This window comes from Argiope bruennichi, chromosome X2, assembly GCF_947563725.1.
Source record: "Argiope bruennichi chromosome X2, qqArgBrue1.1, whole genome shotgun sequence".
Lineage (NCBI taxonomy): Eukaryota > Metazoa > Arthropoda > Arachnida > Araneae > Araneidae > Argiope > Argiope bruennichi.
Window position 1 is genome coordinate 107968356 of NC_079163.1, and position 144179 is coordinate 108112534.

Here is a 144179-nt window from a genome sequence, read left to right on the forward strand (position 1 = left end):
AAAGTGCAAATCAACACACGACTCTATCCATCAAGCAACGCATCCCTCGAACATTGCAGCAATCTTAGACTCTTAACACCATAAATAAAGTTTCAAATGTGAAGGAAATCTGGATCGAAATGCACAATGCTAAGCATACGGATGATATCTGCGCATGTGCGAGACATCGACCCTAAAAACTTCTATAAAATTTATAGATATTTTCACATTAAATTAATTTAGGATGTATGAAAATGGATGGAATTCGTAGTAAATCTAGAATAAGCACGGAGAACATTTATTAATAAACATATATATAAATAATGAATAAAACAAATTATTCGTTTGGATTCCAGACTCGGACTCAAGACCACGAAAAAAAAAGGGCAAATCAACACACGACTCTATCCATCAAGCCACGCATCCCTCGAACATTGCAGCAATCTTAGACTCTTAACACCATAAATAAAGTTTCAAATGTGAAGGAAATCTGGATCGAAATGCACAATGCTAAGAATACGGATGATATCTGCGCATGTGCGAGACATCGACCCTAAAAATTTCTATAAAATTTATAGATATTTTCACATTAAATTAATTTAGGATGTATGAAAATGGATGGAATTCGTAGTAAATCTAGAATAAGCACGGAGAAAATTTATTAATAAACATATATATAAATAATGAATAAAACAAATTATTCGTTCGGATTCCAGACCACCAAAAAAAAAAGGGCAAATCAACAAACGACTCTATCCATCAAGCCACGCATCCCTCGAACATTGCAGCAATCTTAGACTCTTAACACCATAAATAAAGTTTCAAATGTGAAGGAAATCTGGATCGAAATGCACAATGCTAAGAATACGGATGATATCTGCGCATGTGCAAGACATCGACCCTAAAAATTTCTATAAAATTTATAGATATTTTCACATTAAATTAATTTAGGATGTATGAAAATGGATGGAATTCGTAGTAAATCTAGAATAAGCACGGAGAACATTTATTAATAAAAATATGTAAAAATAATGAATAAAACAAATTATTCGTTCAGATTCCAGACTCGAACTCAAGAACACCAAATAAAAAGTGCAAATCAACACACGACTCTATCCATCAAGCCACGCATCCCTCGAACATCGCAGCAATCTTAGACTCTTAACACCATAAATAAAGTTTCAAATGTGAATGAAATCTGGATCGAAATGCACACTGCTAAGCATACGGATGATATCTGCGCATGTGCAAGACATCGACCCTTAAAATTTCTATTAAATTTATAGATATTTTCACATTAAATTTTATTTTAGGATGTATGAAAAAGGATGGAATTCGTAGTAAATATAGAATAAGCACGGAGAAAATTTATTAATAAAAATATGTAAAAATAATGAATAAAACAAATTATTCGTTCCGATTCCAGACTCGAACTCAAGACCACCAAAAAAAAAGGGCAAATCAACACACGACTCTATCCATCAAGTGACGCATCTCTCGAACATTGCAGCAATCTTAGACTCTTAACACCATAAATAAATTTTCAAATGTGAAGGAAATCTGCATCGAAATGCACAATGCTAAGCATACGGATGATATCTGCGCATGTGCGAGACATCGACCCTTAAAATTTCTATTAAATTTATAGATATTTTCACATGAAATTAATTTAGGATGTATGAAAATGGATGGAATTCGTAGTAAATCTAGAATAAGCACGGAGAAAATTTATTAATAGACATATATATAAATAATGAATAAAACAAATTATTCGTTCTGATTCCAGACTCGGACTCAAGACCACCAAAAAAAAAGGGCAAATCGACACACGACTCTATCCATCAAGCCACGCAACCCTCGAATTCCGCAGCAATCTTAGACTCTTAACACCATAAATAAAGTTTCAAATGTGAAGGAAATCTGGATCGAAATGCACAATGCTAAGAATACGGATGATATCTGCGCATGTGCGAGACATCGACACGAAAAATTTCTATAAAATTTATAGATATTTTCACATTAAATTAAGTTAGGATGTATGAAAATGGATGGAATTCGTAGTAAATCTAGAATAAGCACGGAAAAATTTATTAATAAAAATCTGTAAAAATAATGAATAAAACAAATTATTCGTTCGGATTCGAGACTCGAACTCAAGACCACCAAAAAAAAAGTGCAAATCAACACACGACTCTATCCATCAAGCCACGCATCCCTCGAACATCGCAGCAATCTTAGACTCTTAACACCATAAATAAAGTTTCAAATGTGAATGAAATCTGGATCGAAAAGCAGAATGCTAAGCATACGGATGATATCTGCGCATGTGCAAGACATCGACCCTTAAAATTTCTATTAAATTTATAGATATTTTCACATTAAATTTTATTTTAGGATGTATGAAAATGGATGGAATTCGTAGTAAATATAGAATAAGCACGGAGAAAATTTATTAATAAAAATATGTAAAAATAATGAATAAAACAAATTATTCGTTCGGATTCCAGACTCGAACTGAAGACCACCAAAAAAAAAGGGCAAATCAACACACGACTCTATCCATCAAGCCACGCATCCCTCGAATTCCGCAGCAATCTTAGACTCTTAACACCATAAATAAAGTTTCAAATGTGAAGGAAATCTGGATTGAAATGCACAATGCTAAGCATACGGATGATATCTGCGCATGTGCGAGACATCGACCCTTAAAATTTCTATTAAATTTATAGATATTTTCACATTAAATTAATTTAGGATGTATGAAAATGGATGGAATTCGTAGTAAATCTAGAATAAGCACGGAGAAAATTTATTAATAAACATATATATAAATAATGAATAAAACAAATTATTCGTTCGGATTCCAGACCACCAAAAAAAAAGGGCAAATCAACAAACGACTCTATCCATCAAGCCACGCATCCCTCGAACATTGCAGCAATCTTAGACTCTTAACACCATAAATAAAGTTTCAAATGTGAAGGAAATCTGGATCGAAATGCACAATGCTAAGAATACGGATGATATCTGCGCATGTGCAAGACATCGACCCTAAAAATTTCTATAAAATTTATAGATATTTTCACATTAAATTAATTTAGGATGTATGAAAATGGATGGAATTCGTAGTAAATCTAGAATAAGCACGGAGAACATTTATTAATAAAAATATGTAAAAATAATGAATAAAACAAATTATTCGTTCAGATTCCAGACTCGAACTCAAGAACACCAAATAAAAAGTGCAAATCAACACACGACTCTATCCATCAAGCCACGCTTCCCTCGAACATCGCAGCAATCTTAGACTCTTAACACCATAAATAAAGTTTCAAATGTGAATGAAATCTGGATCGAAATGCACACTGCTAAGCATACGGATGATATCTGCGCATGTGCAAGACATCGACCCTTAAAATTTCTATTAAATTTATAGATATTTTCACATTAAATTTTATTTTAGGATGTATGAAAAAGGATGGAATTCGTAGTAAATATAGAATAAGCACGGAGAAAATTTATTAATAAAAATATGTAAAAATAATGAATAAAACAAATTATTCGTTCCGATTCCAGACTCGAACTCAAGACCACCAAAAAAAAAGGGCAAATCAACACACGACTCTATCCATCAAGTGACGCATCTCTCGAACATTGCAGCAATCTTAGACTCTTAACACCATAAATAAAGTTTCAAATGTGAAGGAAATCTGCATCGAAATGCACAATGCTAAGCATACGGATGATATCTGCGCATGTGCGAGACATCGACCCTTAAAATTTCTATTAAATTTATAGATATTTTCACATGAAATTAATTTAGGATGTATGAAAATGGATGGAATTCGTAGTAAATCTAGAATAAGCACGGAGAAAATTTATTAATAAACATATATATAAATAATGAATAAAACAAATTATTCGTTCGGATTCCAGACTCGGACTCAAGACCACCAAAAAAAAAGGGCAAATCGACACACGACTCTATCCATCAAGCCACGCATCCCTCGAATTCCGCAGCAATCTTAGACTCTTAACACCATAAATAAAGTTTCAAATGTGAAGGAAATCTGGTCGAAATGCACAATGCTAAGAATACGGATGATATCTGCGCATGTGCGAGACATCGACACGAAAAATTTCTATAAAATTTATAGATATTTTAACATTAAATTAATTTAGGATGTATGAAAATGAATGGAATTCGTAGTAAATATAGAATAAGCACGGAAAAAATTTATTAATAAAAATATGTAAAAATAATGAATAAAAATATTATTTGTTCTGATTCCAGACTCGAACTCAAGAACACCAAATAAAAACGGCAAATCAACACACGACTCTATCCATCAAGAAAAGAATCCCTCGAACATCGCAGCAATCTTAGACTCTTAACACCATAAATAAAGTTTCAAATGTGAATGAAATCTGGATCGAAATGCACACTGCTAAGCATACGGATGATATCTGCGCATGTGCAAGACATCGGCCCTTAAAATTTCTATTAAATTTATAGATATTTTCACATTAAATTTTATTTAAGGATGTATGAAAATGGATGGAATTCGTAGTAAATATACAATAAGCACGGAGAAAATTTATTAATAAAAATATGTAAAAATAATGAATAAAACAAATTATTCGTTCGGATTCCAGACTCGAACTGAAGACCACCAAAAAAAAAAGGGCAAATCAACACACGACTCTATCCATCAAGCAACGCATCCCTCGACCATCGCAGCAATCTTAGACTCTTAACACCATAAATAAAGTTTCAAATGTGAAGGAAATCTGGATCGAAATGCACAATGCTAAGAATACGGATGATATCTGCGCATGTGCGAGACATCGACACGAAAAATTTCTATAAAATTTATAGATATTTTCACATTAAATTAATTTAGGATGTATGAAAATGGATGGAATTCGTGGTAAATCTAGAATAAGCACGGAGAAAATTTATTAATAAACATATATATAAATAATGAATAAAACAAATTATTCGTTCGGATTCCAGACTCGGACTCAAGACCACCAAAAAAAAAGGGCAAATCAACACACGACTCTATCCATCAAGCAACGCATCCCTCGAACATCGCAGCAATCTTAGACTCTTAACACCATAAATAAAGTTTCAAATGTGAAGGAAATCTGGATCGAAATGCACAATGCTAAGCATACGGATGATATCTGCGCATGTGCGAGACATCGACCCTTAAAATTTCTATTAAATTTATAGATATTTTCACATTAAATTAATTTAGGATGTATGAAAATGAATGGAATTCGTAGCAAATATAGAATAAGCACGGAAAAAATTTATTAATAAAAATATGTAAAAATAATGAATAAAAATATTATTCGTTCTGATTCCAGACTCGAACTCAAGACCACCAAAAAAAAAGGGCAAATCAACACACGACTCTATCCATCAAGCAACACATCCCTCGGACATCGCAGCAATCTTAGACTCTTAACACCATGAATAAAGTTTCAAATGTGAAGGAAATCTGGATTGAAATGCACAATGCTAAGCATACGGATTATATCTGCGCATGTGCAAGACATCGACACATAAAATTTCTATTAAATTTATAGATATTTTCACATTAAATTTTATTTTAGGATGTATGAAAATGGATGGAATTCGTAGTAAATATAGAATAAACACGGAAAAAATTTATTAATAAAAGTATGTAAAAATAATGAATAAAAATATTATTCGTTCTGATTCCAGACTCAAACTCAAGACTACCAAAAAAAAAAGGGCAAATCAACACACGACTCTATCCATCAAGACACGCATCCCTCGAATTAAGCAGCAATCTTAGACTCTTAACACCATAAATAAAGTTTCAAATGTGAATGAAATCTGGATCGAAATGCACAATGCTAAGCATACGGATGATATCTGCGCATGTGCGAGACATCGACTATTAAAATTTCTATTAAATTTATAGATATTTTCACATTAAATTTTATTTTAGGATGTATGAAAATGGATGGAATTCGTAGTAAATATAGAATAAGCACGGAGAAAATTTATTAATAAAAATATGTTAAAATAATGAATAAAACAAATTATTCGTTCAGATTCCAGACTCGAACTCAAGAACACCAAATAAAAAGGGCAAATCAACACACGACTCTATCCATCAAGCAACGGATCCCTCGAACATCGCAGCAATCTTAGACTCTTAACAACATAAATAAAGTTTCAAATGTGAAGGCAATCTGGATCGAAATGCACAATGCTAACCATACGGATGATATCTGCGCATGTTCAAGACATCGACCCTTAAAATTTCTATTAAATTTATAGATATTTTCACATTAAATTTTATTTAAGGATGTATGAAAATGGATGGAATTCGTAGTAAATATAGAATAAGCACGGAGAAAATTTATTAATAAAAATATGTAAAAATAATGAATAAAACAAATTATTCGTTCGGATTCCAGACTCGAACTGAAGACCACCAAAAAAAAAGGGCAAATCAACACACGACTCTATCCATCAAGCAACGCATCCCTCGAACATCGCAGCAATCTTAGACTCTTAACACCATAAATAAAGTTTCAAATGTGAAGGAAATCTGGATCGAAATGCACAATGCTAAGAATACGGATGATATCTGCGCATGTGCGAGACATCGACCCTAAAAATTTCTATAAAATTTATAGATATTTTCACATTAAATTAATTTAGGATATATGAAAATGGATGGAATTCGTAGTAAATCTAGAATAAGCACGGAGAAAATTTATTAATAAAAATATATATAAATAATGAATAAAACAAATTATTCGTTCGGATTCCAGACTCGGACTCAAGACCACCAAAAAAAAAGCGCATATCAACACACGACTCTATCCATCAAGCCACGCATCCCTCGAATTCCGCAGCAATCTTAGACTCTTAACACCATAAATAAAGTTTCAAATGTGAAGGAAATCTGGATCGAAATGCACAATGCTAAGCATACGGATGATATCTGCGCATGTGCGAGACATCGACTATTAAAATTTCTATTAAATTTATAGATATTTTCACATTACATTAATTTAGGATGTATGAAAATGGATGGAATTCGTAGTAAATATAGAATAAACACGGAAAAAATTTATTAATAAAAATATGTAAAAATAATGAATAAAAATATTATTCGTTCTGATTCCAGACTCGAACTCAAGACTACCAAAAAAAAAAAGGGCAAATCAACACACGACTCTATCCATCAAGACACGAATCCCTCGAATTCCGCAGCAATCTTAGACTTTTAACACCATAAATAAAGTTTCAAATGTGAAGGAAATCTGGATCGAAATGCACAATGCTAAGCATACGGATGATATCTGCGCATGTGCAAGACATCGACCCTTAAAATGTCTATTAAATTTATAGATATTTTCACATTAAATTTTATTTTAGGATGTATGAAAACGGATGGAATTCGTAGTAAATATAGAATAAGCACGGAGAAAATTTATTAATAAAAATCTGTAAAAATAATGAATAAAACAAATTATTCGTTCGGATTCCAGACTCGAACTCAAGAACACCAAATAAAAAGGGCAAATCAACACACGACTGTATCCATCAAGCCACGCATCCCTCGAACATCGCAGCAATCTTAGACTCTTAACACCATAAATAAAGTTTCAAATGTGAATGAAATCTGAATCGAAATGCACACTGCTAAGCATTTGGATGATATCTGCGCATGTGCAAGACATCGACCCTTAAAATTTCTATTAAATTTATAGATATTTTCACATTAAATTTTATTTAAGGATGTATGAAAATGGATGGAATTCGTAGTAAATATAGAATAAGCACGGAGAAAATTTATTAATAAAAATATGTAAAAATAATGAATAAAACAAATTATTCGTTCGGATTCCAGACTCGAACTGAAGACCACCAAAAAAAATGGCAAATCAACACACGACTCTATCCATCAAGCAACGCATCCCTCGAACATCGCAGCAATCTTAGACTCTTAACAACATAAATAAAGTTTCAAATGTGAAGGCAATCTGGATCGAAATGCACAATGCTAACCATACGGATGATATCTGCGCATGTTCAAGACATCGACCCTTAAAATTTCTATTAAATTTATAGATATTTTCACATTAAATTTTATTTAAGGATGTATGAAAATGGATGGAATTCGTAGTAAATATAGAATAAGCACGGAGAAAATTTATTAATAAAAATATGTAAAAATAATGAATAAAACAAATTATTCGTTCGGATTCCAGACTCGAACTGAAGACCACCAAAAAAAAAGGGCAAATCAACACACGACTCTATCCATCAAGCAACGCATCCCTCGAACATCGCAGCAATCTTAGACTCTTAACACCATAAATAAAGTTTCAAATGTGAAGGAAATCTGGATCGAAATGCACAATGCTAAGAATACGGATGATATCTGCGCATGTGCGAGACATCGACCCTAAAAATTTCTATAAAATTTATAGATATTTTCACATTAAATTAATTTAGGATATATGAAAATGGATGGAATTCGTAGTAAATCTAGAATAAGCACGGAGAAAATTTATTAATAAACATATATATAAATAATGAATAAAACAAATTATTCGTTCGGATTCCAGACTCGGACTCAAGACCACCAAAAAAAAAGCGCATATCAACACACGACTCTATCCATCAAGCCACGCATCCCTCGAATTCCGCAGCAATCTTAGACTCTTAACACCATAAATAAAGTTTCAAATGTGAAGGAAATCTGGATCGAAATGCACAATGCTAAGCATACGGATGATATCTGCGCATGTGCGAGACATCGACTATTAAAATTTCTATTAAATTTATAGATATTTTCACATTACATTAATTTAGGATGTATGAAAATGGATGGAATTCGTAGTAAATATAGAATAAACACGGAAAAAATTTATTAATAAAAATATGTAAAAATAATGAATAAAAATATTATTCGTTCTGATTCCAGACTCGAACTCAAGACTACCAAAAAAAAAAAGGGCAAATCAACACACGACTCTATCCATCAAGACACGAATCCCTCGAATTCCGCAGCAATCTTAGACTTTTAACACCATAAATAAAGTTTCAAATGTGAAGGAAATCTGGATCGAAATGCACAATGCTAAGCATACGGATGATATCTGCGCATGTGCAAGACATCGACCCTTAAAATGTCTATTAAATTTATAGATATTTTCACATTAAATTTTATTTTAGGATGTATGAAAACGGATGGAATTCGTAGTAAATATAGAATAAGCACGGAGAAAATTTATTAATAAAAATCTGTAAAAATAATGAATAAAACAAATTATTCGTTCGGATTCCAGACTCGAACTCAAGAACACCAAATAAAAAGGGCAAATCAACACACGACTGTATCCATCAAGCCACGCATCCCTCGAACATCGCAGCAATCTTAGACTCTTAACACCATAAATAAAGTTTCAAATGTGAATGAAATCTGAATCGAAATGCACACTGCTAAGCATTTGGATGATATCTGCGCATGTGCAAGACATCGACCCTTAAAATTTCTATTAAATTTATAGATATTTTCACATTAAATTTTATTTAAGGATGTATGAAAATGGATGGAATTCGTAGTAAATATAGAATAAGCACGGAGAAAATTTATTAATAAAAATATGTAAAAATAATGAATAAAACAAATTATTCGTTCGGATTCCAGACTCGAACTGAAGACCACCAAAAAAAATGGCAAATCAACACACGACTCTATCCATCAAGCAACGCATCCCTCGAACATCGCAGCAATCTTAGACTCTTAACACCATAAATAAAGTTTCAAATGTGAAGGAAATCTGGATCGAAATGCACAATGCTAAGAATACGGATGATATCTGCGCATGTGCGAGACATCGACCCTAAAAATTTCTATAAAATTTATAGATATTTTCACATTAAATTAATTTAGGATGTATGAAAATGGATGGAATTCGTAGTAAATCTAGAATAAGCACGGAGAAAATTTATTAATAAACATATATATAAATAATGAATAAAACAAATTATTCGTTCGGATTCCAGACTCGGACTCAAGACCACCAAAAAAAAAAGCGCATATCAACACACGACTCTATCCATCAAGCCACGCATCCCTCGAATTCCGCAGCAATCTTAGACTCTTAACACCATAAATAAAGTTTCAAATGTGAAGGAAATCTGGATCGAAATGCACAATGCTAAGCATACGGATGATATCTGCGCATGTGCGAGACATCGACCCTTAAAATTTCTATTAAATTTATAGATATTTTCACATTAAATTAATTTAGGATGTATGAAAATGGATGGAATTCGTAGTAAATATAGAATAAGCACGGAAAAAATTTATTAATAAACATATATATAAATAATGAATAAAAAAAATTATTTGTTCGGATTCCAGACTCGAACTCAAGACCACCAAAAAAAAAGGGCAAATCAACACCCGACTCTATCCATCAAGCCACTCATCCCTCGAACATCGCAGCAATCTTAGACTCTTAACACTATAAATAAAGTTTCAAATGTGAATGAAATCTGGATCGAAATGCACAATGCTAAGCATACGGATGATATCTGCGCATGTGCAAGACATCGACCCTTAAAATTTCTATTAAATTTATAGATATTTTCACATTAAATTTTATTTTAGGATGTATGAAAATGGATGGAATTCGTAGTAAATATAGAATAAGCACGGAGAAAATTTATTAATAAAAATATGTTAAAATAATGAATAAAACAAATTATTCGTTCAGATTCCAGACTCGAACTCAAGAACACCAAATAAAAAGGGCAAATCAACACACGACTCTATCCATCAAGCCACTCATCCCTCGAACATCGCAGCAATCTTAGACTCTTAACACTATAAATAAAGTTTCAAATGTGAATGAAATCTGGATCGAAATGCACAATGCTAAGCATACGGATGATATCTGCGCATGTGCAAGACATCGACCCTTAAAATTTCTATTAAATTTATAGATATTTTCACATTAAATTTTATTTTAGGATGTATGAAAATGGATGGAATTCGTAGTAAATATAGAATAAGCACGGAGAAAATTTATTAATAAAAATATGTTAAAATAATGAATAAAACAAATTATTCGTTCAGATTCCAGACTCGAACTCAAGAACACCAAATAAAAAGGGCAAATCAACACACGACTCTATCCATCAAGCCACTCATCCCTCGAACATCGCAGCAATCTTAGACTCTTAACACTATAAATAAAGTTTCAAATGTGAATGAAATCTGGATCGAAATGCACAATGCTAAGCATACGGATGATATCTGCGCATGTGCAAGACATCGACCCTTAAAATTTCTATTAAATTTATAGATATTTTCACATTAAATTTTATTTTATTATGTATGAAAATGGATGGAATTCGTAGTAAATATAGAATAAGCACGGAGAAAATTTATTAATAAAAATATGTAAAAATAATGAATAAAACAAATTATTCGTTCAGATTCCAGACTCGAACTCAAGAACACCAAATAAAAAGGGCAAATCAACACACGACTCTATCCATCAAGCCACGCATCCCTCGAACGTCGCAGCAATCTTAGACTCTTAACACCATAAATAAAGTTTCAAATGTGAATGAAATCTGGATCGAAATGCACACTGCTAAGCATACGGATGATATCTGCGCATGTGCAAGACATCGACCCTTAAAATTTCTATTAAATTTATAGATATTTTCACATTAAATTTTATTTAAGGATGTATGAAAATGGATGGAATTCGTAGTAAATATAGAATAAGCACGGAGAAAATTTATTAATAAAAATATGTAAAAATAATGAATAAAACAAATTATTCGTTCGGATTCCAGACTCGAACTCAAGACCACCAAAAAAAAAAAGAGCATATCAACACACGACTCTATCCATCAAGCCAGGCATCCCTCGAATTCCGCAGCAATCTTAGACTCTTAACACCATAAATAAAGTTTCAAATGTGAAGGAAATCTGGATCGAAATGCACAATGCTAAGCATACGGATGATATCTGCGCATGTGCGAGACATCGACTATTAAAATTTCTATTAAATTTATAGATATTTTCACATTAAATTAATTTAGGATGTATGAAAATGGATGGAATTCTTAGTAAATATAGAATAAACACGGAAAAAATTTATTAATAAAAATATGTAAAAATAATGAATAAAAATATTATTCGTTCTGATTCCAGACTCGAACTCAAGACTACCAAAAAAAAGGGCAAATCAAAACACGACTCTATCCATCAAGACACGCATCCCTCGAATTCCGCAGCAATCTTAGACTTTTAACACCATAAATAAAGTTTCAAATGTGAAGGAAATCTGGATCGAAATGCACAATGCTAAGCATACGGATGATATCTGCGCATGTGCGAGACATCGACCCTTAAAATTTCTATTAAATTTATAGATATTTTCACATTAAATTAATTTAGGATGTATGAAAATGGATGGAATTCGTAGTAAATATAGAATAAGCACGGAAAAAAGTTATTAATAAACATATATATAAATAATGAATAAAACAAATTATTCGTTCTGATTCCGGACTCGAACTCAAGACCACCAAAAAAAAAAGGGCAAATCAACACACGACTCTATCCATCAAGCCACGCATCCCTCGAACATCGCAGCAATCTTAGACTCTTAACACCATAAATAAAGTTTCAAATGGGAATGAAATCTGGATCGAAATGCACAATGCTAAGCATACGGATGATATCTGCGCATGTGCGAGACATCGACCCTTAAAATTTCTATTAAATTTATAGATATTTTCACATTAAATTAATTTAGGATGTATGAAAATGGATGGAATTCGTAGTAAATATAGAATAAGCACGGAAAAAATTTATTTATAAAAATATGTAAAAATAATGAATAAAAATATTATTCTTTCTGATTCCAGACTCGAACTCAAGACCAACAAAAAAAAAAGGGCAAATCAACACACGACTCTATCCATCAAGCCACGACATCCCTCGAATTACGCAGCAATCTTAGACTCTTAACACCATAAATAAAGTTTCAAATGTGAAGGAAATCTGGATCGAAATGCACAATGCTAAGCATACGGATGATATCTGCGCATGTGCGAGACATCGACTATTAAAATTTCTATTAAATTTATAGATATTTTCACATTAAATTAATTTAGGATGTATGAAAATGGATGGAATTCGTAGTAAATATAGAATAAACACGGAAAAAATTTATTAATAAAAATATGTAAAAATAATGAATAAAAATATTATTCTTTCTGATTCCAGACTCGAACTCAAGACCACAAAAAAAAAGGGCAAATCAACACACGACTCTATCCATCAAGCCACCCATCCCTCGAATTCCGCATCAATCTTAGACTCTTAACACCATAAATAAAGTTTCAAATGTGAAGGAAATCTGGATCGAAATGCACAATGCTAAGCATACGGATGATATCTGCGCATGTGCGAGACATCGACCCTTAAAATTTCTATTAAATTTATAGATATTTTCACATTAAATTAATTTAGGATGTATGAAAATGGATGGAATTCGTAGTAAATATAGAATAAGCACGAAACAAATTTATTAATAAACATATATATAAATAATGAATAAAACAAATTATTCGTTCTTATTCCAGACTCGAACTCAAGACCACCAAAAAAAAAAAGGGCAAATCAACACACGACTCTATCCATCAAGCCACGCATCCCTCGAATTCCGCAGCAATCTTAGACTCTTAACACCATAAATAAAGTTTCAAATGTGAAAGAAATCTGGATCGAAAAGCAGAATGCTAAGCATACGGATGATATCTGCGCATGTGCGAGACATCGACCCTTAAAATTTCTATTAAATTTATAGATATATTCACATTAAATTTTATTTTAGGATGTATGAAAATGGATGGAATTCATAGTAAATATAGAATAAGCACGGAGAAAATTTATTAATAAAAATATGTAAAAATAATGAATAAAACAAATTATTCGTTCGGATTCCAGACTCGAACTCAAGACCACCAAAAAAAAATGCAAATGAACTTTCGAATCTAACGAAAAAGCCACGCATCCCTCGTACAGCGCAACAATCTTAGATTCTTAACGCCATAAATAAAGTTTCAAATGTGAAGGAAATCTGGATCGAAATGCACAATGCTAAGCATACGGATGATATCTGCGCATGTGCAAGACATCGACCCTTAAAATTTCTATTATATTTATAGATATATTCACATTAAATTTTATTTTAGGATGTATGAAAATGGATGGAATTCGTAGTAAATATAGAATTATCACGGAAAAAATTTATTAATAAACATATATATAAATAATGAATAAAACAAATTATTCGTTCTTATTCCAGACTCGAACTCAAGACCACCAAAAAAAAAAGGGCAAATCAACACACGACTCTATCCATCAAGCCACGCATCCCTCGAATTCCGTAGCAATCTTAGACTCTTAACACCATAAATAAAGTTTCAAATGTGAAAGAAATCTGGATCGAAAAGCAGAATGCTAAGCATACGGATGGTATCTGCGCATGTGCGAGACATCGACCCTTAAAATTTCTATTAAATTTATAGATATATTCACATTAAATTTTATTTTAGGATGTATGAAAATGGATGGAATTCATAGTAAATATAGAATAAGCACGGAGAAAATTTATTAATAAAAATATGTAAAAATAATGAATAAAACAAATTATTCGTTCGGATTCCAGACTCGAACTCAAGACCACCAAAAAAAAATGCAAATGAACTTTCGAATCTAACGAAAAAGCCACGCATCCCTCGTACAGCGCAACAATCTTAGATTCTTAACGCCATAAATAAAGTTTCAAATGTGAAGGAAATCTGGATCGAAATGCACAATGCTAAGCATACGGATGATATCTGCGCATGTGCGAGACATCGACTATTAAAATTTCTATTAAATTTATAGATATTTTCACATTAAATTAATTTAGGATGTATGAAAATGGATGGAATTCGTAGTAAATATAGAATAAACACGGAAAAAAGTTATTAATAAAAAAATGTAAAAATAATGAATAAAAATATTATTCGTTCTGATTCCAGACTCAAACTCAAGACTACCAAAGAAAAAAAGGGCAAATCAACACACGACTCTATCCATCAAGACACGCATCCCTCGAATTCCGCAGCAATCTTAGACTTTTAACACCATAAATAAAGTTTCAAATGTGAAGGAAATCTGGATCGAAATGCACAATGCTAAGCATACGGATGATATCTGCGCATGTGCGAGAAATCGACCCTTAAAATTTCTATTAAATTTATAGATATTTTCACATTAAATTAATTTAGGATGAATGAAAATGGATGGAATTCGTAGTAAATATAGAATAAGCACGGAAAAAATTTATTAATAAACATATATATAAATAATGAATAAAACAAATTATTCGTTCGGATTCCAGACTCGAACTCAAGACCACCAAAAAGAAAAAGGGCAAATCAACACACGACTCTATCCATCAAGCCACGCATCCCTCTAACAACGCAGCAATCTTAGACTCTTAACACCATAAATAAAGTTTCAAATGTGAATGAAATCTGGATCGAAATGCACAATGCTAAGCGTACGGATGATATCTGCGCGTGTGCGAGACATCGACCCTTAAAATTTCTATTAAATTTATAGATATTTTCACATTAAATTAATTTAGGATGTATGAAAATGGATGGAATTCGTAGTAAATATAGAATAAGCACGGAAAAAATTTATTAATAAAAATATGTAAAAATAATGAATAAAAATATTATTCTTTCTGATTCCAGACTCGAACTCAAGACCACCAAAAAAAAAAGGGCAAATCAACACACGACTCTATCCATCAAGCCACGCATCTTTCGAATTCCGCAGCAATCTTAGACTCTTAACACCATAAATAAAGTTTCAAATGTGAAGGAAATCTGGATTGAAATGCACAATGCTAAGCATACGGATGATATCTGCGCATGTGCGAGACATCGACCCTTAAAATTTCTATTAAATTTATAGATATTTTCACATTAAATTTTATTTTAGGATGTATGAAAATGGATGGAATTCGTAGTAAATATAGAATAAGCACGAAAAAAATTTATTAATAAACATATATATAAATAATGAATAAAACAAATTATTCGTTCGGATTCCAGACTCGAACTCAAGACCACCAAAAAAAAAAGGGCAAATAAACACACGACTATATCCATCAAGTCACGCATCCCTCGAACTCCGCAGCAATCTTAGACTCTTAACACCATAACTAAAGTTTCAAATGTGAATAAAATCTGGATTGAAATGCACAATGCTAAGCATACGGATGATATCTGCGCATGTGCGAGACATCGACCCTTAAAATTTCTATTAAATTTATAGATATTTTCACATTAAATTTTATTTTAGGATGTATGAAAATGGATGGAATTCGTAGTAAATATAGAATAAGCACGAAAAAAATTTATTAATAAACATATATATAAATAATGAATAAAACCAATTTTTCGTTCGGATTCCAGACTCGAACTCAAGACCACCAAAAAAAAAAAGGGCAAATAAACACACGACTCTATCCATCAAGTCACGCATCCCTCGAACTCCGCAGCAATCTTAGACTCTTAACACCATAAATAAAGTTTCAAATGTGAAGGAAATCTGGATTGAAATGCACAATGCTAAGCATACGGATGATATCTGCGCATGTGCGAGACATCGACCCATAAAATTTCTATTAAATTTATAGATATTTTCACATTAAATTTTATTTTAGGATGTATGAAAATGGATGGAATTCGTAGTAAATATAGAATAAGGACGGAGAAAATTTATTAATAAAAATATGTAAAAATAATAAATAAAACAAATTATTCGTTCTGATTCCAGACTCAAACTCAAGACTACCAAAGAAAAAAAGGGCAAATAAACACACGACTCTATCCATCAAGACACGCATCCCTCGAATTCCGCAGCAATCTTAGACTTTTAACACCATAAATAAAGTTTCAAATGTGAAGGAAATCTGGATCGAAATGCACAATGCTAAGCATACGGATGATATCTGCGCATGTGCGAGAAATCGACCCTTAAAATTTCTATTAAATTTATAGATATTTTCACATTAAATTAATTTAGGATGTATGAAAATGGATGGAATTCGTAGTAAATATAGAATAAGCACGGAAAAAATTTATTAATAAACATATATATAAATAATGAATAAAACAAATTATTCGTTCGGATTCCAGACTCGAACTCAAGACCACCAAAAAGAAAAAGGGCAAATCAACACACGACTCTATCCATCAAGCCACGCATCCCTCTAACAACGCAGCAATCTTAGACTCTTAACACCATAAATAAAGTTTCAAATGTGAAGGAAATCTGGATCGAAATGCACAATGCTAAGCGTACGGATGATATCTGCGCATGTGCGAGACATCGACCCTTAAAATTTCTATTAAATTTATAGATATTTTCACATTAAATTAATTTAGGATGTATGAAAATGGATGGAATTCGTAGTAAATATAGAATAAGCACGGAAAAAATTTATTAATAAAAATATGTAAAAATAATGAATAAAAATATTATTCTTTCTGATTCCAGACTCGAACTCAAGACCACCAAAAAAAAAAAAGGGCAAATCAACACACGACTCTATCCATCAAGCCACGCATCTTTCGAATTCCGCATCAATCTTAGACTCTTAACACCATAAATAAAGTTTCAAATGTGAAGGAAATCTGGATTGAAATGCACAATGCTAAGCATACGGATGATATCTGCGCATGTGCGAGACATCGACCCTTAAAATTTCTATTAAATTTATAGATATTTTCACATTAAATTTTATTTTAGGATGTATGAAAATGGATGGAATTCGTAGTAAATATAGAATAAGCACGAAAAAAATTTATTAATAAACATATATATAAATAATGAATAAAACAAATTATTCGTTCGGATTCCAGACTCGAACTCAAGACCACCAAAAAAAAAAGGGCAAATAAACACACGACTCTATCCATCAAGTCACGCATCCCTCGAACTCCGCAGCAATCTTAGACTCTTAACACCATAACTAAAGTTTCAAATGTGAATAAAATCTGGATTGAAATGCACAATGCTAAGCATACGGATGATATCTGCGCATGTGCGAGACATCGACCCTTAAAATTTCTATTAAATTTATAGATATTTTCACATTAAATTTTATTTTAGGATGTATGAAAATGGATGGAATTCGTAGTAAATATAGAATAAGCACGAAAAAAATTTATTAATAAACATATATATAAATAATGAATAAAACAAATTTTTCGTTCGGATTCCAGACTCGAACTCAAGACCACCAAAAAAAAAAGGGCAAATAAACACACGACTCTATCCATCAAGTCACGCATCCCTCGAACTCCGCAGCAATCTTAGACTCTTAACACCATAAATAAAGTTTCAAATGTGAAGGAAATCTGGATTGAAATGCACAATGCTAAGCATACGGATGATATCTGCGCATGTGCGAGACATCGACCCATAAAATTTCTATTAAATTTATAGATATTTTCACATTAAATTTTATTTTAGGATGTATGAAAATGGATGGAATTCGTAGTAAATATAGAATAAGGACGGAGAAAATTTATTAATAAAAATATGTAAAAATAATAAATAAAACAAATTATTCTTTCTGATTCCAGACTCGAACTCAAGACCAACAAAAAAAAAGGGCAAATCAACACACGACTCTATCCATCAAGCCACGACATCCCTCGAATTACGCAGCAATCTTAGACTCTTAACACCATAAATAAAGTTTCAAATGTGAAGGAAATCTGGATCGAAATGCACAATGCTAAGCATACGGATGATATCTGCGCATGTGCGAGACATCGACCCTTAAAATTTCTATTAAATTTATAGATATTTTCACATTAAATTTATTTAGGATGTATGAAAATGGATGGAATTCGTAGTAAATATAGAATAAGCACGGAAAAAATTTATTTATAAAAATATGTAAAAATAATGAATAAAAATATTATTCGTTCTGATTCCAGACTCGAACTCAAGAACACCAAATAAAAAGTGCAAATCAACGCACGACTCTATCCATCAAGCCACGCATCCCTCGAATTCCGCAGCAATCTTAGACTCTTAACACCATAAATAAAGTTTCAAATGTGAAGGAAATCTGGATCGAAATGCACAATGCTAAGCATACGGATGATATCTGCGCATGTGCGAGACATCGACTATTAAAATTTCTATTAAATTTATAGATATTTTCACATTAAATTAATTTAGGATGTATGAAAATGGATGGAATTCGTAGTAAATATAGAATAAACACGGAAAAAATTTATTAATAAAAGTATGTAAAAATAATGAATAAAAATATTATTCGTTCTGATTCCAGACTCAAACTCAAGACTACCAAAAAAAAAAGGGCAAATCAACACACGACTTTATCCATCAAGACACGCATCCCTCGAATTAAGCAGCAATCTTAGACTCTTAACACCATAAATAAAGTTTCAAATGTGAATGAAATCTGGATCGAAATGCACAATGCTAAGCGTACGGATGATATCTGCGCATGTGCGAGACATCGACCCTTAAAATTTCTATTAAATTTATAGATATTTTCACATTAAATTAATTTAGGATGTATGAAAATGGATGGAATTCATAGTAAATATAGAATAAGGACGGAGAAAATTTATTAATAAAAATATGTAAAAATAATAAATAAAACAAATTATTCGTTCCGATTCCAGACTCGAACTCAAGACCACCAAAAAAAAAAAAGGGCAAATCAACACACGACTCTATCCATCAAGCCACGCATCCCTCGAACATCGCAGCAATCTTAGACTCTTAACACCATAAATAAAGTTTCAAATGGGAATGAAATCTGGATCGAAATGCACAATGCTAAGCATACGGATGATATCTGCGCATGTGCGAGACATCGACCCTTAAAATTTCTATTAAATTTATAGATATTTTCACGTTAAATTAATTTAGGATGTATGAAAATGGATGGAATTCGTAGTAAATATAGAATAAGCACGGAAAAAATTTATTTATAAAAATATGTAAAAATAATGAATAAAAATATTATTCTTTCTGATTCCAGACTCGAACTCAAGACCAACAAAAAAAAAAGGGCAAATCAACACACGACTCTATCCATCAAGCCACGACATCCCTCGAATTACGCAGCAATCTTAGACTCTTAACACCATCAATAAAGTTTCAAATGTGAAGGAAATCTGGATTGAAATGCACAATGCTAAGCATACGGATGATATCTGCGCATGTGCGAGACATCGACCCATAAAATTTCTATTAAATTTATAGATATTTTCACATTAAATTTTATTTTAGGATGTATGAAAATGGATGGAATTCGTAGTAAATATAGAATAAGGACGGAGAAAATTTATTAATAAAAATATGTAAAAATAATAAATAAAACAAATTATTCTTTCTGATTCCAGACTCGAACTCAAGACCAACAAAAAAAAAGGGCAAATCAACACACGACTCTATCCATCAAGCCACGACATCCCTCGAATTACGCAGCAATCTTAGACTCTTAACACCATAAATAAAGTTTCAAATGTGAAGGAAATCTGGATCGAAATGCACAATGCTAAGCATACGGATGATATCTGCGCATGTGCGAGACATCGACCCTTAAAATTTCTATTAAATTTATAGATATTTTCACATTAAATTTATTTAGGATGTATGAAAATGGATGGAATTCGTAGTAAATATAGAATAAGCACGGAAAAAATTTATTTATAAAAATATGTAAAAATAATGAATAAAAATATTATTCGTTCTGATTCCAGACTCGAACTCAAGAACACCAAATAAAAAGTGCAAATCAACGCACGACTCTATCCATCAAGCCACGCATCCCTCGAATTCCGCAGCAATCTTAGACTCTTAACACCATAAATAAAGTTTCAAATGTGAAGGAAATCTGGATCGAAATGCACAATGCTAAGCATACGGATGATATCTGCGCATGTGCGAGACATCGACTATTAAAATTTCTATTAAATTTATAGATATTTTCACATTAAATTAATTTAGGATGTATGAAAATGGATGGAATTCGTAGTAAATATAGAATAAACACGGAAAAAATTTATTAATAAAAGTATGTAAAAATAATGAATAAAAATATTATTCGTTCTGATTCCAGACTCAAACTCAAGACTACCAAAAAAAAAAGGGCAAATCAACACACGACTCTATCCATCAAGACACGCATCCCTCGAATTAAGCAGCAATCTTAGACTCTTAACACCATAAATAAAGTTTCAAATGTGAATGAAATCTGGATCGAAATGCACAATGCTAAGCGTACGGATGATATCTGCGCATGTGCGAGACATCGACCCTTAAAATTTCTATTAAATTTATAGATATTTTCACATTAAATTAATTTAGGATGTATGAAAATGGATGGAATTCATAGTAAATATAGAATAAGGACGGAGAAAATTTATTAATAAAAATATGTAAAAATAATAAATAAAACAAATTATTCGTTCCGATTCCAGACTCGAACTCAAGACCACCAAAAAAAAAAAAGGGCAAATAAACACACGACTATATCCATCAAGTCACGCATCCCTCGAACTCCGCAGCAATCTTAGACTCTTAACACCATAACTAAAGTTTCAAATGTGAATAAAATCTGGATTGAAATGCACAATGCTAAGCATACGGATGATATCTGCGCATGTGCGAGACATCGACCCTTAAAATTTCTATTAAATTTATAGATATTTTCACATTAAATTTTATTTTAGGATGTATGAAAATGGATGGAATTCGTAGTAAATATAGAATAAGCACGAAAAAAATTTATTAATAAACATATATATAAATAATGAATAAAACCAATTTTTCGTTCGGATTCCAGACTCGAACTCAAGACCACCAAAAAAAAAAGGGCAAATAAACACACGACTCTATCCATCAAGTCACGCATCCCTCGAACTCCGCAGCAATCTTAGACTCTTAACACCATAAATAAAGTTTCAAATGTGAAGGAAATCTGGATTGAAATGCACAATGCTAAGCATACGGATGATATCTGCGCATGTGCGAGACATCGACCCTTAAAATTTCTATTAAATTTATAGATATTTTCACATTAAATTAATTTAGGATGTATGAAAATGGATGGAATTCGTAGTAAATATAGAATAAGCACGGAAAAAATTTATTAATAAACATATATATAAATAATGAATAAAACAAATTATTCGTTCGGATTCCAGACTCGAACTCAAGACCACCAAAAAGAAAAAGGGCAAATCAACACACGACTCTATCCATCAAGCCACGCATCCCTCTAACAACGCATCAATCTTAGACTCTTAACACCATAAATAAAGTTTCAAATGTGAAGGAAATCTGGATCGAAATGCACAATGCTAAGCGTACGGATGATATCTGCGCATGTGCGAGACATCGACCCTTAAAATTTCTATTAAATTTATAGATATTTTCACATTAAATTAATTTAGGATGTATGAAAATGGATGGAATTCGTAGTAAATATAGAATAAGCACGGAAAAAATTTATTAATAAAAATATGTAAAAATAATGAATAAAAATATTATTCTTTCTGATTCCAGACTCGAACTCAAGACCACCAAAAAAAAAAAAGGGCAAATCAACACACGACTCTATCCATCAAGCCACGCATCTTTCGAATTCCGCATCAATCTTAGACTCTTAACACCATAAATAAAGTTTCAAATGTGAAGGAAATCTGGATTGAAATGCACAATGCTAAGCATACGGATGATATCTGCGCATGTGCGAGACATCGACCCTTAAAATTTCTATTAAATTTATAGATATTTTCACATTAAATTTTATTTTAGGATGTATGAAAATGGATGGAATTCGTAGTAAATATAGAATAAGCACGAAAAAAATTTATTAATAAACATATATATAAATAATGAATAAAACAAATTATTCGTTCGGATTCCAGACTCGAACTCAAGACCACCAAAAAAAAAAGGGCAAATAAACACACGACTCTATCCATCAAGTCACGCATCCCTCGAACTCCGCAGCAATCTTAGACTCTTAACACCATAACTAAAGTTTCAAATGTGAATAAAATCTGGATTGAAATGCACAATGCTAAGCATACGGATGATATCTGCGCATGTGCGAGACATCGACCCTTAAAATTTCTATTAAATTTATAGATATTTTCACATTAAATTTTATTTTAGGATGTATGAAAATGGATGGAATTCGTAGTAAATATAGAATAAGCACGAAAAAAATTTATTAATAAACATATATATAAATAATGAATAAAACAAATTTTTCGTTCGGATTCCAGACTCGAACTCAAGACCACCAAAAAAAAAAGGGCAAATAAACACACGACTCTATCCATCAAGTCACGCATCCCTCGAACTCCGCAGCAATCTTAGACTCTTAACACCATAAATAAAGTTTCAAATGTGAAGGAAATCTGGATTGAAATGCACAATGCTAAGCATACGGATGATATCTGCGCATGTGCGAGACATCGACCCATAAAATTTCTATTAAATTTATAGATATTTTCACATTAAATTTTATTTTAGGATGTATGAAAATGGATGGAATTCGTAGTAAATATAGAATAAGGACGGAGAAAATTTATTAATAAAAATATGTAAAAATAATAAATAAAACAAATTATTCTTTCTGATTCCAGACTCGAACTCAAGACCAACAAAAAAAAAGGGCAAATCAACACACGACTCTATCCATCAAGCCACGACATCCCTCGAATTACGCAGCAATCTTAGACTCTTAACACCATAAATAAAGTTTCAAATGTGAAGGAAATCTGGATCGAAATGCACAATGCTAAGCATACGGATGATATCTGCGCATGTGCGAGACATCGACCCTTAAAATTTCTATTAAATTTATAGATATTTTCACATTAAATTTATTTAGGATGTATGAAAATGGATGGAATTCGTAGTAAATATAGAATAAGCACGGAAAAAATTTATTTATAAAAATATGTAAAAATAATGAATAAAAATATTATTCGTTCTGATTCCAGACTCGAACTCAAGAACACCAAATAAAAAGTGCAAATCAACGCACGACTCTATCCATCAAGCCACGCATCCCTCGAATTCCGCAGCAATCTTAGACTCTTAACACCATAAATAAAGTTTCAAATGTGAAGGAAATCTGGATCGAAATGCACAATGCTAAGCATACGGATGATATCTGCGCATGTGCGAGACATCGACTATTAAAATTTCTATTAAATTTATAGATATTTTCACATTAAATTAATTTAGGATGTATGAAAATGGATGGAATTCGTAGTAAATATAGAATAAACACGGAAAAAATTTATTAATAAAAGTATGTAAAAATAATGAATAAAAATATTATTCGTTCTGATTCCAGACTCAAACTCAAGACTACCAAAAAAAAAAGGGCAAATCAACACACGACTTTATCCATCAAGACACGCATCCCTCGAATTAAGCAGCAATCTTAGACTCTTAACACCATAAATAAAGTTTCAAATGTGAATGAAATCTGGATCGAAATGCACAATGCTAAGCGTACGGATGATATCTGCGCATGTGCGAGACATCGACCCTTAAAATTTCTATTAAATTTATAGATATTTTCACATTAAATTAATTTAGGATGTATGAAAATGGATGGAATTCATAGTAAATATAGAATAAGGACGGAGAAAATTTATTAATAAAAATATGTAAAAATAATAAATAAAACAAATTATTCGTTCCGATTCCAGACTCGAACTCAAGACCACCAAAAAAAAAAAAGGGCAAATCAACACACGACTCTATCCATCAAGCCACGCATCCCTCGAACATCGCAGCAATCTTAGACTCTTAACACCATAAATAAAGTTTCAAATGGGAATGAAATCTGGATCGAAATGCACAATGCTAAGCATACGGATGATATCTGCGCATGTGCGAGACATCGACCCTTAAAATTTCTATTAAATTTATAGATATTTTCACATTAAATTAATTTAGGATGTATGAAAATGGATGGAATTCGTAGTAAATATAGAATAAGCACGGAAAAAATTTATTTATAAAAATATGTAAAAATAATGAATAAAAATATTATTCTTTCTGATTCCAGACTCGAACTCAAGACCAACAAAAAAAAAAGGGCAAATCAACACACGACTCTATCCATCAAGCCACGACATCCCTAGAATTACGCAGCAATCTTAGACTCTTAACACCATCAATAAAGTTTCAAATGTGAAGGAAATCTGGATTGAAATGCACAATGCTAAGCATACGGATGATATCTGCGCATGTGCGAGACATCGACCCATAAAATTTCTATTAAATTTATAGATATTTTCACATTAAATTTTATTTTAGGATGTATGAAAATGGATGGAATTCGTAGTAAATATAGAATAAGGACGGAGAAAATTTATTAATAAAAATATGTAAAAATAATAAATAAAACAAATTATTCTTTCTGATTCCAGACTCGAACTCAAGACCAACAAAAAAAAAGGGCAAATCAACACACGACTCTATCCATCAAGCCACGACATCCCTCGAATTACGCAGCAATCTTAGACTCTTAACACCATAAATAAAGTTTCAAATGTGAAGGAAATCTGGATCGAAATGCACAATGCTAAGCATACGGATGATATCTGCGCATGTGCGAGACATCGACCCTTAAAATTTCTATTAAATTTATAGATATTTTCACATTAAATTTATTTAGGATGTATGAAAAAGGATGGAATTCGTAGTAAATATAGAATAAGCACGGAAAAAATTTATTTATAAAAATATGTAAAAATAATGAATAAAAATATTATTCGTTCTGATTCCAGACTCGAACTCAAGAACACCAAATAAAAAGTGCAAATCAACGCACGACTCTATCCATCAAGCCACGCATCCCTCGAATTCCGCAGCAATCTTAGACTCTTAACACCATAAATAAAGTTTCAAATGTGAAGGAAATCTGGATCGAAATGCACAATGCTAAGCATACGGATGATATCTGCGCATGTGCGAGACATCGACTATTAAAATTTCTATTAAATTTATAGATATTTTCACATTAAATTAATTTAGGATGTATGAAAATGGATGGAATTCGTAGTAAATATAGAATAAACACGGAAAAAATTTATTAATAAAAGTATGTAAAAATAATGAATAAAAATATTATTCGTTCTGATTCCAGACTCAAACTCAAGACTACCAAAAAAAAAAGGGCAAATCAACACACGACTCTATCCATCAAGACACGCATCCCTCGAATTAAGCAGCAATCTTAGACTCTTAACACCATAAATAAAGTTTCAAATGTGAATGAAATCTGGATCGAAATGCACAATGCTAAGCGTACGGATGATATCTGCGCATGTGCGAGACATCGACCCTTAAAATTTCTATTAAATTTATAGATATTTTCACATTAAATTAATTTAGGATGTATGAAAATGGATGGAATTCATAGTAAATATAGAATAAGGACGGAGAAAATTTATTAATAAAAATATGTAAAAATAATAAATAAAACAAATTATTCGTTCCGATTCCAGACTCGAACTCAAGACCACCAAAAAAAAAAAAGGGCAAATCAACACACGACTCTATCCATCAAGCCACGCATCCCTCGAACATCGCAGCAATCTTAGACTCTTAACACCATAAATAAAGTTTCAAATGGGAATGAAATCTGGATCGAAATGCACAATGCTAAGCATACGGATGATATCTGCGCATGTGCGAGACATCGACCCTTAAAATTTCTATTAAATTTATAGATATTTTCACATTAAATTAATTTAGGATGTATGAAAATGGATGGAATTCGTAGTAAATATAGAATAAGCACGGAAAAAATTTATTTATAAAAATATGTAAAAATAATGAATAAAAATATTATTCTTTCTGATTCCAGACTCGAACTCAAGACCAACAAAAAAAAAAGGGCAAATCAACACACGACTCTATCCATCAAGCCACGACATCCCTCGAATTACGCAGCAATCTTAGACTCTTAACACCATCAATAAAGTTTCAAATGTGAAGGAAATCTGGATCGAAATGCACAATGCTAAGCATACGGATGATATCTGCGCATGTGCGAGACATCGACCCTTAAAATTTCTATTAAATTTATAGATATTTTCACATTAAATTAATTTTGGATGTATGAAAATGGATGGAATTCGTAGTAAATATAGAATAAGCACGAAAAAAATTTATTAATAAACATATATATAAATAATGAATAAAACAAATTATTCGTTCGGATTCCAGACTCGAACTCAAGACCACCGAAAAAAAAATGGCAAATAAACACACGAATCTATCCATCAAGCCACGCATCCCACGAATTCCGCAGCAATCTTAGACTCTTAACACCATAAATAAAGTTTCAAATGTGAATGAAATCTGGATCGAAATGCACAATGCTAAGCATACGGATGAAATCTGCGCATGTGCGAGACATCGACCCTTAAAATTTCTATTAAATTTATAGATATTTTCACATTAAATTAATTTAGGATGTATGAAAATGGATGGAATTCGTAGTAAATATAGAATAAGCACGGAAAAAATTTATTTATAAAAATATGTAAAAATAATGAATAAAAATATTATTCGTTCTGATTCCAGACTCGAACTCAAGACCACCAAAAAAAATTGCAAATCAACACACGACTCTATCCATCAAGCAACGCATCCCTCGGAAAATCGCAGCAATCTTAGACTCTTAACACCATAAATAAAGTTTCAAATGTGAATGAAATCTGGATCGAAAAGCAGAATGCTAAGCATACGGATGATATCTGCGCATGTGCGAGACATGGACCCTTAAAATTTCTATTAAATTTATAGATATTTTCACATTAAATTTTATTTTAGGATGTATGAAAATGGATGGAATTCGTAGTAAATATAGAATAAGGACGGATAAAATTTAGTAATTAAAATATGTAAAAATAATGAATAAAACAAATTATTCGTTCCGATTCCAGACTCAAACTCATGACCACCAAAAAAAAAAAATGGCAAATCAACACACGACTCTATCAATCAAGCCACGCATCCCTCGAATTTCGCAGCAATCTTAGACTCTTAACACCATAAATAAAGTTTCAAATGTGAAGGAAATCTGGATCAAAATGCACAATGCTAAGAATACGGATGATTTCTGCGCATGTGCGAGACATCGACCCTTAAAATTTCTATTAAATTTATAGATATTTTCACATTAAATTAATTTAGGATGTATGAAAATGGATGGAATTCGTAGTAAATATAGAATAAGCACTTAAAAAATTTATTAATAAAAATATGTAAAAATAATGAATAAAAATATTATTCGTTAGGGTTCCAGACTCGAACTCAAGACCACCAAAAAAAAGTGCAAATCAACACACGACTCTATCCATCAAGCCACACATCCCTCGAACACCGCAGCAATCTTAGACTCTTAACACCATAAATAAAGTTTCAAATGTGAATGAAATCTGGATCGAAAAGCAGAATGCTAAGCATACGGATGATATCTGCGCATGTGCAAGACATCGACCATTAAAATTTCTATTAAATTTATAGATATTTTCACATTAAATTAATTTAGGATGTATGAAAATGGATGGAATTCGTAGTAAATATAGAATAAGCACTTAAAAAATTTATTAATAAACATATATATAAATAATGAATAAAACAAATTATTCGTTCGGATTCCAGACTCGAACTCAAGACCACCAAAAAAAAAAGGGCAAATCAACACACGACTCTATCCATCAAGCCACGCATCCCTCGAATTCCGCAGCAATCTTAGACTCTTAACACCATAAATAAAGTTTCAAATCTGAAGGAAATCTTTATTGAAATGCACACTGCTAAGCATACGGATGATATCTGCGCATGTGCGAGACATCGACCCTTAAAATTTCTATTAAATTTATAGATATTTTCACATTAAATTAATTTAGGATGTATGAAAATGGATGGAATTCGTAGTAAATATAGAATAAGCACGGAAAAAATTTATTAATAAAAATATGTAAAAATAATGAATAAAAATATTATTCTTTCTGATTCCAGACTCGAACTCAAGACCACCAAAAAAAAAATGGCAAATCAACACACGACTCTATCCATCAAGCCACGCTTCCGTCGAATTCCGCAGCAATCTTAGACTCTTAACACCATAAATAAAGTTTCAAATGTGAAGGAAATTTGGATCGAAATGCACAATGCTAAGCATACGGATGATATCTGCGCATGTGCGAGACATCGACCCTTAAAATTTCTATTAAATTTATAGATATTTTCACATTAAATTAATTTAGGATGTATGAAAATGGATGGAATTCGTAGTAAATATAGAATAAGCACGGAAAAAATTTATTAATAAAAATATGTAAAAATAATGAATAAAAATATTATTCGTTCTGATTCCAGACTCGAACTCAAGACCACCAAAAAAAAAGTGCAAATCAACACACGACTCTATCCATCAAGCCACGCATCCCTCGAACATCGCAGCAATCTTAGACTCTTAACACCATAAATAAAGTTTCAAATGTGAAGGAAATCTGGATCGAAATGCACAATGCTAAGCATACGGATGATATCTGCGCATGTGCGAGACATCGACCCTTAAAATTTCTATTAAATTTATACATATTTTCACATTAAATTTTATTTTAGGATGTATGAAAATGGATGGAATTCGTAGTAAATATAGAATAAGCACGGAGAAAATTTATTAATAAAAATATGTAAAAATAATGAAGAAAACAAATTATTCGTTTGGATTCCAGACTCGAACTCAAGACCACCAAAAAAAAAGTGCAAATCAACACACGACTCTATCCATCAAGCCACGCATCCCTCGAACATCGCAGCAATCTTAGACTCTTAACACCATAAATAAAGTTTCAAATGTGAATGAAATCTGGATCGAAATGCACAATGCTAAGCATACGGATGATATCTGCGCATGTGCGAGACATCGACCCTTAAAATTTCTATTAAATTTATAGATATTTTCACATTAAATTAATTTAGGATGTATGAAAATGGATGGAATTCGTAGTAAATATAGAATAAGCACGGAAAAAATTTATTAATAAAAATATGTAAAAATAATGAATAAAAATATTATTCTTTCTGATTCCAGACTCGAACTCAAGACCACCAAAAAAAAAGGGCAAATCAACACACGACTCTATCCATCAAGCCACGCTTCCCTCGAATTCCGCAGCAATCTAAGACTCTTAACACCATAAATAAAGTTTCAAATGGGAAGGAAATTTGGATCGAAATGCACAATGCTAAGCATACGGATGATATCTGCGCATGTGCGAGACATCGACCCTTAAAATTTCTATTAAATTTATAGATATTTTCACATTAAATTAATTTAGGATGTATGAAAAAGGATGGAATTCGTAGTAAATATAGAATAAGCACGGAAAAAATTTATTAATAAAAATATGTAAAAATAATGAATAAAAATATTATTCGTTCTGATTCCAGACTCGAACTCAAGACCACCAAAAAAAAAGTGCAAATCAACACACGACGCTATCCATCAAGCAACGCATCCCTCGAACATCGCAGCAATCTTAGACTGTTAACACCATAAATAAAGTTTCAAATTGGAAGGAAATCTGGATTGAAATGCACAATGCTAAGCATATGGATGATATCTGCGCATGTGCGAGACATCGACCCTTAAAATTTCTATTAAATTTATACATATTTTCACATTAAATTTTATTTTAGGATGTATGAAAATGGATGGAATTCGTAGTAAATATAGAATAAGCACGGAAAAAATTTATTAATAAACATACATATAAATAATGAATAAAACAAATTATTCGTTCGGATTCCAGACTCGAACTCAAGACCACCAAAAAAAAAGTGCAAATCAACACACGACTCTATCCATCAAGCCACGCATCCCTCGAACATCGCAGCAATCTTAGACTCTTAACACCATAAATAAAGTTTCAAATGTGAATGAAATCTGGATCGAAATGCACAATGCTAAGCATACGGATGATATCTGCGCATGTGCGAGACATCGACCCTTAAAATTTCTATTAAATTTATAGATATTTTCACATTAAATTAATTTAGGATGTATGAAAATGGATGGAATTCGTAGAAAATATAGAATAAGCACGGAAAAAATTTATTAATAAAAATATGTAAAAATAATGAATAAAAATAATATTCGTTCTGATTCCAGACTCGAACTCAAGACCACCAAAAAAAAAGGGCAAATCAACACACGACTCTGTCCATCAAGCCACGCATCCCTCGAATTCCGCAGCAATCTTAGACTCTTAACACCATAAATAAAGTTTCAAATGTGAAGGAAATCTGGATCGAAATGCACAATGCTAAGCATACGGATGATATCTGCGCATGTGCGAGACATCGACCCTTAAAATTTCTATTAAATTTATACATATTTTCACATTAAATTTTATTTTAGGATGTATGAAAATGGATGGAATTCGTAGTAAATATAGAATAAGCACGGAAAAAATTTATTAATAAACATATATATAAATAATGAATAGAACAAATTATTCGTTCGGATTCCAGACTCGAACTCAAGACCACAAAAAAAAAGGGCAAATCAACACACGACTGTATCCATCAAGCCACGCATTCCTCGAAATCCGCAGCAATCTTAGACTCTTAACACCATAAATAAAGTTTCAAAAGTGAAGGAAATCTGGATCGAAATGCACAATGCTAAGCATACGGATGATATCTGCGCATGTGCGGGACATCGACCCATAAAATTTCTATTAAATTTATAGATATTTTCACATTAAAATTTATTTTAGGATGTATGAAAATGGATGGAATTCGTAGTAAATATAGAGTAAGCACGGAGAAAATTTATTAATAAAAATATATATAAATAATGAATAAAACAAATTATTCGTTCGGATTCCAGACTCGAACTCATGACCACCAAAAAAAAATGGCAAATCAACACACGACTCTATCAATCAAGCCTTGCATCCCTCGAATTCCGCAGCAATCTTGGACTCTTAACACCATAAATAAAGTTTCAAATGTGAAGGAAATCTGGATCGAAATGCACAATGCTAAGCATATGGATGATATCTGCGCATGTGCGAGACATCGACCCTTAAAATTTCTATTACATTTATAGATATTTTCACATTAAATTAATTTAGGATGTATGAAAATGGATGGAATTCGTAGTAAATATAGAATAAGCACGGAAAAAATTTATTAATAAACATACATATAAATAATGAATAAAACAAATTATTCGTTCGGATTCCAGACTCGAACTCAAGACCACCAAAAAAAAAGTGCAAATCAACACACGACTCTATCCATCAAGCCACGCATCCCTCGAACATCGCAGCAATCTTAGACTCTTAACACCATAAATAAAGTTTCAAATGTGAATGAAATCTGGATCGAAATGCACAATGCTAAGCATACGGATGATATCTGCGCATGTGCGAGACATTGACCCTTAAAATTTCTATTAAATTTATAGATATTTTCACATTAAATTAATTTAGGATGTATGAAAATGGATGGAATTCGTAGAAAATATAGAATAAGCACGGAAAAAATTTATTAATAAAAATATGTAAAAATAATGAATAAAAATATTATTCGTTCTGATTCCAGACTCGAACTCAAGACCACCAAAAAAAAAGGGCAAATCAACACACGACTCTGTCCATCAAGCCACGCATCCCTCGAATTCCGCAGCAATCTTAGACTCTTAACACCATAAATAAAGTTTCAAATGTGAAGGAAATCTGGATCGAAATGCACAATGCTAAGCATACGGATGATATCTGCGCATGTGCGAGACATCGACCCTTAAAATTTCTATTAAATTTATACATATTTTCACATTAAATTTTATTTTAGGATGTATGAAAATGGATGGAATTCGTAGTAAATATAGAATAAGCACGGAGAAAATTTATTAATAAAAATATGTAAAAATAATGAAGAAAACAAATTATTCGTTCCGATTCCAGACTCAAACTCATGACCACCAAAAAAAAATGGCAAATCAACACACGACTCTATCAATCAAGCCACGCATCCCTCGAATTTCGCAGCAATCTTAGACTCTTAACACCATAAATAAAGTTTCAAATGTGAAGGAAATCTGGATCAAAATGCACAATGCTAAGAATACGGATGATTTCTGCGCATGTGCGGGACATCGACCCTAAAAATTTCTATAAAATTTATAGATATTTTCACATTAAATTAATTTAGGATGTATGAAAATGGATGGAATTCGTAGTAAATATAGAATAAGCACTTAAAAAATTTATTAATAAACATATATATAAATAATGAATAAAACAAATTATTCGTTCGGATTCCAGACTCGAACCCAAGACCACCAAAAAAAAAGGGCAAATCAACACACGACTCTATCCATCAAACAACGCATCCCTCGAACATCGCAGCAATCTTAGACTGTTAACACCATAAATAAAGTTTCAAATTAGAAGGAAATCTGGATTGAAATGCACAATGCTAAGCATATGAATGATATCTGCGCATGTGCGAGACATCGACCCTTAAAATTTCTATTACATTTATAGATATTTTCACATTAAATTAAATTAGGATGTATGAAAATGGATGGAATTCGTAGTAAATATAGAATAAGCACGGAAAAAATTTATTAATAAACATACATATAAATAATGAATAAAACAAATTATTCGTTCGGATTCCAGACTCGAACTCAAGACCACCAAAAAAAAAGTGCAAATCAACACACGACTCTATCCATCTAGCCACGCATCCCTCGAACATCGCAGCAATCTTAGACTCTTAACACCATAAATAAAGTTTCAAATGTGAAGGAAATCTGGATCGAAATGCACAATGCTAAGCATACGGATGATATCTGCGCATGTGCGAGACATCGACCCTTAAAATTTCTATTAAATTTATAGATATTTTCACATTAAATTAATTTAGGATGTATGAAAATGGATGGAATTCGTAGTAAATATAGAATAAGCACGGAAAAAATTTATTAATAAAAATATGTAAAAATAATGAATAAAAATATTATTCGTTCTGATTCCAGACTCGAACTCAAGACCACCAAAAAAAAAGGGCAAATCAACACACGACTCTAGCCATCAAGCCACGCATCCCTCGAATTCCGCAGCAATCTTAGACTCTTAACACCATAAATAAAGTTTCAAATGTGAAGGAAATCTGGATCGAAATGCACAATGCTAAGCATATGGATGATATCTGCGCATGTGCGAGACATCGACCCTAAAAATTTCTATAAAATTTATAGATATTTTCACATTAAATTAATTTAGAATGTATAAAAATGGATGGAATTCGTAGTAAATATAGAATAAGCACGGAAAAAATTTATTAATAAAAATATGTAAAAATAATGAATAAAAATATTATTCGTTCTGATTCCAGACTCGAACTCAAGACCACCAAAAAAAAGGGCAAATCAACACACGACTCTAGCCATCAAGCCACGCATCCCTCGAATTCCGCAGCAATCTTAGACTCTTAACACCATAAATAAAGTTTCAAATGTGAAGGAAATCTGGATCGAAATGCACAATGCTAAGCATATGGATGATATCTGCGCATGTGCGAGACATCGACCCTAAAAATTTCTATAAAATTTATAGATATTTTCACATTAAATTAATTTAGAATGTATAAAAATGGATGGAATTCGTAGTAAATATAGAATAAGCACGGAAAAAATTTATTAATAAAAATATGTAAAAATAATGAATAAAAATATTATTCTTTCTGATTCCAGACACGAACTCAAGACCACCAAAAAAAAAGGGCAAATCAACACACGACTCTAGCCATCAAGCCACGCATCCCTCGAATTCCGCAGCAATCTTAGACTCTTAACCCCATAAATAAAGTTTCAAATGTGAAGGAAATCTGGATCGAAATGCACAATGCTAAGCATATGGATGATATCTGCGCATGTGCGAGACATCGACCCTAAAAATTTCTATAAAATTTATAGATATTTTCACATTAAATTAATTTAGAATGTATAAAAATGGATGGAATTCGTAGTAAATATAGAATAAGCACGGAAAAAATTTATTAATAAAAATATGTAAAAATAATGAATAAAAATATTATTCTTTCTGATTCCAGACACGAACTCAAGACCACCAAAAAAAAAGGGCAAATCAACACACGAATCTAGCCATCAAGCAACGCATCCCTCGAACATCGCAGCAATCTTAGACTGTTAACACCATAAAAAAAGTTTCAAATTAGAAGGAAATCTGGATTGAAATGCACAATGCTAAGCATATGGATGATATCTGCGCATGTGCGAGACATCGACCCTTAAAATTTCTATTAAATTTATAGATATTTTCACATTAAATTTTATTTTAGGATGTATAAAAATGGATGGAATTCGTAGCAAATATAGAATAAGCACGGAAAAAATTTATTAATAAAAATATGTAAAAATAATGAATAAAAATATTATTCTTTCTGATTCCAGACACGAACTCAAGACCACCAAAAAAAAAGGGCAAATCAACACACGACTCTAGCCATCAAGCCACGCATCCTTCGAATTCCGCAGCAATCTTAGACTCTTAACACCATAAATAAAGTTTCAAATGTGAAGGAAATCTGGATCGAAATGCACAATGCTAAGCATATGGATGATATCTGCGCATGTGCGAGACATCGACCCTTAAAATTTCTATTACATTTATAGATATTTTCACATTAAATTAATTTAGGATGTATGAAAATGGATGGAATTCGTAGTAAATATAGAATAAGCACGGAAAAAATTTATTAATAAACATACATATAAATAATGAATAAAACAAATTATTCGTTCGGATTCCAGACTCGAACTCAAGACCACCAAAAAAAAAAGGGCAAATCAACACACGACTCTATCTATCAAGCCACGCATCCCTCGAATTCCGCAGCAATCTTAGACTCTTAACACCATAAATAAAGTTTCAAATGTGAAGGAAATCTGGATTGAAATGCACAATGCTAAGCATACGGATGATATCTGCGCATGTGCGAGACATCGACCCTTAAAATTTCTATTACATTTATAGATATTTTCACATTAAATTAATTTAGGATGTATGAAAATGGATGGAATTCGTAGTAAATATAGAATAAGCACGGAAAAAATTTATTAATAAACATACATATAAATAATGAATAAAACAAATTATTCGTTCGGATTCCAGACTCGAACTCAAGACCACCAAAAAAAAAGTGCAAATCAACACACGACTCTATCCATCTAGCCACGCATCCCTCGAACATCGCAGCAATCTTAGACTCTTAACACCATAAATAAAGTTTCAAATGTGAAGGAAATCTGGATCGAAATGCACAATGCTAAGCATACGGATGATATCTGCGCATGTGCGAGACATCGACCCTTAAAATTTCTATTACATTTATAGATATTTTCACATTAAATTAATTTAGGATGTATGAAAATGGATGGAATTCGTAGAAAATATAGAATAAGCACGGAAAAAATTTATTAATAAAAATATGTAAAAATAATGAATAAAAATATTATTCGTTCTGATTCCAGACTCGAACTCATGACCACCAAAAAAAAATGGCAAATCAACACACGACTCTATCAATCAAGCCTTGCATCCCTCGAATTCCGCAGCAATCTTAGACTCTTAACACCATAAATAAAGTTTCAAATGTGAAGGCAATCTGGATCGAAATGCACAATGCTAAGCATATGGATGATATCTGCGCATGTGCGAGACATCGACCCTTAAAATTTCTATTACATTTATAGATATTTTCACATTAAATTAATTTAGGATGTATGAAAATGGATGGAATTCGTAGTAAATATAGAATAAGCACGGAAAAAATTTATTAATAAACATACATATAAATAATGAATAAAACAAATTATTCGTTCGGATTCCAGACTCGAACTCAAGACCACCAAAAAAAAAGTGCAAATCAACACACGACTCTATCCATCAAGCCACGCATCCCTCGAACATCGCAGCAATCTTAGACTCTTAACACCATAAATAAAGTTTCAAATGTGAATGAAATCTGGATCGAAATGCACAATGCTAAGCATACGGATGATATCTGCGCATGTGCGAGACATCGACCCTTAAAATTTCTATTAAATTTATAGATATTTTCACATTAAATTAATTTAGGATGTATGAAAATGGATGGAATTCGTAGAAAATATAGAATAAGCACGGAAAAAATTTATTAATAAAAATATGTAAAAATAATGAATAAAAATATTATTCGTTCTGATTCCAGACTCGAACTCAAGACCACCAAAAAAAAAGGGCAAATCAACACACGACTCTGTCCATCAAGCCACGCATCCCTCGAATTCCGCAGCAATCTTAGACTCTTAACACCATAAATAAAGTTTCAAATGTGAAGGAAATCTGGATCGAAATGCACAATGCTAAGCATACGGATGATATCTGCGCATGTGCGAGACATCGACCCTTAAAATTTCTATTAAATTTATACATATTTTCACATTAAATTTTATTTTAGGATGTATGAAAATGGATGGAATTCTTAGTAAATATAGAATAAGCACGGAAAAAATTTATTAATAAACATATATATAAATAATGAATAGAACAAATTATTCGTTCGGATTCCAGACTCGAACTCAAGACCACAAAAAAAAAGGGCAAATCAACACACGACTGTATCCATCAAGCCACGCATTCCTCGAAATCCGCAGCAATCTTAGACTCTTAACACCATAAATAAAGTTTCAAAAGTGAAGGAAATCTGGATCGAAATGCACAATGCTAAGCATACGGATGATATCTGCGCATGTGCGGGACATCGACCCATAAAATTTCTATTAAATTTATAGATATTTTCACATTAAAATTTATTTTAGGATGTATGAAAATGGATGGAATTCGTAGTAAATATAGAGTAAGCACGGAGAAAATTTATTAATAAAAATATATATAAATAATGAATAAAACAAATTATTCGTTCGGATTCCAGACTCGAACTCATGACCACCAAAAAAAAATGGCAAATCAACACACGACTCTATCAATCAAGCCTTGCATCCCTCGAATTCCGCAGCAATCTTAGACTCTTAACACCATAAATAAAGTTTCAAATGTGAAGGAAATCTGGATCGAAATGCACAATGCTAAGCATATGGATGATATCTGCGCATGTGCGAGACATCGACCCTTAAAATTTCTATTACATTTATAGATATTTTCACATTAAATTAATTTAGGATGTATGAAAATGGATGGAATTCGTAGTAAATATAGAATAAGCACGGAAAAAATTTATTAATAAACATACATATAAATAATGAATAAAACAAATTATTCGTTCGGATTCCAGACTCGAACTCAAGACCACCAAAAAAAAAGTGCAAATCAACACACGACTCTATCCATCAAGCCACGCATCCCTCGAACATCGCAGCAATCTTAGACTCTTAACACCATAAATAAAGTTTCAAATGTGAATGAAATCTGGATCGAAATGCACAATGCTAAGCATACGGATGATATCTGCGCATGTGCGAGACATCGACCCTTAAAATTTCTATTAAATTTATAGATATTTTCACATTAAATTAATTTAGGATGTATGAAAATGGATGGAATTCGTAGAAAATATAGAATAAGCACGGAAAAAATTTATTAATAAAAATATGTAAAAATAATGAATAAAAATATTATTCGTTCTGATTCCAGACTCGAACTCAAGACCACCAAAAAAAAAGGGCAAATCAACACACGACTCTGTCCATCAAGCCACGCATCCCTCGAATTCCGCAGCAATCTTAGACTCTTAACACCATAAATAAAGTTTCAAATGTGAAGGAAATCTGGATCGAAATGCACAATGCTAAGCATACGGATGATATCTGCGCATGTGCGAGACATCGACCCTTAAAATTTCTATTAAATTTATACATATTTTCACATTAAATTTTATTTTAGGATGTATGAAAATGGATGGAATTCTTAGTAAATATAGAATAAGCACGGAAAAAATTTATTAATAAACATATATATAAATAATGAATAGAACAAATTATTCGTTCGGATTCCAGACTCGAACTCAAGACCACAAAAAAAAAAGGGCAAATCAACACACGACTGTATCCATCAAGCCACGCATTCCTCGAAATCCGCAGCAATCTTAGACTCTTAACACCATAAATAAAGTTTCAAAAGTGAAGGAAATCTGGATCGAAATGCACAATGCTAAGCATACGGATGATATCTGCGCATGTGCGGGACATCGACCCATAAAATTTCTATTAAATTTATAGATATTTTCACATTAAAATTTATTTTAGGATGTATGAAAATGGATGGAATTCGTAGTAAATATAGAGTAAGCACGGAGAAAATTTATTAATAAAAATATATATAAATAATGAATAAAACAAATTATTCGTTCGGATTCCAGACTCGAACTCATGACCACCAAAAAAAAATGGCAAATCAACACACGACTCTATCAATCAAGCCTTGCATCCCTCGAATTCCGCAGCAATCTTAGACTCTTAACACCATAAATAAAGTTTCAAATGTGAAGGAAATCTGGATCGAAATGCACAATGCTAAGCATATGGATGATATCTGCGCATGTGCGAGACATCGACCCTTAAAATTTCTATTACATTTATAGATATTTTCACATTAAATTAATTTAGGATGTATGAAAATGGATGGAATTCGTAGTAAATATAGAATAAGCACGGAAAAAATTTATTAATAAACATACATATAAATAATGAATAAAACAAATTATTCGTTCGGATTCCAGACTCGAACTCAAGACCACCAAAAAAAAAGTGCAAATCAACACACGACTCTATCCATCAAGCCACGCATCCCTCGAACATCGCAGCAATCTTAGACTATTAACACCATAAATAAAGTTTCAAATGTGAATGAAATCTGGATCGAAATGCACAATGCTAAGCATACGGATGATATCTGCGCATGTGCGAGACATCGACCCTTAAAATTTCTATTAAATTTATAGATATTTTCACATTAAATTAATTTAGGATGTATGAAAATGGATGGAATTCGTAGAAAATATAGAATAAGCACGGAAAAAATTTATTAATAAAAATATGTAAAAATAATGAATAAAAATAATATTCGTTCTGATTCCAGACTCGAACTCAAGACCACCAAAAAAAAAGGGCAAATCAACACACGACTCTGTCCATCAAGCCACGCATCCCTCGAATTCCGCAGCAATCTTAGACTCTTAACACCATAAATAAAGTTTCAAATGTGAAGGAAATCTGGATCGAAATGCACAATGCTAAGCATACGGATGATATCTGCGCATGTGCGAGACATCGACCCTTAAAATTTCTATTAAATTTATACATATTTTCACATTAAATTTTATTTTAGGATGTATGAAAATGGATGGAATTCGTAGTAAATATAGAATAAGCACGGAAAAAATTTATTAATAAACATATATATAAATAATGAATAGAACAAATTATTCGTTCGGATTCCAGACTCGAACTCAAGACCACAAAAAAAAAGGGCAAATCAACACACGACTGTATCCATCAAGCCACGCATTCCTCGAAATCCGCAGCAATCTTAGACTCTTAACACCATAAATAAAGTTTCAAATGTGAAGGAAATCTGGATCGAAATGCACAATGCTAAGCATACGGATGATATCTGCGCATGTGCGAGACATCGACCCTTAAAATTTCTATTAAATTTATACATATTTTCACATTAAATTTTATTTTAGGATGTATGAAAATGGATGGAATTCGTAGTAAATATAGAATAAGCACGGAGAAAATTTATTAATAAAAATATGTAAAAATAATGTAGAAAACAAATTATTCGTTCCGATTCCAGACTCGAACTCATGACCACCAAAAAAAAATGGCAAATCAACACACGACTCTATCAATCAAGCCTTGCATCCCTCGAATTCCGCAGCAATCTAAGACTCTTAACACCATAAATAAAGTTTCAAATGTGAAGGAAATCTGGATCAAAATGCACAATGCTAAGAATACGGATGATTTCTGCGCATGTGCGAGACATCGACCCTTAAAATTTCTATAAAATTTATAGATATTTTCACATTAAATTAATTTAGGATGTATGAAAATGGATGGAATTCGTAGTAAATATAGAATAAGCACTTAAAAAATTTATTAATAAACATATATATAAATAATGAATAAAACAAATTATTCGTTTGGATTCCAGACTCGAACCCAAGACCACCAAAAAAAAAGGGCAAATCAACACACGACTCTATCCATCAAACAACGCATCCCTCGAACATCGCAGCAATCTTAGACTGTTAACACCATAAATAAAGTTTCAAATTAGAAGGAAATCTGGATTGAAATGCACAATGCTAAGCATATGAATGAATTCTGCGCATGTGCGAGACATCGACCCTTAAAATTTCTATTACATTTATAGATATTTTCACATTAAATTAATTTAGGATGTATGAAAATGGATGGAATTCGTAGTAAATATAGAATAAGCACGGAAAAAATTTATTAATAAACATACATATAAATAATGAATAAAACAAATTATTCGTTCGGATTCCAGACTCGAACTCAAGACCACCAAAAAAAAAGTGCAAATCAACACACGACTCTATCCATCTAGCCACGCATCCCTCGAACATCGCAGCAATCTTAGACTCTTAACACCATAAATAAAGTTTCAAATGTGAAGGAAATCTGGATCGAAATGCACAATGCTAAGCATACGGATGATATCTGCGCATGTGCGAGACATCGACCCTTAAAATTTCTATTAAATTTATAGATATTTTCACATTAAATTAATTTAGGATGTATGAAAATGGATGGAATTCGTAGTAAATATAGAATAAGCACGGAAAAAATTTATTAATAAAAATATGTAAAAATAATGAATAAAAATATTATTCGTTCTGATTCCAGACTCGAACTCAAGACCACCAAAAAAAAAGGGCAAATCAACACACGACTCTAGCCATCAAGCCACGCATCCCTCGAATTCCGCAGCAATCTTAGACTCTTAACACCATAAATAAAGTTTCAAATGTGAAGGAAATCTGGATCGAAATGCACAATGCTAAGCATATGGATGATATCTGCGCATGTGCGAGACATCGACCCTAAAAATTTCTATAAAATTTATAGATATTTTCACATTAAATTAATTTAGAATGTATAAAAATGGATGGAATTCGTAGTAAATATAGAATAAGCACGGAAAAAATTTATTAATAAAAATATGTAAAAATAATGAATAAAAATATTATTCGTTCTGATTCCAGACTCGAACTCAAGACCACCAAAAAAAAGGGCAAATCAACACACGACTCTAGCCATCAAGCCACGCATCCCTCGAATTCCGCAGCAATCTTAGACTCTTAACACCATAAATAAAGTTTCAAATGTGAAGGAAATCTGGATCGAAATGCACAATGCTAAGCATATGGATGATATCTGCGCATGTGCGAGACATCGACCCTAAAAATTTCTATAAAATTTATAGATATTTTCACATTAAATTAATTTAGAATGTATAAAAATGGATGGAATTCGTAGTAAATATAGAATAAGCACGGAAAAAATTTATTAATAAAAATATGTAAAAATAATGAATAAAAATATTATTCGTTCTGATTCCAGACTCGAACTCAAGACCACCAAAAAAAAAGGGCAAATAAACACACGACTCTAGCCATCAAGCCACGCATCCCTCGAATTCCGCAGCAATCTTAGACTCTTAACACCATAAATAAAGTTTCAAATGTGAAGGAAATCTGGATCGAAATGCACAATGCTAAGCATATGGATGATATCTGCGCATGTGCGAGACATCGACCCTAAAAATTTCTATAAAATTTATAGATATTTTCACATTAAATTAATTTAGAATGTATAAAAATGGATGGAATTCGTAGTAAATATAGAATAAGCACGGAAAAAATTTATTAATAAAAATATGTAAAAATAATGAATAAAAATATTATTCTTTCTGATTCCAGACACGAACTCAAGACCACCAAAAAAAAAGGGCAAATCAACACACGAATCTAGCCATCAAGCAACGCATCCCTCGAACATCGCAGCAATCTTAGACTGTTAACACCATAAAAAAAGTTTCAAATTAGAAGGAAATCTGGATTGAAATGCACAATGCTAAGCATATGGATGATATCTGCGCATGTGCGAGACATCGACCCTTAAAATTTCTATTAAATTTATAGATATTTTCACATTAAATTTTATTTTAGGATGTATAAAAATGGATGGAATTCGTAGCAAATATAGAATAAGCACGGAAAAAATTTATTAATAAAAATATGTAAAAATAATGAATAAAAATATTATTCTTTCTGATTCCAGACACGAACTCAAGACCACCAAAAAAAAAGGGCAAATCAACACACGGCTCTAGCCATCAAGCCACGCATCCTTCGAATTCCGCAGCAATCTTAGACTCTTAACACCATAAATAAAGTTTCAAATGTGAAGGAAATCTGGATCGAAATGCACAATGCTAAGCATATGGATGATATCTGCGCATGTGCGAGACATCGACCCTTAAAATTTCTATTACATTTATAGATATTTTCACATTAAATTAATTTAGGATGTATGAAAATGGATGGAATTCGTAGTAAATATAGAATAAGCACGGAAAAAATTTATTAATAAACATACATATAAATAATGAATAAAACAAATTATTCGTTCGGATTCCAGACTCGAACTCAAGACCACCAAAAAAAAAAAGGGCAAATCAACACACGACTCTATCTATCAAGCCACGCATCCCTCGAATTCCGCAGCAATCTTAGACTCTTAACACCATAAATAAAGTTTCAAATGTGAAGGAAATCTGGATTGAAATGCACAATGCTAAGCATACGGATGATATCTGCGCATGTGCGTAACATCGACTCTAAAAATTTCTATAAAATTTATAGATATTTTCACATTAAATTAATTTAGGATGTATAAAAATGGATGGAATTCGTAGTAAATATAGAATAAGCACGGAAAAAATTTATTAATAAAAATATGTAAAAATAATGAATAAAAATATTATTCTTTCTGATTCCAGACTCGAACTCAAGACCACCAAAAAAAAAGGGCAAATCAACACACGACTCTATCCATCAAGCCACGCATCCCTCGAATTCCGCAGCAATCTTAGACTCTTAACACCATAAATAAAGTATCAAATGTGAAGGAAATCTGGATCGAAATGCACAATGCTAAGCATACGGATGATATCTGCGCATGTGCGAGACATCGACCCTAAAAATTTCTATAAAATTTATAGATATTTTCACATTAAATTAATTTAGAATGTATAAAAATGGATGGAATTCGTAGTAAATATAGAATAAGCACGGAAAAAATTTATTAATAAAAATATGTAAAAATAATGAATAAAAATATTATTCGTTCTGATTCCAGACTCGAACTCAAGACCACCAAAAAAAAGGGCAAATCAACACACGACTCTATCCATCAAGCAACGCATCCCTCGAACATCGCAGCAATCTTAGACTGTTAACACCATAAATAAAGTTTCAGATTGGAAGGAAATCTGGATTGAAATGCACAATGCTAAGCATACGGATGATATCTGCGCATGTGCGAGACATCGACCCTTAAAATTTCTATTACATTTATAGATATTTTCACATTAAATTAATTTAGGATGTATGAAAATGGATGGAATTCGTAGTAAATATAGAATAAGCACGGAAAAAATTTATTAATAAACATACATATAAATAATGAATAAAACAAATTATTCGTTCGGATTCCAGACTCGAACTCAAGACCACCAAAAAAAAAGTGCAAATCAACACACGACTCTATCCATCTAGCCACGCATCCCTCGAACATCGCAGCAATCTTAGACTCTTAACACCATAAATAAAGTTTCAAATGTGAAGGAAATCTGGATCGAAATGCACAATGCTAAGCATACGGATGATATCTGCGCATGTGCGAGACATCGACCCTTAAAATTTCTATTACATTTATAGATATTTTCACATTAAATTAATTTAGGATGTATGAAAATGGATGGAATTCGTAGAAAATATAGAATAAGCACGGAAAAAATTTATTAATAAAAATATGTAAAAATAATGAATAAAAATATTATTCGTTCTGATTCCAGACTCGAACTCATGACCACCAAAAAAAAATGGCAAATCAACACACGACTCTATCAATCAAGCCTTGCATCCCTCGAATTCCGCAGCAATCTTAGACTCTTAACACCATAAATAAAGTTTCAAATGTGAAGGCAATCTGGATCGAAACGCACAATGCTAAGCATATGGATGATATCTGCGCATGTGCGAGACATCGACCCTTAAAATTTCTATAACATTTATAGATATTTTCACATTAAATTAATTTAGGATGTATGAAAATGGATGGAATTCGTAGTAAATATAGAATAAGCACGGAAAACATTTATTAATAAACATACATATAAATAATGAATAAAACAAATTATTCGTTCGGATTCCAGACTCGAACTCAAGACCACCAAAAAAAAAGTGCAAATCAACACACGACTCTATCCATCAAGCCACGCATCCCTCGAACATCGCAGCAATCTTAGACTCTTAACACCATAAATAAAGTTTCAAATGTGAATGAAATCTGGATCGAAATGCACAATGCTAAGCATACGGATGATATCTGCGCATGTGCGAGACATCGACCCTTAAAATTTCTATTAAATTTATAGATATTTTCACATTAAATTAATTTAGGATGTATGAAAATGGATGGAATTCGTAGAAAATATAGAATAAGCACGGAAAAAATTTATTAATAAAAATATGTAAAAATAATGAATAAAAATATTATTCGTTCTGATTCCAGACTCGAACTCAAGACCACCAAAAAAAAAGGGCAAATCAACACACGACTCTGTCCATCAAGCCACGCATCCCTCGAATTCCGCAGCAATCTTAGACTCTTAACACCATAAATAAAGTTTCAAATGTGAAGGAAATCTGGATCGAAATGCACAATGCTAAGCATACGGATGATATCTGCGCATGTGCGAGACATCGACCCTTAGAATTTCTATTAAATTTATACATATTTTCACATTAAATTTTATTTTAGGATGTATGAAAATGGATGGAATTCTTAGTAAATATAGAATAAGCACGGAAAAAATTTATTAATAAACATATATATAAATAATGAATAGAACAAATTATTCGTTCGGATTCCAGACTCGAACTCAAGACCACAAAAAAAAAGGGCAAATCAACACACGACTGTATCCATCAAGCCACGCATTCCTCGAAATCCGCAGCAATCTTAGACTCTTAACACCATAAATAAAGTTTCAAAAGTGAAGGAAATCTGGATCGAAATGCACAATGCTAAGCATACGGATGATATCTGCGCATGTGCGGGACATCGACCCATAAAATTTCTATTAAATTTATAGATATTTTCACATTAAAATTTATTTTAGGATGTATGAAAATGGATGGAATTCGTAGTAAATATAGAGTAAGCACGGAGAAAATTTATTAATAAAAATATATATAAATAATGAATAAAACAAATTATTCGTTCGGATTCCAGACTCGAACTCATGACCACCAAAAAAAAATGGCAAATCAACACACGACTCTATCAATCAAGCCTTGCATCCCTCGAATTCCGCAGCAATCTTAGACTCTTAACACCATAAATAAAGTTTCAAATGTGAAGGAAATCTGGATCGAAATGCACAATGCTAAGCATATGGATGATATCTGCGCATGTGCGAGACATCGACCCTTAAAATTTCTATTACATTTATAGATATTTTCACATTAAATTAATTTAGGATGTATGAAAATGGATGGAATTCGTAGTAAATATAGAATAAGCACGGAAAAAATTTATTAATAAACATACATATAAATAATGAATAAAACAAATTATTCGTTCGGATTCCAGACTCGAACTCAAGACCACCAAAAAAAAAGTGCAAATCAACACACGACTCTATCCATCAAGCCACGCATCCCTCGAACATCGCAGCAATCTTAGACTCTTAACACCATAAATAAAGTTTCAAATGTGAATGAAATCTGGATCGAAATGCACAATGCTAAGCATACGGATGATATCTGCGCATGTGCGAGACATCGACCCTTAAAATTTCTATTAAATTTATAGATATTTTCACATTAAATTAATTTAGGATGTATGAAAATGGATGGAATTCGTAGAAAATATAGAATAAGCACGGAAAAAATTTATTAATAAAAATATGTAAAAATAATGAATAAAAATAATATTCGTTCTGATTCCAGACTCGAACTCAAGACCACCAAAAAAAAAGGGCAAATCAACACACGACTCTGTCCATCAAGCCACGCATCCCTCGAATTCCGCAGCAATCTTAGACTCTTAACACCATAAATAAAGTTTCAAATGTGAAGGAAATCTGGATCGAAATGCACAATGCTAAGCATACGGATGATATCTGCGCATGTGCGAGACATCGACCCTTAAAATTTCTATTAAATTTATACATATTTTCACATTAAATTTTATTTTAGGATGTATGAAAATGGATGGAATTCGTAGTAAATATAGAATAAGCACGGAAAAAATTTATTAATAAACATATATATAAATAATGAATAGAACAAATTATTCGTTCGGATTCCAGACTCGAACTCAAGACCACAAAAAAAAAAGGGCAAATCAACACACGACTGTATCCATCAAGCCACGCATTCCTCGAAATCCGCAGCAATCTTAGACTCTTAACACCATAAATAAAGTTTCAAAAGTGAAGGAAATCTGGATCGAAATGCACAATGCTAAGCATACGGATGATATCTGCGCATGTGCGGGACATCGACCCATAAAATTTCTATTAAATTTATAGATATTTTCACATTAAAATTTATTTTAGGATGTATGAAAATGGATGGAATTCGTAGTAAATATAGAGTAAGCACGGAGAAAATTTATTAATAAAAATATATATAAATAATGAATAAAACAAATTATTCGTTCGGATTCCAGACTCGAACTCATGACCACCAAAAAAAAATGGCAAATCAACACACGACTCTATCAATCAAGCCTTGCATCCCTCGAATTCCGCAGCAATCTTGGACTCTTAACACCATAAATAAAGTTTCAAATGTGAAGGAAATCTGGATCGAAATGCACAATGCTAAGCATATGGATGATATCTGCGCATGTGCGAGACATCGACCCTTAAAATTTCTATTACATTTATAGATATTTTCACATTAAATTAATTTAGGATGTATGAAAATGGATGGAATTCGTAGTAAATATAGAATAAGCACGGAAAAAATTTATTAATAAACATACATATAAATAATGAATAAAACAAATTATTCGTTCGGATTCCAGACTCGAACTCAAGACCACCAAAAAAAAAGTGCAAATCAACACACGACTCTATCCATCAAGCCACGCATCCCTCGAACATCGCAGCAATCTTAGACTCTTAACACCATAAATAAAGTTTCAAATGTGAATGAAATCTGGATCGAAATGCACAATGCTAAGCATACGGATGATATCTGCGCATGTGCGAGACATTGACCCTTAAAATTTCTATTAAATTTATAGATATTTTCACATTAAATTAATTTAGGATGTATGAAAATGGATGGAATTCGTAGAAAATATAGAATAAGCACGGAAAAAATTTATTAATAAAAATATGTAAAAATAATGAATAAAAATATTATTCGTTCTGATTCCAGACTCGAACTCAAGACCACCAAAAAAAAAGGGCAAATCAACACACGACTCTGTCCATCAAGCCACGCATCCCTCGAATTCCGCAGCAATCTTAGACTCTTAACACCATAAATAAAGTTTCAAATGTGAAGGAAATCTGGATCGAAATGCACAATGCTAAGCATACGGATGATATCTGCGCATGTGCGAGACATCGACCCTTAAAATTTCTATTAAATTTATACATATTTTCACATTAAATTTTATTTTAGGATGTATGAAAATGGATGGAATTCGTAGTAAATATAGAATAAGCACGGAGAAAATTTATTAATAAAAATATGTAAAAATAATGAAGAAAACAAATTATTCGTTCCGATTCCAGACTCCAACTCATGACCACCAAAGAAAAATGGCAAATCAACACACGACTCTATCAATCAAGCCACGCATCCCTCGAATTCCGCAGCAATCTTAGACTCTTAACACCATAAATAAAGTTTCAAATGTGAAGGAAATCTGGATCGAGATGCACAATGCTAAGCATACGGATGATATCTGCGCATGTGCGAGACATCGACCCTAAAAATTTCTATAAAATTTATAGATATTTTCACATTAAATTAATTTAGAATGTATAAAAATGGATGGAATTCGTAGTAAATATAGAATAAGCACGGAAAAAATTTATTAATAAAAATATGTAAAAATAATGAATAAAAATATTATTCGTTCTGATTCCAGACTCGAACTCAAGACCACCAAAAAAAAGGGCAAATCAACACACGACTCTATCCATCAAGCAACGCATCCCTCGAACATCGCAGCAATCTTAGACTGTTAACACCATAAATAAAGTTTCAAATTAGAAGGAAATCTGGATTGAAATGCACAATGCTAAGCATATGGATGATATCTGCGCATGTGCGAGACATCGACCCTTAAAATTTCTATAAAATTTATAGATATTTTCACATTAAATTAATTTAGGATGTATAAAAATGGATGGAATTCGTAGCAAATATAGAATAAGCACGGAAAAAATTTATTAATAAAAATATGTAAAAATAATGAATAAAAATATTATTCTTTCTGATTCCAGACACGAACTCAAGACCACCAAAAAAAAAGGGCAAATCAACACACGACTCTAGCCATCAAGCCACGCATCCTTCAAATTCCGCAGCAATCTTAGACTCTTAACACCATAAATAAAGTTTCAAATGTGAAGGAAATCTGGATCGAAATGCACAATGCTAAGCATATGGATGATATCTGCGCATGTGCGAGACATCGACCCTTAAAATTTCTATTACATTTATAGATATTTTCACATTAAATTAATTTAGGATGTATGAAAATGGATGGAATTCGTAGTAAATATAGAATAAGCACGGAAAAAATTTATTAATAAACATACATATAAATAATAAATAAAACAAATTATTCGTTCGGATTCCAGACTCGAACTCAAGACCACCAAAAAAAAAAAAAAGGGCAAATCAACACACGACTCTATCTATCAAGCCACGCATCCCTCGAATTCCGCAGCAATCTTAGACTCTTAACACCATAAATAAAGTTTCAAATGTGAAGGAAATCTGGATTGAAATGCACAATGCTAAGCATACGGATGATATCTGCGCATGTGCGTAACATCGACTCTAAAAATTTCTATAAAATTTATAGATATTTTCACATTAAATTAATTTAGGATGTATAAAAATGGATGGAATTCGTAGTAAATATAGAATAAGCACGGAAAAAATTTATTAATAAAAATATGTAAAAATAATGAATAAAAATATTATTCTTTCTGATTTCAGACTCGAACTCAAGACCACCAAAAAAAAAGGGCAAATCAACACACGACTCTATCCATCAAGCCACGCATCCCTCGAATTCCGCAGCAATCTTAGACTCTTAACACCATAAATAAAGTATCAAATGTGAAGGAAATCTGGATCGAAATGCACAATGCTAAGCATACGGATGATATCTGCGCATGTGCGAGACATCGACCCTAAAAATTTCTATAAAATTTATAGATATTTTCACATTAAATTAATTTAGAATGTATAAAAATGGATGGAATTCGTAGTAAATATAGAATAAGCACGGAAAAAATTTATTAATAAAAATATGTAAAAATAATGAATAAAAATATTATTCGTTCTGATTCCAGACTCGAACTCAAGACCACCAAAAAAAAGGGCAAATCAACACACGACTCTATCCATCAAGCAACGCATCCCTCGAACATCGCAGCAATCTTAGACTGTTAACACCATAAATAAAGTTTCAAATTAGAAGGAAATCTGGATTGAAATGCACAATGCTAAGCATATGGATGATATCTGCGCATGTGCGAGACATCGACCCTTAAAATTTCTATTACATTTATAGATATTTTCACATTAAATTAATTTAGGATGTATGAAAATGGATGGAATTCGTAGTAAATATAGAATAAGCACGGAAAAAATTTATTAATAAACATACATATAAATAATGAATAAAACAAATTATTCGTTCGGATTCCAGACTCGAACTCAAGACCACCAAAAAAAAATTGCAAATCAACACACGACTCTATCCATCTAGCCACGCATCCCTCGAACATCGCAGCAATCTTAGACTCTTAACACCATAAATAAAGTTTCAAATGTGAAGGAAATCTGGATCGAAATGCACAATGCTAAGCATACGGATGATATCTGCGCATGTGCGAGACATCGACCCTTAAAATTTCTATTAAATTTATACATATTTTCACATTAAATTTTATTTTAGGATGTATGAAAATGGATGGAATTCGTAGTAAATATAGAATAAGCACGGAGAAAATTTATTAATAAAAATATGTAAAAATAATGAAGAAAACAAATTATTCGTTCCGATTCCAGACTCGAACTCAAGACCACCAAAAAAAAGTGCAAATCAACACACGACTCTATCCATCAAGCCACGCATCCCTCGAACATCGCAGCAATCTTAGACTCTTAACACCATAAATAAAGTTTCAAATGTGAATGAAATCTGGATCGAAATGCACAATGCTAAGCATACGGATGATATCTGCGCATGTGCGAGACATCGACCCTTAAAATTTCTATTAAATTTATAGATATTTTCACATTAAATTAATTTAGGATGTATGAAAATGGATGGAATTCGTAGAAAATATAGAATAAGCACGGAAAAAATTTATTAATAAAAATATGTAAAAATAATGAATAAAAATATTATTCGTTCTGATTCCAGACTCGAACTCAAGACCACCAAAAAAAAAAAGGCAAATAAACACACGACTCTATCCATCAAGCCACGCATTCCTCGAATTTCGCAGCAATCTTAGACTCTTAACACCATAAATAAAGTTTCAAAAGTGAAGGAAATCTGGATCGAAATGCACAATGCTAAGCATACGGATGATATCTGCGCATGTGCGAGACATCGACCCTTAAAATTTCTATTAAATTTATACATATTTTCACATTAAATTTTATTTTAGGATGTATGAAAATGGATGGAATTCTTAGTAAATATAGAATAAGCACGGAAAAAATTTATTAATAAACATATATATAAATAATGAATAGAACAAATTATTCGTTCGGATTCCAGACTCGAACTCAAGACCACAAAAAAAAAGGGCAAATCAACACACGACTGTATCCATCAAGCCACGCATTCCTCGAAATCCGCAGCAATCTTAGACTCTTAACACCATAAATAAAGTTTCAAAAGTGAAGGAAATCTGGATCGAAATGCACAATGCTAAGCATACGGATGATATCTGCGCATGTGCGGGACATCGACCCATAAAATTTCTATTAAATTTATAGATATTTTCACATTAAAATTTATTTTAGGATGTATGAAAATGGATGGAATTCGTAGTAAATATAGAGTAAGCACGGAGAAAATTTATTAATAAAAATATATATAAATAATGAATAAAACAAATTATTCGTTCGGATTCCAGACTCGAACTCATGACCACCAAAAAAAAATGGCAAATCAACACACGACTCTATCAATCAAGCGTTGCATCCCTCGAATTCCGCAGCAATCTTAGACTCTTAACACCATAAATAAAGTTTCAAATGTGAAGGAAATCTGGATCGAAATGCACAATGCTAAGCATATGGATGATATCTGCGCATGTGCGAGACATCGACCCTTAAAATTTCTATTACATTTATAGATATTTTCACATTAAATTAATTTAGGATGTATGAAAATGGATGGAATTCGTAGTAAATATAGAATAAGCACGGAAAAAATTTATTAATAAACATACATATAAATAATGAATAAAACAAATTATTCGTTCGGATTCCAAACTCGAACTCAAGACCACCAAAAAAAAAGTGCAAATCAACACACGACTCTATCCATCAAACCACGCATCCCTCGAACATCGCAGCAATCTTAGACTCTTAACACCATAAATAAAGTTTCAAATGTGAATGAAATCTGGATCGAAATGCACAATGCTAAGCATACGGATGATATCTGCGCATGTGCGAGACATCGACCCTTAAAATTTCTATTAAATTTATAGATATTTTCACATTAAATTAATTTAGGATGTATGAAAATGGATGGAATTCGTAGAAAATATAGAATAAGCACGGAAAAAATTTATTAATAAAAATATGTAAAAATAATGAATAAAAATATTATTCGTTCTGATTCCAGACTCGAACTCAAGACCACCAAAAAAAAAGGGCAAATCAACACACGACTCTGTCCATCAAGCCACGCATCCCTCGAATTCCGCAGCAATCTTAGACTCTTAACACCATAAATAAAGTTTCAAATGTGAAGGAAATCTGGATCGAAATGCACAATGCTAAGCATACGGATGATATCTGCGCATGTGCGAGACATCGACCCTTAAAATTTCTATTAAATTTATACATATTTTCACATTAAATTTTATTTTAGGATGTATGAAAATGGATGGAATTCGTAGTAAATATAGAATAAGCACGGAGAAAATTTATTAATAAAAATATGTAAAAATAATGAAGAAAACAAATTATTCGTTCCGATTCCAGACTCCAGCTCATGACCACCAAAGAAAAATGGCAAATCAACACACGACTCTATCAATCAAGCCACGCATCCCTCGAATTCCGCAGCAATCTTAGACTCTTAACACCATAAATAAAGTTTCAAATGTGAAGGAAATCTGGATCGAAATGCACAATGCTAAGCATACGGATGATATCTGCGCATGTGCGAGACATCGACCCTAAAAATTTCTATAAAATTTATAGATATTTTCACATTAAATTAATTTAGAATGTATAAAAATGGATGGAATTCGTAGTAAATATAGAATAAGCACGGAAAAAATTTATTAATAAAAATATGTAAAAATAATGAATAAAAATATTATTCGTTCTGATTCCAGACTCGAACTCAAGACCACCAAAAAAAAGGGCAAATCAACACACGACTCTATCCATCAAGCAACGCATCCCTCGAACATCGCAGCAATCTTAGACTGTTAACACCATAAATAAAGTTTTAAATTAGAAGGAAATCTGGATTGAAATGCACAATGCTAAGCATATGGATGATATCTGCGCATGTGCGAGACATCGACCCTTAAAATTGCTATTACATTTATAGATATTTTCACATTAAATTAATTTAGGATGTATGAAAATGGATGGAATTCGTAGTAAATATAGAATAAGCACGGAAAAAATTTATTAATAAACATACATATAAATAATGAATAAAACAAATTATTCGTTCGGATTCCAGACTCGAACTCAAGACCACCAAAAAAAAGTGTAAATCAACACACGACTCTATCCATCTAGCCACGCATCCCTCGAATATCGCAGCAATCTTAGACTCTTAACACCATAAATAAAGTTTCAAATGTGAAGGAAATCTGGATCGAAATGCACAATGCTAAGCATACGGATGATATCTGCGCATGTGCGAGACATCGACCCTTAAAATTTCTATTAAATTTATACATATTTTCACATTAAATTTTATTTTAGGATGTATGAAAATGGATGGAATTCGTAGTAAATATAGAATAAGCACAGAGAAAATTTATTAATAAAAATATGTAAAAATAATGAAGAAAACAAATTATTCGTTCCGATTCCAGACTCGAACTCAAGACCACCAAAAAAAAGTGCAAATCAACACACGACTCTATCCATCAAGCCACGCATCCCTCGAACATCGCAGCAATCTTAGACTCTTAACACCATAAATAAAGTTTCAAATGTGAATGAAATCTGGATCGAAATGCACAATGCTAAGCATACTGATGATATCTGCGCATGTGCGAGACATCGACCCTTAAAATTTCTATTAAATTTATAGATATTTTCACATTAAATTAATTTAGGATGTATGAAAATGGATGGAATTCGTAGAAAATATAGAATAAGCACGGAAAAAATTTATTAATAAAAATATGTAAAAATAATGAATAAAAATATTATTCGTTCTGATTCCAGACTCGAACTCAAGACCACCAAAAAAAAAGGCAAATAAACACACGACTCTATCCATCAAGCCACGCATCCCTCGAATTCCGCAGCAATCTTAGACTCTTAACACCATAAATAAAGTTTCAAATGTGAAGGAAATCTGGATCGAAATGCACAATGCTAAGCATATGGATGATATCTGCGCATGTGCGAGACATCGACCCTTAAAATTTCTATTACATTTATAGATATTTTCACATTAAATTAATTTAGGATGTATGAAAATGGATGGAATTCGTAGTAAATATAGAATAAGCACGGAAAAAATTTATTAATAAACATACATATAAATAATGAATAAAACAAATTATTCGTTCGGATTCCAGACTCGAACTCAAGACCACCAAAAAAAAAGTGCAAATCAACACACGACTCTATCCATCAAGCCACGCATCCCTCGAACATCGCAGCAATCTTAGACTCTTAACACCATAAATAAAGTTTCAAATGTGAATGAAATCTGGATCGAAATGCACAATGCTAAGCATACGGATGATATCTGCGCATGTGCGAGACATCGACCCTTAAAATTTCTATTAAATTTATAGATATTTTCACATTAAATTAATTTAGGATGTATGAAAATGGATGGAATTCGTAGAAAATATAGAATAAGCACGGAAAAAATTTATTAATAAAAATATGTAAAAATAATGAATAAAAATATTATTCGTTTTGATTCCAGACTCGAACTCAAGACCACCAAAAAAAAAGGGCAAATCAACACACGACACTGTCCATCAAGCCACGCATCCCTCGAATTCCGCAGCAATCTTAGACTCTTAACACCATAAATAAAGTTTCAAATGTGAAGGAAATCTGGATCGAAATGCACAATGCTAAGCATACGGATGATATCTGCGCATGTGCGAGACATCGACCCTTAAAATTTCTATTAAATTTATACATATTTTCACATTAAATTTTATTTTAGGATGTATGAAAATGGATGGAATTCGTAGTAAATATAGAATAAGCACGGAGAAAATTTATTAATAAAAATATGTAAAAATAATGAAGAAAATAAATTATTCGTTCCGATTCCAGACTCCAACTCATGACCACCAAAGAAAAATGGCAAATCAACACACGACTCTATCAATCAAGCCACGCATCCCTCGAATTCCGCAGCAATCTTAGACTCTTAACACCATAAATAAAGTTTCAAATGTGAAGGAAATCTGGATCAAAATGCACAATGCTAAGAATACGGATGATTTCTGCGCATGTGCGAGACATCGACCCTAAAAATTGCTATAAAATTTATAGATATTTTCACATTAAATTAATTTAGGATGTATGAAAATGGATGGAATTCGTAGTAAATATAGAATAAGCACGGAAAAAATTTATTAATAAAAATATGTAAAAATAATGAATAAATATATTATTCTTTCTGATTCCAGACTCGAACTCAAGACCACCAAAAAAAAAGGGCAAATCAACACACGACTCTATCCATCAAGCCACGCATCCCTCGAATTCCGCAGCAATCTTAGACTCTTAACACCATAAATAAAGTTTCAAATGTGAAGGAAATCTGGATCGAAATGCTTAATGCTAAGCATACGGATGATATCTGCGCATGTGCGAGACATCGACCCTTAAAATTTCTATTAAATTTATAGATATTTTCACATTAAATTAATTTAGGATGTATGAAAATGGATGGAATTCGTAGTAAATATAGAATAAGCACGGAAAAAATTTATTAATAAACATACATATAAATAATGAATAAAACAAATTATTCGTTCGGATTCCAGACTCGAACTCAAGACCAATAAAAAAAAAGTGCAAATCAACACACGACTCTATCCATCAAGCCACGCATCCCTCGAACATCGCAGCAATCTTAGACTCTTAACACCATAAATAAAGTTTCAAATGTGAAGGAAATCTGGATCGAAATGCACAATGCTAAGCATATGGATGATATCTGCGCATGTGCGAGACATCGACCCTTAAAATTTCTATTACATTTATAGATATTTTCACATTAAATTAATTTAGGATGTATGAAAATGGATGGAATTCGTAGTAAATATAGAATAAGCACGGAAAAAATTTATTAATAAACATACATATAAATAATGAATAAAACAAATTATTCGTTCGGATTCCAGACTCGAACTCAAGACCACCAAAAAAAAAAGGGCAAATCAACACACGACTCTATCTATCAAGCCACGCATCCCTCGAATTCCGCAGCAATCTTAGACTCTTAACACCATAAATAAAGTTTCAAATGTGAAGGAAATCTGGATTGAAATGCACAATGCTAAGCATACGGATGATATCTGCGCATGTGCGTAACATCGACTCTAAAAATTTCTATAAAATTTATAGATATTTTCACATTAAATTAATTTAGGATGTATAAAAATGGATGGAATTCGTAGTAAATATAGAATAAGCACGGAAAAAATTTATTAATAAAAATATGTAAAAATAATGAATAAAAATATTATTCGTTCTGATTCCAGACTCGAACTCAAGACCACCAAAAAAAAGGGCAAATCAACACACGACTCTATCCATCAAGCAACGCATCCCTCGAACATCGCAGCAATCTTAGACTGTTAACACCATAAATAAAGTTTCAAATTAGAAGGAAATCTGGATTGAAATGCACAATGCTAAGCAAATGGATGATATCTGCGCATGTGCGAGACATCGACCCTTAAAATTTCTATTACATTTATAGATATTTTCACATTAAATTAATTTAGGATGTATGAAAATGGATGGAATTCGTAGTAAATATAGAATAAGCACGGAAAAAATTTATTAATAAACATACATATAAATAATGAATAAAACAAATTATTCGTTCGGATTCCAGACTCGAACTCAAGACCACCAAAAAAAAAGTGCAAATCAACACACGACTCTATCCATCTAGCCACGCATCCCTCGAACATCGCAGCAATCTTAGACTCTTAACACCATAAATAAAGTTTCAAATGTGAAGGAAATCTGGATCGAAATGCACAATGCTAAGCATACGGATGATATCTGCGCATGTGCGAGACATCGACCCTTAAAATTTCTATTAAATTTATACATATTTTCACATTAAATTTTATTTTAGGATGTATGAAAATGGATGGAATTCGTAGTAAATATAGAATAAGCACGGAGAAAATTTATTAATAAAAATATGTAAAAATAATGAAGAAAACAAATTATTCGTTCCGATTCCAGACTCGAACTCAAGACCACCAAGAAAAAAGTGCAAATCAACACACGACTCTATCCATCAAGCCACGCATCCCTCGAACATCGCAGCAATCTTAGACTCTTAACACCATAAATAAAGTTTCAAATGTGAATGAAATCTGGATCGAAATGCACAATGCTAAGCATACGGATGATATCTGCGCATGTGCGAGACATCGACCCTTAAAATTTCTATTAAATTTATAGATATTTTCACATTAAATTAATTTAGGATGTATGAAAATGGATGGAATTCGTAGAAAATATAGAATAAGCACGGAAAAAATTTATTAATAAAAATATGTAAAAATAATGAATAAAAATAGTATTCGTTCTGATTCCAGACTCGAACTCAAGACCACCAAAAAAAAAAGGCAAATAAACACGCGACTCTATCCATCAAGCCACGCATCCCTCGAATTTCGCAGCAATCTTAGACTCTTAACACCATAAATAAAGTTTCAAATGTGAAGGAAATCTGGATCGAAATGCACAATGCTAAGCATACGGATGATATCTGCGCATGTGCGAGACATCGACCCTTAAAATTTCTATTAAATTTATACATATTTTCACATTAAATTTTATTTTAGGATGTATGAAAATGGATGGAATTCTTAGTAAATATAGAATAAGCACGGAAAAAATTTATTAATAAACATATATATAAATAATGAATAGAACAAATTATTCGTTCGGATTCCAGACTCGAACTCAAGACCACAAAAAAAAAGGGCAAATCAACACACGACTGTATCCATCAAGCCACGCATTCCTCGAAATCCGCAGCAATCTTAGACTCTTAACACCATAAATAAAGTTTCAAAAGTGAAGGAAATCTGGATCGAAATGCACAATGCTAAGCATACGGATGATATCTGCGCATGTGCGGGACATCGACCCATAAAATTTCTATTAAATTTATAGATATTTTCACATTAAAATTTATTTTAGGATGTATGAAAATGGATGGAATTCGTAGTAAATATAGAGTAAGCACGGAGAAAATTTATTAATAAAAATATATATAAATAATGAATAAAACAAATTATTCGTTCGGATTCCAGACTCGAACTCATGACCACCAAAAAAAAAGGCAAATCAACACACGACTCTATCAATCAAGCGTTGCATCCCTCGAATTCCGCAGCAATCTTAGACTCTTAACACCATAAATAAAGTTTCAAATGTGAAGGAAATCTGGATCGAAATGCACAATGCTAAGCATATGGATGATATCTGCGCATGTGCGAGACATCGACCCTTAAAATTTCTATTACATTTATAGATATTTTCACATTAAATTAATTTAGGATGTATGAAAATGGATGGAATTCGTAGTAAATATAGAATAAGCACGGAAAAAATTTATTAATAAACATACATATAAATAATGAATAAAACAAATTATTCGTTCGGATTCCAGACTCGAACTCAAGACCACCAAAAAAAAGGGCAAATCAACACACGACTCTGTCCATCAAGCCACGCATCCCTCGAATTCCGCAGCAATCTTAGACTCTTAACACCATAAATAAAGTTTCAAATGTGAAGGAAATCTGGATCGAAATGCACAATGCTAAGCATACGGATGATATCTGCGCATGTGCGAGACATCGACCCTTAAAATTTCTATTAAATTTATACATATTTTCACATTAAATTTTATTTTAGGATGTATGAAAATGGATGGAATTCGTAGTAAATATAGAATAAGCACGGAGAAAATTTATTAATAAAAATATGTAAAAATAATGAAGAAAACAAATTATTCGTTCCGATTCCAGACTCCAACTCATGACCACCAAAGAAAAATGGCAAATCAACACACGACTCTAACCATCAAGCCACGCATCCCTCGAATTCCGCAGCAATCTTAGACTCTTAACACCATAAATAAAGTTTCAAATGTGAAGGAAATCTGGATCGAAATGCACAATGCTAAGCATACGGATGATATCTGCGCATGTGCGAGACATCGACCCTAAAAATTTCTATAAAATTTATAGATATTTTCACATTAAATTAATTTAGGATGTATAAAAATGGATGGAATTCGTAGTAAATATAGAATAAGCACGGAAAAAATTTATTAATAAAAATATGTAAAAAAAATGAATAAAAATATTATTCTTTCTGATTCCAGACTCGAACTCAAGACCACCAAAAAAAAAGGGCAAATCAACACACGACTCTATCCATCAAGCCACGCATCCCTCGAATTCCGCAGCAATCTTAGACTCTTAACACCATGAATAAAGTTTCAAATGTGAAGGAAATCTGGATCGAAATGCACAATGCTAAGCATATGGATGATATCTGCGGATGTGCGAGACATCGACCCTTAAAATTTCTATTAAATTTATAGATATTTTCACATTAAATTAATTTAGGATGTATAAAAATGGATGGAATTCGCAGTAAATATAGAATAAGCACGGAAAAAATTTATTAATAAAAATATGTAAAAATAATGAATAAAAATATTATTCTTTCTGATTCCAGACTCGAACTCAAGACCACCAAAAAAAAAAGGGCAAATCAACACACGACTCTATCCATCAAGCCACGCATCCCTCAAATTCCGCAGCAATCTTAGACTCTTAACACCATAAATAAAGTTTCAAATGTGAAGGAAATCTGGATCGAAATGCACAATGCTAAGCATACGGATGATATCTGCGCATGTGCGAGACATCGACCCTTAAAATTTCTATTAAATTTATAGATATTTTCACATTAAATTAATTTAGGATGTATGAAAATGGATGGAATTCGTAGTAAATATAGAATAAGCACGGAAAAAATTTATTAATAAACATACATATAAATAATGAATAAAATAAATTATTCGTTCGTATTCCAGACTCGAACTCAAGACCAACAAAAAAAAAGTGCAAATCAACACACGACTCTATCCATCAAGCCACGCATCCCTCGAACATCGCAGCAATCTTAGACTCTTAACACCATAAATAAAGTTTCAAATGTGAATGAAATCTGGATCGAAATGCACAATGCTAAGCATACGGATGATATCTGCGCATGTGCGAGACATCGACCCTTAAAATTTCTATTAAATTTATAGATATTTTCACATTAAATTAATTTAGGATGTATGAAAATGGATGGAATTCGTAGTAAATATAGAATAAGCACGGAAAAAATTTATTAATAAAAATATGTAAAAATAATGAATAAAAATATTATTCGTTCTGATTCCAGACTCGAACTCAAGACCACCAAAAAAAGGGTAAATCAACACACGACTCTATCCATCAAGCCACGCATCCCTCGAATTCCGCAGCAATCTTAGACTCTTAACACCATAAATAAAGTTTCAAATGTGAAGGAAATCTGGATCGAAATGCACAATGCTAAGCATACGGATGATATCTGCGCATGTGCGAGACATCGACCCTTAAAATTTTTATTAAATTTATAGATATTTTCACATTGAATTAATTTAGGATGTATGAAAATGGATGGAATTCGTAGTAAATATAGAATAAGCACTTAAAAAATTTATTAATAAAAATATGTAAAAATAATGAAGAAAACAAATTATTCGTTCCGATTCCAGACTCGAACTCATGACCACCAAAAAAAAAATGGCAAATCAACACACGACTCTATCCATGAAGCCACGCATCCCTCGAACATTGGAGCAATCTTAGACTCTTAACACCATAAATAAAATTTCAAATGTGAAGGAAATCTGGATCGAAATGCACAATGCTAAGAATACGGATGATTTCTGCGCATGTGCGAGACATAAACCCTAAAAATTTCTATAAAATTTATAGATATTTTCACATTAAATGAATTTAGGATGTATGAAAATGGATGGAATTCGTAGTAAATATAGAATAAGCACGGAAAAAATTTATTAATAAAAATATGTAAAAATAATGAATAAAACAAATTATTCGTTCGGGTTCCAGACTCGAACTCAAGACCACCAAAAAAAAGTGCAAATCAACACACGACTCTATCCATCAAGCCACACATCCCTCGAACATCGCAGCAATCTTAGACTCTTAACACCATAAATAAAGTTTCAAATGTGAATGAAATCTGGATCGAAAAGCAGAATGCTAAGCATACGGATGATATCTGCGCATGTGCAAGACATCGACCCTTAAAATTTCTATTAAATTTATAGATATTTTCACATTAAATTAATTTAGGATGTATAAAAATGGATGGAATTCGTAGTAAATATAGAATAAGCTAGGAAAAAATTTATTAATAAAAATATGTAAAAATAATGAATAAAAATATTATTCTTTCTGATTCCAGACTCGAACTCATGACCACCAAAAAAAAAATTGCAAATCAACACACGACTCTATCCATCAAGCAACGCATCCCTTGAACATCGCAGCAATCTTAGACTCTTAACACCATAAATAAAGTTTCAAATGTGAAGGAAATCTGGATTGAAATGCACAATGCTAAGCATACAGATGATATCTGCGCATGTGCGAGATATCGACCCTTAAAATTTCTATTAAATTTATAGATATTTTCACATTAAATTAATTTAGGATGTATGAAAATGGATGGAATTCGTAGTAAATATAGAATAAGCACGGTGAAAATTTATTAATAAAAATATGTAAAAATAATTAATAAAACAAATTATTCGTTCGGATTCCAGACTCGAACTCAAGACCACCAAAAAAAAAGTGCAAATGAACATGCGAATCTAACCAAAAAGCCACGCATCCCTCGTACAGCGCAACAATCTTAGATTCTTAACGCCATAAATAAAGTTTCAAATGTGAAGGAAATCTGGATCGAAATGCACAATGCTAAGCATACTGATGATATCTGCGCATGTGCGAGACATCGACCCTTAAAATTTCTATTAAATTTATAGATATTTTCACATTAAATTAATTTAGGATGTATGAAAATGGATGGAATTCATAGTAAATATAGAATAAGCACGGAAAAAATTTATTAATAAACATATATATAAATAATGAATAAAACAAATTATTCGTTCGGATTCCAGACTCGAACTCAAGACCACCAAAAAAAAAGGGCAAATCAACACACGACTCTAGCCATCAAACAACGCATCCCTCGATTTCCGCAGCAATCTTAGACTCTTAACACCATAAATAAAGTTTCAAATGTGAAGGAAATCAGGATCGAAATGCACAATGCTAAGCATACGGATGTTATCTGCGCATGTGCGAGACATCGACCCTTCAAAATTTCTATTAAATTTATAGATATTTTCACATTAAATTAATTTAGGATGTATGAAAATGGATGGAATTCGTAGTAAATATTGAATAAGCACGGAGAAAATTTATTAATAAAAATATGTAAAAATAATGAATAAAACAAATTATTCGTTCAGATTCCAGACTCGAACTCAAGAACACCAAATAAAAAGTGCAAATCAACACACGACTCTATCCATCAAGCCACGGATCCCTCGAACATCGCAGCAATCTTAGACTCTTAACACCATAAATAAAAATTCAAATGTGAAGGAAATCTGGATCGAAATGCACAATGCTAAGCACACGGATGATATCTGCGCATGTGCGAGACATCGACCCTTAAAATTTCTATTAAATTTATAGATATTTTCACATTAAATTAATTTAGGATGTATGAAAATGGATGTAATTCGTAGTAAATATAGAATAAGCACGGAAAAAATTTATTAATAAAAATATGTAAAAATAATGAATAAAAATATTATTCGTTCTGATTCCAGACTCGAACTCAAGACCACCAAAAAAAAAGTGCAAATCAAAACACGACTCTATCCATCAAGCAACGCATCCCTCGAACATCGCAGCAATCTTAGACTCTTAACACCATAAATAAAGTTTCAAATGTGAAGGAAATCTGGATTGAAATGCACAATGCTAAGCATACGGATGATATCTGCGCATGTGCGAGACATCGACCCTTAAAATTTCTATTAAATTTATAGATATTTTCACATTAAATTAATTTAGGATGTATGAAAATGGATGGAATTCGTAGTAAATATAGAATAAGCACGGAAAAAATTGATTAATAAACATATATATAAATAATGAATAAAACAAATTATTCGTTCGGATTCCAGACTCGAACTCAAGACCACCAAAAAAAAAAAAAAGGGCAAATCAACACACGACTCTATCCATCAAGCCACGCATCCCTCGAATTCCGCAGCAATCTTAGACTCTTAACACCATAAATAAAGTTTCAAATGTGAATCAAATCTATATTGAAATGCACAATGCTAAGCATACGGATGATATCTGCGCATGTGCGAGACATCGACCCTTAAAATTTCAATTAAATTTATAGATATTTTCACATTAAATTTTATTTTAGGATGTATGAAAATGGATGGAATTCGTAGTAAATATAGAATAAGCACGGAGAAAATTTATTAATAAAAATATGTAAAAATAATGAATAAAACAAATTATTCGTTCGGATTCCAGACTCGAACTCAAGACCACCAAAAAAAAAGGGCAAATCAACACACGACTCTAGCCATCAAACCACGCATTCCTCGATTTCCGCAGCAATCTTAGACTCTTAACACCATAAATAAAGTTTCAAATGTGAATGAAATCTGGATCGAAATGCACAATGCTAAGCATACTGATGATGTCTGCGCATGTGCGAGACATCGACCCTTAAAATTTCTATTAAATTTATAGATATTTTCACATTAAATTAATTTAGGATGTATGAAAATGGATGGAATTCGTAGTAAATATAGAATAAGCACGGAAAAAATTGATTAATAAACATATATATAAATAATGAATAAAACAAATTATTCGTTCGGATTCCAGACTCGAACTCAAGACCACCAAAAAAATGGGCCAATCAACACACGACTCTAGCCATCAAACCACGCATTCCTCGATTTCCGCAGCAATCTTAGACTCTTAACACCATAAATAAAGTTTCAAATGTGAAGGAAATCTGGATCGAAATGCACAATGCTAAGCATACGGATGATATCTGCGCATGTGCGAGACATCGACCCTTAAAATTTCTATTAAATTTATAGATATTTTCACATTAAATTAATTTAGGATGTATGAAAATGGATGGAATTCGTAGTAAATATAGAATAAGCACGGAAAAAATTTATTAATAAACATATATATAAATAATGAATAAAACAAATTATTCGTTCGGATTCCAGACTCGAACTCAAGACCACCAAAAAAAAAAGGCCACATCAACACACGACTCTAGCCATCAAACCACGCATCCCTCGCTTTCCGCAGCAATCTTAGACTCTTAACACCATAAATAAAGTTTCAAATGTGAAGGAAATCTGGATCGAAATGCACAATGCTAAGCATACGGATGATATCTGCGCATGTGCGAGACATCGACCCTTAAAATTTCTATTAAATTTATAGATATTTTCACATTAAATTAATTTAGGATGTATGAAAATGGATGGAATTCGTAGTAAATATAGAATAAGCACGGAAAAAATTTATTAATAAAAATATGTAAAAATAATGAATAAAAATATTATTCGTTCTGATTCCAGACTCGAACTCAAGACCACGAAAAAAAAAGTGCAAATCAACACACGACTCTATCCATCAAGCCACGGATCCCTCGAGCATCGCAGCAATCTTAGACTCTTAACACCATAAATAAAGTTTCAAATGTGAAGGAAATCTGGATCGAAATGCACAATGCTAAGCATAATGATGATATCTGCGCATGTGCGAGACATCGACATTTAAAATTTCTATTAAATTTATAGATATTTTCTCATTAAATTAATTTAGGATGTATGAAAATGGTTGGAATTCGTAGTAAATATAGAATAAGCACGGAAAAAAATTTATTAATAAAAATATGTAAAAATAATGAATAAAAATATTATTCGTTTTGATTCCAGACTCGAACTCAAGACCACCAAACAAAAAGTGCAAATGAACACACGACTCTATCCATCAAGCCACGGATCCCTCGAACATCGCAGCAATCTTAGACTCTTAACACCATAAATAAAGTTTCAAATGTGAAGGAAATCTGGATCGAAATGCACAAACCTAAGCATAATGATGATATCTGCGCATGTGCGAGACATCGACATTGAAAATTTCTATTAAATTTATAGATATTTTCACATTAAATTAATTTAGGATGTATGAAAATGGTTGGAATTCGTAGTAAATATAGAATAAGCACGGAAAAAATTTATTAATAAAAATATGTAAAAATAATGAATAAAAATATTATTCGTTTTGATTCCAGACTCGAACTCAAGACCACCAAACAAAAAGTGCAAATGAACATGCGAATCTAACCAAAAAGCCACGCATCCCTCGTACATCGCAACAATCTTAGATTCTTAACGCCATAAATAAAGTTTCAAATGTGAAGGAAATCTGGATCGAAATGCACAATGCTAAGCACACTGATGATATCTGCGCATGTGCGAGACATCGACCCTTAAAATTTCTATTAAATTTATAGATATTTTCACATTAAATTAATTTAGGATGTATGAAAATGGATGGAATAAGCACAGAAAAAATTTATTAATAAACATATATATAAATAATGAATAAAACAAATTATTCGTTCGGATTCCAGACTCGAACTCAAGACCACCAAAAAAAAAGGGCATATCAACACACGACTCTAGCCATCAAACAACGCATCCCTCGATTTCCGCAGCAATCTTAGACTCTTAACTCCATAAATAAAGTTTCAAATGTGAAGGAAATCTGGATCGAAATGCACAATGCTAAGCATACGGATGATATCTGCGCATGTGCAAGACATCGACCATTAAAATTTCTATTAAATTTATAGATATTTTCACATTAAATTAATTTAGGATGTATGAAAATGGATGGAATTCGTAGTAAATATAGAATAAGCACGGAAAATATTTATTAATAAACATATATATAAATAAGGAATAAAACAAATTATTCATTCGGATTCCAGACTCGAACTCAAGACCACCAAAAAAAAAAGTGCAAATCAACACACGACTCTAGCCATCAAACCACGCATCCCTCGATTTCCGCAGCAATCTTAGACTCTTAACACCATAAATAAAGTTTCAAATGTGAAGGAAATCTGGATCGAAATTCACAATGCTAAGCATACGGATGATATCTGCGCAAGTGCGAGACATCGACCCTTAAAATTTCTATCAAATTTATAGATATTTTCACATTAAATTAATTTAGGTTGTATGAAAATGGATGGAATTCGTAGTAAATATAGAATAAGCACGGAAAAAATTTATTAATAACATATATATAAATAATGAATAAAACAAATTATTCGTTCGGATTCCAGACTCGAACTCAAGGCCACAAAAAAAAAAAGGCAAATCAACACACGACTCTATCCATCAAGCCACGCATTCCTCGAATTCCGCAGCAATCTTAGACTCTTAACACCATAAATAAAATTTCAAATGTGAAGGAAATCTGGATCGAAATGCACAATGCTAAGCATACGGATGATATCTGCGCATGTGCGAGACATCGACCCTTAAAATTTCTATTAAATTTATAGATATTTTCACATTAAATTAATTTAGGATGTATGAAAATGGATGTAATTCGTAGTAAATATAGAATAAGCACGGAAAAAATTTATTAATAAAAATATGTAAAAATAATGAATAAAAATATTATTCGTTCTGATTCCAGACTCGAACTCAAGACCACCAAAAAAAAAAGCGCAAATCAACACACGACTCTATCCATGAAGCAACGCATCCCTCGAACATCGCAGCAATCTTAGACTCTTAACACCATAAATAAAGTTTCGAATGTGAAGGAAATCTGGATTGAAATGCACAATGCTAAGCATACGGATGATATCTGCGCATGTGCGAAACATCGACCCATAAAATTTCTATTTAATTTATAGATATTTTCACATTAAATTTTATTTTAGGATGTATGAAAATGGATGGAATTCGTAGTAAATATTGAATAAGCACGGAGAAAATTTATTAATAAAAATATGTAAAAATAATGAATAAAACAAATTATTCGTTCAGATTCCAGACTCGAACTCAAGAACACCAAATAAAAAGTGCAATTCAACACACGACTCTATCCATCAAACCACGCATCCCTCGAACATCGCAGCAATCTTAGACTCTTAACACCCTAAATAAAGTTTCAAATGTGAAGGAAATCTGGATTGAAATGCACAATGCTAAGCATACGGATGATATCTGCGCATGTGCAAGACATCGACCCATAAAATTTCTATTAAATTTATAGATATTTTCACATTAAATTTTATTTTAGGATGTATGAAAATGGATGGAATTCGTAGTAAATATAGAATAAGCACGGAAAAAATTTATTAATAAACATATATATAAATAATGAATAAAACAAATTATTCGTTCGGATTCCAGACTCGAACTCAAGACCACCAAAAAAAAAAAAGGGCAAATCAACACAAGACTCTATCCATCAAGCCACGCATCCCTCGAATTCCGCAGCAATCTTAGACTCTTAACACCATAAATAAAGTTTCAAATGTGAAGGAAATCTGGATTGAAATGCACAATGCTAAGCATACGGATGATATCTGCGCATGTGCGAAACATCGACCCTTAAAATTTCTATTAAATTTATAGATATTTTCACATTAAATTAATTTAGGATGTATGAAAATGGTTGGAATTCGTAGTAAATATAGAATAAGCACGGAAAAAATTTATTAATAAAAATATGTAAAAATAATGAATAAAAATATTATTCGTTCTGATTCCAGACTCGAAATCAAGACCACCAAAAAAAAATGCCAATCAAAACACGACTCTATCCATCAAACAACGTATCCCTTGAACATCGCAGCAATCTTAGACTCTTAACATCATAAATAAAGTTTCAAATGTGAAGGAAATCTGGATCGAAATGCACAATGCTAAGCATACGGATGATATCTGCGCATGTTCAAGACATCGACCCTTAAAATTTCTATTAAATTTATAGATATTTTCACATTAAATTTTATTTTAGGATGTATGAAAATGGATGGAATTCGTAGTAAATATAGAATAAGCAAGGAGAAAATTTATTAATAAAAATATGTAAAAATAATGAATAAAACAAATTATTCATTCCGATTCCAGACTCGAACTCAAGACCACCAAAAAAAAATTGCAAATCAACACACGACTCTATCCATCAAGCCACGGATCCCTCGAACATCGCAGCAATCTTAGACTTTTAACACCATAAATAAAGTTTCAAATGTGAAGGAAATCTGGATCGAAATGCACAATGGTAAGCATACGGATGATATCTGCGAATGTTCAAGACATCGACCCTTAAAATTTCTATTAAATTTATAGATATTTTCACATTAAAATTTATTTTAGGATGTATGAAAATGGATGGAATTCGTAGTAAATATAGAGTAAGCACGGAGAAAATTTATTAATAAAAATATATATAAATAATGAATAAAACAAATTATTCGTTCGGATTCCAGACTCGAACTCAAGACCACCAAAAAAAAGGGCAAATCAACACACGACTCTATCCATCATGCCACGCATCCCTCGTACAGCGCAACAATCTTAGATTCTTAACGCCATGAATAAAGTTTCAAATGTGAAGGAAATTTGGATCGAAATGCACAATGCTAAGAATACTGATGATATCTGCGCATGTGCGAGACATCGACCCTTAAAATTTCTATTAAATTTATAGATATTTTCACATTAAATTAATTTAGGATGTATGAAAATGGATGGAATTCGTAGTAAATATAGAATAAGCACGGAAAAAATTTATTAATAAAAATATGTAAAAATAATGAATAAAACAAATTATTCGTTCCGATTCCAGACTCGAACTCAAGAACACCAAATAAAAAGTGCAATTCAACACACGACTCTATCCATCAAGCAACGCATCCCTCGAACATCGCAGCAATCTTAGACTCTTAACACCATAAATGAAGTTTCAAATGTGAATGAAATCTGGATCGAAATGCACAATGCTAAGCATCCGGATGATATCTGCGCATGTGCAAGACATCGACCCTTAAAATTTCTATTAAATTTATAGATATTTTCACATTAAATTTTATTTTAGGATGTATGAAAATGGATGGAATTCGTAGTAAATATAGAATTAGCACGGAGAAAATTTATTAATAAAAATATGTAAAAATAATGAATAAAACAAATTATTCGTTCCGATTCCAGACTCGAACTCAAGACCACCAAAAAAAAGTGCAAATCAACACACGACTCTATCCATCAAGCCAAGGATCCCTCGAACATTGCAGCAATCTTAGACTCTTAACACCATAAATAAAGTTTCAAATGTGAAGGAAATCTGGATCGAAATGCACAATGGTAAGCATACGGATGATATCTGCGCATGTTCAAGACATCGACCCTTAAAAGTTCTATTAAATTTATAGATATTTTCACATTAAAATTTATTTTAGGATGTATGAAAATGGATGGAATTCGTAGTAAATATAGAGTAAGCACGGAGAAAATTTATTAATAAAAATATATATAAATAATGAATAAAACAAATTATTCGTTCGGATTCCAGACTCGAACTCAAGACCACCAAAAAAAAAGGGCAAATCAACACACGACTCTATCCATCAAGCCACGCATCCCTCGTACAGCGCAACAATCTTAGATTCTAAACGCCATAAATAAAGTTTGAAATGTGAAGTAAATTTGGATCGAAATCCACAATGCTAAGCATACTGATGATATCTGCGCATGTGCGAGACATCGACCCTTAAAATTTCTATTAAATTTATAGATATTTTCACATTAAATTAATTTAGGATGTATGAAAATGGATGGAATTCGTAGTAAATATAGAATAAGCACGGAAAAAATTTATTAATAAAAATATGTAAAAATAATGAATAAAAATATTATTCGTTCTGATTCCAGACACGAACTCAAGACCACCAAAAAAAAAGTGCAAATCAACATACGACTCTATCCATCAAACAACGTATCCCTTGAACATCGCAGCAATCTTAGACTCTTAACATCATAAATAAAGTTTCAAATGTGAAGGAAATCTGGATCGAAATGCACAATGCTAAGCATACGGATGATATCTGCGCATGTTCAAGACATCGACCCTTAAAATTTCTATTAAATTTATAGATATTTTCACATTAAATTTTATTTTAGGATGTATGAAAATGGATGGAATTCGTAGTAAATATAGAATAAGCAAGGAGAAAATTTATTAATAAAAATATGTAAAAATAATGAATAAAACAAATTATTCATTCCGATTCCAGACTCGAACTCAAGACCACCAAAAAAAAATTGCAAATCAACACACGACTCTATCCATCAAGCCACGGATCCCTCGAACATCGCAGCAATCTTAGACTTTTAACACCATAAATAAAGTTTCAAATGTGAAGGAAATCTGGATCGAAATGCACAATGGTAAGCATACGGATGATATCTGCGAATGTTCAAGACATCGACCCTTAAAATTTCTATTAAATTTATAGATATTTTCACATTAAAATTTATTTTAGGATGTATGAAAATGGATGGAATTCGTAGTAAATATAGAGTAAGCACGGAGAAAATTTATTAATAAAAATATATATAAATAATGAATAAAACAAATTATTCGTTCGGATTCCAGACTCGAACTCAAGACCACCAAAAAAAAGGGCAAATCAACACACGACTCTATCCATCATGCCACGCATCCCTCGTACAGCGCAACAATCTTAGATTCTTAACGCCATGAATAAAGTTTCAAATGTGAAGGAAATTTGGATCGAAATGCACAATGCTAAGAATACTGATGATATCTGCGCATGTGCGAGACATCGACCCTTAAAATTTCTATTAAATTTATAGATATTTTCACATTAAATTAATTTAGGATGTATGAAAATGGATGGAATTCGTAGTAAATATAGAATAAGCACGGAAAAAATTTATTAATAAAAATATGTAAAAATAATGAATAAAACAAATTATTCGTTCCGATTCCAGACTCGAACTCAAGAACACCAAATAAAAAGTGCAATTCAACACACGACTCTATCCATCAAGCAACGCATCCCTCGAACATCGCAGCAATCTTAGACTCTTAACACCATAAATGAAGTTTCAAATGTGAATGAAATCTGGATCGAAATGCACAATGCTAAGCATCCGGATGATATCTGCGCATGTGCAAGACATCGACCCTTAAAATTTCTATTAAATTTATAGATATTTTCACATTAAATTTTATTTTAGGATGTATGAAAATGGATGGAATTCGTAGTAAATATAGAATTAGCACGGAGAAAATTTATTAATAAAAATATGTAAAAATAATGAATAAAACAAATTATTCGTTCCGATTCCAGACTCGAACTCAAGACCACCAAAAAAAAGTGCAAATCAACACACGACTCTATCCATCAAGCCAAGGATCCCTCGAACATTGCAGCAATCTTAGACTCTTAACACCATAAATAAAGTTTCAAATGTGAAGGAAATCTGGATCGAAATGCACAATGGTAAGAATACGGATGATATCTGCGCATGTTCAAGACATCGACCCTTAAAAGTTCTATTAAATTTATAGATATTTTCACATTAAAATTTATTTTAGGATGTATGAAAATGGATGGAATTCGTAGTAAATATAGAGTAAGCACGGAGAAAATTTATTAATAAAAATATATATAAATAATGAATAAAACAAATTATTCGTTCGGATTCCAGACTCGAACTCAAGACCACCAAAAAAAAAGGGCAAATCAACACACGACTCTATCCATCAAGCCACGCATCCCTCGTACAGCGCAACAATCTTAGATTCTAAACGCCATAAATAAAGTTTGAAATGTGAAGTAAATTTGGATCGAAATCCACAATGCTAAGCATACTGATGATATCTGCGCATGTGCGAGACATCGACCCTTAAAATTTCTATTAAATTTATAGATATTTTCACATTAAATTAATTTAGGATGTATGAAAATGGATGGAATTCGTAGTAAATATAGAATAAGCACGGAAAAAATTTATTAATAAAAATATGTAAAAATAATGAATAAAAATATTATTCGTTCTGATTCCAGACACGAACTCAAGACCACCAAAAAAAAAGTGCAAATCAACATACGACTCTATCCATCAAGCAACGCATCCCTCGAACATCGCAGCAATCTTAGACTCTTAACACCATAAATAAAGTTTCAAATTTGAAGGAAATCTGGATTGAAATGCACAATGCTAAGCATACGGATGATATCTGCGCATGTGCGAGACATCGACCCTTAAAATTTCTATTAAATTTATAGATATTTTCACATTAAATTAATTTAGGATGTATGAAAATGGATGGAATTCGTAGTAAATATAGAATAAGCACGGAAAAAATTTATTAATAAACATATATATAAATAATGAATAAAACAAATTATTCGTTCGGATTCCAGACTCGAACTCAAGACCACAAAAAAAAGGGCAAATCAACACACGACTCTATCCATCAAGCCACGCATTCCTAGAATTCCGCAGCAATCTTAGACTCTTAACACCATAAATAAAGTTTCAAATGTGAAGGAAATCTGGATCGAAATGCACAATGCTAAGCATACGGATGATATCTGCGCATGTGCGAGACATCGACCCTTAAAATTTCTATTAAATTTATAGATATTTTCACATTAAATTAATTTAGGATGTATGAAAATGGATGGAATTCGTAGTAAATATAGAATAAGCACGGAGAAAATTTATTAATAAAAATATGTAAAAATAATGAATAAAACAAATTATTCGTTCCGATTCCAGACTCGAACTCAAGACCACTAAAAAAAAAGTGCAAATCAACACACGACTCTATCCATCAAGCCACGGATCCCTCGAACATCGCAGCAATCTTAGACTCTTAACACCATAAATAAAGTTTCAAATGTGAAGGAAATCTGAATCGAAATGCACAATGCTAAGCATACGGATGATACCTGCGCATGTTCAAGACATCGACCCTTAAAATTTCTATTAAATTTATATATATTTTCACATTAAATTTTATTTTAGGATGTATGAAAATGGATGGAATTCGTAGTAAATATAGAATAAGCACGGAGAAAATTTATTAATAAAAATATGTAAAAATAATGAATAAATTTGTAAAAATAATGAATAAAAATATTATTCGTTCTGATTCCAGACTCGAACTCAAGACCACCAAAAAAAAATGCAAATCAACACACGACTCTATCCATCAAGCAACGTATCCCACGAACATCGCAGCAATCTTAGACTCTTAACACCATAAATAAAGTTTCAAATGTGAAGGAAATCTTGATCGAAATGCACAATGCTAAGCATACGGATGATATCTGCGCATGTGCGAGACATCGACACTTAAAATTTCTATTAAATTTATAGATATTTTCACATTAAATTAATTTAGGATGTATGAAAATGTATGGAATTCGTAGTAAATATAGAATAAGCACGGAAAAAATTTATTAATAAACATATATATAAATAATGAATAAAACAAATTATTCGTTCGGATTCCAGAGTCGAACTCAAGACCACCAAAAAAAAAAAGGGCAAATCAACACACGACTCTATCCATCAAGCCACGCATCCCTCGAAATCCCCAGCAATCTTAGACTCTTAACACCATAAATAAAGTTTCAAATGTGAAGGAAATCTAGATTGAAATGCACAATGCTAAGCATACGGATGATATCTGCGCATGTGCGAGACATCGTCCCTTAAAATTTCTATTAAAGTTATAGATATTTTCACATTAAATTAATTTAGGATGTATGAAAATGGTTGGAATTCGTAGTAAATATAGAATAAACACGGAAAAAATTTATTAATAAAAATATGTAAAAATAATGAATAAAAATATTATTCGTTCTGATTCCAGACTCGAACTCAAGACTACCAAAAAAAAATGCAAATCAACACACGACTCTATCCATCAAGCAACGTTTCCCTCGAACATCGCAGCAATCTTAGACTCTTAACACCATAAATAAAGTTTCAAATGTGAAGGAAATCTGGATTGAAATGCACAATGCTAAGCATACGGATGATATCTGCGCATGTGCAAGACATCGACCCATAAAATTTCTATTAAATTTATAGATATTTTCACATTAAATTTTATTTTAGGATGTATGAAAATGGATGGAATTCGTAGTAAATATGGAGTAAGCACGGAGAAAATTTATTAATAAAAATATGTAAAAATAATGAATAAAACAAATTATTCGTTCCGATTCCAGACTCGAACTCAAGACCACTAAAAAAAAAGTGCAAATCAACACACGACTCTATCCATCAAGCCACGGATCCCTCGAACATCGCAGCAATCTTAGACTCTTAACACCATAAATAAAGTTTCAAATGTGAAGGAAATCTGGATTGAAATGCACAATGCTAAGCATACGGATGATATCTGCGCATGTGCAAGACATCGACCCTTAAAATTTCTATTAAATTTATAGATATTTTCACATTAAATTAATTTAGGATGTATGAAAATGGATGGAATTCGTAGTAAATATAGAATAAGCACGGAAAAAATTTATTAATAAACATATATATATAAATAATGAATAAAACAAATTATTCGTTCGGATTCCAGACTCGAACTCAAGACCACCAAAAAAAAAGGGCAAATCAACACACGACTCTAGCCATCAAACCACGCATCCCTCGATTTCCGCAGCAATCTTAGACTCTTAACACCATAAATAAAGTTTCAAATGTGAAGGAAATCTTGATCGAAATGCACAATGCTAAGCATACGGATGATATCTGCGCATGTGCGAGACATCGACCCTTAAAATTTCTATTAAATTTATAGATATTTTCACATTAAATTAATTTAGGATGTATGAAAATGTATGGAATTCGTAGTAAATATAGAATAAGCACGGAAAAAATTTATTAATAAACATATATATAAATAATGAATAAAACAAATTATTCGTTCGGATTCCAGACTCGAACTCAAGACCACCAAAAAAAAAAAGGGCAAATCAACACACGACTCTATCCATCAAGCCACGCATCCCTCGAAATCCCCAGCAATCTTAGACTCTTAACACCATAAATAAAGTTTCAAATGTGAAGGAAATCTGGATTGAAATGCACAATGCTAAGCATACGGATGATATCTGCGCATGTGCGAGACATCGTCCCTTAAAATTTCTATTAAATTTATAGATATTTTCACATTAAATTAATTTAGGATGTATGAAAATGGTTGGAATTCGTAGTAAATATAGAATAAACACGGAAAAAATTTATTAATAAAAATATGTAAAAATAATGAATAAAAATATTATTCGTTCTGATTCCAGACTCGAACTCAAGACCACCAAAAAAAAATGCAAATCAACACGACTCTATCCATCAAGCAACGTATCCCTCGAACATCGCAGCAATCTTAGACTCTTAACACCATAAATAAAGTTTCAAATGTGAAGGAAATCTTGATCGAAATGCACAATGCTAAGCATACGGATGATATCTGCGCATGTGCGAGACATCGACCCTTAAAATTTCTATTAAATTTATAGATATTTTCACATTAAATTAATTTAGGATGTAAGAAAATGTATGGAATTCGTAGTAAATATAGAATAAGCACGGAAAAAATTTATTAATAAACATATATATAAATAATGAATAAAACAAATTATTCGTTCGGATTCCAGACTCGAACTCAAGACCACCAAAAGAAAAAAAAGGGCAAATCAACACACGACTCTATCCATCAAGCCACGCATCCCTCGAAATCCCCAGCAATCTTAGACTCTTAACACCATAAATAAAGTTTCAAATGTGAAGGAAATCTGGATTGAAATGCACAATGCTAAGCATACGGATGATATCTGCGCATGTGCGAGACATCGTCCCTTAAAATTTCTATTAAAGTTATAGATATTTTCACATTAAATTAATTTAGGATGTATGAAAATGGTTGGAATTCGTAGTAAATATAGAATAAACACGGAAAAAATTTATTAATAAAAATATGTAAAAATAATGAATAAAAATATTATTCGTTCTGATTCCAGACTCGAACTCTAGACCACCAAAAAAAAATGCAAATCAACACACGACTCTATCCATCAAGCAACGTTTCCCTCGAACATCGCAGCAATCTTAGACTCTTAACACCATAAATAAAGTTTCAAATGTGAAGGAAATCTGGATTGAAATGCACAATGCTAAGCATACGGATGATATCTGCGCATGTGCAAGACATCGACCCATAAAATTTCTATTAAATTTATAGATATTTTCACATTAAATTTTATTTTAGGATGTATGAAAATGGATGGAATTCGTAGTAAATATGGAGTAAGCACGGAGAAAATTTATTAATAAAAATATATATAAATAATGAATAAAACAAATTATTCGTTCGGATTCCAGACTCGAACTCAAGACCACCAAAAAAAAAATGGCAAATCAACACACGACTCTATCCATCAAGCCACGCATCCCTCGAATTCCGCAGCAGTCTTAGACTCTTAACACCATAAAAAAAGTTTCAAATGTGAAGGAAATCTGGATTGAAATGCACAATGCTAAGCATACGGATGATATCTGCGCATGTGGGAGGCATCGACCCTTAAAATTTCTATTAAATTTATAGATATTTTCGCATTAAATTTTATTTTAGGACGTTTGAAAATGGATGGAATTCGTAGTAAATATAGAATAAGCACGGAGAAAATTTATTAATAAAAATATGTAAAAATAATGAATAAAACAAATTATTCATTCCGATTCCAGACTCGAACTCAAGACCACCAAAAAAAAAGTGCAAATCAACACACGACTCTATCCATCAAGCCACGGATCCCTCGAACATCGCAGCAATCTTAGACTCTTAACACCATGAATAAAGTTTCAAATGTGAAGGAAATCTAGATCGAAATGCACAATGGTAAGCATACGGATGATAACTGCGCATGTGCGAGATATCGACCCTTAAAATTTCTATTAAATTTATAGATATTTTCACATTAAATTAATTTAGGATGTATGAAAATGGATGGAATTCGTAGTAAATATAGAATAAGCACGGAAAAAATTTATTAATAAACATATATATATAAATAATGAATAAAACAAATTATTCGTTCGGATTCCAGACCACCAAAAAAAAATTGCAAATCAACACACGACTCTAGCCATCAAACCAAGCATCCATCGATTTCCGCAGCAATCTTAGACTCTTAACACCATAAATAAAGTTTCAAATGTGAAGGAAATCTGGATTGAAATGCACAATGCTAAGCATACGGATGATATCTGCGCATGTGCGAGACATCGTCCCTTAAAATTTCTATTAAATTTATAGATATTTTCACATTAAATTAATTTAGGATGTATGAAAATGGATGGAATTCGTAGTAAATATGGAGTAAGCACGGAGAAAATTTATTAATAAAAATATATATAAATAATGAATAAAACAAATTATTCGTTCGGATTCCAGACTCGAACTCAAGACCACCAAAAAAAAAAGGGCAAATCAACACACGACTCTATCCATCAAGCCACGCATCCCTCGAATCCCGCAGCAATCTTAGACTCTTAACACCATAAAAAAAGTTTCAAATGTGAAGGAAATCTGGATTGAAATGCACAATGCTAAGCATACGGATGATATCTGCGCATGTGCGAGGCATCGACCCTTAAAATTTCTATTAAATTTATAGATATTTTCGCATTAAATTTTATTTTAGGATGTATGAAAATGGATGGAATTCGTAGTAAATATAGAATAAGCACGGAGAAAATTTATTAATAAAAATATGTAAAAATAATGAATAAAACAAATTATTCATTCTGATTCCAGACTCGAACTCAAGACCACCAAAAAAAAAGTGCAAATCAACACACGACTCTATCCATCAAGCCACGGATCCCTTGAACATCGCAGCAATCTTAGACTCTTAACACCATGAATAAAGTTTCAAATGTGAAGGAAATCTAGATCGAAATGCACAATGGTAAGCATACGGATGATATCTGCGCATGTTCAAGACATCGACCCTTAAAATTTCTATTAAATTTATAGATATTTTCACATTAAAATTTATTTTAGGATGTATGAAAATGGATGGAATTCGTAGTAAATATGGAGTAAGCACGGAGAAAATTTATTAATAAAAATATATATAAATAATGAATAAAACAAATTATTCGTTCGGATTCCAGACTCGAACTCAAGACCACCAAAAAAAAAAAAAGGGCAAATCAACACACGACTCTATCCATCAAGCCACGCATCCCTCGAATTCCGCAGCAATCTTAGACTCTTAACACCATAAAAAAAGTTTCAAATGTGAAGGAAATCTGGATTGAAATGCACAATGCTAAGCATACGGATGATATCTGCGCATGTGCAAGACATCGACCCATAAAATTTCTATTAAATTTATAGATCTTTTCACATTAAATTAATTTAGGATGTATGAAAATGGATGGAATTCGTAGTAAATATAGAATAAGCACTTAAAAAATTTATTAATAAAAATATGTAAAAATAATGAATAAAAAAAATTATTCGTTCCGATTCCAGACTCGAACTCAAGACCACCAAAAAAAAAGTGCAAATCAACAAACGACTCTATCCATCAAGCCACGGATCCCTCGAACATCGCAGCAATCTTAGACTCTTAACACCATAAATAAAGTTTCAAATGTGAAGGAAATCTGGATCGAAATGCACAATGCTAAGCATACGGATGATATCTGCGCATGTGCGAGACATCGACCCTTAAAATTTCTATTAAATTGATAGATATTTTCACATTAAATTAATTTAGGATGTATGAAAATGGATGGAATTCGTAGTAAATATAGAATAAGCACGGAGAAAATTTATTAATAAAAATATGTAAAAATAATGAATAAAACAAATTATTCGTTCCGATTCCAGACTCGAACTCAAGACCACTAAAAAAAAAGTGCAAATCAACACACGACTCTATCCATCAAGCCACGGATCCCTCGAACATCGCAGCAATCTTAGACTCTTAACACCATAAATAAAGTTTCAAATGTGAAGGAAATCTGGATCGAAATGCACAATGCTAAGCATACGGATGATACCTGCGCATGTTCAAGACATCGACCCTTAAAATTTCTATTAAATTTATATATATTTTCACATTAAATTTTATTTTAGGATGTATGAAAATGGATGGAATTCGTAGTAAATATAGAATAAGCACGGAGAAAATTTATTAATAAAAATATGTAAAAATAATGAATAAAACAAATTATTCGTTCGGATTCCAGACTCGAACTCAAGACCACCAAAAAAAAAGTGCAAATGAACATGCGAATCTAACCAAAAAGCCACGCATCCCTCGTACAGCGCAACAATCTTAGATTCTTAACGCCATAAATAAAGTTTCAAATGTGAAGGAAATCTGGATCGAAATGCACAATGCTAAGCATACTGATGATACCTGCGCATGTGCGGGACATCGACCCTTAAAATTTCTATTAAATTTATAGATATTTTCACATTAAATTAATTTAGGATGTATGAAAATGGATGGAATTCGTAGTACATATAGAATAAGCACGGAAAAAATTTATTAATAAAAAAATGTAAAAATAATGAATAAAAATATTATTCGTTCGGATTCCAGACTCGAACTCAAGACCACCAAAAAAAAAAGGGCAAATCAACACACGACTCTAGCCATCAAACCACGCATCCCTCGATTTCCGCAGCAATCTTAGACTCTTAACATGATAAATAAAGTTTCAAATGTGAAGGAAATCTGGATCGAAATGCACAATGCTAAGCATACGGATGATATCTCCGCATGTGCGAGATATCGACCCTTAAAATTTCTATTAAATTTATAGATATTTTCACATTAAATTAATTTAGGATGTATGAAAATGGATGGAATTCGTAGTAAATATAGAATAAGCACGGAAAAAATTTATTAATAAACATATATATATAAATAATGAATAAAACAAATTATTCGTTCGGATTCCAGACTCGAACTCAAGACCACCAAAAAAAAAAGGGCAAATCAACACACGACTCTAGCCATCAAACCACGCATCCCTCGATTTCCGCAGCAATCTTAGACTCTTAACACCATAAATAAAGTTTCAAATGTGAAGGAAATCTTGATCGAAATGCACAATGCTAAGCATACGGATGATATCTGCGCATGTGCGAGACATCGACCCTTAAAATTTCTATTAAATTTATAGATATTTTCACATTAAATTAATTTAGGATGTATGAAAATGTATGGAATTCGTAGTAAATATAGAATAAGCACGGAAAAAATTTATTAATAAACATATATATAAATAATGAATAAAACAAATTATTCGTTCGGATTCCAGACTCGAACTCAAGACCACCAAAAAAAAAAGGGCAAATCAACACACGACTCTATCCATCAAGCCACGCATCCCTCGAATTCCGCAGCAATCTTAGACTCTTAACACCATAAAAAAAGTTTCAAATGTGAAGGAAATCTGGATTGAAATGCACAATGCTAAGCATACGGATGATATCTGCGCATGTGCAAGACATCGACCCATAAAATTTCTATTAAATTTATAGATCTTTTCACATTAAATTAATTTAGGATGTATGAAAATGGATGGAATTCGTAGTAAATATAGAATAAGCACTTAAAAAATTTATTAATAAAAATATGTAAAAATAATGAATAAAAAAAATTATTCGTTCCGATTCCAGACTCGAACTCAAGACCACCAAAAAAAAAAGTGCAAATCAACAAACGACTCTATCCATCAAGCCACGGATCCCTCGAACATCGCAGCAATCTTAGACTCTTAACACCATAAAAAAAGTTTCAAATGTGAAGGAAATCTGGATCGAAATGCACAATGCTAAGTATACGGATGATACCTGCGCATGTTCAAGACATCGACCCTTAAAATTTCTATTAAATTTATATATATTTTCACATTAAATTTTATTTTAGGATGTATGAAAATGGATGGAATTCGTAGTAAATATAGAATAAGCACGGAGAAAATTTATTAATAAAAATATGTAAAAATAATGAATAAAACAAATTATTCGTTCGGATTCCAGACTCGAACTCAAGACCACCAAAAAAAAAAGTGCAAATGAACATGCGAATCTAACCAAAAAGCCACGCATCCCTCGTACAGCGCAACAATCTTAGATTCTTAACGCCATAAATAAAGTTTCAAATGTGAAGGAAATCTGGATCGAAATGCACAATGCTAAGCATACTGATGATACCTGCGCATGTGCGGGACATCGACCCTTAAAATTTCTATTAAATTTATAGATATTTTCACATTAAATTAATTTAGGATGTATGAAAATGGATGGAATTCGTAGTACATATAGAATAAGCACGGAAAAAATTTATTAATAAAAAAATGTAAAAATAATGAATAAAAATATTATTCGTTCGGATTCCAGACTCGAACTCAAGACCACCAAAAAAAAAGGGCAAATCAACACACGACTCTAGCCATCAAACCACGCATCCCTCGATTTCCGCAGCAATCTTAGACTCTTAACATGATAAATAAAGTTTCAAATGTGAAGGAAATCTGGATCGAAATGCACAATGCTAAGCATACGGATGATATCTCCGCATGTGCGAGATATCGACCCTTAAAATTTCTATTAAATTTATAGATATTTTCACATTAAATTAATTTAGGATGTATGAAAATGGATGGAATTCGTAGTAAATATAGAATAAGCACGGAAAAAATTTATTAATAAACATATATATATAAATAATGAATAAAACAAATTATTCGTTCGGATTCCAGACTCGAACTCAAGACCACCAAAAAAAAAAGGGCAAATCAACACACGACTCTAGCCATCAAACCACGCATCCCTCGATTTCCGCAGCAATCTTAGACTCTTAACACCATAAATAAAGTTTCAAATGTGAAGGAAATCTTGATCGAAATGCACAATGCTAAGCATACGGATGATATCTGCGCATGTGCGAGACATCGACCCTTAAAATTTCTATTAAATTTATAGATATTTTCACATTAAATTAATTTAGGATGTATGAAAATGTATGGAATTCGTAGTAAATATAGAATAAGCACGGAAAAAATTTATTAATAAACATATATATAAATAATGAATAAAACAAATTATTCGTTCGGATTCCAGACTCGAACTCAAGACCACCAAAAAAAATAAGGGCAAATCAACACACGACTCTATCCATCAAGCCACGCATCCCTCGAAATCCCCAGCAATCTTAGACTCTTAACACCATAAATAAAGTTTCAAATGTGAAGGAAATCTGGATTGAAATGCACAATGCTAAGCATACGGATGATATCTGCGCATGTGCGAGACATCGTCCCTTAAAATTTCTATTAAATTTATAGATATTTTCACATTAAATTAATTTAGGATGTATGAAAATGGTTGGAATTCGTAGTAAATATAGAATAAACACGGAAAAAATTTATTAATAAAAATTTGTAAAAATAATGAATAAAAATATTATTCGTTCTGATTCCAGACTCGAACTCAAGACCACCAAAAAAAAATGCAAATCAACACACGACTCTATCCATCAAGCAACGTATCCCTCGAACATCGCAGCAATCTTAGACTCTTAACACCATAAATAAAGTTTCAAATGTGAAGGAAATCTTGATCGAAATGCACAATGCTAAGCATACGGATGATATCTGCGCATGTGCGAGACATCGACCCTTAAAATTTCTATTAAATTTATAGATATTTTCACATTAAATTAATTTAGGATGTATGAAAATGTATGGAATTCGTAGTAAATATAGAATAAGCACGGAAAAAATTTATTAATAAACATATATATAAATAATGAATAAAACAAATTATTCGTTCGGATTCCAGACTCGAACTCAAGACCACCAAAAAAAAAAAAGGGGCAAATCAACACACGACTCTATCCATCAAGCCACGCATCCCTCGAAATCCCCAGCAATCTTAGACTCTTAACACCATAAATAAAGTTTCAAATGTGAAGGAAATCTGGATTGAAATGCACAATGCTAAGCATACGGATGATATCTGCGCATGTTCAAGACATCGACCCTTAAAATTTCTATTAAAGTTATAGATATTTTCACATTAAATTTTATTTTAGGATGTATGAAAATGGATGGAATTCGTAGTAAATATGGAGTAAGCACGGAGAAAATTTATTAATAAAAATATGTAAAAATAATGAATAAAACAAATTATTCGTTCCGATTCCAGACTCGAACTCAAGACCACTAAAAAAAAAGTGCAAATCAACACACGACTCTATCCATCAAGCCACGGATCCCTCGAACATCGCAGCAATCTTAGACTCTTAACACCATAAATAAAGTTTCAAATGTGAAGGAAATCTGGATCGAAATGCACAATGCTAAGCATACGGATGATACCTGCGCATGTTCAAGACATCGACCCTTAAAATTTCTATTAAATTTATATATATTTTCACATTAAATTTTATTTTAGGATGTATGAAAATGGATGGAATTCGTAGTAAATATAGAATAAGCACGGAGATAATTTATTAATAAAAATATGTAAAAATAATGAATAAAACAAATTATTCGTTCGGATTCCAGACTCGAACTCAAGACCACCAAAAAAAAAGTGCAAATGAACATGCGAATCTAACCAAAAAGCCACGCATCCCTCGTACAGCGCAACAATCTTAGATTCTTAACGCCATAAATAAAGTTTCAAATGTGAAGGAAATCTGGATCGAAATGCACAATGCTAAGCATACTGATGATACCTGCGCATGTGCGGGACATCGACCCTTAAAATTTCTATTAAATTTATAGATATTTTCACATTAAATTAATTTAGGATGTATGAAAATGGATGGAATTCGTAGTACATATAGAATAAGCACGGAAAAAATTTATTAATAAAAAAATGTAAAAATAATGAATAAAAATATTATTCGTTCGGATTCCAGACTCGAACTCAAGACCACCAAAAAAAAAGGGCAAATCAACACACGACTCTAGCCATCAAACCACGCATCCCTCGATTTCCGCAGCAATCTTAGACTCTTAACATGATAAATAAAGTTTCAAATGTGAAGGAAATCTGGATCGAAATGCACAATGCTAAGCATACGGATGATATCTGCGCATGTGCGAGACATCGACCCTTAAAATTTCTATTAAATTTATAGATATTTTCACATTAAATTAATTTAGGATGTATGAAAATGTATGGAATTCGTAGTAAATATAGAATAAGCACGGAAAAAATTTATTAATAAACATATATATAAATAATGAATAAAACAAATTATTCGTTCGGATTCCAGACTCGAACTCAAGACCACCAAAAAAAAAAAAAAGGGCAAATCAACACACGACTCTATCCATCAAGCCACGCATCCCTCGAAATCCCCAGCAATCTTAGACTCTTAACACCATAAATAAAGTTTCAAATGTGAAGGAAATCTGGATTGAAATGCACAATGCTAAGCATACGGATGATATCTGCGCATGTGCGAGACATCGTCCCTTAAAATTTCTATTAAATTTATAGATATTTTCACATTAAATTAATTTAGGATGTATGAAAATGGTTGGAATTCGTAGTAAATATAGAATAAACACGGAAAAAATTTATTAATAAAAATATGTAAAAATAATGAATAAAAATATTATTCGTTCTGATTCCAGACTCGAACTCAAGACCACCAAAAAAAAATGCAAATCAACACACGACTCTATCCATCAAGCAACGTATCCCTCGAACATCGCAGCAATCTTAGACTCTTAACACCATAAATAAAGTTTCAAATGTGAAGGAAATCTTGATCGAAATGCACAATGCTAAGCATACGGATGATATCTGCGCATGTGCGAGACATCGACCCTTAAAAATTCTATTAAATTTATAGATATTTTCACATTAAATTAATTTAGGATGTATGAAAATGGTTGGAATTCGTAGTAAATATAGAATAAGCACGGAAAAAATTTATTAATAAACATATATATAAATAATGAATAAAACAAATTATTCGTTCGGATTCCAGACTCGAACTCAAGACCACCAAAAAAAAAAAGGGCAAATCAACACACGACTCTATCCATCAAGCCACGCATCCCTCGAAATCCCCAGCAATCTTAGACTCTTAACACCATAAATAAAGTTTCAAATGTGAAGGAAATCTGGATTGAAATGCACAATGCTAAGCATACGGATGATATCTGCGCATGTGCGAGACATCGTCCCTTAAAATTTCTATTAAAGTTATAGATATTTTCACATTAAATTAATTTAGGATGTATGAAAATGGTTGGAATTCGTAGTAAATATAGAATAAACACGGAAAAAATTTATTAATAAAAATATGTAAAAATAATGAATAAAAATATTATTCGTTCTGATTCCAGACTCGAACTCAAGACCACCAAAAAAAAATGCAAATCAACACACGACTCTATCCATCAAGCAACGTTTCCCTCGAACATCGCAGCAATCTTAGACTCTTAACACCATAAATAAAGTTTCAAATGTGAAGGAAATCTGGATTGAAATGCACAATGCTAAGCATACGGATGATATCTGCGCATGTGCAAGACATCGACCCATAAAATTTCTATTAAATTTATAGATATTTTCACATTAAATTTTATTTTAGGATGTATGAAAATGGATGGAATTCGTAGTAAATATGGAGTAAGCACGGAGAAAATTTATTAATAAAAATATATATAAATAATGAATAAAACAAATTATTCGTTCGGATTCCAGACTCGAACTCAAGACCACCAAAAAAAAAATGGCAAATCAACACACGACTCTATCCATCAAGCCACGCATCCCTCGAATTCCGCAGCAATCTTAGACTCTTAACACCATAAAAAAAGTTTCAAATGTGAAGGAAATCTGGATTGAAATGCACAATGCTAAGCATACGGATGATATCTGCGCATGTGCGAGGCATCGACCCTTAAAATTTCTATTAAATTTATAGATATTTTCGCATTAAATTTTATTTTAGGATGTTTGAAAATGGATGGAATTCGTAGTAAATATAGAATAAGCACGGAGAAAATTTATTAATAAAAATATGTAAAAATAATGAATAAAACAAATTATTCATTCCGATTCCAGACTCGAACTCAAGACCACCAAAAAAAAAGTGCAAATCAACACACGACTCTATCCAGCAAGCCACGGATCCCTCGAACATCGCAGCAATCTTAGACTCTTAACACCATGAATAAAGTTTCAAATGTGAAGGAAATCTAGATCGAAATGCACAATGGTAAGCATACGGATGATATCTGCGCATGTGCGAGATATCGACCCTTAAAATTTCTATTAAATTTATAGATATTTTCACATTAAATTAATTTAGGATGTATGAAAATGGATGGAATTCGTAGTAAATATAGAATAAGCACGGAAAAAATTTATTAATAAACATATATATATAAATAATGAATAAAACAAATTATTCGTTCGGATTCCAGACTCGAACTCAAGACCACCAAAAAAAAAAGGGCAAATCAACACACGACTCTAGCCATCAAACCAAGCATCCATCGATTTCCGCAGATATCTTAGACTCTTAACACCATAAATAAAGTTTCAAATGTGAAGGAAATCTGGATTGAAATGCACAATGCTAAGCATACGGATGATATCTGCGCATGTGCGAGACATCGTCCCTTAAAATTTCTATTAAATTTATAGATATTTTCACATTAAATTAATTTAGGATGTATGAAAATGGTTGGAATTCGTAGTAAATATACAATAAACACGGAAAAAATTTATTAATAAAAATATGTAAAAATAATGAATAAAAATATTATTCGTTCTGATTCCAGACTCGAACTCAAGACCACCAAAAAAAAAAAATGCAAATCAACACACGACTCTATCCATCAAGCAACGTATCCCTCGAACATCGCAGCAATCTTAGACTCTTAACACCATAAATAAAGTTTCAAATGTGAAGGAAATCTGGATTGAAATGCACAATGCTAAGCATACGGATGATATCTGCGCATGTGCAAGACATCGACCCATAAAATTTCTATTAAATTTATAGATATTTTCACATTAAATTTTATTTTAGGATGTATGAAAATGGATGGAATTCGTAGTAAATATAGAATAAACACGGAGAAAATTTATTAATAAAAATATGTAAAAATAATGAATAAAACAAATTATTCATTCCGATTCCAGACTCGAACTCAAGACCACCAAAAAAAAAGTGCAAATCAACACACGACTCTATCCATCAAGCCACGGATCCCTCGAACATCGCAGCAATCTTAGACTCTTAACACCATAAATAAAGTTTCAAATGTGAAGGAAATCTAGATCGAAATGCACAATGGTAAGCATACGGATGATATCTGCGCATGTTCAAGACATCGACCCTTAAAAATTCTATTAAATTTATAGATATTTTCACATTAAAATTTATTTTAGGATGTATGAAAATGGATGGAATTCGTAGTAAATATGGAGTAAGCACGGAGAAAATTTATTAATAAAAATATATATAAATAATGAATAAAACAAATTATTAGTTCGGATTCCAGACTCGAACTCAAGACCACCAAAAAAAAAAGGGCAAATCAACACACGACTCTATCCATCAAGCCACGCATCCCTCGAATTCCGCAGCAATCTTAGACTCTTAACACCATAAAAAAAGTTTCAAATGTGAAGGAAATCTGGATTGAAATGCACAATGCTAAGCATACGGATGATATCTGCGCATGTGCGAGGCATCGACCCTTAAAATTTCTATTAAATTTATAGATATTTTCGCATTAAATTTTATTTTAGGATGTATGAAAATGGATGGAATTCGTAGTAAATATAGAATAAGCACGGAGAAAATTTATTAATAAAAATATGTAAAAATAATGAATAAAACAAATTATTCATTCTGATTCCAGACTCGAACTCAAGACCACCAAAAAAAAAGTGCAAATCAACACACGACTCTATCCATCAAGCCACGGATCCCTCGAACATCGCAGCAATCTTAGACTCTTAACACCATGAATAAAGTTTCAAATGTGAAGGAAATCTAGATCGAAATGCACAATGGTAAGCATACGGATGATATCTGCGCATGTGCGAGATATCGACCCTTAAAATTTCTATTAAATTTATAGATATTTTCACATTAAATTAATTTAGGATGTATGAAAATGGATGGAATTCGTAGTAAATATAGAATAAGCACGGAAAAAATTTATTAATAAACATATATATATAAATAATGAATAAAACAAATTATTCGTTCGGATTCCAGACTCGAACTCAAGACCACCAAAAAAAAAAGGGCAAATCAACACACGACTCTAGCCATCAAACCACGCATCCCTCGATTTCCGCAGCAATCTTAGACTCTTAACACCATAAATAAAGTTTCAATTGTGAAGGAAATCTTGATCGAAATGCACAATGCTAAGCATACGGATGATATCTGCGCATGTGCGAGACATCGACCCTTAAAATTTCTATTAAATTTATAGATATTTTCACATTAAATTAATTTAGGATGTATGAAAATGTATGGAATTCGTAGTAAATATAGAATAAGCACGGAAAAAATTTATTAATAAACATATATATAAATAATGAATAAAACAAATTATTCGTTCGGATTCCAGACTCGAACTCAAGACCACCAAAAAAAAAAAAGGGCAAATCAACACACGACTCTATCCATCAAGCCACGCATCCCTCGAAATCCCCAGCAATCTTAGACTCTTAACACCATAAATAAAGTTTCAAATGTGAAGGAAATCTGGATTGAAATGCACAATGCTAAGCATACGGATGATATCTGCGCATGTGCGAGACATCGTCCCTTAAAATTTCTATTAAATTTATAGATATTTTCACATTAAATTAATTTAGGATGTATGAAAATGGTTGGAATTCGTAGTAAATATACAATAAACACGGAAAAAATTTATTAATAAAAATATGTAAAAATAATGAATAAAAATATTATTCGTTCTGATTCCAGAATCGAACTCAAGACCACCAAAAAAAAAATGCAAATCAACACACGACTCTATCCATCAAGCAACGTATCCCTCGAACATCGCAGTAATCTTAGACTCTTAACACCATAAATAAAGTTTCAAATGTGAAGGAAATCTGGATTGAAATGCACAATGCTAAGCATACGGATGATATCTGCGCATGTGCAAGACATCGACCCATAAAATTTCTATTAAATTTATAGATATTTTCACATTAAATTTTATTTTAGGATGTATGAAAATGGATGGAATTCGTAGTAAATATAGAATAAGCACGGAGAAAATTTATTAATAAAAATATGTAAAAATAATGAATAAAACAAATTATTCATTCCGATTCCAGACTCGAACTCAAGACCACCAAAAAAAAAGTGCAAATCAACACACGACTCTATCCATCAAGCCACGGATCCCTCGAACATCGCAGCAATCTTAGACTCTAAACACCATAAATAAAGTTTCAAATGTGAAGGAAATCTAGATCGAAATGCACAATGGTAAGCATGCGGATGATATCTGCGCATGTTCAAGACATCGACCCTTAAAATTTCTATTAAATTTATAGATATTTTCACATTAAAATTTATTTTAGGATGTATGAAAATGGATGGAATTCGTAGTAAATATGGAGTAAGCACGGAGAAAATTTATTAATAAAAATATATATAAATAATGAATAAAACAAATTATTCGTTCGGATTCCAGACTCGAACTCAAGACCACTAAAAAAAAAAGGGCAAATCAACACACGACGCTATCCATCAAGCCACGCATCCCTCGAATTCCGCAGCAATCTTAGACTCTTAACACCATAAAAAAAGTTTCAAATGTGAAGGAAATCTGGATTGAAATGCACAATGCTAAGCATACGGATGATATCTGCGCATGTGCGAGGCATCGACCCTTAAAATTTCTATTAAATTTATAGATATTTTCGCATTAAATTTTATTTTAGGATGTATGAAAATGGATGGAATTCGTAGTAAATATAGAATAAGCACGGAGAAAATTTATTAATAAAAATATGTAAAAATAATGAATAAAACAAATTATTCATTCTGATTCCAGACTCGAACTCAAGACCACCAAAAAAAAAGTGCAAATCAACACACGACTCTATCCATCAAGCCACGGATCCCTCGAACATCGCAGCAATCTTAGACTCTTAACACCATGAATAAAGTTTCAAATGTGAAGGAAATCTAGATCGAAATGCACAATGGTAAGCATACGGATGATATCTGCGCATGTTCAAGACATCGACCCTTAAAATTTCTATTAAATTTATAGATATTTTCACATTAAAATTTATTTTAGGATGTATGAAAATGGAAGGAATTCGTAGTAAATATAGAGTAAGCACGGAGAAAATTTATTAATAAAAATATGTAAAAATAATGAATAAAACAAATTATTCATTCCGATTCCAGACTCGAACTCAAGACCACCAAAAAAAAAGTGCAAATCAACACACGACTCTATCCATCAAGCCACGCATCCCTCGAATTCCGCAGCAATCTTAGACTCTTAACACCATAAAAAAAGTTTCAAATGTGAAGGAAATCTGGATTGAAATGCACAATGCTAAGCATACGGATGATATATGCGCATGTGCGAGACATCGACCCTTAAAATTTCTATTAAATTTATAGATATTTTCACATTAAATTAATTTAGGATGTATGAAAATGGATGGAATTCGTAGTAAATATAGAATTAGCACGGAGAAAATTTATTAATAAAAATATGTAAAAATAATGAATAAAACAAATTATTCGTTCCGATTTCAGACTCGAACTCAAGAACACCAAATAAAAAGTGCAAATCAACACACGAATCTATCCATCAAGCCACGCATCCCTCGAATATCGCAGCAATCTTAGACTCTTAACACCATAAATAAAGTTTCAAATGTGAATGAAATCTAGATCGAAATGCACAATGCTAAGCATACGGATGATATCTGCGCATGTGCGAGACATCGACCCTTAAAATTTCTTTTAAATTTATAGATATTTTCACATTAAATTTTATTTTAGGATGTATGAAAATGGATGGAATTCGTAGTAAATATAGAATAAGCACGGAGAAAATTTATTAATAAAAATATGTAAAAATAATGAATAAAACAAATTATTCATTCCGATTCCAGACTCGAACTCAAGACCACCAAAAAAAAGTGCAAATCAACACACGACTCTATCCATCAAGCCACGGATCCCTCGAACATCGCAGCAATCTTAGACTCTTAACACCATGAATAAAGTTTCGAATGTCAAGGAAATCTAGATCGAAATGCACAATGGTAAGCATACGGATGATATCTGCGCATTAGCGAGACATCGACCCTTAAAATTTCTATTAAATTTATAGATATTTTCACATTAAATTAATTTAGGATGTATGAAAATGGATGGAATTCATAGTAAATATAGAATAAGAACGGAGAAAATTTATTAATAAAAATATGTAAAAATAATGAATAAAACAAATTATTCATTCCGATTCCAGACTCGAACTCAAGACCACCAAAAAAAAAAGTGCAAATCAACACACGACTCTATCCATCAAGCCACGCATCCCTCGAATTCCGCAGCAATCTTAGACTCTTAACACCATAAATAAAGTTTCAAAAGTGAAGGAAATCTGGATCGAAATGCACAATGCTAAGCATACGGATGATATCTGCGCATGTGCGAGACATCGACCCTTAATATTTCTATTAAATTTATAGATATTTTCACATTAAATTTTATTTTAGGATGTATGAAAATGGATGGAATTCGTAGTAAATATAGAATAAGAACGGAGAAAATTTATTAATAAAAATATGTAAAAATAATGAATAAAACAAATTATTCGTTCGGATTCCAGACTCGAACTCAAGACCACCAAAAAAAAAAAAGGGCAAATCAACACACGACTCTATCCATCAAGCCACGCATCCCTCGAAATCCCCAGCAATCTTAGACTCTTAACACCATAAATAAAGTTTCAAATGTGAAGGAAATCTGGATTGAAATGCACAATGCTAAGCATACGGATGATATCTGCGCATGTGCGAGACATCGTCCCTTAAAATTTCTATTAAATTTATAGATATTTTCACATTAAATTAATTTAGGATGTATGAAAATGGTTGGAATTCGTAGTAAATATACAATAAACACGGAAAAAATTTATTAATAAAAATATGTAAAAATAATGAATAAAAATATTATTCGTTCTGATTCCAGAATCGAACTCAAGACCACCAAAAAAAAAATGCAAATCAACACACGACTCTATCCATCAAGCAACGTATCCCTCGAACATCGCAGCAATCTTAGACTCTTAACACCATAAATAAAGTTTCAAATGTGAAGGAAATCTGGATTGAAATGCACAATGCTAAGCATACGGATGATATCTGCGCATGTGCAAGACATCGACCCATAAAATTTCTATTAAATTTATAGATATTTTCACATTAAATTTTATTTTAGGATGTATGAAAATGGATGGAATTCGTAGTAAATATAGAATAAGCACGGAGAAAATTTATTAATAAAAATATGTAAAAATAATGAATAAAACAAATTATTCATTCCGATTCCAGACTCGAACTCAAGACCACCAAAAAAAAAGTGCAAATCAACACACGACTCTATCCATCAAGCCACGGATCCCTCGAACATCGCAGCAATCTTAGACTCTAAACACCATAAATAAAGTTTCAAATGTGAAGGAAATCTAGATCGAAATGCACAATGGAAAGCATACGGATGATATCTGCGCATGTTCAAGACATCGACCCTTAAAATTTCTATTAAATTTATAGATATTTTCACATTAAAATTTATTTTAGGATGTATGAAAATGGATGGAATTCGCAGTAAATATGGAGTAAGCACGGAGAAAATTTATTAATAAAAATATATATAAATAATGAATAAAACAAATTATTCGTTCGGATTCCAGACTCGAACTCAAGACCACTAAAAAAAAAAGGGCAAATCAACACACGACGCTATCCATCAAGCCACGCATCCCTCGAATTCCGCAGCAATCTTAGACTCTTAACACCATAAAAAAAGTTTCAAATGTGAAGGAAATCTGGATTGAAATGCACAATGCTAAGCATACGGATGATATCTGCGCATGTGCGAGGCATCGACCCTTAAAATTTCTATTAAATTTATAGATATTTTCGCATTAAATTTTATTTTAGGATGTATGAAAATGGATGGAATTCGTAGTAAATATAGAATAAGCACGGAGAAAATTTATTAATAAAAATATGTAAAAATAATGAATAAAACAAATTATTCATTCTGATTCCAGACTCGAACTCAAGACCACCAAAAAAAAAGTGCAAATCAACACACGACTCTATCCATCAAGCCACGGATCCCTCGAACATCGCAGCAATCTTAGACTCTTAACACCATGAATAAAGTTTCAAATGTGAAGGAAATCTAGATCGAAATGCACAATGGTAAGCATACGGATGATATCTGCGCATGTTCAAGACATCGACCCTTAAAATTTCTATTAAATTTATAGATATTTTCACATTAAAATTTATTTTAGGATGTATGAAAATGGAAGGAATTCGTAGTAAATATAGAGTAAGCACGGAGAAAATTTATTAATAAAAATATGTAAAAATAATGAATAAAACAAATTATTCATTCCGATTCCAGACTCGAACTCAAGACCACCAAAAAAAAAGTGCAAATCAACACACGACTCTATCCATCAAGCCACGCATCCCTCGAATTCCGCAGCAATCTTAGACTCTTAACACCATAAAAAAAGTTTCAAATGTGAAGGAAATCTGGATTGAAATGCACAATGCTAAGCATACGGATGATATATGCGCATGTGCGAGACATCGACCCTTAAAATTTCTATTAAATTTATAGATATTTTCACATTAAATTAATTTAGGATGTATGAAAATGGATGGAATTCGTAGTAAATATAGAATTAGCACGGAGAAAATTTATTAATAAAAATATGTAAAAATAATGAATAAAACAAATTATTCGTTCCGATTTCAGACTCGAACTCAAGAACACCAAATAAAAAGTGCAAATCAACACACGAATCTATCCATCAAGCCACGCATCCCTCGAATATCGCAGCAATCTTAGACTCTTAACACCATAAATAAAGTTTCAAATGTGAATGAAATCTAGATCGAAATGCACAATGCTAAGCATACGGATGATATCTGCGCATGTTCAAGACATCGACCCTTAAAATTTCTATTAAATTTATAGATATTTTCACATTAAATTTTTTTTTAGGATGTATGAAAATGGATGGAATTCGTAGTAAATATAGAATAGGCACGGAGAAAATTTATTAATAAAAATATATATAAATAATGAATAAAACAAATTATTCGTTCGGATTCCAGACTCGAACTCAAGACCACTAAAAAAAAAAGGGCAAATCAACACACGACTCTATCCATCAAGCCACGCATCCCTCGAATTCCGCAGCAATCTTAGACTCTTAACACCATAAAAAAAGTTTCAAATGTGAAGGAAATCTGGATTGAAATGCACAATGCTAAGCATACGGATGATATCTGCGCATGTGCGAGGCATCGACCCTTAAAATTTCTATTAAATTTATAGATATTTTCGCATTAAATTTTATTTTAGGATGTATGAAAATGGATGGAATTCGTAGTAAATATAGAATAAGCACGGAGAAAATTTATTAATAAAAATATGTAAAAATAATGAATAAAACAAATTATTCATTCTGATTCCAGACTCGAACTCAAGACCACCAAAAAAAAAGTGCAAATCAACACACGACTCTATCCATCAAGCCACGGATCCCTCGAACATCGCAGCAATCTTAGACTCTTAACACCATGAATAAAGTTTCAAATGTGAAGGAAATCTAGATCGAAATGCACAATGGTAAGCATACGGATGATATCTGCGCATGTTCAAGACATCGACCCTTAAAATTTCTATTAAATTTATAGATATTTTCACATTAAAATTTATTTTAGGATGTATGAAAATGGAAGGAATTCGTAGTAAATATAGAGTAAGCACGGAGAAAATTTATTAATAAAAATATGTAAAAATAATGAATAAAACAAATTATTCATTCCGATTCCAGACTCGAACTCAAGACCACCAAAAAAAAAGTGCAAATCAACACACGACTCTATCCATCAAGCCACGCATCCCTCGAATTCCGCAGCAATCTTAGACTCTTAACACCATAAAAAAAGTTTCAAATGTGAAGGAAATCTGGATTGAAATGCACAATGCTAAGCATACGGATGATATATGCGCATGTGCGAGACATCGACCCTTAAAATTTCTATTAAATTTATAGATATTTTCACATTAAATTAATTTAGGATGTATGAAAATGGATGGAATTCGTAGTAAATATAGAATTAGCACGGAGAAAATTTATTAATAAAAATATGTAAAAATAATGAATAAAACAAATTATTCGTTCCGATTTCAGACTCGAACTCAAGAACACCAAATAAAAAGTGCAAATCAACACACGAATCTATCCATCAAGCCACGCATCCATCGAATATCGCAGCAATCTTAGACTCTTAACACCATAAATAAAGTTTCAAATGTGAATGAAATCTAGATCGAAATGCACAATGCTAAGCATACGGATGATATCTGCGCATGTGCGAGACATCGACCCTTAAAATTTCTTTTAAATTTATAGATATTTTCACATTAAATTTTATTTTAGGATGTATGAAAATGGATGGAATTCGTAGTAAATATAGAATAAGCACGGAGAAAATTTATTAATAAAAATATGTAAAAATAATGAATAAAACAAATTATTCATTCCGATTCCAGACTCGAACTCAAGACCACCAAAAAAAAGTGCAAATCAACACACGACTCTATCCATCAAGCCACGGATCCCTCGAACATCGCAGCAATCTTAGACTCTTAACACCATGAATAAAGTTTCGAATGTCAAGGAAATCTAGATCGAAATGCACAATGGTAAGCATACGGATGATATCTGCGCATGTGCGAGACATCGACCCTTAAAATTTCTATTAAATTTATAGATATTTTCACATTAAATTAATTTAGGATGTATGAAAATGGATGGAATTCGTAGTAAATATAGAATAAGAACGGAGAAAATTTATTAATAAAAATATGTAAAAATAATGAATAAAACAAATTATTCATTCCGATTCCAGACTCGAACTCAAGACCACCAAAAAAAAAAGTGCAAATCAACACACGACTCTATCCATCAAGCCACGCATCCCTCGAATTCCGCAGCAATCTTAGACTCTTAACACCATAAATAAAGTTTCAAAAGTGAAGGAAATCTGGATCGAAATGCACAATGCTAAGCATACGGATGATATCTGCGCATGTGCGAGACATCGACCCTTAATATTTCTATTAAATTTATAGATATTTTCACATTAAATTTTATTTTAGGATGTATGAAAATGGATGGAATTCGTAGTAAATATAGAATAAGAACGGAGAAAATTTATTAATAAAAATATGTAAAAATAATGAATAAAACAAATTATTCATTCCGATTCCAGACTCGAACTCAAGACCACCAAAAAAAAAGTGCAAATCAACACACGACTCTATCCATCAAGCCACGCATCCCTCGAATTCCGCAGCAATCTTAGACTCTTAACACCATAAAAAAAGTTTCAAATGTGAAGGAAATCTGGATTGAAATGCACAATGCTAAGCATACGGATGATATATGCGCATGTGCGAGACATCGACCCTTAAAATTTCTATTAAATTTATAGATATTTTCACATTAAATTAATTTAGAATGTATGAAAATGGATGGAATTCGTAGTAAATATAGAATAAGCACGGAGAAAATTTATTAATAAAAATATGTAAAAATAATGAATAAAACAAATTATTCATTCCGATTCCAGACTCGAACTCAAGACCACCAAAAAAAAAGTGCAAATCAACACACGACTCTATCCATCAAGCCACGCATCCCTCGAATTCCGCAGCAATCTTAGACTCTTAACACCATAAAAAAAGTTTCAAATGTGAAGGAAATCTGGATTGAAATGCACAATGCTAAGCATACGGATGATATATGCGCATGTGCGAGACATCGACCCTTAAAATTTCTATTAAATTTATAGATATTTTCACATTAAATTAATTTAGGATGTATGAAAATGGATGGAATTCGTAGTAAATATAGAATTAGCACGGAGAAAATTTATTAATAAAAATATGTAAAAATAATGAATAAAACAAATTATTCGTTCCGATTTCAGACTCGAACTCAAGAACACCAAATAAAAAGTGCAAATCAACACACGAATCTATCCATCAAGCCACGCATCCCTCGAATATCGCAGCAATCTTAGACTCTTAACACCATAAATAAAGTTTCAAATGTGAATGAAATCTAGATCGAAATGCACAATGCTAAGCATACGGATGATATCTGCGCATGTGCGAGACATCGACCCTTAAAATTTCTTTTAAATTTATAGATATTTTCACATTAAATTTTATTTTAGGATGTATGAAAATGGATGGAATTCGTAGTAAATATAGAATAAGCACGGAGAAAATTTATTAATAAAAATATGTAAAAATAATGAATAAAACAAATTATTCATTCCGATTCCAGACTCGAACTCAAGACCACCAAAAAAAAGTGCAAATCAACACACGACTCTATCCATCAAGCCACGCATTCCTCGAAATCCGCAGCAATCTTAGACTCTTAACACCATAAATAAAGTTTCAAAAGTGAAGGAAATCTGGATCGAAATGCACAATGCTAAGCATACGGATGATATCTGCGCATGTGCGAGACATCGACCCTTAATATTTCTATTAAATTTATAGATATTTTCACATTAAATTTTATTTTAGGATGTATGAAAATGGATGGAATTCGTAGTAAATATAGAATAAGAACGGAGAAAATTTATTAATAAAAATATGTAAAAATAATGAATAAAACAAATTATTCGTTCGGATTCCAGACTCGAACTCATGACCACCAAAAAAAAATGGCAAATCAACACACGACTCTATCAATCAAGCCTTGCATCCCTCGAATTCCGCAGCAATCTTAGACTCTTAACACCATAAATAAAGTTTCAAATGTGAAGGAAATCTGGATCGAAATGCACAATGCTAAGCATACGGATGATATATGCGCATGTGCGAGACATCGACCCTTAAAATTTCTATTAAATTTATAGATATTTTCACATTAAATTAATTTAGGATGTATGAAAATGGATGGAATTCGTAGTAAATATAGAATTAGCACGGAGAAAATTTATTAATAAAAATATGTAAAAATAATGAATAAAACAAATTATTCGTTCCGATTTCAGACTCGAACTCAAGAACACCAAATAAAAAGTGCAAATCAACACACGAATCTATCCATCAAGCCACGCATCCCTCGAACATCGCAGCAATCTTAGACTCTTAACACCATAAATAAAGTTTCAAATGTGAATGAAATCTAGATCGAAATGCACAATGCTAAGCATACGGATGATATCTGCGCATGTGCGAGACATCGACCCTTAAAATTTCTTTTAAATTTATAGATATTTTCACATTAAATTTTATTTTAGGATGTATGAAAATGGATGGAATTCGTAGTAAATATAGAATAAGCACGGAGAAAATTTATTAATAAAAATATGTAAAAATAATGAATAAAACAAATTATTCATTCCGATTCCAGACTCGAACTCAAGACCACCAAAAAAAAGTGCAAATCAACACACGACTCTATCCATCAAGCCACGGATCCCTCGAACATCGCAGCAATCTTAGACTCTTAACACCATGAATAAAGTTTCGAATGTCAAGGAAATCTAGATCGAAATGCACAATGGTAAGCATACGGATGATATCTGCGCATGTGCGAGACATCGACCCTTAAAATTTCTATTAAATTTATAGATATTTTCACATTAAATTAATTTAGGATGTATGAAAATGGATGGAATTCGTAGTAAATATAGAATAAGCACGGAAAAAATTTATTAATAAACATATATATAAATAATGAATAGAACAAATTATTCGTTCGGATTCCAGACTCGAACTCAAGACCACAAAAAAAAGGGCAAATCAACACACGACTCTATCCATCAAGCCACGCATTCCTCGAAATCCGCAGCAATCTTAGACTCTTAACACCATAAATAAAGTTTCAAAAGTGAAGGAAATCTGGATCGAAATGCACAATGCTAAGCATACGGATGATATCTGCGCATGTGCGAGACATCGACCCTTAATATTTCTATTAAATTTATAGATATTTTCACATTAAATTTTATTTTAGGATGTATGAAAATGGATGGAATTCGTAGTAAATATAGAATAAGAACGGAGAAAATTTATTAATAAAAATATGTAAAAATAATGAATAAAACAAATTATTCATTCCGATTCCAGACTCGAACTCAAGACCACCAAAAAAGAAAGTGCAAATCAACACACGACTCTATCCATCAAGCCACGCATCCCTCGAATTCCGCAGCAATCTTAGACTCTTAACACCATAAAAAAAGTTTCAAATGTGAAGGAAATCTGGATTGAAATGCACAATGCTAAGCATACGGATGATATATGCGCATGTGCGAGACATCGACCCTTAAAATTTCTATTAAATTTATAGATATTTTCACATTAAATTAATTTAGAATGTATGAAAATGGATGGAATTCGTAGTAAATATAGAATTAGCACGGAGAAAATTTATTAATAAAAATATGTAAAAATAATGAATAAAACAAATTATTCGTTCCGATTTCAGACTCGAACTCAAGAACACCAAATAAAAAGTGCAAATCAACACGCGACTCTATCCATCAAGCCACGCATCCCTCGAATATCGCAGCAATCTTAGACTCTTAACACCATATATAAAGTTTCAAATGTGAATTAAATCTAGATCGAAATGCACAATGCTAAGCATACGGATGATATCTGCGCATGTGCGAGACATCGACCCTTAAAATTTCTATTAAATTTATAGATATTTTCACATTAAATTTTATTTTAGGATGTATGAAAATGGATGGAATTCGTAGTAAATATAGAATAAGCACGGAGAAAATTTATTAATAAAAATATGTAAAAATAATGAATAAAACAAATTATTTATTCCGATTCCAGACTCGAACTCAAGACCACCAAAAAAAAGTGCAAATCAACACACGACTCTATCCATCAAGCCACGGATCCCTCGAAATCCGCAGCAATCTTAGACTCTTAACACCATAAATAAAGTTTCAAAAGTGAAGGAAATCTGGATCGAAATGCACAATGCTAAGCATACGGATGATATCTGCGCATGTGCGAGACATCGACCCTTAATATTTCTATTAAATTTATAGATATTTTCACATTAAATTTTATTTTAGGATGTATGAAAATGGATGGAATTCGTAGTAAATATAGAATAAGAACGGAGAAAATTTATTAATAAAAATATGTAAAAATAATGAATAAAACAAATTATTCATTCCGATTCCAGACTCGAACTCAAGACCACCAAAAAAAAAAGTGCAAATCAACACACGACTCTATCCATCAAGCCACGCATCCCTCGTATTCCGCAGCAATCTTAGACTCTTAACACCATAAATAAAGTTTCAAAAGTGAAGGAAATCTGGATCGAAATGCACAATGCTAAGCATACGGATGATATCTGCGCATGTGCGAGACATCGACCCTTAATATTTCTATTAAATTTATAGATATTTTCACATTAAATTTTATTTTAGGATGTATGAAAATGGATGGAATTCGTAGTAAATATAGAATAAGAACGGAGAAAATTTATTAATAAAAATATGTAAAAATAATGAATAAAACAAATTATTCATTCCGATTCCAGACTCGAACTCAAGACCACCAAAAAAAAAAGTGCAAATCAACACACGACTCTATCCATCAAGCCACGCATCCCTCGAATTCCGCAGCAATCTTAGACTCTTAACACCATAAAAAAAGTTTCAAATGTGAAGGAAATCTGGATTGAAATGCACAATGGTAAGCATACGGATGATATCTGCGCATGTGCGAGACATCGACCCTTAAAATTTCTATTAAATTTATAGATATTTTCACATTAAATTAATTTAGGATGTATGAAAATGGATGGAATTCGTAGTAAATATAGAATAAGAACGGAGAAAATTTATTAATAAAAATATGTAAAAATAATGAATAAAACAAATTATTCATTCCGATTCCAGACTCGAACTCAAGACCACCAAAAAAAAATGTGCAAATCAACACACGACTCTATCCATCAAGCCACGCATCCCTCGAATTCCGCAGCAATCTTAGACTCTTAACACCATAAATAAAGTTTCAAAAGTGAAGGAAATCTGGATCGAAATGCACAATGCTAAGCATACGGATGATATCTGCGCATGTGCGAGACATCGACCCTTAATATTTCTATTAAATTTATAGATATTTTCACATTAAATTTTATTTTAGGATGTATGAAAATGGATGGAATTCGTAGTAAATATAGAATAAGAACGGAGAAAATTTATTAATAAAAATATGTAAAAATAATGAATAAAACAAATTATTCATTCCGATTCCAGACTCGAACTCAAGACCACCAAAAAAAAAAGTGCAAATCAACACACGACTCTATCCATCAAGCCACGCATCCCTCGAATTCCGCAGCAATCTTAGACTCTTAACACCATAAAAAAAGTTTCAAATGTGAAGGAAATCTGGATTGAAATGCACAATGCTAAGCATACGGATGATATATGCGCATGTGCGAGACATCGACCCTTAAAATTTCTATTAAATTTATAGATATTTTCACATTAAATTAATTTAGAATGTATGAAAATGGATGGAATTCGTAGTAAATATAGAATAAGCACGGAGAAAATTTATTAATAAAAATATGTAAAAATAATGAATAAAACAAATTATTCATTCCGATTCCAGACTCGAACTCAAGACCACCAAAAAAAAGTGCAAATCAACACACGACTCTATCCATCAAGCCACGGATCCCTCGAACATCGCAGCAATCTTAGACTCTTAACACCATGAATAAAGTTTCAAATGTGAAGGAAATCTAGATCGAAATGCACAATGGTAAGCATACGGATGATATCTGCGCATGTTCAAGACATCGACCCTTAAAATTTCTATTAAATTTATAGATATTTTCACATTAAAATTTATTTTAGGATGTATGAAAATGGAAGGAATTCGTAGTAAATATAGAGTAAGCACGGAGAAAATTTATTAATAAAAATATGTAAAAATAATGAATAAAACAAATTATTCATTCCGATTCCAGACTCGAACTCAAGACCACCAAAAAAAAAGTGCAAATCAACACACGACTCTATCCATCAAGCCACGCATCCCTCGAATTCCGCAGCAATCTTAGACTCTTAACACCATAAAAAAAGTTTCAAATGTGAAGGAAATCTGGATTGAAATGCACAATGCTAAGCATACGGATGATATATGCGCATGTGCGAGACATCGACCCTTAAAATTTCTATTAAATTTATAGATATTTTCACATTAAATTAATTTAGGATGTATGAAAATGGATGGAATTCGTAGTAAATATAGAATTAGCACGGAGAAAATTTAATAATAAAAATATGTAAAAATAATGAATAAAACAAATTATTCGTTCCGATTTCAGACTCGAACTCAAGAACACCAAATAAAAAGTGCAAATCAGCACACGAATCTATCCATCAAGCCACGCATCCCTCGAATATCGCAGCAATCTTAGACTCTTAACACCATAAATAAAGTTTCAAATGTGAATGAAATCTAGATCGAAATGCACAATGCTAAGCATACGGATGATATCTGCGCATGTGCGAGACATCGACCCTTAAAATTTCTTTTAAATTTATAGATATTTTCACATTAAATTTTATTTTAGGATGTATGAAAATGGATGGAATTCGTAGTAAATATAGAATAAGCACGGAGAAAATTTATTAATAAAAATATGTAAAAATAATGAATAAAACAAATTATTCATTCCGATTCCAGACTCGAACTCAAGACCACCAAAAAAAAGTGCAAATCAACACACGACTCTATCCATCAAGCCACGGATCCCTCGAACATCGCAGCAATCTTAGACTCTTAACACCATGAATAAAGTTTCAAATGTGAAGGAAATCTAGATCGAAATGCACAATGGTAAGCATACGGATGATATCTGCGCATGTTCAAGACATCGACCCTTAAAATTTCTATTAAATTTATAGATATTTTCACATTAAAATTTATTTTAGGATGTATGAAAATGGAAGGAATTCGTAGTAAATATAGAGTAAGCACGGAGAAAATTTATTAATAAAAATATGTAAAAATAATGAATAAAACAAATTATTCATTCCGATTCCAGACTCGAACTCAAGACCACCAAAAAAAAAGTGCAAATCAACACACGACTCTATCCATCAAGCCACGCATCCCTCGAATTCCGCAGCAATCTTAGACTCTTAACACCATAAAAAAAGTTTCAAATGTGAAGGAAATCTGGATTGAAATGCACAATGCTAAGCATACGGATGATATATGCGCATGTGCGAGACATCGACCCTTAAAATTTCTATTAAATTTATAGATATTTTCACATTAAATTAATTTAGGATGTATGAAAATGGATGGAATTCGTAGTAAATATAGAATTAGCACGGAGAAAATTTATTAATAAAAATATGTAAAAATAATGAATAAAACAAATTATTCGTTCCGATTTCAGACTCGAACTCAAGAACACCAAATAAAAAGTGCAAATCAACACACGAATCTATCCATCAAGCCACGCATCCCTCGAATATCGCAGCAATCTTAGACTCTTAACACCATAAATAAAATTTCAAATGTGAATGAAATCTAGATCGAAATGCACAATGCTAAGCATACGGATGATATCTGCGCATGTGCGAGACATCGACCCTTAAAATTTCTTTTAAATTTATAGATATTTTCACATTAAATTTTATTTTAGGATGTATGAAAATGGATGGAATTCGTAGTAAATATAGAATAAGCACGGAGAAAATTTATTAATAAAAATATGTAAAAATAATGAATAAAACAAATTATTCATTCCGATTCCAGACTCGAACTCAAGACCACCAAAAAAAAAGTGCAAATCAACACACGACTCTATCCATCAAGCCACGGATCCCTCGAACATCGCAGCAATCTTAGACTCTTAACACCATGAATAAAGTTTCGAATGTCAAGGAAATCTAGATCGAAATGCACAATGGTAAGCATACGGATGATATCTGCGCATGTGCGAGACATCGACCCTTAAAATTTCTATTAAATTTATAGATATTTTCACATTAAATTAATTTAGGATGTATGAAAATGGATGGAATTCGTAGTAAATATAGAATAAGCACGGAAAAAATTTATTAATAAACATATATATAAATAATGAATAGAACAAATTATTCGTTCGGATTCCAGACTCGAACTCAAGACCACAAAAAAAAGGGCAAATCAACACACGACTCTATCCATCAAGCCACGCATTCCTCGAAATCCGCAGCAATCTTAGACTCTTAACACCATAAATAAAGTTTCAAAAGTGAAGGAAATCTGGATCGAAATGCACAATGCTAAGCATACGGATGATATCTGCGCATGTGCGAGACATCGACCCTTAATATTTCTATTAAATTTATAGATATTTTCACATTAAATTTTATTTTAGGATGTATGAAAATGGATGGAATTCGTAGTAAATATAGAATAAGAACGGAGAAAATTTATTAATAAAAATATGTAAAAATAATGAATAAAACAAATTATTCATTCCGATTCCAGACTCGAACTCAAGACCACCAAAAAAGAAAGTGCAAATCAACACACGACTCTATCCATCAAGCCACGCATCCCTCGAATTCCGCAGCAATCTTAGACTCTTAACACCATAAAAAAAGTTTCAAATGTGAAGGAAATCTGGATTGAAATGCACAATGCTAAGCATACGGATGATATATGCGCATGTGCGAGACATCGACCCTTAAAATTTCTATTAAATTTATAGATATTTTCACATTAAATTAATTTAGAATGTATGAAAATGGATGGAATTCGTAGTAAATATAGAATTAGCACGGAGAAAATTTATTAATAAAAATATGTAAAAATAATGAATAAAACAAATTATTCGTTCCGATTTCAGACTCGAACTCAAGAACACCAAATAAAAAGTGCAAATCAACACACGACTCTATCCATCAAGCCACGCATCCCTCGAATATCGCAGCAATCTTAGACTCTTAACACCATATATAAAGTTTCAAATGTGAATTAAATCTAGATCGAAATGCACAATGCTAAGCATACGGATGATATCTGCGCATGTGCGAGACATCGACCCTTAAAATTTCTATTAAATTTATAGATATTTTCACATTAAATTTTATTTTAGGATGTATGAAAATGGATGGAATTCGTAGTAAATATAGAATAAGCACGGAGAAAATTTATTAATAAAAATATGTAAAAATAATGAATAAAACAAATTATTCATTCCGATTCCAGACTCGAACTCAAGACCACCAAAAAAAAGTGCAAATCAACACACGACTCTATCCATCAAGCCACGGATCCCTCGAAATCCGCAGCAATCTTAGACTCTTAACACCATAAATAAAGTTTCAAAAGTGAAGGAAATCTGGATCGAAATGCACAATGCTAAGCATACGGATGATATCTGCGCATGTGCGAGACATCGACCCTTAATATTTCTATTAAATTTATAGATATTTTCACATTAAATTTTATTTTAGGATGTATGAAAATGGATGGAATTCGTAGTAAATATAGAATAAGAACGGAGAAAATTTATTAATAAAAATATGTAAAAATAATGAATAAAACAAATTATTCATTCCGATTCCAGACTCGAACTCAAGACCACCAAAAAAAAAAGTGCAAATCAACACACGACTCTATCCATCAAGCCACGCATCCCTCGTATTCCGCAGCAATCTTAGACTCTTAACACCATAAATAAAGTTTCAAAAGTGAAGGAAATCTGGATCGAAATGCACAATGCTAAGCATACGGATGATATCTGCGCATGTGCGAGACATCGACCCTTAATATTTCTATTAAATTTATAGATATTTTCACATTAAATTTTATTTTAGGATGTATGAAAATGGATGGAATTCGTAGTAAATATAGAATAAGAACGGAGAAAATTTATTAATAAAAATATGTAAAAATAATGAATAAAACAAATTATTCATTCCGATTCCAGACTCGAACTCAAGACCACCAAAAAAAAAAAGTGCAAATCAACACACGACTCTATCCATCAAGCCACGCATCCCTCGAATTCCGCAGCAATCTTAGACTCTTAACACCATAAAAAAAGTTTCAAATGTGAAGGAAATCTGGATTGAAATGCACAATGGTAAGCATACGGATGATATCTGCGCATGTGCGAGACATCGACCCTTAAAATTTCTATTAAATTTATAGATATTTTCACATTAAATTAATTTAGGATGTATGAAAATGGATGGAATTCGTAGTAAATATAGAATAAGCACGGAAAAAATTTATTAATAAACATATATATAAATAATGAATAGAACAAATTATTCGTTCGGATTCCAGACTCGAACTCAAGACCACAAAAAAAAGGGCAAATCAACACACGACTCTATCCATCAAGCCACGCATTCCTCGAAACCCGCAGCAATCTTAGACTCTTAACACCATAAATAAAGTTTCAAAAGTGAAGGAAATCTGGATCGAAATGCACAATGCTAAGCATACGGATGATATCTGCGCATGTGCGAGACATCGACCCTTAATATTTCTATTAAATTTATAGATATTTTCACATTAAATTTTATTTTAGGATGTATGAAAATGGATGGAATTCGTAGTAAATATAGAATAAGAACGGAGAAAATTTATTAATAAAAATATGTAAAAATAATGAATAAAACAAATTATTCATTCCGATTCCAGACTCGAACTCAAGACCACCAAAAAAAAAAGTGCAAATCAACACACGACTCTATCCATCAAGCCACGCATCCCTCGAATTCCGCAGCAATCTTAGACTCTTAACACCATAAAAAAAGTTTCAAATGTGAAGGAAATCTGGATTGAAATGCACAATGCTAAGCATACGGATGATATATGCGCATGTGCGAGACATCGACCCTTAAAATTTCTATTAAATTTATAGATATTTTCACATTAAATTAATTTAGAATGTATGAAAATGGATGGAATTCGTAGTAAATATAGAATTAGCACGGAGAAAATTTATTAATAAAAATATGTAAAAATAATGAATAAAACAAATTATTCGTTCCGATTTCAGACTCGAACTCAAACACACCAAATAAAAAGTGCAAATCAACACACGACTCTATCCATCAAGCCACGCATCCCTCGAATATCGCAGCAATCTTAGACTCTTAACACCATATATAAAGTTTCAAATGTGAATTAAATCTAGATCGAAATGCACAATGCTAAGCATACGGATGATATCTGCGCATGTGCGAGACATCGACCCTTAAAATTTCTATTAAATTTATAGATATTTTCACATTAAATTTTATTTTAGGATGTATGAAAATGGATGGAATTCGTAGTAAATATAGAATAAGCACGGAGAAAATTTATTAATAAAAATATGTAAAAATAATGAATAAAACAAATTATTCATTCCGATTCCAGACTCGAACTCAAGACCACCAAAAAAAAGTGCAAATCAACACACGACTCTATCCATCAAGCCACGGATCCCTCGAACATCGCAGCAATCTTAGACTCTTAACACCATGAATAAAGTTTCAAATGTGAAGGAAATCTAGATCGAAATGCAAAATGGTAAGCATACGGATGATATCTGCGCATGTGCGAGACATCGACCCTTAAAATTTCTATTAAATGTATAGATATTTTCACATTAAATTTTATTTTAGGATGTATGAAAATGGATGGAATTCGTAGTAAATATAGAATAAGCACGGAAAAAATTTATTAATAAAAATATATATAAATAATGAATAGAACAAATTATTCGTTCGGATTCCAGACTCGAACTCAAGACCACCAAAAAAAAAAGGGCAAATCAACACACGACTCTATCCATCAAGCCACGCATCCCTCGAATTCCACAGCAATCTCAGACTCTTAACACCATAAATAAAGTTTCAAATGTGAAGGAAATCTGGATTGAAATGCACAATGCTAAGCATACGGATGATATCTGCGCATGTGCGAGACATCGACCCTTAAAATTTCTATTAAATTTATAGATATTTTCACATTAAATTAATTTAGGATGTATGAAAATGGATGGAATTCGTAGTAAATATAGAATAAGCACGGAAAAAATTTATTAATAAACATATATATAAATAATGAATAGAACAAATTATTCGTTCGGATTCCAGACTCGAACTCAAGACCACAAAAAAAAAGGGCAAATCAACACACGACTCTATCCATCAAGCCACGCATTCCTCGAAATCCGCAGCAATCTTAGACTCTTAACACCATAAATAAAGTTTCAAAAGTGAAGGAAATCTGGATCGAAATGCACAATGCTAAGCATACGGATGATATCTGCGCATGTGCGAGACATCGACCCATAAAATTTCTATTAAATTTATAGATATTTTCACATTAAATTAATTTAGGATGTATGAAAATGGATGGAATTCGTAGTAAATATAGAATAAGCACGGAAAAAATTTATTAATAAACATATATATAAATAATGAATAAAACAAATTATTCGTTCGGATTCCAGACTCGAACTCAAGACCACCAAAAAAAAAGGGCAAATGAACACACGACTCTAGCCATCAAACCACGCATCCCTCGATTTCCGCAGCAATCTTAGACTCTTAACACCATAAATAAAGTTTCAAATGTGAAGGAAATCTGGATCGAAATGCACAATGCTAAACATATGGATGATATCTGCGCATGTGCAAGACATCGACCCTTAAAATTTCTATTAAAGTTATAGATATTTTCACATTAAATTTTATTTTAGGATGTATGAAAATGGATGGAATTCGTGGTAAATATTGAATAAGCACGGAGAAAATTTATTAATAAAAATATGTAAAAATAATGAATAAAACAAATTATTCGTTCAGATTCCAGACTCGAACTCAAGAACACCAAATAAAAAGTGCAATTCAACACACGACTCTATCCATCAAGCCACGCATCCCTCGACATCGCAGCAATCTTAGACTCTTAACACCATAAATAAAGTTTCAAATGTGAATGAAATCTGGATCGAAATGCACAATGCTAAGCATCCGGATGATATCTGCGCATGTTCAAGACATCGACCCTTAAAATTTCTATTAAATTTATAGATATTTTCACATTAAAATTTATTTTAGGATGTATGAAAATGGATGGAATTCGTAGTAAATATAGAGTAAGCACGGAGAAAATTTATTAATAAAAATATATATATATAATGAATAAAACAAATTATTCGTTCGGATTCCAGACTCGAACTCAAGACCACCAAAAAAAAAAAAGGCCAAATCAACACACGACTCTATCCATCAAGCCACGCATCCCTCGAATTCCGCAGCAATCTTAGACTCTTAACACCATAAAAAAGTTTCAAATGTGAAGGAAATCTGGATTGAAATGCACAATGCTAAGCATACGGATGATATCTGCGCATGTGCGAGGCATCGACCCTTAAAATTTCTATTAAATTTATAGATATTTTCACATTAAATTTTATTTTAGGATGTATGAAAATGGATGGAATTCGTAGTAAATATAGAATAAGCACGGAGAAAATTTATTAATAAAAATATGTAAAAATAATGAATAAAACAAATTATTCATTCCGATTCCAGACTCGAACTCAAGACCACCAAAAAAAAAGTGCAAATCAACACACGACTCTATCCATCAAGCCACGGATCCCTCGAACATCGCAGCAATCCTAGACTCTTAACACCATGAATAAAGTTTCAAATGTGAAGGAAATCTAGATCGAAATGCACAATGGTAAGCATACGGATGATATCTGCGCATGTTCAAGACATCGACCCTTAAAATTTCTATTAAATTTATAGATATTTTCACATTAAAATTTATTTTAGGATGTATGAAAATGGAAGGAATTCGTAGTAAATATAGAGTAAGCACGGAGAAAATTTATTAATAAAAATATATATAAATAATGAATAAAACAAATTATTCGTTCGGATTCCAGACTCGAACTCAAGACCACCAAAAAAAAAAGGGCAAATCAACACACGACTCTATCCATCAAGCCACGCATCCCTCGAATTCCGCAGCAATCTTAGACTCTTAACACCATAAATAAAGTTTCAAATGTGAAGGAAATCTGGATTGAAATGCACAATGCTAAGCATACGGATGATATCTGCGCATGTTCAAGACATCGACCCTTAAAATTTCTATTAAATTTATAGATATTTTCACATTAAAATTTATTTTAGGATGTATGAAAATGGATGGAATTCGTAGTAAATATAGAGTAAGCACGGAGAAAATTTATTAATAAAAATATATATAAATAATGAATAAAACAAATTATTCGTTCGGATTCCAGACTCGAACTCAAGACCACCAAAAAAAAAAAGGGCAAATCAACACACGACTCTATCCATCAAGCCACGCATCCCTCGAATTCCGCAGCAATCTTAGACTCTTAACACCATAAATAAAGTTTCAAATGTGAAGGAAATCTGGATTGAAATGCACAATGCTAAGCATACGGATGATATCTGCGCATGTGCGAGACATCGACATTTAAAATTTCTATTAAAATTATAGATATTTTCACATTAAATTAATTTAGGATGTATGAAAATGGATGGAATTCGTAGTAAATATAGAATAAGCACGGAAAAAATTTATTAATAAACATATATATAAATAATGAATAGAACAAATTATTCGTTCGGATTCCAGACTCGAACTCAAGACCACAAAAAAAAAAGGGCAAATCAACACACGACTCTATCCATCAAGCCACGCATTCCTCGAAATCCGCAGCAATCTTAGACTCTTAACACCATAAATAAATATTCAAAAGTGAAGGAAATCTGGATCGAAATGCACAATGCTAAGCATACGGATGATATCTGCGCATGTGCGGGACATCGACCCATAAAATTTCTATTAAATTTATAGATATTTTCACATTAAATTAATTTAGGATGTATGAAAATGGATGGAATTCGTAGTAAATATAGAATAAGCACGGAAAAAATTTATTAATAAACATATATATAAATAATGAATAAAACAAATTATTCGTTCGGATTCCAGACTCGAACTCAAGACCACCAAGAAAAAAAGGGCAAATCAACACACGACTCTATCCATCAAGCCACGCATCCCTCGAATTCCGCAGCAATCTTAGACTCTTAACACCATAAATAAATTTTCAAATGTGAAGGAAATCTGGATTGAAATGCACAATGCTAAGCATACGGATGATATCTGCGCATGTGCAAGACATCGACCCATAAAATTTCTATTAAATTTATAGATATTTTCACATTAAATTTTATTTTAGGATGTATGAAAATGGATGGAATTCGTAGTAAATATAGAATAAGCACGGAGAAAATTTATTAATAAAAATATGTAAAAATAAGGAATAAAACAAATTATTCGTTCCGATTCCAGACTCGAACTCAAGAATACCAAATAAAAAGTGCAAATCAACACACGACTCTACCCATCAAGCCACGCATCCCTCGAATATCGCAGCAATCTTAGACTCTTAACACCATAAATAAAGTTTCAAATGTGAATGAAATCTGGATCGAAATGCACAATGCTAAGCATACGGATGATATCTGCGCATGTGCGAGACATCGACCCTTAAAATTTCTATTAAATTTATAGATATTTTCACATTAAATTTTTTTTTAGGATGTATGAAAATGGATGGAATTCGTAGTAAATATAGAATAAGCACGGAGAAAATTTATTAACAAAAATATGTAAAAATAATGAATAAAACAAATTATTCATTCCGATTCCAGACTCGAACTCAAGACCACCAAAAAAAAAGTGCAAATCAACACACGACTCTATCCATCAAGCCACGGATCCCTCGAACATCGCAGCAATCTTAGACTCTTAACACCATAAATAAAGTTTCAAATGTGAAGGAAATCTAGATCGAAATGCACAATGGTAAGCATACGGATGATATCTGCACATGTTCAAGACATCGACCCTTAAAATTTCTATTAAATTTATAGATATTTTCACATTAAAATTTATTTTAGGATGTATGAAAATGGATGGAATTCGTAGTAAATATAGAGTAAGCACGGAGAAAATTTATTAATAAAAATATATATAAATAATGAATAAAACAAATTATTCGTTCGGATTCCAGACTCGAACTCAAGACCACCAAAAAAAAAAGGCAAATCAACACACGACTCTATCCATCAAGCCACGCATTCCTCGAAATCCGCAGCAATCTTAGACTCTTAACACCATAAATAAATATTCAAAAGTGAAGGAAATCTGGATCGAAATGCACAATGCTAAGCATACGGATGATATCTGCGCATGTGCGGGACATCGACCCATAAAATTTCTATTAAATTTATAGATATTTTCACATTAAATTAATTTAGGATGTATGAAAATGGATGGAATTCGTAGTAAATATAGAATAAGCACGGAAAAAATTTATTAATAAACATATATATAAATAATGAATAAAACAAATTATTCGTTCGGATTCCAGACTCGAACTCAAGACCACCAAAAAAAAAGGGCAAATCAACACACGACTCTATCCATCAAGCCACGCATCCCTCGAATTCCGCAGCAATCTTAGACTCTTAACACCATAAATAAAGTTTCAAATGTGAAGGAAATCTGGATTGAAATGCACAATGCTAAGCATACGGATGATATCTGCGCATGTGCGAGACATCGACCCTTAACATTTCTATTAAATTTATAGATATTTTCACATTAAATTAATTTAGGATGTATGAAAATGGATGGAATTCGTAGTAAATATAGAATAAGCACGGAAAAAATTTATTAATAAAAATATGTAAAAATAATGAATAAAAATATTATTCGTTCTGATTCCAGACTCGAACGCAAGACCACCAAAAAAAATGCAAATCAACACACGACTCTATCCATCAAGTAACGTACCCCTCGAACATCGCTGCAATCTTAGACTCTTAACACCATAAATAAATTTTCAAATGTGAAGGAAATCTGGATTGAAATGCACAATGCTAAGCATACGGATGATATCTGCGCATGTGCAAGACATCGACCCATAAAATTTCTATTAAATTTATAGATATTTTCACATTAAATTTTATTTTAGGATGTATGAAAATGGATGGAATTCGTAGTAAATATAGAATAAGCACGGAGAAAATTTATTAATAAAAATATGTAAAAATAAGGAATAAAACAAATTATTCGTTCCGATTCCAGACTCGAACTCAAGAATACCAAATAAAAAGTGCAAATCAACACACGACTCTACCCATCAAGCCACGCATCCCTCGAATATCGCAGCAATCTTAGACTCTTAACACCATAAATAAAGTTTCAAATGTGAATGAAATCTGGATCGAAATGCACAATGCTAAGCATACGGATGATATCTGCGCATGTGCGAGACATCGACCCTTAAAATTTCTATTAAATTTATAGATATTTTCACATTAAATTTTTTTTTAGGATGTATGAAAATGGATGGAATTCGTAGTAAATATAGAATAAGCACGGAGAAAATTTATTAACAAAAATATGTAAAAATAATGAATAAAACAAATTATTCATTCCGATTCCAGACTCGAACTCAAGACCACCAAAAAAAAAGTGCAAATCAACACACGACTCTATCCATCAAGCCACGGATCCCTCGAACATCGCAGCAATCTTAGACTCTTAACACCATAAATAAAGTTTCAAATGTGAAGGAAATCTAGATCGAAATGCACAATGGTAAGCATACGGATGATATCTGCACATGTTCAAGACATCGACCCTTAAAATTTCTATTAAATTTATAGATATTTTCACATTAAAATTTATTTTAGGATGCATGAAAATGGATGGAATTCGTAGTAAATATAGAGTAAGCACGGAGAAAATTTATTAATAAAAATATATATAAATAATGAATAAAACAAATTATTCGTTCGGATTCCAGACTCGAACTCAAGACCACCAAAAAAAAAAGGCAAATCAACACACGACTCTATCCATCAAGCCACGCATCCCTCGAATTCCGCAGCAATCTTAGACTCTTAACACCAAAAAAAAAGTTTCAAATGTGAAGGAAATCTGGATTGAAATGCACAATGCTAAGCATACGGATGATATCTGCGCATGTTCAAGACATCGACCCTTAAAATTTCTATTAAATTTTAGATATTTTCACATTAAAATTTATTTTAGGATGTATGAAAATGGATGGAATTCGTAGTAAATATAGAGTAAGCATGGAGAAAATTTATTAATAAAAATATATATAAATAATGAATAAAACAAATTATTCGTTCGGATTCCAGACTCGAACTCAAGACCACCAAAAAAAAAAGGGCAAATCAACACACGACTCTATCCATCAAGCCACGCATCCCTCGAATTCCGCAGCAATCTTAGACTCTTAACACCATAAATAAAGTTTCAAATGTGAAGGAAATCTGGATTGAAATGCACAATGCTAAGCATACGGATGATATCTGCGCATGTGCGAGACATCGACATTTAAAATTTCTATTGAAATTATAGATATTTTCACATTAAATTAATTTAGGATGTATGAAAATGGATGGAATTCGTAGTAAATATAGAATAAGCACGGAAAAAATTTATTAATAAACATATATATAAATAATGAATAGAACAAATTATTCGTTCGGATTCCAAACTCGAACTCAAGACCACAAAAAAAAAGGGCAAATCAACACACGACTCTATCCATCAAGCCACGCATTCCTCGAAATCCGCAGCAATCTTAGACTCTTAACACCATAAATAAATATTCAAAAGTGAAGGAAATCTGGATCGAAATGCACAATGCTAAGCATACGGATGATATCTGCGCATGTGCGGGACATCGACCCATAAAATTTCTATTAAATTTATAGATATTTTCACATTAAATTAATTTAGGATGTATGAAAATGGATGGAATTCGTAGTAAATATAGAATAAGCACGGAAAAAATTTATTAATAAACATATATATAAATAATGAATAAAACAAATTATTCGTTCGGATTCCAGACTCGAACTCAAGACCACCAAAAGAAAAGGGCAAATGAACACACGACTCTAGCCATCAAACCACGCATCCCTCGATTTCCGCAGTAATCTTAGACTCTTAACACCATAAATAAAGTTTCAAATGTGAAGGAAATCTGGATCGAAATGCACAATGCTAAGCATACGGATGATATCTGCGCATGTGCGAGACATCGACATTTAAAATTTCTATTAAATTTATAGATATTTTCACATTAAATTAATTTAGGATGTATGAAAATGGATGGAATTCGTAGTAAATATAGAGTAAGCACGGAGAAAATTTATTAATAAAAATATATATAAATAATGAATAAAACAAATTATTCGTTCGGATTCCAGACTCGAACTCAAGACCACCAAAAAAAAAAGGGCAAATCAACACACGACTCTATCCATCAAGCCACGCATCCCTCGAATATCGCAGCAATCTTAGACTCTTAACACCATAAATAAAGTTTCAAATGTGAATGAAATCTAGATTGAAATGCACAATGCTAAGCATACGGATGATATCTGCGCATGTGCGAGACATCGACCCTTAAAATTTCTATTAAATTTATAGATATTTTCACATTAAATTAATTTAGGATGTATGAAAATGGATGGAATTCGTAGTAAATATAGAATAAGCACGGAAAAAATTTATTAATAAAAATATGTAAAAATAATGAATAAAAATATTATTCGTTCTGATTCCAGACTCGAACGCAAGACCACCAAAAAAAATGCAAATCAACACACGACTCTATCCATCAAGTAACGTACCCCTCGAACATCGCAGCAATCTTAGACTCTTAACACCATAAATAAATTTTCAAATGTGAAGGAAATCTGGATTGAAATGCACAATGCTAAGCATACGGATGATATCTGCGCATGTGCAAGACATCGACCCATAAAATTTCTATTAAATTTATAGATATTTTCACATTAAATTTTATTTTAGGATGTATGAAAATGGATGGAATTCGTAGTAAATATAGAATAAGCACGGAGAAAATTTATTAATAAAAATATGTAAAAATAAGGAATAAAACAAATTATTCGTTCGGATTCCAGACTCGAACTCAAGACCACAAAAAAAAAGGGCAAATCAACACACGACTCTATCCATCAAGCCACGCATTCCTCGAAATCCGCAGCAATCTTAGACTCTTAACACCATAAATAAATATTCAAAAGTGAAGGAAATCTGGATCGAAATGCACAATGCTAAGCATACGGATGATATCTGCGCATGTGCGAGACATCGACATTTAAAATTTCTATTAAATTTATAGATATTTTCACATTAAATTAATTTAGGATGTATGAAAATGGATGGAATTCGTAGTAAATATAGAGTAAGCACGGAGAAAATTTATTAATAAAAATATATATAAATAATGAATAAAACAAATTATTCGTTCGGATTCCAGACTCGAACTCAAGACCACCAAAAAAAAAAGGGCAAATCAACACACGACTCTATCCATCAAGCCACGCATCCCTCGAATATCGCAGCAATCTTAGACTCTTAACACCATAAATAAAGTTTCAAATGTGAATGAAATCTAGATTGAAATGCACAATGCTAAGCATACGGATGATATCTGCGCATGTGCGAGACATCGACCCTTAAAATTTCTATTAAATTTATAGATATTTTCACATTAAATTAATTTAGGATGTATGAAAATGGATGGAATTCGTAGTAAATATAGAATAAGCACGGAAAAAATTTATTAATAAAAATATGTAAAAATAATGAATAAAAATATTATTCGTTCTGATTCCAGACTCGAACGCAAGACCACCAAAAAAAATGCAAATCAACACACGACTCTATCCATCAAGTAACGTACCCCTCGAACATCGCAGCAATCTTAGACTCTTAACACCATAAATAAATTTTCAAATGTGAAGGAAATCTGGATTGAAATGCACAATGCTAAGCATACGGATGATATCTGCGCATGTGCAAGACATCGACCCATAAAATTTCTATTAAATTTATAGATATTTTCACATTAAATTTTATTTTAGGATGTATGAAAATGGATGGAATTCGTAGTAAATATAGAATAAGCACGGAGAAAATTTATTAATAAAAATATGTAAAAATAAGGAATAAAACAAATTATTCGTTCCGATTCCAGACTCGAACTCAAGAATACCAAATAAAAAGTGCAAATCAACACACGACTCTACCCATCAAGCCACGCATCCCTCGAATATCGCAGCAATCTTAGACTCTTAACACCATAAATAAAGTTTCAAATGTGAATGAAATCTGGATCGAAATGCACAATGCTAAGCATACGGATGATATCTGCGCATGTGCGAGACATCGACCCTTAAAATTTCTATTAAATTTATAGATATTTTCACATTAAATTTTTTTTTAGGATGTATGAAAATGGATGGAATTCGTAGTAAATATAGAATAAGCACGGAGAAAATTTATTAACAAAAATATGTAAAAATAATGAATAAAACAAATTATTCATTCCGATTCCAGACTCGAACTCAAGACCACCAAAAAAGAAGTGCAAATCAACACACGACTCTATCCATCAAGCCACGGATCCCTCGAACATCGCAGCAATCTTAGACTCTTAACACCAGAAATAAAGTTTCAAATGTGAAGGAAATCTAGATCGAAATGCACAATGGTAAGCATACGGATGATATCTGCACATGTTCAAGACATCGACCCTTAAAATTTCTATTAAATTTATAGATATTTTCACATTAAAATTTATTTTAGGATGTATGAAAATGGATGGAATTCGTAGTAAATATAGAGTAAGCACGGAGAAAATTTATTAATAAAAATATATATAAATAATGAATAAAACAAATTATTCGTTCGGATTCCAGACTCGAACTCAAGACCACCAAAAAAAAAAGGCAAATCAACACACGACTCTATCCATCAAGCCACGCATCCCTCGAATTCCGCAGCAATCTTAGACTCTTAACACCAAAAAAAAAGTTTCAAATGTGAAGGAAATCTGGATTGAAATGCACAATGCTAAGCATACGGATGATATCTGCGCATGTTCAAGACATCGACCCTTAAAATTTCTATTAAATTTTAGATATTTTCACATTAAAATTTATTTTAGGATGTATGAAAATGGATGGAATTCGTAGTAAATATAGAGTAAGCACGGAGAAAATTTATTAATAAAAATATATATAAATAATGAATAAAACAAATTATTCGTTCGGATTCCAGACTCGAACTCAAGACCACCAAAAAAAAAAGGGCAAATCAACACACGACTCTATCCATCAAGCCACGCATCCCTCTCCGCAGCAATCTTAGACTCTTAACACCAAAAAAAAAGTTTCAAATGTGAAGGAAATCTGGATTGAAATGCACAATGCTAAGCATACGGATGATATCTGCGCATGTTCAAGACATCGACCCTTAAAATTTCTATTAAATTTTAGATATTTTCACATTAAAATTTATTTTAGGATGTATGAAAATGGATGGAATTCGTAGTAAATATAGAGTAAGCATGGAGAAAATTTATTAATAAAAATATATATAAATAATGAATAAAACAAATTATTCGTTCGGATTCCAGACTCGAACTCAAGACCACCAAAAAAAAAAGGGCAAATCAACACACGACTCTATCCATCAAGCCACGCATCCCTCGAATTCCGCAGCAATCTTAGACTCTTAACACCATAAATAAAGTTTCAAATGTGAAGGAAATCTGGATTGAAATGCACAATGCTAAGCATACGGATGATATCTGCGCATGTGCGAGACATCGACATTTAAAATTTCTATTAAAATTATAGATATTTTCACATTAAATTAATTTAGGATGTATGAAAATGGATGGAATTCGTAGTAAATATAGAATAAGCACGGAAAAAATTTATTAATAAACATATATATAAATAATGAATAAAACAAATTATTCGTTCGGATTCCAGACTCGAACTCAAGACCACCAAAAGAAAAGGGCAAATGAACACACGACTCTAGCCATCAAACCACGCATCCCTCGATTTCCGCAGTAATCTTAGACTCTTAACACCATAAATAAAGTTTCAAATGTGAAGGAAATCTGGATCGAAATGCACAATGCTAAGCATACGGATGATATCTGCGCATGTGCGAGACATCGACATTTAAAATTTCTATTAAATTTATAGATATTTTCACATTAAATTAATTTAGGATGTATGAAAATGGATGGAATTCGTAGTAAATATAGAGTAAGCACGGAGAAAATTTATTAATAAAAATATATATAAATAATGAATAAAACAAATTATTCGTTCGGATTCCAGACTCGAACTCAAGACCACCAAAAAAAAAGGGCAAATCAACACACGACTCTATCCATCAAGTAACGTACCCCTCGAACATCGCTGCAATCTTAGACTCTTAACACCATAAATAAATTTTCAAATGTGAAGGAAATCTGGATTGAAATGCACAATGCTAAGCATACGGATGATATCTGCGCATGTGCAAGACATCGACCCATAAAATTTCTATTAAATTTATAGATATTTTCACATTAAATTTTATTTTAGGATGTATGAAAATGGATGGAATTCGTAGTAAATATAGAATAAGCACGGAGAAAATTTATTAATAAAAATATGTAAAAATAAGGAATAAAACAAATTATTCGTTCCGATTCCAGACTCGAACTCAAGAATACCAAATAAAAAGTGCAAATCAACACACGATTCTACCCATCAAGCCACGCATCCCTCGAATATCGCAGCAATCTTAGACTCTTAACACCATAAATAAAGTTTCAAATGTGAATGAAATCTGGATCGAAATGCACAATGCTAAGCATACGGATGATATCTGCGCATGTGCGAGACATCGACCCTTAAAATTTCTATTAAATTTATAGATATTTTCACATTAAATTTTTTTTTAGGATGTATGAAAATGGATGGAATTCGTAGTAAATATAGAATAAGCACGGAGAAAATTTATTAACAAAAATATGTAAAAATAATGAATAAAACAAATTATTCATTCCGATTCCAGACTCGAACTCAAGACCACCAAAAAAGAAGTGCAAATCAACACACGACTCTATCCATCAAGCCACGGATCCCTCGAACATCGCAGCAATCTTAGACTCTTAACACCAGAAATAAAGTTTCAAATGTGAAGGAAATCTAGATCGAAATGCACAATGGTAAGCATACGGATGATATCTGCACATGTTCAAGACATCGACCCTTAAAATTTCTATTAAATTTATAGATATTTTCACATTAAAATTTATTTTAGGATGTATGAAAATGGATGGAATTCGTAGTAAATATAGAGTAAGCACGGAGAAAATTTATTAATAAAAATATATATAAATAATGAATAAAACAAATTATTCGTTCGGATTCCAGACTCGAACTCAAGACCACCAAAAAAAAAAAGGCAAATCAACACACGACTCTATCCATCAAGCCACGCATCCCTCGAATTCCGCAGCAATCTTAGACTCTTAACACCAAAAAAAAAGTTTCAAATGTGAAGGAAATCTGGATTGAAATGCACAATGCTAAGCATACGGATGATATCTGCGCATGTTCAAGACATCGACCCTTAAAATTTCTATTAAATTTTAGATATTTTCACATTAAAATTTATTTTAGGATGTATGAAAATGGATGGAATTCGTAGTAAATATAGAGTAAGCACGGAGAAAATTTATTAATAAAAATATATATAAATAATGAATAAAACAAATTATTCGTTCGGATTCCAGACTCGAACTCAAGACCACCAAAAAAAAAAGGGCAAATCAACACACGACTCTATCCATCAAGCCACGCATCCCTCGAATTCCGCAGCAATCTTAGACTCTTAACACCATAAATAAAGTTTCAAATGTGAAGGAAATCTGGATTGAAATGCACAATGCTAAGCATACGGATGATATCTGCGCATGTGCGAGACATCGACATTTAAAATTTCTATTAAAATTATAGATATTTTCACATTAAATTAATTTAGGATGTATGAAAATGGATGGAATTCGTAGTAAATATAGAATAAGCACGGAAAAAATTTATTAATAAACATATATATAAATAATGAATAGAACAAATTATTCGTTCGGATTCCAGACTCGAACTCAAGACCACAAAAAAAAAGGGCAAATCAACACACGACTCTATCCATCAAGCCACGCATTCCTCGAAATCCGCAGCAATCTTAGACTCTTAACACCATAAATAAATATTCAAAAGTGAAGGAAATCTGGATCGAAATGCACAATGCTAAGCATACGGATGATATCTGCGCATGTGCGGGACATCGACCCATAAAATTTCTATTAAATTTATAGATATTTTCACATTAAATTAATTTAGGATGTATGAAAATGGATGGAATTCGTAGTAAATATAGAATAAGCACGGAAAAAATTTAATAATAAACATATATATAAATAATGAATAAAACAAATTATTCGTTCGGATTCCAGACTCGAACTCAAGACCACCAAAAAAAAAGGGCAAATCAACACACGACTCTATCCATCAAGCCACGCATCCCTCGAATATCGCAGCAATCTTAGACTCTTAACACCATAAATAAAGTTTCAAATGTGAAGGAAATCTGGATTGAAATGCACAATGCTAAGCATACGGATGATATCTGCGCATGTGGAAGACATCGACCCATAAAATTTCTATTAAATTTATAGATATTTTCACATTAAATTTTATTTTAGGATGTATGAAAATGGATGGAATTCGTAGTAAATATAGAATAAGCACGGAGAAAATTTATTAATAAAAATATGTAAAAATAATGAATAAAACAAATTATTCGTTCCGATTCCAGACTCGAACTCAAGAACACTAAATAAAAAGTGCAGATCAACACACGACTCTATCCATCAAGCCACGAATCCCTCGAATATCGCAGCAATCTTAGACTCTTAACACCATAAATAAAGTTTCAAATGTGAATGAAATCTGGATCGAAATGCACAATGCTAAGCATACGGATGATATCTGCGCATGTGCGAGACATCGACCCTTAAAATTTCTATTAAATTTATAGATATTTTCACATTAAATTTTATTTTAGGATGTATGAAAATGGATGGAATTCGTAGTAAATATAGAATAAGCACGGAGAAAATTTATTAATAAAAATATGTAAAAATAATGAATAAAACAAATTATTCATTCCGATTCCAGACTCGAACTCAAGACCACCAAAAAAAAAAGTGCAAATCAACACACGACTCTATCCATCAAGCCACGCATCCCTCGAATTCCGCAGCAATCTTAGACTCTTAACACCATAAAAAAAGTTTCAAATGTGAAGGAAATCTGGATTCAAATGCACAATGCTAAGCATACGGATGATATATGCGCATGTGCGAGACATCGACCCTTAAAATTTCTATTAAATTTATAGATATTTTCACATTAAATTAATTTAGGATGTATGAAAATGGATGGAATTCGTAGTAAATATAGAATAAGCACGGAAAAAATTTTAATAAAAATATATATAAATAATGAATAGAACAAATTATTCGTTCGGATTCCAGACTCGAACTCAAGACCACCAAAAAAAAAAAAGGGCAAATCAACACACGACTCTATCCATCAAGCCACGCATCCCTCGAATTCCGCAGCAATCTTAGACTCTTAACACCATAAATAAAGTTTCAAATGTGAAGGAAATCTGGATTGAAATGCACAATGCTAAGCATACGGATGATATCTGCGCATGTGCGAGACATCGACCCTTAAAATTTCTATTAAATTTATAGATATTTTCACATTAAATTAATTTAGGATGTATGAAAATGGATGGAATTCGTAGTAAATATAGAATAAGCACGGAAAAAATTTATTAATAAACATATATATAAATAATGAATAGAACAAATTATTCGTTCGGATTCCAGACTCGAACTCAAGACCACAAAAAAAAGGGCAAATCAACACACGACTCTATCCATCAAGCCACGCATTCCTCGAAATCCGCAGCAACCTTAGACTCTTAACACCATAAATAAAGTTTCAAATGTGAAGGAAATCTGGATCGAAATGCACAATGCTAAGCATACGGATGATATCTGCGCATGTGCGAGACATCGACCCTTAAAATTTCTATTAAATTCATAGATATTTTCACATTAAATTAATTTAGGATGTATGAAAATGGATGGAATTCGTAGTAAATATAGAATAAGCACTGAAAAAATTTATTAATAAAAATATGTAAAAATAATGAATAAAAATATTATTCGTTCTGATTCCAGACTCGAACTCAAGACCACGAAAAAAAAAAGTGCAAATCAACACACGACTCTATCCATCAAGCAACGCATCCCTCGAACATCGCAGCAATCTTAGACTCTTAACACCATAAATAAAGTTTCAAATGTGAAGGAAATCTGGATAGAAATGCACAATGCTAAGCATACGGATGATATCTGCGCATGTGCGAGACATCGACCCTTAAAATTTCTATTACATTTATAGATATTTTCACATTAAATTAATTTAGGATGTATGAAAATGGTTGGAATTCGTAGTAAATACAGAATAAGCACGGAAAAAATTTATTAATAAAAATATGTAAAAATAATGAATAAAAATATTATTCGTTCTGATTCCAGACTCGAACTCAAGACCACCAAAAAAAAAAGTGCAAATCAACACACGACTCTATCCATCAAGCAACGCATCCCTCGAACATCGCAGCAATCTTAGACTCTTAACACCATAAATAAAGTTTCAAATGTGAAGGAAATCTGGATTGAAATGCACAATGCTAAGCATACGGATGATATCTGCGCATGTGCAAGACATCGACCCATAAAATTTCTATTAAATTTATAGATATTTTCACATTAAATTTTATTTTAGGATGTATGAAAATGGATGGAATTCGTAGTAAATATAGAATAAGCACGGAGAAAATTTATTAATAAAAATATGTAAAAATAATGAATAAAACAAATTATTCGTTCCGATTCCAGACTCGAACTCAAGAACACCAAATAAAAAGTGCAAATCAACACACGACCCTATCCATCAATCCACGCATCCCTCGAATATCGCAGCAATCTTAGACTCTTAACACCATAAATAAAGTTTCAAATGTGAATGAAATCTGGATCGAAATGCACAATGCTAAGCATACGGATGATATCTGCGCATGTGCAAGACATCGACCCTTAAAATTTCTGTTAAATTTATAGATATTTTCACATTAAATTTTATTTTAGGATGTATGAAAATGGATGGAATTCGTAGTAAATATAGAGTAAGCACGGAGAAAATTTATTAATAAAAATATATATAAATAATGAATAAAACAAATTATTCGTTCGGATTCCAGACTCGAACTCAAGACCACCAAAAAAAAAAGTGCAAATAAACACACGACACTATCCATCAAGCCACGCATCCCTCGAATTCCGCAGCAATCTTAGACTCTTAACACCATAGATAAAGTTTCAAATGTGAAGGAAATCTGGATTGAAATGCACAATGCTAAGCATACGGATGATATCTGCGCATGTGCGAGACATCGACCCATAAAATTTCTATTAAATTTATAGATATTTTCACATTAAATTTTATTTTAGGATGTATGAAAACGGATGGAATTCGTAGTAAATATAGAATAAGCACGGAAAAAATTTATTAATAAAAATATGTAAAAATAATGAATAAAAATATTATTCGTTCTGATTCCAGACTCGAACTCAAGACGACGAAAAAAAAAAAGTGCAAATCAACACACGACTCTATCCATCAAGCAACGCATCCCTCGAACATCGCAGCAATCTTAGACTCTTAACACCATAAATAAAGTTTCAAATGTGAAGGAAATCTGGATTGAAATGCACAATGCTAAGCATACGGATAATATCTGCGCATGTGCGAGACATCGACCCTTAAAATTTCTATTACATTTATAGATATTTTCACATTAAATTAATTTAGGATGTATGAAAATGGTTGGAATTTGTAGTAAATATAGAATAAGCACGGAAAAAATTTATTAATAAAAATATGTAAAAATAATGAATAAAACAAATTATTCGTTCCGATTCCAGACTCGAACTCAAGAACACCAAATAAAAAGTGCAAATCAACACACGACCCTATCCATCAAGCCACGCATCCCTCGAATATCGCAGCAATCTTAGACTCTTAACAACATAAATAAAGTTTCAAATGTGAATGAAATCTGGATCGAAATGCACAATGCTAAGCATACGGATGATATCTGCGCATGTGCAAGACATCGACCCTTAAAATTTCTATTAAAGTTATAGATATTTTCACATTAAATTTTATTTTAGGATGTATGAAAATGGATGGAATTCGTAGTAAATATAGAATAAGCACGGAGAAAATTTATTAATAAAAATATGTAAAAATAATGAATAAAACAAATTATTCGTTCAGATTCCAGACTCGAACTCAAGACCACCAAAAAAAAAAGTGCAAAACAACACACGACTCTATCCATCAAGCCACGCATCCCTCAAATTCCGCAGCAATCTTAGACTCTTAACACCATAGATAAAGTTTCAAATGTGAAGGAAATCTGGATTGAAATGCACAATGCTAAGCATACGGATGATATCTGCGCATGTGCGAGACATCGACCCATAAAATTTCTATTAAATTTATAGATATTTTCACATTAAATTTTACTTTAGGATGTATGAAAATGGATGGAATTCGTAGTAAATATAGAATAAGCACGGAGAAAATTTATTAATAAAAATATGCAAAAATAATGAATAAAACAAATTATTCGTTCCGATTCCAGACTCGAACTCAAGAACACCAAATAAAAAGTGCAAATCAACACACGACCCCATCCATCAAGCCACGCATCCCTCGAATATCGCAGCAATCTTAGACTCTTAACACCATAAATAAAGTTTCAAATGTGAATGAAATCTGGATCGAAATGCACAATGCTAAGCATACGGATGATATCTGCGCATGTGCAAGACATCGACCCTTAAAATTTCTGTTAAATTTATAGATATTTTCACATTAAATTTTATTTTAGGATGTATGAAAATGGATGGAATTCGTAGTAAATATAGAGTAAGCACGGAGAAAATTTATTAATAAAAATATATATAAATAATGAATAAAACAAATTATTCGTTCGGATTCCAGACTCGAACTCAAGACCACCAAAAAAAAAAGTGCAAATCAACACACGACTCTATCCATCAAGCCACGCATCCCTCGAATTCCGCAGCAATCTTAGACTCTTAACACCATAGATAATGTTTCAAATGTGAAGGAAATCTGGATTGAAATGCACAATGCTAAGCATACGGATGATATCTGCGCATGTGCGAGACATCGACCCATAAAATTTCTATTAAATTTATAGATATTTTCACATTAAATTTTATTTTAGGATGTATGAAAATGGATGGAATTCGTAGTAAATATAGAAAAAGCACGGAAAAAATTTATTAATAAAAATATGTAAAAATAATGAATAAAAATATTATTCGTTCTGATTCCAGACTCGAACTCAAGACCACGAAAAAAAAAAGTGCAAATCAACACACGACTCTATCCATCAAGCAACGCATCCCTCGAACATCGCAGCAATCTTAGACTCTTAACACCATAAATAAAGTTTCAAATGTGAAGGAAATCTGGATTGAAATGCACAATGCTAAGCATACGGATGATATCTGCGCATGTGCGAGACATCGACCCTTAAAATTTCTATTACATTTATAGATATTTTCACATTAAATTAATTTAGGATGTATGAAAATGGATGGAATTCGTAGTAAATATAGAATAAGCACGGAGAAAATTTATTAATAAAAATATGTAAAAATAATGAATAAAACAAATTATTCGTTCAGATTCCAGACTCGAACTCAAGACCACCAAAAAAAAAAGTGCAAAACAACACACGACTCTATCCATCAAGCCACGCATCCCTCAAATTCCGCAGCAATCTTAGACTCTTAACACCATAGATAAAGTTTCAAATGTGAAGGAAATCTGGATTGAAATGCACAATGCTAAGCATACGGATGATATCTGCGCATGTGCGAGACATCGACCCGTAAAATTTCTATTAAATTTATAGATATTTTCACATTAAATTTTACTTTAGGATGTATGAAAATGGATGGAATTCGTAGTAAATATAGAATAAGCACGGAGAAAATTTATTAATAAAAATATGTAAAAATAATGAATAAAACAAATTATTCGTTCCGATTCCAGACTCGAACTCAAGAACACCAAATAAAAAGTGCAAATCAACACACGACCCCATCCATCAAGCCACGCATCCCTCGAATATCGCAGCAATCTTAGACTCTTAACACCATAGATAAAGTTTCAAATGTGAAGGAAATCTGGATTGAAATGCACAATGCTAAGCATACGGATGATATCTGCGCATGTGCGAGACATCAACCCATAAAATTTCTATTAAATTTATAGATATTTTCACATTAAATTTTATTTTAGGATGTATGAAAATGGATGGAATTCGTAGTAAATATAGAATAAGCACGGAGAAAATTTATTAATAAAAATATGTAAAAAAAATGAATAAAACAAATTATTCGTTCAGATTCCAGACTCGAACTCAAGACCACCAAAAAAAAAAAGAGCAAATCAACACACGACTCTATCTATCAAGCCACGCATCCCTCGAATTCCGCAGCAATCTTAGACTCTTAACACCATAAATAAAGTTTCAAATGTGAAGGAAATCTGGATTGAAATGCACAATGCTAAACATACGGATGATATCTGCGCATGTGCGAGACATCGACCCATACAATTTCTATTAAATTTATAGATATTTTCACATTAAATTTTATTTTAGGATGTATGAAAATGGATGGAATTCGTAGTAAATATAGAATAAGCACGGAGAAAATTTATTAATAAAAATATGTAAAAATAATGAATAAAACAAATTATTCGTTCAGATTCCAGACTCGAACTCAAGAACACCAAATAAAAAGTGCAAAACAACACACGACTCTATCCATCAAGCCACGCATCCGTCGAACATCGCAGCGATCTTAGACTCTTAACACCATAAATAAAGTTTCAAAAGTGAAGGAAATCTGGATCGAAATGCACAATGCTAAGCATACGGATGATATCTGCGCATGTGCGAAACATCGACCCTTAAAATTTCTATTAAATTTATAGATATATTCACATTAAATTAATTTAGGATGTATGAAAATGGATGGAATTCGTAGTAAATATAGAATAAGCAAGGAAAAAATGTATTAATAAACATATATATAAATAATGAATAGAACAAATTATTCGTTCGGATTCCAGACTCGAACTCAAGAACACCAAATAAAAAGTGCAAATCAACACACGACACTATCCATCAGGCCACGCATTCCTCGAATTCCGCAGCAATCTTAGACTCTTAAAACCATAAATAAAGTTTCAAATGTGAAGGAAATCTGGATCGAAATGCACAATGCTAAGCATACGGATGATATCTGCGCATGTGCGAGACATCGACCCTTAAAATTTCTATTAAATTTATAGATATTTTCACATTAAATTAATTTAGGATGTATGAAAATGGATGGAATTCGTAGTAAATATAGAATAAGCACGGAAAAAATTTATTAATAAAAATATGTAAAAATAATGAATAAAACAAATTATTCGTTCAGATTCCAGACTCGAACTCAAGAACACCAAATAAAAAGTGCAAATCAACACACGACCCCATCCATCAAGCCACGCATCCCTCGAATATCGCAGCAATCTTAGACTCTTAACACCATAAATAAAGTTTCAAATGTGAATGAAATCTGGATCGAAATGCACAATGCTAAGCATACGGATGATATCTGCGCATGTGCAAGACATCGACCCTTAAAATTTCTGTTAAATTTATAGATATTTTCACATTAAATTTTATTTTAGGATGTATGAAAATGGATGGAATTCGTAGTAAATATAGAGTAAGCACGGAGAAAATTTATTAATAAAAATGTATATAAATAATGAATAAAACAAATTATTCGTTCGGATTCCAGACTCGAACTCAAGACCACCAAAAAAAAAAGTGCAAATCAACACACGACTCTATCCATCAAGCCACGCATCCCTCGAATTCCGCAGCAATCTTAGACTCTTAACACCATAGATAATGTTTCAAATGTGAAGGAAATCTGGATTGAAATGCACAATGCTAAGCATACGGATGATATCTGCGCATGTGCGAGACATCGACCCATAAAATTTCTATTAAATTTATAGATATTTTCACATTAAATTTTATTTTAGGATGTATGAAAATGGATGGAATTCGTAGTAAATATAGAATAAGCACGGAAAAAATTTATTAATAAAAATATGTAAAAATAATGAATAAAAATATTATTCGTTCTGATTCCAGACTCGAACTCAAGACCACGAAAAAAAAAAGTGCAAATCAACACACGACTCTATCCATCAAGCAACGCATCCCTCGAACATCGCAGCAATCTTAGACTCTTAACACCATAAATAAAGTTTCAAATGTGAATGAAATCTGGATCGAAATGCACAATGCTAAGCATCCGGATGATATCTGCGCATGTGCAAGACATCGACCCTTAAAATTTCTATTAAATTTATAGATATTTTCACATTAAATTTTATTTTAGGATGTATGAAAATGGATGGAATTCGTAGTAAATATAGAGTAAGCACGGAGAAAATTTATTAATAAAAATATATATAAATAATGAATAAAAAAAATTATTCGTTCGGATTCCAGACTCGAACTCAAGACCACCAAAAAAAAAAGTGCAAATCAACACACGACTCTATCCATCAAGCCACGCATCCCTCAAATTCCGCAGCAATCTTAGACTCTTAACACCATAGATAAAGTTTCAAATGTGAAGGAAATCTGGATTGAAATGCACAATGCTAAGCATACGGATGATATCTGCGCATGTGCGAGACATCGACCCATAAAATTTCTATTAAATTTATAGATATTTTCACATTAAATTTTATTTTAGGATGTATGAAAATGGATGGAATTCGTAGTAAATATAGAATAAGCACGGAGAAAATTTATTAATAAAAATATGTAAAATAAATGAATAAAACAAATTATTCGTTCAGATTCCAGACTCGAACTCAAGACCACCAAAAAAAAAAAGAGCAAATCAACACACGACTCTATCTATCAAGCCACGCATCCCTCGAATTCCGCAGCAATCTTAGACTCTTAACACCATAAATAAAGTTTCAAATGTGAAGGAAATCTGGATTGAAATGCACAATGCTAAACATACGGATGATATCTGCGCATGTGCGAGACATCGACCCATACAATTTCTATTAAATTTATAGATATTTTCACATTAAATTTTATTTTAGGATGTATGAAAATGGATGGAATTCGTAGTAAATATAGAATAAGCACGGAGAAAATTTATTAATAAAAATATGTAAAAATAATGAATAAAACAAATTATTCGTTCAGATTCCAGACTCGAACTCAAGAACACCAAATAAAAAGTGCAAAACAACACACGACTCTATCCATCAAGCCACGCATCCGTCGAACATCGCAGCGATCTTAGACTCTTAACACCATAAATAAAGTTTCAAAAGTGAAGGAAATCTGGATCGAAATGCACAATGCTAAGCATACGGATGATATCTGCGCATGTGCGAGACATCGACCCTTAAAATTTCTATTAAATTTATAGATATATTCACATTAAATTAATTTAGGATGTATGAAAATGGATGGAATTCGTAGTAAATATAGAATAAGCAAGGAAAAAATGTATTAATAAACATATATATAAATAATGAATAGAACAAATTATTCGTTCGGATTCCAGACTCGAACTCAAGACCACAAAAAAAAAAGGGCAAATCAACACACGACACTATCCATCAGGCCACGCATTATTCGAATTCCGCAGCAATCTTAGACTCTTAAAACCATAAATAAAGTTTCAAATGTGAAGGAAATCTGGATCGAAATGCACAATGCTAAGCATACGGATGATATCTGCGCATGTGCGAGACATCGACCCTTAAAATTTCTATTAAATTTATAGATATTTTCACATTAAATTAATTTAGGATGTATGAAAATTGATGGAATTCGTAGTAAATATAGAATAAGCAAGGAAAAAATTTATTAATAAACATATATATAAATAATGAATAAAACAAATTATTCGTTCGGATTCCAGACTCGAACTCAAGACCACCAAAAAAAAGAAAGGGCAAATCAACACACGACTCTATCCATCAAGCCACGCATACCTCGAATTCCGCAGCAATCTTAGACTCTTAACACCATAAATAAAGTTTCAAATGTGAAGGAAATCTGGATCGAAATGCACAATGCTAAGCATACGGATGATATCTGCGCATGTGCGAGACATCGACCCTTAAAATTACTATTAAATTTATAGATATTTTCACATTAAATTAATTTAGGATGTATGAAAATGGATGGAATTCGTAGTAAATATAGAATAAGCACGGAAAAAATTTATTAATAAAAATATGTAAAAATAATGAATAAAAATATTATTCGTTCTGATTCCAGACTCGAACTCAAGACCACGAAAAAAAAAAGTGCAAATCAACACACGACTCTATCCATCAAGCAACGCATCCCTCGAACATCGCAGCAATCTTAGACTCTTAACACCATAAATAAAGTTTCAAATGTGAAGGAAATCTGGATTGAAATGCACAATGCTAAGCATACGGATGATATCTGCGCATGTGCGAGACATCGACCCTTAAAATTTCTATTAAATTTATAGATATTTTCACATTAAATTAATTTAGGATGTATGAAAATGGATGGAATTCGTAGTAAATATAGAATAAGCAATTAAAAAATTTATTAATAAACATATATATAAATAATGAATAAAACAAATTATTCGTTCGGATTCCAGACTCGAACTCAAGACCACCAAAAAAAAAAGTGCAAATCAACACACGACTCTATCCATCAAGCCACGCATCCCTCGAATTCCGCAGCAATCTTAGACTCTTAACACCATAAATAAAGTTTCAAATGTGAAGGAAATCTGGATTGAAATGCACAATGCTAAGCATACGGATGATATCTGCGCATGTGCGAGACATCGACCCATAAAATTTCTATTAAATTTATAGATATTTTCACATTAAATTTTATTTTAGGATGTATGAAAATGGATGGAATTCGTAGTAAATATAGAATATGCACGGAGAAAATTTATTAATAAAAATATGTAAAAATAATGAATAAAACAAATTATTCGTTCAGATTCCAGACTCGAACTCAAGAACACCAAATAAAAAGTGCAAATCAACACACGACTCTATCCATCAAGCCACGCATCCGTCGATAGTCGCAGCAATCTTAGACTCTTAACACCATAAATAAAGTTTCAAAAGTGAAGGAAATCTGGATCGAAATGCACAATGCTAAGCATACGGATGATATCTGCGCATGTGCGAGACATCGACCCTTAAAATTTCTATTAAATTTATAGATATTTTCACATTAAATTAATTTAGGATGTATGAAAATGGATGGAATTCGTAGTAAATATAGAATAAGCAAGGAAAAAATTTATTAATAAACATATATATAAATAATGAATAGAACAAATTATTCGTTCGGATTCCAGACTCGAACTCAAGACCACAAAAAAAAAGGGCAAATCAACACACGACTCTATCCATCAGGCCACGCATTCCTCGAATTCCGCAGCAATCTTAGACTCTTAACACCATAAATAAAGTTTCAAATGTGAAGGAAATCTGGATCGAAATGCACAATGCTAAGCATACGGATGATATCTGCGCATGTGCGAGACATCGACCCTTAAAATTTCTATTAAATTTATAGATATTTTCACATTAAATTAATTTAGGATGTATGAAAATGGATGGAATTCGTAGTAAATATAGAATAAGCAAGGAAAAAATTTATTAATAAACATATATATAAATAATGAATAAAACAAATTATTCGTTCGGATTCCAGACTCGAACTCAAGACCACCAAAAAAAAAAGTGCAAATCAACACACGACTCTATCCATCAAGCCACGCATCCCTCGAATTCCGCAGCAATCTTAGACTCTTAACACCATAAATAAAGTTTCAAATGTGAAGGAAATCTGGATTGAAATGCACAATGCTAAGCATACGGATGATATCTGCGCATGTGCGAGACATCGACCCATAAAATTTCTATTAAATTTATAGATATTTTCACATTAAATTTTATTTTAGGATGTATGAAAATGGATGGAATTCGTAGTAAATATAGAATAAGCACGGAGAAAATTTATTAACAAAAATATGTAAAAATAATGAATAAAACAAATTATTCGTTCAGATTCCAGACTCGAACTCAAGAACACCAAATAAAAAGTGCAAATCAACACACGACTCTATCCATCAAGCCACGCATCCGTCGATAGTCGCAGCAATCTTAGACTCTTAACACCATAAATAAAGTTTCAAAAGGGAAGGAAATCTGGATCGAAATGCACAATGCTAAGCATACGGATGATATCTGCGCATGTGCGAGACATCGACCCTTAAAATTTCTATTAAATTTATAGATATTTTCACATTAAATTAATTTAGGATGTATGAAAATGGATGGAATTCGTAGTAAATATAGAATAAGCAAGGAAAAAATTTATTAATAAACATATATATAAATAATGAATAGAACAAATTATTCGTTCGGATTCCAGACTCGAACTCAAGACCACAAAAAAAAAGTGCAAATCAACACACGACTCTATCCATCAGGCCACGCATTCCTCGAATTCCGCAGCAATCTTAGACTCTTAACACCATAAATAAAGTTTCAAATGGGAAGGAAATCTGGATCGAAATGCACAATGCTAAGCATACGGATGATATCTGCGCATGTGCGAGACATCGACCCTTAAAATTTCTATTAATATTATAGATATTTTCACATTAAATTTTATTTTAGGATGTATGAAAATGGATGGAATTCGTAGTAAATATAGAATAAGCACGGAGAAAATTTATTAATAAAAATATGTAAAAATAATGAATAAAACAAATTATTTGTTCAGATTCCAGACTCGAACTCAAGAACACCAAATAAAAAGTGCAAATCAACACACGACTCTATCCATCAAGCAACGCATCCCTCGAACATCGCAGCAATCTTAGACTCTTAACACCATAAATAAAGTTTCAAATGTGAAGGAAATCTGGATTGAAATGCACAATGCTAAGCATACGGATGATATCTGCGCATGTGCGAGACATCGACCCTTAAAATTTCTATTAAATTTATAGATATTTTCACATTAAATTAATTTAGGATGTATGAAAATGGATGGAATTCGTAGTAAATATAGAATAAGCAAGGAAAAAATTTATTAATAAACATATATATAAATAATGAATAAAACAAATTATTCGTTCGGATTCCAGACTCGAACTCAAGACCACCAAAAAAAAAGGGCAAATCAACACACGACTCTATCCATCAAGCCACGCATCCCTCGAATACCGCAGCAATCTTAGACTCTTAACACCATAAATAAAGTATCAAATGTGAAGGAAATCTGGATCGAAATGCACAATGCTAAGCATACGGATGATATATGCGCATGTGCGAGACATCGACCCTTAAAGTTTCTATTAAATTTATAGATATTTTCACATTAAATTAATTTAGGATGTATGAAAATGGATGGAATTCGTAGTAAATATAGAATAAGCAAGGAAAAAATTTATTAATAAAAATATGTAAAAATAATGAATAAAAATATTATTCGTTCTGATTCCAGACTCGAACTCAAGACCACGAAAAAAAAAAGTGCAAATCAACACACGACTCTATCCATCAAGCAACGCAACCCTCGAACATCGCAGCAATCTTAGACTCTTAACACCATAAATAAAGTTTCAAACGTGAAGGAAATCTGGATCGAAATGCACAATGCTAAGCATACGGATGATATCTGCGCATGTGCGAGACATCGACCCTTAAAATTTCTATTAAATTTATAGATATTTTCACATTAAATTAATTTAGGATGTATGAAAATGGATGGAATTCGTAGTAAATATAGAATAAGCACGGAAAAAATTTATTAATAAAAATATGTAAAAATAATGAATAAAAATATTATTCGTTCTGATTCCAGACTCGAACTTAAGACCACGAAAAAAAAAAGTGCAAATCAACACACGACTCTATCCATCAAGCAACGCAACCCTCGAACATCGCAGCAATCTTAGACTCTTAACACCCTAAATAAAGTTTCAAATGTGAAGGAAATCTGGATTGAAATGCACAATGCTAAGCATACGGATGATATCTGCGCATGTGCGAGACATCGACCCTTAAAATTTCTATTAAATTTATAGATATTTTCACATTAAATTAATTTAGGATGTATGAAAATGGATGGAATTCGTAGTAAATATAGAATAAGCAAGGAAAAAATTTATTAATAAACATATATATAAATAATGAATAAAACAAATTATTCGTTCGGATTCCAGACTCGAACTCAAGACCACCAAAAAAAAAGGCAAATCAACACACGACTCTATCCATCAAGCAACGCATCCCTCGAACATCGCAGCAATCTTAGACTCTTAACACCATAAATAAAGTTTCAAATGTGAAGGAAATCTGGATTGAAATGCACAATGCTAAGCATACGGATGATATCTGCGCATGTGCGAGACATCGACCCTTAAAATTTCTATTAAATTTATAGATATTTTCACATTAAATTAATTTAGAATGTATGAAAATGGTTTGAATTCGTAGTAAATATAGAATAAGCACGGAAAAAATTTATTAATAAAAATATGTAAAAATAATGAATAAAAATATTATTCGTTCTGATTCCAGACTCGAACTCAAGACCACCACCAAAAAAAGTGCAAATCAACACACGACTCTATCCATCAAGCAACGCATCCCTCGAATATCGCAGCAATCTTAGACTCTTAACACCATAAATAAAGTTTCAAATGTGAATGAAATCTGGATCGAAATGCACAATGCTAAGCATACGGATGATATCTGCGCATGTGCAAGACATCGACCCTTAAAATTTCTATTAAATTTATAGATATTTTCACATTAAATTAATTTAGGATGTATGAAAATGGATGGAATTCGTAGTAAATATAGAATAAGCAAGGAAAAAATTTATTAATAAACATATATATAAATAATGAATAAAACAAATTATTCGTTCGGATTCCAGACTCGAACTCAAGACCACCAAAAAAAAAAGTGCAAATCAACACACGACTCTATCCATCAAGCCACGCATCCCTATAATTCCGCAGCAATCTTAGACTCTTAACACCATAAATAAAGTTTCAAATGTGAAGGAAATCTGGATTGAAATGCACAATGCTAAGCATACGGATGATATCTGCGCATGTGCGAGACATCGACCCATAAAATTTCTATTAAATTTATAGATATTTTCACATTAAATTAATTTAGAATGTATAAAAATGGATGGAATTCGTAGTAAATATAGAATAAGCACGGAAAAAATTTATTAATAAAAATATGTAAAAATAATGAATAAAAATATTATTCGTTCTGATTCCAGACTCGAACTCAAGACCACCAAAAAAAAAGTGCAAATCAACACACGACTCTATCCATCAAGCAACGCATCCCTCGAACATCGCAGCAATCTTAGACTGTTAACACCATAAATAAAGTTTCAAATTGGAAGGAAATCTGGATTGAAATGCACAATGCTAAGCATATGGATGATATCTGCGCATGTGCGAGACATCGACCCTTAAAATTTCTATTACATTTATAGATATTTTCACATTAAATTAATTTAGGATGTATGAAAATGGATGGAATTCGTAGTAAATATAGAATAAGCACGGAAAAAATTTATTAATAAACATACATATATATAATGAATAAAACAAATTATTCGTTCGGATTCCAGACTCGAACTCAAGACCACCAAAAAAAAAGTGCAAATCAACACACGACTCTATCCATCAAGCCACGCATCCGTCGAACATCGCAGCAATCTTAGACTCTTAACACCATAAATAAAGTTTCAAATGTGAAGGAAATCTGGATCGAAATGCACAATGCTAAGCATACGGATGATATCTGCGCATGTGGGAGACATCGACCCATAAAATTTCTATTAAATTTATAGATATTTTCACATTAAATTAATTTAGAATGTATAAAAATGGATGGAATTCGTAGTAAATATAGAATAAGCACGGAAAAAATTTATTAATAAAAATATGTAAAAATAATGAATAAAAATATTATTCGTTCTGATTCCAGACTCGAACTCAAGACCACCAAAAAAAAAGTGCAAATCAACACACGACTCTATCCATCAAGCAACGCATCCCTCGAACATCGCAGCAATCTTAGACTGTTAACACCATAAATAAAGTTTCAAATTGGAAGGAAATCTGGATTGAAATGCACAATGCTAAGCATATGGATGATATCTGCGCATGTGCGAGACATCGACCCTTAAAATTTCTATTACATTTATAGATATTTTCACATTAAATTAATTTAGGATGTATGAAAATGGATGGAATTCGTAGTAAATATAGAATAAGCACGGAAAAAATTTATTAATAAACATACATATATATAATGAATAAAACAAATTATTCGTTCGGATTCCAGACTCGAACTCAAGACCACCAAAAAAAAAGTGCAAATCAACACACGACTCTATCCATCAAGCCACGCATCCGTCGAACATCGCAGCAATCTTAGACTCTTAACACCATAAATAAAGTTTCAAATGTGAAGGAAATCTGGATCGAAATGCAGAATGCTAAGCATACGGATGATATCTGCGCATGTGCGAGACATCGACCCTTAAAACTTCTATTAAATTTATACATATTTTCACATTAAATTTTATTTTAGGATGTATGAAAATGGATGGAATTCGTAGTAAATATAGAATAAGCAAGGAAAAAATTTATTAATAAACATATATATAAATAATGAATAAAACAAATTATTCGTTCGGATTCCAGACTCGAACTCAAGACCACCAAAAAAAAAAGTGCAAATCAACACACGACTCTATCCATCAAGCCACGCATCCCTATAATTCCGCAGCAATCTTAGACTCTTAACACCATAAATAAAGTTTCAAATGTGAAGGAAATCTGGATTGAAATGCACAATGCTAAGCATACGGATGATATCTGCGCATGTGCGAGACATCGACCCATAAAATTTCTATTAAATTTATAGATATTTTCACATTAAATTAATTTAGAATGTATAAAAATGGATGGAATTCGTAGTAAATATAGAATAAGCACGGAAAAAATTTATTAATAAAAATATGTAAAAATAATGAATAAAAATATTATTCGTTCTGATTCCAGACTCGAACTCAAGACCACCAAAAAAAAAAGTGCAAATCAACACACGACTCTATCCATCAAGCAACGCATCCCTCGAACATCGCAGCAATCTTAGACTGTTAACACCATAAATAAAGTTTCAAATTGGAAGGAAATCTGGATTGAAATGCACAATGCTAAGCATATGGATGATATCTGCGCATGTGCGAGACATCGACCCTTAAAATTTCTATTACATTTATAGATATTTTCACATTAAATTAATTTAGGATGTATGAAAATGGATGGAATTCGTAGTAAATATAGAATAAGCACGGAAAAAATTTATTAATAAACATACATATATATAATGAATAAAACAAATTATTCGTTCGGATTCCAGACTCGAACTCAAGACCACCAAAAAAAAAGTGCAAATCAACACACGACTCTATCCATCAAGCCACGCATCCGTCGAACATCGCAGCAATCTTAGACTCTTAACACCATAAATAAAGTTTCAAATGTGAAGGAAATCTGGATCGAAATGCACAATGCTAAGCATACGGATGATATCTGCGCATGTGGGAGACATCGACCCATAAAATTTCTATTAAATTTATAGATATTTTCACATTAAATTAATTTAGAATGTATAAAAATGGATGGAATTCGTAGTAAATATAGAATAAGCACGGAAAAAATTTATTAATAAAAATATGTAAAAATAATGAATAAAAATATTATTCGTTCTGATTCCAGACTCGAACTCAAGACCACCAAAAAAAAAGTGCAAATCAACACACGACTCTATCCATCAAGCAACGCATCCCTCGAACATCGCAGCAATCTTAGACTGTTAACACCATAAATAAAGTTTCAAATTGGAAGGAAATCTGGATTGAAATGCACAATGCTAAGCATATGGATGATATCTGCGCATGTGCGAGACATCGACCCTTAAAATTTCTATTACATTTATAGATATTTTCACATTAAATTAATTTAGGATGTATGAAAATGGATGGAATTCGTAGTAAATATAGAATAAGCACGGAAAAAATTTATTAATAAACATACATATATATAATGAATAAAACAAATTATTCGTTCGGATTCCAGACTCGAACTCAAGACCACCAAAAAAAAAGTGCAAATCAACACACGACTCTATCCATCAAGCAACGCATCCCTCGAACATCGCAGCAATCTTAGACTGTTAACACCATAAATAAAGTTTCAAATTGGAAGGAAATCTGGATATAAATGCACAATGCTAAGCATATGGATGATATCTGCGCATGTGCGAGACATCGACCCTTAAAATTTCTATTAAATTTATACATATTTTCACATTAAATTTTATTTTAGGATGTATGAAAATGGATGGAATTCGTAGTAAATATAGAATAAGCACGGAGAAAATTTATTAATAAAAATATGTAAAAATAATGAAGAAAACAAATTATTCGTTCCGATTCCAGACTCAAACTCATGACCACCAAAAAAAAAATGGCAAATCAACACACGACTCTATCAATCAAGCCACGCATCCCTCGAATTCCGCAGCAATCTAAGACTCTTAACACCATAAAAAAAGTTTCAAATGTGAAGGAAATCTGGATCAAAATGCACAATGCTAAGAATACGGATGATTTCTGCGCATGTGCGAGACATCGACCCTAAAAAATTCTATAAAATTTATAGATATTTTCACATTAAATTTTATTTTAGGATGTATGAAAATGGATGGAATTCGTAGTAAATATAGAATAAGCACTTAAAAAATTTATTAATAAACATATATACAAATAATGAATAAAACAAATTATTCGTTCGGATTCCAGACTCGAACTCAAGACCACCAAAAAAAAAGGGCAAATCAACACACGACTCTATCCATCAAGCCACGCATCCCTTGAATTCCGCACCAATCTTAGACTCTTAACACCATAAATAAAGTTTCAAATGTGAAGGAAATCTTTATTGAAATGCACAATGCTAAGCATACGGATGATATCTGCGCATGTGCGAGACATCGACCCTAAAAATTTCTATAAAATTTATAGATATTTTCACATTAAATTAATTTAGAATGTATAAAAATGGATGGAATTCGTAGTAAATATAGAATAAGCACGGAAAAAATTTATTAATAAAAATATGTAAAAATAATGAATAAAAATATTATTCTTTCTGATTCCAGACTCGAACTCAAGACCACCAAAAAAAAAGGGCAAATCAACACACGACTCTATCCATCAAGCCACGCATCCCTCGAATTTCGCAGCAATCTTAGACTCTTAACACCATAAATAAAGTTTCAAATGTGAAGGAAATCTGGATCGAAATGCACAATGCTAAGCATATGGATGATATCTGCGCATGTGCGAGACATCGACCCTTAAAATTTCTATTAAATTTATAGATATTTTCACATTAAATTTTATTTTAGGATGTATGAAAATGGATGGAATTCGTAGTAAATATAGAATAAGCGCGGAAAAAATTTATTAATAAAAATATGTAAAAATAATGAATAAAAATATTATTCTTTCTGATTCCAGACTCGAACTCAAGACCACCAAAAAAAAAGGGCAAATCAACACACGACTCTATCCATCAAGCCACGCATCCCTCGAATTTCGCAGCAATCTTAGACTCTTAACACCATAAATAAAGTTTCAAATGTGAAAGAAATCTGGATCGAAATGCACAATGCTAAGCATATGGATGATATCTGCGCATGTGCGAGACATCGACCCTTAAAATTTCTATTAAATTTATAGATATTTTCACATTAAATTTTATTTTAGTATGTATGAAAATGGATGGAATTCGTAGTAAATATAGAATAAGCACTTAAAAAATTTATTAATAAACATATATATAAATAATGAATAAAACAAATTATTCGTTCTGATTCCGGACTCGAACTCAAGACCACCAAAAAAAAAAGGGCAAATCAACACACGACTCTATCCATCAAGCCACGCATCCCTCGAATTCCGTAGCAATCTTAGACTCTTAACACCATAAATAAAGTTTCAAATGTGAAGGAAATCTGGATTGAAATGCACAATGCTAAGCATACGGATGATATCTGCGCATGTGCGAGACATCGACCCTAAAAATTTCTATAAAATTTATAGATATTTTCACATTAAATTAATTTAGGATGTATAAAAATGGATGGAATTCGTAGTAAATATAGAATAAGCACGAAAAAAATTTATTAATAAAAATATGTAAAAATAATGAATAAAAATATTATTCTTTCTGATTCCAGACTCGAACTCAAGACCACCAAAAAAAAAGGGCAAATCAACACACGACTCTATCCATCAAGCCACGCATCCCTCGAATTCCGCAGCAATCTTAGACTCTTAACACCATAAATAAAGTTTCAAATGTGAAGGAAATCTGGATCGAAATGCACAATGCTAAGCATATGGATGATATCTGCGCATGTGCGAGACATCGACCCTTAAAATTTCTATTACATTTATAGATATTTTCACATTAAATTAATT